Source organism: Balaenoptera physalus (genome assembly GCF_965194825.1).
Source record: "Balaenoptera physalus genome assembly, chromosome: 12".
NCBI classification, from domain to species: Eukaryota; Metazoa; Chordata; class Mammalia; order Artiodactyla; family Balaenopteridae; genus Balaenoptera; species Balaenoptera physalus.
This window is the reverse complement of record NC_138897.1, coordinates 79,968,338-80,112,079: the sequence shown is the minus strand read 5'-3', so window position 1 is coordinate 80,112,079 and position 143,742 is coordinate 79,968,338. Positions and strand designations below refer to the sequence as shown.

General features: G+C 43.4%; 4 protein-coding genes across 10 annotated transcripts in view; 3 read left to right on the top strand and 1 right to left on the bottom strand.

Moving 5' to 3' along the window:
• Positions 1 to 11,870, top strand: part of MLEC (malectin) — a 13,999-nt gene extending 2,129 nt beyond the window's left edge. The window contains exons 2-5 of one of the 2 annotated variants that reach the window (XM_082417578.1): positions 3,887 to 4,065; positions 4,781 to 4,957; positions 5,064 to 5,121; positions 6,276 to 11,870. In XM_082417578.1, coding sequence (XP_082273704.1) covers positions 3,887 to 4,065; positions 4,781 to 4,957; positions 5,064 to 5,121; positions 6,276 to 6,505 — 644 coding nt within the window. In that variant the 3' untranslated portion in view covers positions 6,506 to 11,870. The remainder of the gene's footprint in view (positions 1 to 3,886; positions 4,066 to 4,780; positions 4,958 to 5,063; positions 5,122 to 6,275) is intronic. The other variant, XM_082417579.1, reaches the window with a different exon arrangement.
• Positions 11,871 to 17,952: 6,082 nt separating this feature from the next.
• UNC119B (unc-119 lipid binding chaperone B) lies at positions 17,953 to 30,346 on the top strand. Its single transcript, XM_082417596.1, has 5 exons — positions 17,953 to 18,245; positions 20,785 to 20,898; positions 24,448 to 24,571; positions 24,700 to 24,872; positions 26,792 to 30,346. The coding sequence occupies exons 1-5, from the start codon at positions 18,002 to 18,004 to the stop codon at positions 26,902 to 26,904; spliced, it is 768 nt and encodes a 255-aa protein (XP_082273722.1). The 5' UTR covers positions 17,953 to 18,001; the 3' UTR covers positions 26,905 to 30,346.
• Positions 30,347 to 32,345: 1,999 nt separating this feature from the next.
• Positions 32,346 to 47,461, top strand: ACADS (acyl-CoA dehydrogenase short chain). Its single transcript, XM_082417553.1, has 10 exons — positions 32,346 to 32,498; positions 33,568 to 33,731; positions 44,212 to 44,361; positions 44,602 to 44,713; positions 45,141 to 45,292; positions 45,563 to 45,733; positions 45,817 to 45,954; positions 46,125 to 46,220; positions 46,429 to 46,485; positions 46,649 to 47,461. The coding sequence occupies exons 1-10, from the start codon at positions 32,453 to 32,455 to the stop codon at positions 46,799 to 46,801; spliced, it is 1,239 nt and encodes a 412-aa protein (XP_082273679.1). The 5' UTR covers positions 32,346 to 32,452; the 3' UTR covers positions 46,802 to 47,461.
• Positions 47,462 to 70,020: 22,559 nt separating this feature from the next.
• SPPL3 (signal peptide peptidase like 3) lies at positions 70,021 to 138,956 on the bottom strand. Of its 6 annotated transcripts, none has more exons than XR_014251865.1 (13): positions 138,069 to 138,956; positions 131,523 to 131,600; positions 102,271 to 102,359; positions 95,618 to 95,737; positions 94,765 to 94,843; positions 93,734 to 93,846; positions 83,674 to 83,780; positions 83,028 to 83,191; positions 82,080 to 82,279; positions 80,888 to 80,997; positions 80,194 to 80,235; positions 71,634 to 76,983; positions 70,021 to 70,899 (listed from the first exon to the last, which is right to left on the bottom strand). XR_014251865.1 is itself a non-coding variant. In XM_082417559.1 (12 exons), exons 1-11 carry the CDS (start codon positions 138,119 to 138,121, stop codon positions 80,194 to 80,196), a joined length of 1,155 nt encoding a protein of 384 aa, XP_082273685.1. In that variant the 5' UTR covers positions 138,122 to 138,956; the 3' UTR covers positions 79,014 to 79,996. The 6 variants fall into 6 exon arrangements, 3 of the variants coding, with proteins under 3 accessions (XP_082273685.1, XP_082273686.1, XP_082273684.1); XR_014251866.1 differs by having other exon boundaries at positions 70,021 to 71,860; positions 71,959 to 76,983; XR_014251867.1 differs by lacking the exons at positions 70,021 to 70,899; positions 71,634 to 76,983 and adding an exon at positions 79,014 to 79,996 and having other exon boundaries at positions 80,829 to 80,997.
• Between the last annotated feature and the right edge of the window lie 4,786 nt (positions 138,957 to 143,742).

Here is a 143,742-nt window from a genome sequence, read left to right as displayed (position 1 = left end):
ATAGGCTCATGGTCGCAGTTCCTTTGGAAGAGTTTATTGTAGCAGGTAAAAGTATGCGACTTACCAAATTACCAAAGCTCATGTGTACTGGAGTCCTGTCTCAGACCCTGCCACTCCATAAAGGGAGGTTCCCTGCTCCACTCTGGCGGTCCATTTGGGTATGAATTGTAGCAGTATTAAGGCGTGGATGGAGAGTAGAGGGCGGTTGTCGGCTTGTAGGCTGTTGTAGCTTGGACCAGCCAGTTGCAACATTGCACTTGGAGGGCTCCTGAGAGTAGCATTTTGCTGGCTTTAGGTCTGGGGCTGAGAAGTGATTTATCTTCCTCTCTCAGAAGGCAGCTCTCTAGTTTCTTTCTGTGCGAAGGAGCCAGCACCACCAAGGGTGGTGCAGCGGTTCCCTCTGCCTGCCCTTCTCTGGCACTGTTTGGGTAAGGGTTGCCAGGTATTTGGAGACCCTTGCCTCGTGCAGCTAATTATACTGATTGCGGTAGGAGCTGTACGTCTTTCTTTCCCACATGCCTGTGATATTGTTTCCAGCACGCGAGGAAAGTCCATTTTTATGTTGAATGAATTCAGGTATTTGTTGGCAAGTTAATCCAGATAAGAGTTTGGCCTGCTTTTGAACTTGCTGTTTCTCTATAGCGTCTTTGTAGTTCAGCATTCTCGTAACTGTGAGTGGCCCAGGGCACCTAGTGGCTTTTGCTTTCAAAGGCACTTCATAAGGTTTATTGAATTTCATTTCTGCCTTGAGGATAGTTAGTGCTCATAGAAGATGCTGACAGCCTGGGAAAGGCTTTTTTCAACCTGTGTGCTTCAGCAGATGGAGGTACCACCACCGAGAGTGATTCAGAAGCGGTCTGTGTGGGATTTTGGCGTGCTCTGCATTCCAGGTTCTTTTTAACTTGCTCTTTCTGGGTTCCTCTTGACTCTGTGGTGGAAAAGACCTGGTTATTTGGCTTGAGGGCATTGAACTTGGCTTGGTTTTAGGAGATATTTCCTCTTCATAGAAGGATGCCCGCTCGTCATTTGTATGACCTTGAACTATTCGCTTTCCCTCTCTGAGCCTTGTTTTCCTTCATAAAACTTGTCATGCTTTTGAAATCAGTGACACGAGTCTGAAAGTTCTCCTGTCCAGAGTAGGTTAAAGTGTCTCTATCTTTTTCTTTGCTCAGTGACCTTTTACATGGAATTAAAAGTGGAGCAGAATGTGGCTCTGGAGAGGAAAAAAGCTGGCCAGGGGCCTGAGCCCATCGGATGACTAATTCTGTAGACCTAATGAAGACCCTTTCCTTTTGGCTGGGGAAGGATTTGGCTTTGGGGAGATAAGAGCTTGAAAAGATAGTGTGAGAGAGACACTGCTACCTCTGATTTGCTTAAGGCCAAGGGATTTGCTTAGAATTCTCTTCCTATACTGCCACATAAGGGGCAGGCTTTGTTTGCAGGCCATCCTAGGAGCAGTTCACTGGTAGAGAATTTAGGTAGGTGATACCCCATTTTCCAGGTGAGAAAACACCTAGAGAAGACAGCTTGTTCCACATCACATAGTAGGTTGCAGAGCCAGGATTCAAATCCAGGCCCATCTTACCTTCAAACCTGGGCTGAATTTTTCAAGTAACCTGGTGACTCCATTGTCTAGAGCTAAAAAGCTGTGGACATAGTGTGGGCCCTTTGGTCCCCCTCCTTCTTTGGTTAACTATCTGAACCATGTCGTGCCAGCTGCAGTGGTGTGCTGCGTGTATACACTGTATGTCAGAGAAACTTAGCTGTGAATGCATAAAGGCTCGGGGGGGAGAAAAAGTCCTTTTTGCTATTGTCTCTTTTGGGACTTGGGCAAAACTTTGCCTGTGGCAAATCTCGTGGGAAAGCCACTTGGGAAAATATTTAAAGGTAATTCCAAGATTAAGTAGTTTTTTGCTCACATGGCTGAGTTTTCATAGCCGTGGGACTGAGAGTGCCACAGATTACATTACCGTCGGTTTCTCACTTTTTCCATGCTGGAAAGGGGGAAAAATGATTCTCCACACATGCACAACTTTTCTGTGTCTCTGAAAAGCAAATCTAGTGACCGTTCCAAATTTGTATGGATCACGGACCTTGGGGAAGAGGGAGATTCTTAGAACTCAGTTGGAAGAGGACTGGCAATCTTTTAATCTTTGCAGGTTTGTGGTCTGAGCCTGGGACAGAGCTGGGGCAGTTGGCAGTACATCCTTTGCAGTGCTACTCAGACCCCCCCCCCCCCCGCCCTTCTTTGATTTTTGATTTCTCGAGGAGAAATAGGAAGAAAAAAATGTCTGGAGACAAAAGTGCAATGAGTTTCCTGTTCATTGTCTCATCGGTGCATCTGATCTCCCCGCTGCCGTTCACTTACAGGAACTGTTAACACTTCTGTTTATTTTTCCGAGGGCTTGACCTTAGCCATTGGATCTTTTAGTTACTCTTCTACCTCCCTTAGAGATAAAAGATCCTCTCCCTTGGAGTTTCAGAAGATAAAGCTCCCGGGATGACCGCTCTCAAACGTCACCCAAAGGATCAAGGTGCCAGATGTCTTCAGAGTCACCGTGTGAGATTGGAAGATGGTCTTAAAATCTTAATTCCAAGACTTCTCCTCCAAGGTGGAGGAGAGACTAGGCCCATGTACTGAAATTACTGCTAAGTCTGTGGTTTGGAAAGTATCAATAGATTGATGGAGCCCTGGAAAGCATAGCTAGTCATCTCTGGGGCTGGAGTGTGGAATCTTATATTTGAGGAAAGACCTGGGTATAGTTTGTAATGTGGGGGAAAGAAAAACATGTACAGACCCGTCTCCTACTAAGATTGGGGGCAGGCTGAGGGCAACAGAGGTTTTTGGCTCTTCTGATACCCACCCAAGTAAGAACTTTTTACTATTACCCCACCTTATTCCTTGTCTGTCAGAAATGGGAAAGGTGGCTCCCTCTGGACCTGGGCATCTTAGGCCAGAGGTGCCAATAGGACCGTGGCACATTTTCTTTCCCTGCTAGGGTGGCTCTGGCCCTGTGGAGAGGAGTGCATGGCTTGACTGCTCTGCAGGCACCTCCTTTGTTGCCATTTGTTCGGTCAGCGAATCATATTGAGTGCCTACGTATGTGCCAGGGCCTGTGTCAGGTGCTGGGGATATAGTAGGAGCTTTTTTTCCTTTCGGTTTGTCTGGGGGAAGGTTCAAGAGCCTGCCTGAGGTTGAGTTCTATGAGTCTGTGGGAAGTAAGATGTTTGGACCTAAAGGAAATTAGAGAGCATCACATCCTTTTTATAATGAACATATTTCTTTTGACCAGCGTTGGAACTTTCTGAATGAAATAATTATAAAAAGCAGCTAAAGCTGGTATCTTATTTGTAGTAAAGACAATGAAGAATGACTTTCCTAACAGATATCCTGTTTTTTATTTAGACTGAGTTTTTCTGAATGAGAAAAAAAAAACATTCTTTGAACTTAATTGTCTTGTGGTGTTCCTGGCCATCCCCCTGGTTTTATGAGGTTTCTCTGAAGCTCTCCCTCACCAGGGAGCCCAGCAGCTGTAGCATAGTGCTTTGTTCTAGTAATGAGTTGGACTTGTTCCCTTCCCATCACTCTGGATATAGCTGGGGAAAAGTCATTTTCACATGCTTTCAGAAAGTTCCGCTATGAGGGTTATGGGAGCTTCTTGGGGTGATTAGTGCTTTGTTTCTTTCATTTTACTCTTCCTTGGTAACGGGTATCTGATTCTTGCCTTTGTGGCTGGTCTCTTTAGAGCCAGGTGCAATGGGGGTGGCCCCTTCCCCTGGGAGGGTTATTAGCATTGCTCTGGAAATGCCTCTGGTGGTTCTGGGGTCTCCACTCTTCTTTTGTGTTTTGCCTCTGACATGGTTTCTCTTTGTCTTTTGTGCCCAGCCTCTGACTATGGCATGAAACTGCCAATCCTGCGTTCCAACCCCGAAGACCAGATCCTGTATCAAACAGAGCGGTACAATGAGGAGACCTTTGGCTACGAAGTGCCCATCAAGGAGGAGGGGGACTACGTACTGGTGTTGAAATTTGCCGAGGTCTACTTTGCACAGTCCCAGCAGAAGGTGAGGCCTGGTCAGGCCCCTGCTTGACCAGTGGGACGTTACCACTTTCGGATAGCCCTCTGCTAAGGGCCAGAGAGTGTGAGACGCTTTCGCAGAAGGGAGGAACAGATGAGCTTTGAGGAAAAGCTGGATTTTTTTTTTTTTTTTAAAGGCCGTACCATGCGGCCTGTGGGATCTCAGTTCTGCGACCAGGGATCAAACCCGGGCCATGGCAGTGAAAGCCCAGAATCCTAACCACTAGGCCACCAGGGAACTCCCAAAGCTGGATTCCTTTGGCCCAGCTGTGTCCCATTACTACATGACTGAACTTGCCTCGGGGTTGGTGACAGAAGGCTACGCCAGAATCCTAGTTCTTGGCCACTAACTAATCCTCTTAAGGCCCTCCTGGTTATAGCCTCTCCCTTCTTGGTTGTCAGCACCTTCTTGTTTTTAGCCCTGTTCTTTTCCTGTCCCTTCCTCTGAATTTCCTTCTTTCCATGTTGAGCTTTTTGTTTGTATTCTTTGTTCCCTACGGCCAGTGTGCGACCTTGACAGTGAAGGAACATGGCTTTGATTTGGCTCAGGTGAAGGACTCTAGCCACCCTGGAGTATATCCAGTCCTGTCATTCCTTGAATTACTTTTGAACTTGAAGCCCAGGCAGGTACCTGGTGTCCAACTGGCAAAGGGGTGTGAAGCGGGTGGTTTTGACATTGTCTCCTTTTCTCATCTTGGCAGGTATTTGATGTGCGATTGAATGGCCATGTTGTGGTGAAGGACTTGGATATCTTTGATCGCGTTGGGCACAGTACAGCTCATGATGAAATCATCCCGATGAGCATCAGAAAGGGGAAGCTGAGTGTCCAGGGGGAGGTGTCCACCTTCACAGGGAAACTCTACATCGAGTTTGTCAAGGTAACGCTCCTACTCTGCCCTCACAGCTGAGGACGAGCTCAGAAGGATGGGTGCAGGGGGGATGTTTGCTGCTGTGTGGGGTTGACCGCTGTTTCCCATTTCCTAGGGATACTATGACAATCCCAAAGTCTGTGCACTCTACATCATGGCTGGGACAGTGGATGGTAAGTTGTGTTTCTGATCTGCTTTTTGACGTGGTCTGAAGGATATGATTGAGGAAGCCCCTGGGGGATGGTTGAGCTGATCGCTCTTTTGAAAACACTAATACTTAAAGCCAGATTGTGGGGAACCCAGAGTCCGGTGGCCGGGGGTGAGGTGTAGCATGGTGCTAGCCATAAGCTTCTGAGTAAGATCTGTGTTCACATCTTGCTGCCGCCAGTTAATCAGCGGATTGGTTTTGGACAAAATCCTTTAACCCTACTGTAAATTGGGATTAATAATGTTACCTATGGTGTGCCCTGAGCCTTGTAGTCATTTGGAATTGCCTAGAACTCATCCTTATTCTGTTTCTTTGACATCTGTGTCCTGGGGGCAGAAAGAAGAAAAAGGCAGAAGGAAGGGTCCTTGAGTGTTTTGGTGTGCTCCAAGAGAGTGCAGCATTGCTGGGCTGCACTGAGCAAAACTTCATTTATTAATGTCTCCCTGTCCTTGGGATCCAGCCTGAGAGTACATCTCTTTCTCAGGGTTGAGGGTCCTGGCTGCCAGCTTTCCCAGGCTGATTTTTGCAGAGAAGGTTTCTGTCTTAGTGACTTTTCTCCCCCATCCCACCTCTGTGCCTTTCCCCACCTCATCCTGGATGCACCGAGGCTCGCATCCTATTGTTTTGACATCCCAGAGGATGTCTTGCCACCAAACTGATTTGTAGCCAGAGTCCCTCAGGAGGGGACAGAGAACAGAGGGGTAGTGTGTGCTGAGAACCCACAACTCTGTGGATCAGCTTTTCCTTGACTGCTGTGTGAATCAAAAGGAAATGTGGGATGGTAGGAGGGAGGAGGAGGGGTTTGAAAAGGTTAATCTTTGGGTGTCGGGTCATTGTCCTTGTCCAATCTGGTTCTTTCTGGGCTCTGAAGGAGTAGGACAGGAAGGGGAGATAGTGAACCTCTCTGTGCTCAGGGCTTTTACTACGTTTTAGTTAAATCTAAAGAAGACAAATGTTTGCAGCAATCTGCTGTTCTCTAGGCTGGGAACTGTTTCTGCTTCTTCCTGTGGCTCCTGCTTAGGTCACAGGGTCTCTTTACTGTGACTCATTTACTGTCCTTAAGGGCCTCACTTAATTGCCATGGGTCCTACTTAAAAAGTGTTCTTCTTCTTGCGTCAGATGTACCAAAGCTGCAGCCTCATCCAGGACTGGAGAAGAAAGAAGAGGAGGAGGAGGAGGAAGAATACGATGAAGGGTCTAATCTCAAAAGACAGACCAATAAGAACCGGGTGCAGTCGGGCCCCCGCACGCCCAACCCCTATGCCTCGGACAACAGCAGCCTCATGTTTCCCATCCTGGTGGCCTTCGGAGTCTTCATTCCAACCCTCTTCTGCCTCTGCCGGTTGTGAGAACAAATCACCATCCTGAACAGGTGGAGGGGTGTGGGAAAGAAACCAAACGTGTTGGTTTGGGTTTCTGTATTTTTTACCGTGATTAACAAAAACAAACAAACGAAACACACACACACACACACACACACACACAATTAAAGGAGATGATAAGAGGCGGAGTGAGTAGAGAGCAGCCCTCATCCACTACCTGGTCCTAGACCTGCTCCAGTCCTAGTTCTCTCCTTGTGGTGGCCCCCAGCCGTCTCTTTCCTCTCCAGGGTACGTAGGGTAAACTGGATCCTACCTGGTCCAGGGTCTTCGTCCATAAACGCAGTGGAAAGGACTCTGAACTCAGAGCAGACACGGTTCCTTTTTTTAGGTTAGAAATTAACAGCAGGGAAATGTCATCTTCTTACCTGAGAAGACTAGCGCTGGGAGTTGGGTATGTTCTGAAGTTATGTCCAGATAAGTTTTCAGATGTCCTGGGATTCAAAGTGTGTGTGGTTTGTGTGTGTGTGTGTGTGTGTGTGTGAAGGTGTATAATTTGTATGATAAAGATGAAAACGGAAGGGGGATTAAAAAGAAGAAAGAAAAGTAGATACTTCCTTACTTGGAAGCCTTTCTGGTTTTAGCCCAATGATGGTTCCACCTTAAGTGTTTGAGCTTTGTCATTGCTTGTCTCCCTGACGTGTGCCAGTTAGAGAACTGTCTGGTATCCGAGACGATTAGTTTATATCAGGTCCTCAAGTTGCCTCTGACTTCTTACCACAAACAAATCATTTTGATTTCAGTGCCTGTTGGGGACTTGATTTCCTCTCTCTCTCTCTTTTTTTCTGAACCTGGCTCATTTGAAATCTCTCTCTCAACCATCCTGCTAAGTTATTGCCAAGAAGGGAAGGAGACATAGGGATTTGGGGTTCCCTCTGCTTGAATGTCTTATCCTCCACCACCTCACCTTACTGGTACCTCCCTCCCTGGATCTCTGAGCCAGCAGCCAGGAAGACCTGACCCAGCAGTTCTTTTATTGGCCCCTTTGTAGGGTCTTGCTGCCAGGGGACAGGGATGCTTTCCAGCCTGCAGCAACAGAACACTTGACCTTAAAAGTCTCTTCTGGTCTTTGGATCAGAAAAGGCTTATGTTAGCATAACTTAAGAGCAACCTCGGAGACTTGAGCCCTACTAAGTGACTGACCACTGTTGAGAGTATCTAGTACCTAATGTTCATTTATTCCCACATCCTTCCATGTCACGGTTCAACCAGTTTTGGTTTAAGCCTAGAGCTGCCCCAAGGAGCTAGACTGATTGTCTGTATCTGGCCCAGTGACGCCTCTCACTGACCTTAATAGCGTGCCCTTTTTGTCCTTTCATTTCCTTGTCCAAGTCTCAGCCAGGTTCTTGATGTGACGGGGCTGAAAGATTGCCAGTCAGCCATAGTCCTGGCAGCTCTGAAGCCACCCTTAGCCTCTAAGTGTCTGTCTTGAATTCCCTGGGAAAATTTCTGCAGGAAGTGAGACTTCCCTGTTCCTCTCCTTTCTGGTCCCTGTCATCCTTTTCCCAGTTAGGGGAGCAATGAGGGAGGACCCAGCCAAGCTACAAGGAATTTTGCGGATGGAAAGCCGCAGGATTAGCTTATGCTTGGGCTGGAGCAGCACAGAATCTCAGGCCAGGCCCGTCTTTTTAGAATGCGTTTAATTTTGAGTTTGTCTCTTTGGATATGTTTTCTAAGAGCTCCATATATTTGAACTGCTCATTATGTGACAAAGTAAGTAGCCCTTGGGCCCATGTCCTGGGTTTTGGTTCTTAATGAGTTACTCCAGGTCAGCATTTAGTCCTTTGAGAGTCGTAGCCCTTTATTTCAGCTGTGACTTAGGCCTCGATACTTGGGTACTGAGTCAGGCAGCTGGACAGCTGCGGCCTGAAGCTATAATTGGAGGCACACTTCTGGAGTGCTTCATGAAGCTCCTTGCGTTACAGGATGATGTCCTGAAGCCTTGGTCCTGGGCACCACCTGCCTGGGCAGTGGACATCCTGACTGTTAATTGGGCTTCTGACAGGGGCTTCGAGTCCCATTCCGTCACAGCTCTCCAAAGCCGTAGGCTACTGCCAATGGAGTAAACAGGATGCGGGAGGACTTGCTGCCTCCATTTTGCCTTGTTCATTAGATGGCCTGGGTCTCTCTGAGGAAGGAGGGCTGGCTCCCCGCCTCCTCACCTCAACCCTTCCCTTCGGTGACTCAGAGTCTCAGAAGGAAACCCTGGCTCCTGGGGCCATTTCCTAACGGTACTGTAAGCCAAGCAGCTTTGCTTCTGCCTCTGTTTCCCAGCCCACCCTTTCCCCCTGAGCTCAGGGATAGGGACGGGCACTTTCCTCTTTGGTTGTGTCTGAAAGGAAGGAACATCTTTCTGTGGCTCACAAAAACTAAAGGGGAAGTGAGGAAACAGGAAGAAGTATGGGGGGGGCTGGGGTAGAGTCCCCTGGAGCCAAGCACACCCAGCTCACAGAGCTGCCCAGGGCTGGTTACGGTTGGCTAGTGATGCTGAACTTGAAAGTTTTTTTTTTTTTTTTTGGCTCTTTCAAGGTGATATAGGTACATGAAGTTTGGGTTAAAGGGGTGGGGATGGGGTACTCTTTATTTTTATTTTTGTATTGTGTATATCAAGAATCACTCTGTTGTTCATCTTTTGCTTTTTGCACTGTTTGTCCCCACGTCTGTATCGTGAGCTGGTGCTAGGGGCTGAGAGGCTGCGCTGTAGGGGAGTCTGGCTGGGGTTGGGGAGGTGAGACGTCACGCCCGTTAGGCGTGGGGAAGGAGAGGCCTGGGCTCTTCTACTGGGTCCACACTCGTCCTAGGATTTTAGATCTTCCTGAGCCCAGCTGGCCAAAGCCAAGAGCAGACAGCCAAGGTGAAACTCTTGTTGCCAGAAGTGTGGCTTGGGTTCAGTTTCCAGGTGGGCTGGGCAAAGATGTCTGAGGGAGGTGGGCTGAGAGTCTGCAGTGTACCCCTGATTTGGGTCAGGGACCAACTGGCCTCTAATCAGACTTTTTGGGGGCTTCACTCATGCTGACGGGAACATCATGCCAGGAAACAATCTTTGGGACCCATGTCCCCTAAACCAGATACGTTTTTCTAAAAAAGCCTCCACTATTGAGGAGAAGCTGCTCAGTGTTTACCTTACGTTCTGGTGACTTGAAAGGTGGTTCTCTTTGTGTCAGTGGTGTCAGACTTGCAGGAGGACCACAGGGCCTGCAGGCCCACCTTTTGATTTGAGAGTGTGATCTTGTTTTCTTGTTCCCACTGTTTGCCTAAGAGATACTGGCCTGATTGGAGGATCACAGTAGAGGTCACTTAGGCTTGGAAGAGATGGGGTGAAGTTTGAGTTAAGTTTACCACCCCCTTTCTTTGCCTGGGAACTGTTTAATCTAGTTTTAGAATTGTGATTTGACTTCTTTTCTTTTTGGAGAAGCTTCTGTTTTAAGGAATTTCTCTTCCTCCATATCCTGCCTCTGCCCTCTCCTGAGAAGGCCTGGCCATGGCTTCTAGAATCTCAGTTGAACTTCAGAAAACAGCAGCAGTATTTTCCCTTTCCTAGCACTTGTATTCCTTTCCCTAGAAATTGGCTCACCTTGGGAAGCACAGGGGGAGAATCAGCAGGTTCTCGACCCTCGCTGGGGATTGGGGAAGGACCTACCCGGTCAGCACAGTGCCTTGTCCTCTCCTGCTCTGAGCCAGGGTGGGCGTTCCCTCTAGATTCAGGTCTGGGCAGGGGGTCTCACGGTCCCTTCCTCCCCCTCCCCTTTGCTGGCTGGCTCTGACCTAATTCAGGTGTCTTCTTGCCTCGAGGAGCCTTAATGGCATCAAGTGGCAACATTAATACTGTCCTCCATGCCTCTCCAAAAGGACCTAGAAGAGCAGGTGAGCTTTCCAGAGTGAGAGACGAATAGATGCTCCTATTTTAAAAAAACAAGTTGGGGAGGGAGGGTAAGCTTTGGGCCTCCTTCCGCTGTGGCCCCTGGGGAAGGAGCCTGGGGCAAGGCTAAGTGATGGTGCAGAAGCAGAACCAGAAACACCCAGGATCGGTTCAGAAACCAGAGAAGGAATCTGCTTTTCTTCTATGGGAAGATGTAATTAGGGATCAAAGAGCTCTAAGAAAATTGCAAAGAAGGCTTCACGTTCAAGCTTCGGAGAGATCAGAGTAATTTTTCCCTTTCAGTCCAAGCTAGGACTCTTTCTGTATTTATACCTCTCCTGGGGCAAGAGGGCTAGGTTTCCTCATTTTGTTACAAGACTAGGCACCAATGGGTCCGCTTCCCAGTGAGGGCGGTTTCTTCCCTGTACATGGGTGGCTTGCTGCCGATCTGGTTTGTCCTTGCCCAGCTGCCTTTGGCGAGCTGGCTGTAGGCTGCCAAATCATTTGGATAAGGGCAGATGATTTGGGGCCTGGCTGGGTTGGCAGGAAAAGAGCAGGATGGATCTCTTGGGACGGGTTCCCCCCTCCCCACCCCCCCAGGAGTATAAAAACAAGGAGCCAGGATTGTGCTGGCAGCCTGGGAAACAGTAGTGCCTGCTGGAGTTGGCAAAGAGGGCCCTGGCACCTCTTGCATCCAGGCAGTCTTGTGAGAGGGGAGCACGTAGCACCAGGAAAAGCAGAACTCCATTCTCACCTCTATTTTGAGCTTCGGGGCTTTATTTCAGTACGAGGAAAAACAACAACAATCTGAAGTGTGCTTTCCGTCCTTTCAAAGGACAACTGTCGGGAAAGGAGGGTTGAGTTGCCAGGTGGGAGGGGAGAGTTGGCAGGGAGAGGCATTATGGCAGAACCAGGAATGAGACATCCTTGACTCCTGTCTTCCCTGGTATGTCATGATCCAGGGAATGAAAAAAAATTTGACCCTGGATTAGTTCCCTCCTTGGATTTTCCTTCCACCAAATTCTCCCACGCTTGGACCAGCTGCCCATTCAGAGCTCAGGGCAGCCTCTTCAACCACTACTGGCCTAACCTGGCTCGTCAGGTAACCAACCCCGCCCCTCTAGATCGGGCCTGGCTGCTCTATTCTGTACCAAGTACTGGATGATAGTGTCAAGTTCTTAGTAGCCCCCGTAGCTCCTACTCTAGATTCCCATCCTCTCCCTGCACAGGCCAGACCTACTCTCGGTCTGTAGCCACAACACGCATTTCCAGCGACACAGTGAGATGTGATTGAGGGGCTTTGAACCTGGCTGGCCCGGGAAAGCTGTAGGGGTGGATAGAGCTCTTTCCTTCTGGGCTGTCTCCATCTGTCCCTACCCCTTCCATGCCCCACCCTACTCCCACCAAAAAGTAAAAAAATCAGGATGTTTTTCACTGTCCATTGCTTTGTGTTTTAATAAACAATTTGCAGTGACACTCTGTGTCAGGATTGAGTTTGAACTTGATTGCAAAGAAGTGACGTGATGGGGTGGGAAGAGGGAAACCCAGGGGTTCTCTTGGCTGCTAAGGGTTCTTCCGTGATGAATCTGGGAGCTTTCTTTTCTTTTTACCAGGATGTTTGGTTAAGGGAACGGAGTTTTGTTAAATGCTGCACGGCCATTTCAACCAGCAGCGCATTCAAGAAAAAATAAACAGTTGTTTTGTTTCCACTTTCACTGGAACACCAGGCCATGACACTTTCACTTCCAAGGCACACTGAGCCTGCTGCCTCCCCTCCCGTTTTCCCCTCAGCTTCCACGATAGCCTGTGGACAGACTAAGCCACGGGACGGTTTTCTCTGCTTTCTCCTTTTCTGATGTGTTGTCAGTGTTGACAAGGGAAGGGGCAGAAAGAGCAGGAAGGATTTTTTTTTTTTCCTATAATTTATCCATCACGTTTTATAGCTGAGGAACATGAAGCTCAAAAAACTTTAGTAATTTACCCCAGGCTAGTCAGTAAATGATCAAGCCAGGATTCAAACCCAGTCTATTTGTCTGCAAAGCCCATGATCTTTCTAAGGCTATAAGAATAATAATTACAGATATCTTTTATTGAGCCTTTGAAATGGGCCAGGCACAAGGCCAAGCAGTTTTACAGATGTTATCTCTGTTTAATCTTCAACAAACCAGCTGGTACTCACCTTTAAGAGGTGAGGCAACTTGCCGAAGACCACACAGCCAGCAAAAGGCAGAACTGAGGTTTTACATCAGGACTCTTGCTCTTAATCATTATTCTCTCCAGCCTTCCACTCCCCGCTGATGCCATGTGCTGTGTTTCTCCAAGCAGGAATGGAGGCTGCTGGTTTGGGGAATGGGACGGAGAGCTTGGCCTACCTCCCTCAGTTATCCCTTGAAGGGCAGAATTCAGCGCTCAGCTCCAAGAATGAAGCCTGTGTGGATGGAGTCTGTTCTCAGGGCCCAAATAAGCCAGGAGGCCCACAGAGCCTCATTCTTAGCTTGAACCCACCCATAACTGGAGTTCTTTACTAATTTAGACTTGGCTGTTACTATTTCAAGTAGCTTCCCATGAGCTGCCAAATGGGGAAGAGACCTGAAGAAGCCCTGCTCTAAGGACTCGCAGGGAGGAAAATTGTCTGACAGAAGATCTTGGGCCAAGTGCGAGGGGTTGGGTTAAACCACTCTTGGGTCCAGATCTTAATCTCACTAAGGAAATCAGGCTCCCAGTTAGCTGGAGCCGGTGTGTCGGACCTTTCTCCATACTTAGTACCCCATGCCCCTCCACTCCCCATAGAGGAAGAGAGATGAGTTTTTCCAACATTTACTGGAAAGCCTGTTGCCATAGCAATGGTGAGGGGTCAAGGCAGAACAGAGGTGAAGCACAGAGGTGTGGAGTGGGCAGGCCTCTGCTCTCTAGCAACCCGAGATGGTAGGCACCTCACTGCGGTACTCTGGCCCAAGAGTCTTAGTTTTGTTTGTTGCTAACCACCTATATTAGTGAAAAATAACCCCACTTACTTTTTGGCTTGGGCCTTGTCCTAAGACTCCCTCTCCTGGGTTTTCTTATGGCTTCTACTTGACTCCGTCTGTTGCTTCCTCAAGCCTTGGTCCCCAGCTCATTTCCTCTCTGCTCTTGACTTGACTGTTCTTTTCGGTCACCGCACTTTCCAATCCAGCTCCATGCTTCTCCCTGCCCAGGGTGGCTGCCCTCAGCGGAGGGGTCCTGGAGGAAGAGGCCACTTAAATGTATTGTCATAGCGACCATTCATGAAACACTCTCCCTCGCGCCAGCAGAGTGCTTTTCGTTGCTGTTTTCATCTCCTGTCTTAAAAATTTATTTTATTTATTTATTTTTGGCTGTGTTGGGTCTTCGTTGCTGCCCACAGGCTTTCTCTAGTTGTGGCGAGCAGGGGCTACTCTTCGTTGCGGTGTGCGGGCTTCTCATTGCGGTGGCTTCTCTTGTTGCAGAGCATGGGCTCTAGCCGCGTGGGCTTCAGTAGTTGTGACACGCAGTCTCAGTAGTTGTGGCTAGTGGGCTCTAGAGCGCAGGCTCAGTAGTTGTGGCGCACAGGCTTAGTTGCTCCCCGGCATGTGGGATCTTCCCGGACCAGGACTCGCCACCAGGGAAGCCCTCATCTCCTCTTTACAACCCTAGGAAAGACCAGTGACTAGCCTGACTTATAAATAAGAAAACGTAGGCTCAGAGGGCATAAATGACCTGCCCAAAGTCACATAGCTGGTAAGTGGCAGAGTGAGGCTGGAACTTAACTCTGTCTAACCGCAAAGCCTGTGCTCTTAACGTCATGATGTACTACTTTTAAGAAGGAACCTTTTGAATGTAGATAACTGAAGAAGCTGGGTGATGGTTACGTGGTTTATTATATTATTCTTTCTCTAAAAAGAAAGTAATCTTTTAAGACTTAGTGATACAAAGTGCGTAAGTACATTTTAAAAATCGGGGGACTTCCCTGGTGGCCCAGTGGTTAAGAATCCGCCTGCCAATGCAGGGGACACAGGTTCAAGCCCTGGTCCAGCAAGATCCCACATGCCACAGAGCAGCTAAGCCCGTGCGCCACAACTTCTAAGCTGCGCTCTAGAGCCCACGAGCCACAGCTACTGAGCCTGCGTGCTGCAACTACTGAAGCCCACGCACCTAGAGCCCATGCTCTGCAACAAGAGAAGCCACCGCAATGAGAAGTCCGCGCACCACAATGAAGAGTAGCCCCTGCTCACCGCAACTAGAGAAAGCCCACACGCAGCAATGAAGACTCAACACAGCCAAAAATAAATAAATAAATAAATAAAATATTAAAAAAAAAATTTATTTGGGGTGCAGAATGTGAAAACTCATCTTTCTTAGTCCTACCTCTTTAATCCCTAGAGGATATACAGGTGTATTATCTTTGGTGTATATCTTTCATTTTATATGTATATATATTTATGTGTACATGCACACATATTTACATAATATATTTATTTTGCACATGTGCAAGTGTGCCTTTAGAATTCCATTAAGGAATTACTGAATCAAACAGTATATGCACGGACTTCCCTGGCAGTCTAGTGGTTAAGACTGCGCTTCCACTGCAGCGGGTGCGGATTCAGTCCCTGGTTGGGGAACTAAGATCCTGCATGCTGCACAGCGTGGCCAAAAACAAAACAAAACAAAACGAAAAACAGTATATGCACTTAAAATTTTGAAAGTTCTGCCCTCAGCAAGGCTATGTGAATTTCCACCCACCAGTCTTGTGCTGTACGACTTTGGAATACGCCACGAATCCTTTTTGGAAACAGGTGGGATATAAATAATAAATTAATGCTTTTAAAAAACAGCCCTCAGCCAGGGAGAGAAGTGACTTGGGTACTAGGGAAATCACTAGCTCTCAGTTTCCCAGACCACAAGGCCTGCCTGCAGTCCCAGCCACGACTTGCTGATTCGGTGGATGCCACCTTTAGGGAGGCAGCAGGAAGGAGGACTGAACTTCCCTGCCTCGGCAGAAAAAAGCCCTCTGATGTCCTGCTTACCTTGGCCGCACCAGCTCTGGGCCCCACCTGCCTGGCCTGATTGGAGGCAGACTGCCTGGCAACTCTGGGACTGCCCTGGAAAACAGCCACTGTCACACCTCTTACCGTGAGGAAAATAACCAGCGTAAGGAGAGGGGCTTGAAGAGCACGAAGCTGCGGTGAAAGGGAGGCCAGCCTTTCCACTCCAGTCTTCCCATGTCTGGCCAAGGGAGACATTGGGGTTGCTATTTCATGCAGTCAATCTCTATTTTTCTTTTTCCACCCAACAGGGAATTAGTATATGTACTTTTCAGAAAACTTTTTTTTTAAAGAGCCTTTTGACATACCTTAGAAAGATTTGGTGAGGAGAGGCAGAGGCAGATTGGAGGTTACGGCCCTAATTTTTCCTACTCCTTCTTAAAAAGGAATATTTATAGATATTTTTCCTTTCTTTCTCTGTGTTTTTTATTCTCCTAAAGACATAATCTTTTGCTTTTTAACCAGAGTTTGTAGGTAGTGATCAGAGAGAGTACAGGCCTCAAGTCCCTTATATGGCAGTATTTATTTAAAAATTTTTGAGCAGAAAAAAGTGATCAAGTTTGAGGTGGCTTTTAAATTTTAAGAGATTATAATAAGGCTACTTTGACTTAGAGTCTGCCTTCCAGACGCAGATCCTAAGTTAGTTAGTTATTTTTATTTATTTATTTATTTAACGATATACAAGCAGCCCATGATCATATGCTTGTTGTGATAAAATAGTATAGAAGTAGCTCTAAAGAGTGTCAAAAGTGAATATATCCCCCTTTAATCCCTTCCAATACTCTCCTCCCCCAAGGGAACCTCACTTAACTCTAGTGTATATCCAAACCCCTTCCCGTGTAGTTACAGATAGAAATATTCATATACTTTCAAATTTTAAACAAATGGGATTATGTGCCTTGTTCCCCACCCCCCCCCAAACTATCTGTCTTTGAGATCTCTCCATACTAGTAAGTAGAGATGGATCTCATTCTTTTTAACAACTGCATAACATGAATGGGTGCAACTGTAACTTATTGTAATTTTTCAGTGTTACAAATGGTCCTGCAGTAAACATCTTCGTGCATACATGTAGGCTAAATTCCCGGATGTGGAATTGCAGGTAAATGGGTCAATATGTTTGTTATCATCCCTAAAAAGAGAAAAGCTGGGATCCAGGTAACTCTAGTCCTGGTGCGCTGAGAACAAATGTTCAGTGAGCAAGTGATTGTGGGAAATGGCTCCATGCTAAACTCCCTTCTTGGTGATTCACAATCAAGTAGCATATTAAGAGTTCTGGAAATTCTTCAGTAACCACTTACTGCTGAGTAGTTTAAAAAGAATTGTTTGCAAAGGGAAATTGCAATGTGCAAATGTGTAATTCTTGTACACATCTTAAAATTTCCCTGAACAGTTTGGGAAGTCTCCCCCCGGGTGGTAATCTCTCAAAGACAGGACGGCATTTAGATAGGAACTTGGCCACATACTGTTCCACCAGGCTGGGCAGCTGAGGTGGAGTCAGGTTTGGATTTTGTCCAGGAAACAGGCGAGGCCTGTCAGCCATGCCCAAACCCCTCATATCGGATGAGAGGGATCCAGCAAGTCCTGCATAAATCAAGGCTTTGAGGCTGACCAGTGGGGAGAGGGGTAGAGTTTCACTTCGGCCTGAATCTATCTATGAGGTAACATCAACCTAGCAGACACACTTTGCATCAGTCAGGCCCAAGCCTCCAACACAGAAGAGTGTGGATCCAGAATCTCTAGAGAAGGAGCCACTTGGGGTATAAGAGGGCAGTGTCCTCCCCCCTCCCACTCACCTCCTCCAGTCCTTGAAATCATGGTTAATTTCCATGGCTCAGTGCAGCTGTCACCCCTGAAGCCTCTCCCCTACCCCCTAGACCCCTCCTGTGTACTCTGGTAGGACCTCTGCTGCAGCAATTAGCAGTCTGTTTTGTCTTCTGGTTCATTCATACTTACTGGGCTGGTCTACAGGAAGGGCCACATGATGAGTTGTGTACCTCACAGTCTTCCCCAACAAAGTGGGAGCTCCTCCATAGCCCGGTGCTGTTCAGGCCTTCCTTCACTCATTCATTCATTCGATCATCATTTAGCACCTACCATGTGTCAGGCATTAGCTAGACTGCCTGAATACAGTGGTGAATACAGCAGACTCAATCCCCCCCTCTTTCGTATTCTTATATTCCCTGTAGCCCAGCCCAACGTCTAGCCCAAAGCCTGACACAGTACGGTTTAGAAATGGCAATCTAATTGGAAAGCTGCCTTTGCATAGCAAGAACTGTCTTACCTTCTAGACTACAGATGAAAAAACATTTTCTCAAGATGCCTCGTCTACATTTTATGTGATGGAAAGTCATTTCACTGTACGGAATATTTTTTTAGACATCTGGGGTGACCTCGGGGGCCTGATGGAGAATCTGGAGTGCTAAGGTGCCAGCCACCTGGCTGGACCAACGCTGGCGGGAGGGCGCTAGCGACGCGGCCCGCAGGTCCCGCCCACACAGGCCCGGCCCCGCCCCCGCTCTCCATAGTTACGGCTGCGGAGGCGGCGGCCATCTTGGCGGCGGAGCGATGAGCGGGTCGAATTCTAAGGCTGCGGCCGTGGGGTCGGCGGCTGGGCCCGGGGGGCTGGTGACTGGCAAGGAGGAGAAGAAGAAGGCTGGCGGCGGCGTCCTGAACAGGCTTAAGGCGCGGCGGCAGGCGCCCCACCGCGCGGCCGACGACGGCATCGGGGCAGCGGTTACGGAGCAGGAGCTGCTGGCTCTGGACACCATCCGGCCCGAGCACGTCCTGCGCCTCAGCCGGGTCACAGAGAGTAAGTGCGGGGCCGGCCGCGCCCTCCCCTCGCGCCGGTCCCCGGGCCCCTTGTAGCCTTAAGCGGAGCCGGCCGCTTGCCGCTCGGCCGGCCCAGAGTGTCCACCCAGGCGCCCCCGGCCGGCCGGGCCGCGCTGCCCACACTCACCTAGACCTGGTCGGGAGGGTTTCTCCTGGGGCTTGACTGCCCTCCTCTGAGTCCGGCCACGCCAGGCTTCCCTGTGGCCCGTCCCCGCTGAGCCCTCAGGCCCGGCCGTTCTCCTCCTCAGCTGCATCTGTTTGGGTGAAGACCCGCCTTGGCTTAACCGGATCCTCCTGACCCTGGGAAGTGGGCCGCTGCCCACCAGCTATCAGTGAAGTTCCTGCCCAGCTAGGCCCCCTCAACCTGTCTACAGCCAGCTTCTGCCGCCCTCTGCCAGCCCAGACCCCTACCCTAGCTGCTTTCTCTGCCTTTCCCTCCCCTCCGGCCCCTGAGAGCCCCGCCCCCTTTCCAGCCTGCCTTGGCCCCCTACCTCTTTGGGCCCCTAGCGTTGCCCCTTTGTGTGCAGGTGGGCTCCTCCTCCCTCAAATACATTGCCGTGGCATTTCGTGCCGCATTAAAAAAAATATTAATCAAGTTTCAGTTCACGAACAAAACCAAAATGTGAATCCTGCTTTTGACACTTGTTCCAGTGAATTAAGAATATGTCGGGGTGTCAGAGATGCATTTCTTGCATAAAATGCAACCGTCCTACACCTTTTCATTGATAGTATGAGGGGTGGGGAGAAATATATAGCTCACCCCCTGTCCTGGTTTTCCTCTTTTCTGTTCTCTTCCAGGCCAACCCCTGACTTGATGCCCTTTTTCTTGCTGCTGTTTCCCCCTAAGAGTTTGCAGTCAGTTGGTTAGACCCTGCTTGCCCAGCCGGCCCTGTCCTCCACACTTCTAACGTTGAAGCACCAGCACTCCCTTGATGGATGAAAGGCTGCCGTCCTATTATCTGCTGAATTGCTTTAGTCGGCAGCCCAGGGGTGCTCAGGTGTCCCTCAGGGAGATGGAGGCCGTCCCAGTGATTTGAGAATGACAGTTTGGGGGGATAGGCCTTGGTCCAGCCTGTATGAAAGGGAATTCCCATCTCCTAAAGTAGCTTTAATTTGAGTCTGGGTATTTTCATATCCCCATTTTCCATCACTTTTTGGGTTGGGACTGTCCTTTGCATGCCTGAGTATATCTTTAGAAGGTCTTGCTATTCTGTTTCATAGAAACATTGTGAAAAAGCTACTTCTGTTCTGACCCAGATTTCATTTGGGGCTCTGAAGGTACGGAAATGCTCACCACCTCACCTTTCTCACCCCATGCTTTCTCCTGATACCAAACGTGAATTAGGCCACTCTAATGCCTGGCCCTAAGCGGCATTCTAGGAGAGCACTCAGGTCCTGTGTAGGAACTTGAGCTTGGTGCCATTGCTCAAACACACCTCAGCAGCTTATTGGAGAAAGTCACAAGTCAGCTTGGTGACCTCTGGATTTTTTACTCGTCTTAAAATCTGTTCCGTTCAGCAAGTTATTTATTGAGTCCCCTCTAAAGGTGCAGAACCAATCTCAGCACTTTTGGGAGTTACAGAATAATCAGTATCTCTCAAGTTTGCCATCTTATTGGAGAGTCAGCTTGTAAAACATGAAACAACTAACACAAGCAGGCAGTATAAGATAAAGTGCCAAAGTGAGTTGTGGAGAAGATGCTCTCAGGAGTCATGATAGAAAGAAATCAATGAAATTGTCTTTGATCAGTACTGTTTTGATTAGTTGATCAGGTTTTTGGGGGCTCTACTTCACTTTGGCCTCACGCCCTCCACAGCAGATCTGTCCTGCTGCCTGGGTAGGTATGGCCCACCACCTGGTTTTGTGCAGCCCACAAGCTAAGAGTGGTTTTTACCTTTTCAAATGGTTGGAAAAAAAAAAAAAGTCTTGGGACACATGGTTATATAAAATTTGTATTTCGTGTCTATAAATAGTTTTATTAGAATACAGCCACGCCATTCATTTCCATGCTTGTGGCTGCCTTTGTGCTACAGCGACAGAGTAGTTGTGATAGTGACTGTGTGGCCTCAAAGCCTAAATTATTCATTATCTGACCCTTTACAGAAAAAGTTTGCTGATCCGTGCTTTGTGATACGGTCAGCAAACATGCACCATATTAGCCATTAGATCAGCATAAATGTTTTAAAATGGATTTCTAAAAAAAATTCTATCCTGTTGTGATATCCGATGAAAGGTTTATAGGCCATTTTTGAAGTGTTTCTGAAGAAATCCCTTTTACCATCCCTATTTCTAAAGTGTTACAGTAATCTTTCATCCACACAAGCCCATGCACTTTTTTTCTTTCTTGGATCCCCTAATTCTCTCCACACAACTTTTGCTTATAACATAAAAGGAAGTTTTGCGGTGTATTTTAAGTGAATTGTGTAAGAAAAAAACCTGAGTTTGCTTCAAAACTTGAGAAAGAAATGGTAGATTTGGAGGATTATTTAACGGCATTGGTCTCTCTCTCTCATTTTCAGATTATTTATGTAAACCCGAAGACAACGTCTACAGTATTGATTTCACACGCTTCAAAATTCGAGATTTGGAGACCGGGACAGTGCTTTTTGAGATTGCCAAACCTTGTGTGTCAGGTAGGCCTTAGTATTGCAGTAGCCACTTGACAGTTGGAGCAAAAGGTCTTTCACGCTTGAGTTTTTGTGTGCCATTGCGTCCTGTGTCACAGACTCCGGCGGCCTGCTTCCAGTCGCCTCCTGAAGCCTGCCTGTGGGCCTGTTGGCTTGAAGCTGTGCTGAGAGGCTGATGTTTGTTGAGTATCTACTCTGCGCCGGTCACTGTGTCCCACATCTTTCTTTTTACATAAGTTCACGTAATCCTCACACCTCTGTGAGGGGTTGTTATCCTTATTTTACAGATAAGGAAACTGAGGCCCAGAATTTCCAGGTGGCTTTCCTAAGATCCTCTGCCCTTTGATCTTACCATGTTGCCTCCACTTAGGAAAGGAATCCTTGAAATTAAACTCCAATGAGGAAGCGTACCTGAACCTTGAGTCCTGGGGACACTCTGGAAGGGTGATACGGAGGATTCCAGTCCAGACCATGAGGCAGTGTCTTCTCACGCCCTTTTCTTTAAATAGTGTCTCAGATTTCCCAGTAAGTCCTAGTTTGGACTTTAATGTCCGCCGTTTTCTGGATGAACAGAAGGCCCAGACCTGTGAACTCATCTACTTGGGACCCCTTAAGGTAGCTTTGAATAGACACTTCCTGTGCTTGTGATGCAGTTCCAGGGTGATTCATTTCTGACCAGGGGACCACACGTAGGTCTTTGGAGCACATCACTGGAAATGGAGCACCCCCTGGAGTTAGTTACTAGAACACCAGCCTAGATAGTCTTTCAGAGTATCAGCCATGGTCTGTGTTGATGGCTCTTTTTGCCAAGCTTTTCTTATCTGATTTGCTATTCAGAAAGAGCCTGTAAATTCGGTAAGACAGCTGTTAGTAACCCAGATAAGTCAAAATGCTTTCACGAAAAAGTCTCAGCTCAGGTTAATTATACAGCCAAGGCTAGAGCACTGGTCTCCTCACCCCACCCAGTATTCTTTTTTAAAAATTAATTAATTAATTAATTAATTAATTAATTTTTGGGCTGCTTTGGGTCTTTGTTGCTGCACGCGGGCTTTTAGTTGCGGCGAGCGGGGGCTACTCTTCGTTGCGGTGTGCGGGCTTCTCATTGCGGTGGCTTCTCTTGTTGTGGAGCATGGGCTCTAGGCGTGCGGGCTTCAGTAGTTGTGGCACATGGGCTCAGTAGATGTGGCTCACGGGCTCTAGAGCGCAGGCTCGGTAGTTGTGGCGCACAGGCTTAGTTGCTCCGCGGCATGTGGGATCTTCCCGGACCAGGGCTCGAACCCGTGTCCCCTGCATTGGCAGGCGGGTTCTTAACCACTGCACCAGCAGGGAAGTCTCACCACCCAGTATTCTTTATGCTGTCATAATCTAGTACTGACCAGGGCGCCTAAAGGTTCAAGCAGGCTTCCCTGGTGGCGCAGTGGTTGAGAATCTGCCTGCCAATGCAGGGGACACGGGTTCGAGCCCTGGTCCGGGAAGATCCCACATGCCGCGGAGCAACTAGGCCCGTGAGCCACAGTTACTGAGCCTGCGCGTCTGGAGCCTGTGCTCCGCAACAAGAGAGGCCACGATAATGAGAGGCCTGCGCACCGCGATGAAGAGTGGCCCCCACTTGCCGCAACTAGAGAAAGCCCTCGCACAGAAACGAAGACCCAACACAGCCATAAATAAATAAATAAATAAATAAATATTAAAAAAAAAAATTTAAAGGCTCAAGCTTGTGGGTACTTAAATCTTGTATTGGGAGGGTCAGGGCCAGCCAGCTTCCTGGGTCTGTGCTGTTCGTATCTCTAAGCCACAGGTCCTAGTACTTAAGATGTTCCCAGGACCCCAGGGCTACTTCAGGTGTATGGATTTGGATGAGACTGGGCTCAGAATAGTCATTTCAGTATAAAACTAAATCTCAAGAAGAAGGTCAGCTGCAGATACTGTAAAAATGCCTTGATTTACAACCCATCCAGTCTTTACCTTTAAGGATCTTGATTCACTAAGAATACGCACACACTGATTCAGTGCCCTCCTACAGCACTTGTTCTGATGAGTTCGAATCCCTGAGAAGGTTTGGTCTGATCCTTTTTGAATCCCACTGTTGGAGCCAGGGCTGTGGAGTCTCTGGCTTTGAACCCCTACTCAGTCTGGTTGCCCAGCTCCTCTTGGGCTTGTCACAGGCAGAGATGTTTGATGCTAAAAAAGACTCCTCTTTTACTGCACCTATGTTCAGCCTAGAACTGGAAAAAATACCTTTGCTGGATACTGGGTGGCTGTAGCTACTAGAGAGAGAACTAACTCCTTGTTTACATTAGAATGTTCTCTGATTCATTTTACAAATCTTTCATTCCTGGGTTCAGGAGTGGACTAGACCAGAGCCCGTCGTTACTCTTGTGGACCCTCTCTCAGGTCTCACATGTTCGTTCATGGCCCATCTGCTTCACCTTTTCCCAGGTGCTCAGAGTGTTGGGCCTGGTATGGCCTGGAATAGGCATTAGTCCAAGGAAGTGCAGTACCCCAAGGCTATAGGTCAGTGTCTTCCATTTAAATAGCAAAATTATTTCTAGGGATTTGTCTTTGCTGTGTCAGAAATTTTTGCATTCTTTGAAGGTGCCTTTTGAATAGTTTCAACTTTTATAGCCTTATTCTTTTGGTTAGCAGCAAGCACTTTAACTGGGTCAACAGCAGACCTGGTCTGTATAGCAGAGACCACGTCACGGCCACCCCGCTGGTGTTTCAGGCATCACCATTAGGATATGGCCCAAGGCCCCAAATTATGTAAAAGGAAAACAGCTGATTGTTTAAGAACAGGCCTTGAGTCTGATGGACCCGGATTCACATCCCTGCTCCCTCCATTCACTACAGGCGTACCTCATTTTATTGTGCTTCACTTTACTGTGCTTCGCAGATATTGTGTTCTTTACAAACTGAGGGTTCGTGGCAACCTTTCATTGAATAAGTCTATTGGCTCCATTGTTTTCAACAGCATTTAAAAAAAATTTTTTATTGAAGTATAGTTGATTTACAGTGTTGTGTTATTTTCTGGTGTACAGCAAAGTGATTCAGTTGTACATATGTATATTTTTTCATATTCTTTTCCATTATGGTTTATTATAGGATATTGAATATAGCAGCATTATTTTTAAATTAAGCCATGTGCATTGTTATTTTTGGACATAATGCTATTGCATACTTAATGGATTATAGTAAAGTGTAAACATAACTTTTGTATACACTGGGAAACCAAAAATTTCATGTGCCTCACTTTATCACGGTGGTCTGGAACTGAACCCGCAATCTCTCTGAGGTTTGCCTATATCTGGGGGACTTTGGACACGTTAGCTAATCTGTCGGAGTCTGAGCTTCCTGGTCTGTAAAGTGGAGATAAAATGAAGACAACACCTACAGGGCTGTTGTGGGGATCCTGTGAGGCGTGCAGCACGGGGCCTGGAATTACAGCAGGTGCTCAGTGAGTACTGGCTGCCCTGCCACGTCGGTGTCGGTGTCGGTACTGCTGATCGGTCGTGCTCTTTGCCGAGATGGTGATTCAGCTTCCGTGTGCTCTTGCAGACCAGGAGGAGGAGGAGGAGGAGGAGGAGGAGGCGGCAGGTGGAGATGTGGATGTCAGTGCGGGCCGCTTCGTCCGCTATCAGTTCACGCCAGCATTTCTCCGCCTCCGCACTGTGGGCGCCACGTGAGTACCAGCATTTCCTGAAGGGAGGACGTTCTTCTGGTTCAGAGAAGAATGTTCTCCGTTGGGTTTGGGGTTGGCTTTAGAGGAGGGAGGAGGCAAAGTCAGGCTCACAGAGATTTATTTTGCAGGGTGGAGTTCACGGTGGGAGACAAACCTGTGTCAAACTTCCGGATGATCGAACGGCACTATTTCCGGGAACGCCTGCTGAAAAACTTTGACTTTGATTTCGGCTTCTGCATCCCCAGCAGTAGGAACACTTGTGAACATATCTATGAGTTTCCCCAGCTTTCTGAGGATGTCAGTACGTATCCCCTGACTTTCACAACATTCTGGATTCTTCAGGCTAGAGGAACAGACCTTGAAATGAAATCCATCTAGTCCAACGACCTCATTTGCAGAGAAATAGGGACATGATGCGTCTCTAGTCTTTTGACCTCAGGCTTCTCGTTTCCTATTGCTCGTGTCTCATGTTTCAAACTCTGACTCTGCCTGCGTGGGAGCACTGAAGGTTTTAATACAGGCCATCCCTTTTAGATGCCTGCTGCGGGGAAGAGAGTGGCTGAGGGAGATAAGAGGAGGCCCCTGACAGTCCCTGGGAGTCCAGTTTGATACACGGCCAGTCATGGTTTCACTGTGTTCTAGTCACCGGCTCCTGCTCGGCACTCCTTTGGCCCTTTGCTTTTTCCCTAATCAGAACTACATGGGAAACTGTGGGCTAAGTAGAATTCTAGTCCTGAGGACCACCTCTTTCTCATTCTCTTCAGGTAGAAGGTTAATTAGATAAAACTGTTAGAGTAGATGCAGCAGGCTCTAGGAAGCTGTTAGAGGTTCTGGAGCAGATGGAGTAGCATGAGGGCAGCAGTGTCTGAGGAAGAGTCATCCTGTAGTTCTGGGGAGGAAGAACTGGGGAAGGCACCGGAGGGAGAAGGCTGGGCCGGGGAGGAGGTGGACTGAGTGACAGAGGAAGAACAGGCTGTGTATTCCCATGGCTTCGGTCTGGCCCTCTCACATTAGCATCCCCTGTGAGGAATTAGGGAAGGTTGTTCTAGAGCAATCAGGATGTGAGTGGGATCCTGTGAGTAGTGGTGGAGTTTAGTTGGATTGTTGGGGAAGGTCTACATACACCGACCAATTTTCTCAGAATCCCAGGTCCTTAAAATTGTCATTTTCTGACAGGTATTCTTGACTGGTGCAGCAGAACTGTCCCCAGGTAAAGTGAGGATTGCTGAGAAGTGGGCAGGGCGTTGATGACTGCATCAACTGTTAGGATCCTCGTTTGAAGCCCACTCCCCAGGCTGGGCTGGAATATGTAGATACTTGTGAGAAAAGATTATATACAGTATTTCAAGTTTTTATCTAAGGCCATGTAACTTTTTCTTCTTGAAGCCAAATAAGCTAAAGGAGCGTGGGGGTCAGTACTCTGTATATGAACTAAATGACTCTGGCCTGGCTGAGTTCAAAGAACTTGAAGCAGTGAGCTCTCCTTTTGAGAACTGTGGTCAGCAGCAGCGTTTCCTCCAGGGGATGCAGAATAGCCTGTGACCATTGACTCAGAACCAGCCAGAGGCAGTGACTCGCAGTTCTCTCGACTCTCCAGTTATGGTTAAAGAGGTCGGGGCAACTGCCTGAACAAACAGAAGATTTAAATCTGGATCCCAAGACAAGCTCACCCTTTGCTGGATTGTTGGCAGGTTAATACCCCGAGCCATCTCTGGAGAAGGCTCCTTGCCCTTTGTGCCCCTGCATCCGTGCACATCTGGGATTCCTTTGTTGTCAGGGTTGCCTGCGGGACTTGAGCACAGTGAGGCACAGCTTTCTGAATTTGGACCAGAGTGTCTAGAGGTGGGGACCAGAAGCACCAAGTCCATAGGCTGCTGTGGTGCCTGTTGGCAAACGGGCGAGCACCTCTCCCCTCTCCCTGGGGTTCTGACGGAGCACCAGGCTGGCGATGGCCTCGGAGGGCCAGGTCCAGAGCTGGTTGCATCCTTCTGTTGAAGTGGACAGCATGCTCAGTTTGGGGGCCTCTGTGGTCCCCAGGTCTCCCCAGCTCTCAAGGCCTGGCTCCCTCTATTCTGACCTCATTATTCTGACAGTGTGTGCTCACATTTTCAGGAAGCGCTGGCTTATGAATTTTAGAGGGAATGCTAAGTTTTTTCCCACCTGGCCCATGGGGCAGACTCACACATAAGTCTTTGCTTTTTTCCTTTCCCTGACTTGCAGTTCGTCTGATGATTGAAAATCCCTATGAGACCCGTTCTGACAGCTTCTACTTTGTCGACAACAAGCTGATAATGCACAACAAGGCTGACTATGCCTATAACGGGGGCCAGTAGCTGTGGCAGGAGCGGACGGGGAGGTGCTTTGCTGTGGCCCGAGGTCCTGGTGCACGGAGGTGGTTGAAGCTGTGGTCTGTCGACACACATCTGGAACCTGGCCCCAGGAAGCCGAGGCTGGGGTGGCAGTTTCCTGTGCTCCAAGAGAGGTGCCAAGCAGTGCTGTGTTTCCTTCCCCAGTATTTTTTCTTCCTTTTTTCCCTGCCCTTTAGGTCACAGAGGTACTATAGTAAAACTTAGCATAAGGCTCCTGGAATCCAGATAAAAAAAAGAAAGTTTATTTTCATGTAGTCATGGCTCCTCTGGGTTGTCCTGATGAGCCTGGGTCTCTCCAGGCACAGCCGTGCCGGGGAGAGAAGGCTCTTCTGTAGGTTCGGGGGTGCTGTGGGAAGCTGAGACTCCTCTCTCGCCTGCGGGGTCGCCATCAGCACGCTCTGACCTCAGCCTGTGCATCGTCCTAAACCAACTGGGGGGGCAGAGGGAAGGAGTGGTGCCAGGAGTTGAGGCACTGGGGTGGGCAAGGCTGCCGAAGTGAAGGATCTGTCTTACGTGGGCGCCGCTTATCTGTCTGACTTGCGGATCCTCAGCTGCTCCTCCTGGGGCTCCACTGAGGTTTCAACCTGCCAGTGCCTTCCTGTTCCCCTTCCAGAGGAAAGATGAGCTTGCTCCGCTTCTCCTGGCTCCTGACTTCTGAGTTTCTCCTGAAATACAGTGTGTCAGTTTTGCTCTTGGAACTGTAGTGTCTCTCGAGGCCAGAGCAGGCCGTATTGTATTTTGCTTTCTTATCTCTAGGCTTCTTGTGGGGAGGCTTTATTAAAATGTCAGTGGCGTTCCCAGCATATAGGATGTGTGGCCAGACTTCTGATAGTATCAATCAGGCTCCCGGGGCTAATCTGGGTCATGTCGTACCTGCTTTTGTACTGAAGTAGTTCCTGGAACCATCCTGGCCGGTCGGACCTAAGGTAATGTGTATTCTGGTCCTTTGGACTGCCACTTGGAATGGTTTTGGGCGTTGGGAAAGGGGGAAATCAGCTGAGGTGGCCTATCAGAGAGACATGTTCTCAAAAAACTTCCTCACACATCCCTCAGGCCCTTGGTGGATGGACTCTCCGCGCTTCAGCTCCCTACTCTTGTCCGACTGTGTGGGCGATTTAAGTGCTCAGGCCAAACTCCTGACCCTCTGAATAGACTGTTGCTGCGGCCAGGGTTTAGCATTGCTAGAAAGGTCGCAGTAGGAAGGGCCCAGGTATGTGGTATCTGTGACCGGAGAGCTGTCTCCCTAGGTGCTTGGGAGAAAGGCCAGGTGGAGCCCGGGAGAGAAGGGCCAGCGCTTTGCCTCAGATGCTCCTGTGCTCTCACTGACCAGTGCTGCTCCCTGTTTGCATTCTAGAGCGTGAGTGGCCTTGAACCGTGGTCCAGTGCTTTGTGCCAGGCCAGAGTCTGGGCTGTGCCAGATGCTGGCAACTTCCTCACTGAGAAAACCCTGGTTAGCCCTGTGTGCTGGCACTGCACCCAACCCCCGAGGGAGGAAGAGACCGGGTTCCCTGCAGGGTGGGCTACTCATCTCCAGACCTGTGAATCCCCGAACTGGAGTCGGCTGCAAATCCAGGTGCCTTATGTGTGGCTCCATCCCATACACTGCCAGACAGACATCAGCACTGCCTCTTCACCTTCTGCTTCTCACTGGGGCTCCCTCAGCAGATTTGTGTTCATTGAGCTTCAGAATAACCCCTTCTCTCTGCTGACAGAAGCCCAGTCGGGAGAGTTTTTCTACTATTTGATGTTTAATTATTATCTAGGATGTGGTTTCTGGAGCTGCCCAGAACTCTGCTGAGTAGAGTGTGTCTTGGAAATGTGTCCCAGGCAGACCACGTCTTGTAGGCTAGTGGGCTGTCTCTTACCTGCAGTGTTAGCTTTTGCTGGGAAGAGGGCCGAGGAGGCAGGCATTCTGGCTTGAATAGTGCTGTATCCTCTTCCCAAGAGCTTGCTTTAGTCTCACTGGAGGCTGTTTTGAGGCCAAGTGCTTGGTCTGTGCCCAACAGCACAGGGATTTGCGATCTTCTGCTCCTGAAGGTCTGGTGTTCTGTAGCTGGGACTCTGGATTCTTGTGTCTAGCTACTCAGGAAACCTTGAGAAGCATTACCACCCTGGGGTGTTAGCTAGGGTAAGTCTGAAATTCAAGCTTTTGTATCCGAACTGGATACAAGTCATACCTTCTCTGAAAGTAGCTGAACTCATCAGAAGTTGAATCAGGAGGCCATGTTGTTAAGGAGTCTGGGCTATTGGTAGCAGTTACCTGTGGGCAGTAAAATGGGAGGAAAAAACCTACCTGCCTGGGGAGACCGTGCCCTCTGTTCAGAGCTGGTACCTGAGAGGCAGCTCCTGAAGGGAACACATTCCAGCAGACAGGCCCAGCTGGCGCCGGGGGGCCTGCTGCCTGCACCCCTCCCTCTCGTGTCTTGCTCCTGTCCCTCTGGCCTAGGGTCTCCTGGGAGAGCGACTCTCTTTTCCTGTGGAGCCTTTTGGGCTAAGATGCCCTTTTAGCTGCTGCAAAGAAGATCCTGGTTTATTTTATTCTATGTTTTAAAGAGTAAACAGAGGAAATAACTAAAAGTAGTCCTGGGATAAAGTAGGTCATCCTCTCCTCGTGTGTTAGCTCAGAGCTGTCTTGCAGGGAAAGTACTTTCCAGGGCCGTGTCGGCCTTCCTGAAGACCTCACAGTCTTTGGGCCATCCAGTTCTCAAATAGGAGCGGTGATTTGGGGGTGTTGGGGCTATGCGGAGACTGGAGATTCTTGACGTGGCAGTAGTGGGGGAATCTTCAGCTTGTTTCTTCAGTTGAAGTGGGACTCATCTCCGGAATGGACTTAATAGGCTGTGTCTCATGTGCAGATTGGGTGAGTCTTGCCTTAGTGTGTCTTGCCACCCTCGATAGGCTCCCAGGGTACTCTCTTCTTTTTCTCTGTAAAGTCCCTTTCTTCTGGTGGCCATTGTCACTCTGATGTCAGTGAGGTTGGGGAATGGGGACAGTTCTCAGAATTATAGCACAGACTCGTCTGTGTGTGCGGACCCCTGATGCAGAGGGTGCTGCCGTGCCTGGCGTAGGAGCCCAATCGTCAGATCACCATGTTTCTCACATTCCGCGTCACAGGACATCTTAGGTACAAGAAGGGTCTGGTGGAGGTGGATTTACCCCTTGTTGCACAAAGGATCATGTAAAGTCACTGAACTTGTGAAAGTCTATTTTTTTCCCTGTATATCTATTTTTCACAGAATGTAAGAAACGTTAATGACCTGGTCTGTCCTTCTTCCCCTTTCCCCTTCACCTGAGGTCCTCATTCCAGTTTGTATTGTCTTTGTGTCCAAAGTAAACTAGGTGACTTATTTGTATAAAATGTTATTTTGCCACAAGAGACAGTAATAAAAGAAAGATTTTCACAGTACGCGTACCCTCTCTTGTCTCCTGACTGGGCCCCTTGGGTCACGGGGCGGGCAGGTGTGGAGTAGGGGTGGGCTCTGAGTTTCCTTACGTGGCCTTTCTGTAAATATTGTTTTAATGAGTAGAGCTGGTTTCTAGGGTGATAAGGGCACAGTACTGAGCTTTAGGCTTGGTATTTTTTGCTTTACATTTTGATGGAGTGCTTTGAGAATTAAAAATGTATATACATGTTTTTAAAACATGTTCATTAAGGTGTGTTTTAACTATACCTCATTTAAGAGTAAATTCACCTCATTTAAGAGTACAGTTTGATGAGTTTTGACAAATGGATACATGATCACAATCATGATACAGGGCATTTCCATCACCTCAGAAAGTTCCCTCAAGTGCCTCGTGTTTGCAGCCCGTTCCCTCCCTCTATCCAGCCCCTTGCAACCATCTTCTGATTTGTGTCTCTTTCGGAAAACTTGTATACTTTTCATATAAAACTTACAACCATGTTTAAGCTCACAAACAATACAAGTTAAAAATAAGTCTGGTTTAGATGGTCTGTGGCACCTGAAGGTCTATTGGCCTCTGCCCACAAACACCACTCACTTATTTTCCCCTTTCTCCTGCTTCTTGCTCTTTTCTTCCTGGTGCCCAGGTAGGGTAATGAAAGGTGAGGAAGCTTCGGAGCATTTGCCAACGACAGTAAAAGTACTGTGGATTTAGAGGCTTTCTTTTGAATGCAGTTCTTTTAAGTGCAAGGTAACATTTGAAAGACTTTGCCGCATCTTTTAATCTCCTGCAGGAAGCAGAACAAGGTCTTGAAGGAAGACAGAACTTTTGGCGTGTGGATCAGTGGTGGGGACAGACTCCTTGCTGAGTTATGGGGGAAGAAAGGCAGCTGGAGGGACTGGGTTCCTGGGGGCGTGTGGGAGGTGTCTGGAGCCTGTGGAAGTCTGACTCACACCTGTGCCCATGCAAGACCCTTGGCAGGCAAGTGAGATCGCCGTAGTTTTTTTTATTTATTTATTTTTGGCTGTGTTGGGTCTTCGTTTCTGTGCGAGGGCTTTCTCCAGTTGCGGCGAGCGGGGGCCACTCTTCATCGCGGTGCGCGGGCCTCTCACTATCGCGGCCTCTCTTGTTGCGGAGCACAGGCTCCAGACGCGCAGGCTCAGTAGTTGTGGCTCACGGGCCTAGTTGCTCCGCGGCATGTGGGTTCTTCCCAGACCAGGGCACGAACCCGTGTGCCCTGCATTGGCAGGCAGATTCTCAACCACTGCGCCACCAGGGAAGCCCCCCGCTGTAGTTTTTTGGGCAGGGTGAAGGCGTCCTGACGGACGCTAAGACCAGTGCCCCCCGCTCCCGGTGGAGGGGTGGGGTGGGGGGCTCTGCCCCCCAATTGGGAGTGAGACGGTGGGACCACAATGGAACAGGGAAGCAGCAGTGCCACCCCACCTAAACAACCTCCCAGCAACCCAACTCCCCATGTCTACATAATGAGCACCAGCGCAAGACAAGACCCTTGCCCCTCTTGGCGCTCAGACTTATAGGGGACTTGATAAGATTTCAGATGCTACGTGCCAGGAATAAATAAAACAACGGGATGGAGAGTGTGTGGGGGGAAACACTGGCCTCCTGTGGTCAGGGCCGCCTCAGCGAGTGATGAAGGGAAGGAGAGTTCCAGCTGAGGGAACGGTGACTGCAAAGGTCTGGAGGCAGGAACCAGCTGCAAGTATTGGAGAAAAGCTGCCCTGTGAGGCTACAGCAAGGGCATGGCGGGCGTGGGGCCGGGGAGGGAGGCGGGGGAAGGCCAGATAGGGCTTTTTAGGCCACGGAATTGGATTTTAGGAGAGATAGGCCCCCCTCCCCCCCCTCGAAGAGCTTTAAGATCGGCCTGGAACCGACTTCGGAGACTTCCCCCACCCGGGACAGTTTGATTTATCTCCTGGGAGGGAGGCGGGGCTCAGGAGGACCCGAGGCAGGCCCCGCCCCCGGAGCGCGAGCGCGCGCCGGCCCCGCCCCCCCGCCCCGCGCCGGCCCCGCCCCCCGCAGCCCGGAACCCGCGCTCGCGGCCCGAGGTTGCCGGGAAGAAATCCGGTACAGTCACCGGTCTCCGTCCTCCATGGCCGCCGCGCTGCTCGCCCGGGCTTGCGGCCCCGTCCGCGGAGGTGAGTGCGCTCCGGTCCGGGGCGGGCCGGGCGGGCGTGGGTCCCGGAGGCCGATTCTCGCCTGACGCAGGCGGGCTGGCGGTGCCCCTCCGGCAACGCGCGGCCTTTGCCCCAGTTGGACTGCTCCTTGCGCCTGCGTGGCCCCGCCACCTGCTCTGACCCCCCACTCCCAGCCCAGTTTTCACCGCTACACCCACATTCCCCTCCCTTCATTGCACCTTCAGCGGAGGTTCAGGGTGCGCCATTCCTCGGGAGCCAGCCCTGGGATTGAACCCAGACTGTGCTTCTGTGACCTTGGGCCCCTGTCAGCCTCAGCTGGCCCTTGTGTAAAATGACCACAGTAATACTGTTGTTCTCATAGAGTTGTTATAAGGATTAAATCACAGGTGCCTGGCATATTACAGGTGCTCAGTATTAGCGCTTGTGGCTGATTGCATACAGTACCTTTCCCATCTTCTCATTTCTCTCCAGCTGTAGCAGCAGTGACACCTGTAGCCAGGGCTTCCTTTGCCTGGTCAAGACCCACTCACCCTGAATAACAATAAAGGGGACGCTCTTTGAGAGCTGTCTCTGCCAGGCCCCGTGCGAAGTGCTGCAGTCAGTATCTCATCCTCCCAGCCCGGGAGCTGAGTACTGCTGTCCTCCACGTTTAGAGAAACCTGTGAAGTTAGGATCCCCGCCTGAGGTCACAGAGCTGTGCTCTTACTATTATTGGTGTAATACTGGGGATTGAGTGGGATCGTTGTACACAGTATTTAGCAAGCATGGTAAACATTCAGTGGGATTCCCAACAGCAGCGCTATCAACATTTTGGGCCTATAATTTTTTGTCGTGGTATCTGTCCTGTACAATGTTTAGCAGTATTCCTGGCCTCTACCCACTCCATACCACCCTTTGGTTGAGACAACCAAAAATGTCTCCAGACATTGCCCGATGTCCCTTGGGGGACAAAACCATCCGTGGTGGAGAACCACCTAGTTAGTGGATCACTACTATTATTATTATTATTACTACTACGCAAGACCTCTTACATTCCCCTTCCACTGACTACTCTTCTTCTCGTTGGCAGCTCTCCGGCCTCGGGACTGGCGTTGCTTACATACCATCTACCAGTCTATGGAACTGCCCGAGACACACCAGATGCTTCGTCAGACGTGCCGGGACTTTGCTGAGAAGGAGCTCTTTCCCATCGCGGCCCAGGTGGACAAGGAACATCGCTTCCCGGCGGCTCAGGTGAGAGTTTAAGAGTACAGGTGCCATCAGCTCCAGGATGACTGGTGACGGTGACAGCCAGGGGCACTGGGACTGCAATCAAGGAACCCTAAGTGGGGGGGGGGTGTTCCTGGGACCCAGAAAATGCCCTGGAGGTTTCCCTTGTCCAGCATGAGGCCTATAGCCAGGATGTAACTTCTGGAATAACAGTAATAATGGTGGATGGTTGATATGCTTACTACGTACTGGGCGTTGTGTTGATAGTAATAGTTAACGCTTATACAGTGCTGACCATGTGCTGGACATTGTCCTGAGTTCTGATGGGTTAGCTCCTCTGTTTCTTTTTTTTTTTTTGGCCGCACCACGCGCCATGCGGGATCTTAGCTCCCCGACCAGGGAGAGAACCCGCGCCCCCCTGTGGTGGAAGCTCGGATTCTTAACCGCTGGACCTCCAGAGAAGTCCCTAGCTTATCTGTTTCTTAAAACTGTCCTATGAGATGAAGGTGCCATTATTACATACCCTTTTGTACAGTTGATGAAACTCAGATTGATGAGAGGATTAAATAATGTGCCCAAGGTCATGGAGCTAATGAGTTACGGAGCTAAAGTTTGAACCCAAGTCTCTCTTCTGCCAGCTGCTGAGGTCCCAGTCAGTGCCCTCCTGCCCGTGCCATTGCATCACTCCGTCTGTAATGACAAGTTTGAGATGTTTCTGCTGTCTCCATCCCCTGGCTTGGCAAGATGTCTGGCACACAGTAGACTCAATAGATATTTGTTGAGTACATAACTTGTGAAAGAGCCAGTCTTACTGGCCTCTTCTCCACGCCTGTTTTCCATTCTGAGGAATTCAGGAGTTGTGATCACCATTAACATGCCTCATAGGCTCTGGGGCCACTTTTCCAGCTTAGTGAATGTTGTGTGTTCACAATGTATCAGGCACTGTGCCTGGACTGTGGGAATACCCAAGGAGCTCAAAGTGGGTTAGGCAAGTGGCATTCTGAGCACCAAAATTAGTTGGGCAACGTTTAGGTGTTAAGCATTGAAATCATGTCATCTCATTTAGTCCTGAGGACATCCCCAGCTGCACATCTAATCTCCATTTGGCTTCCTGGAATGCTTACAAGGACTGTGGGAGATCACATATGTCAAGTTCATGGTGCCTGGTACTTGAAAACCAGAAGCTATTAATACTATTATTATTTTTATTACAGTTGAGAAAATTGAGGCACAGAGAGGTGAAGTGATTTTCCAAGGCATACTGTCTATGGACCGGTAGACCTGGTGTGACTGGCTCCAAAACCCTACTCCATCCACTAGCCACATGCTTGTCCCAGAAGCCCAGCTGGGAAGCCCTGTTCTAATCGGGAATATTATCGTCAAGGGCCTAAACTACCCCTGTATCCTCCATACCGCCACGCTCTGGTGCTGCCCTCAGAGCAGTTGTCCAAGACGTGGCTGTATATTGGGGCTTTTCTGGCCAAATGACAGACCACTTGATTTATTTTTCCTATATTCCCTCAAATTATAATACTTATTATATTACAGACACAGACTTGCTTTGTGCAAGAAAGCTGGCAGTAGAAACAGGCTTTCTACCAACCAACTCTTCACCAGTCCTCTGGCTTTGTAATCTCTTACTTGCTTTATAGGGCGGGGAAGTTTGCAGATTAATCCTGCCACTAAATAGTGGCAGAAATGGATGTGGAAGGAAGAGATCAAAAGCATCAGCCTCCTTCCTTCTGGCACATTCTGGCACCCAGAGGCTGCTCAGTCCAGACTTGCTGAATGCATGACCTAGCTCAGAGTAGTGATAGCATTTATTTGGCTTTATCTTGGACAGGTGTTTTCATATCTGTAATCTGATTAGGTTATCAGGAGTCCTGCTATTATTTCCTTTGTCTAGAGGATGTAGGAGCAGTTGTAGGAATTGCCTGAGGTCGTAGAGCTCCGGGAGAAATAGATCTTCTGATCTTGCCCCTGCCCCACACAAACTGGACGCTGTCGTTTTGGTGGCTGATGGGATGCAGAGGTTGCTCAATGTTTCCCTTCGCTAAGGATTGAAGCCAGTTGGCTTTTTGCTTTTATCACTCTCTGTTACTGTGGGTAGTGCTCAGCTCCCCCCATTACAGAAGGGAATCCAGGGCTTAAACAGGCAGAAGGATCAAAGCAGTAGACACAGGGATAATAGGGCAGGTTGCAAAATTAAAAATAATACCACTAGTGTTTTATTTTTTAATTTTTATTTTATTTTAAACATCTTTATTAGAGTATAATTGCTTTACAATGGTGTTAGTTTCTGCTTTATAACAAAGTGAATCAGCTATACATATACATATATCCCCATATCTCCTCCCTCTTGCGTCTCCCTCCCTCCCACCCTCCCTATCCCACCCCTCTAGGTGGTCACAAAGCACCGAGCTGATCTCCTTGTGCTGTGTGTCCACTAGTGTTTTAAAATGACGATAGTAATAATAACAGGAGTAACTATCATTTGGGGGTTACTGTATTCCAGGTACTTATCCATTAAATCTTCAACAAAACACCCTGAGGCAGTTACTTCATTGATCTCCAGTCTTCAGATGAGGAAACTGAAGCCAGGGGTTACATTTCTTGGTCAGCAGTCACACAGCTGGGATTGGAGGAGCCAGATGTAGACTCTGAGCTCCGCGCCCCCCCCACCCCAGCCTACAGGAGATGCTTAGTTAGTGATTTCTTTCTTTCTTTTTTTTTCTTCTTTTTAAAAATTTATTTATTTACTTTGGCTGCACCGGGTCTTAGTTGCGGCATTTGGGATCTTTTAGTTGCGGAATGCATGCGGATCTCGTTCCCCGACCAGGGATCGACCCGGGCCCCCTGCATTGGGAGTGCGGAGTCCTACCCGCTGGACCACCAGGGAAGTCCCTAGTTAGTGATTTCTAATATTTTTTTCCTGAAGAATTTTTTTCCCCCAAGAAAAGTGGATTTACTGGGGAAGAGTCAAGGGGAGAAGAATTGAGAGGTGGGTAGGCCACGAAGGAGGTGGAAGGCTAGTGCCAGTTTCTGCTCACTTGGCTTGTTTTGTAATCTAAGCGGAACTTTACTCTTTCTGTGTCCAAACCTAACCCCTGCCCCCGAGGAAAAAAAAAAAAAAAAAAGAAACAGTCATGAATTTATAATGCTATTATGTTATAAAGGGAAATAGGAAATAGAATGGTGTTTCCAAACCAGCTTTGGACTCCGGAACCTGGAAATGTATATGTGCATTTTTTTTTTTTTTTTTGGCTGCACTGAGCATCTTGTGGGATCTTAGTTCCCTGACCAGGGATGGAACCTGGGCCCCTGCAGTGGAAGCGTGGAGTCCTAACCACTGGGCTGCCAGGGAAGTCCCTATATGTGCATATTTTTATGTATGAAACTGAACCCAGTTTCTTTTCCTTCACTCAGTGAATGTTTATTGAGTAACTTTTTTTTTAAATTAATTTATTTTATTTTATTTATTTATTTTTGGCTGCGTTGGGTTTTCGTTGCTGCGTGTGGGCCTTTCTCTGGTTGCGGTGAGTGGGGGCCACTCTTCGTTTGCTGTGCTCAGGTTTCTCATTGCGGTGGCTTCTCGTGGAGCACGGGCTCTAGGCGTGTGGGCTTCAGTAGTTGTGGCACACGGGCTTCAGTAGTTGTGGCACGTGGGCTTCAGTAGTTGTGGCACACGGGCTCAGTAGTTGTGGCTCGTGGGCTCTAGAGCACAGGCTCAGTAGTTGTGGCGCACGGGCTTAGTTGCTCCGTGGCATGTGGGATCTTCCCGGACCAGGGCTCGAATCTGTGTCCCCTGCATCGGTAGGCGGATTCTTAACCACTGCGCCGCCAGGGAAGTCCCTTATTGAGTAACTTTGATATATCAGGTGCAAAACGTGCTCTTCGTCCTCTTGCCCTGTCTCAGATGATAGTTAACCACATAGAAACCTCTCAAATCATAGTCCATTTTTCTTCTTCCTCATGTGCACAGACTTCTGTGAATTCCACCCCGGAAGTGTCCCCTGAATGGCACCGCCTCTCACCTCTCCCGGCAAGCATTCATCTCTGTGTTTCAGGAGCGTTCGTTCATAATCCCTAATTCTCTGAGTGTGCTTGTCATGTGATGGTGTGTATCCTATGTCGCAGTTATTTCCCACAGTTGCCTCCCTGAAGGCCGGGATTGGTCTTGTTTACGCCCCTACCTCCTCGCCCTCCGTAAGTGCTTGGCATTCAGCAGATGTTTGCTGAACTTTATGGACTTGAATTTTATGGTTAAGTCATCCTGAATGTCCTTATTGTCCCAGCACTTAGCACACACTGACCCAGTGCGGGAACTGCGGAGGTGGCTCCCGCGGCCCCTTCCCCTTGAATAAAGCAACAAATTTTCAACAAGTTAGGGAATTTGATTCTCTAAAAGGAGTCTGGGACTTCCCTGGTGGGAAGTCCCAGACTCCCTGGGACTTTGTCCCAGGACAACTTTGATTTTTTAAATATGTGAGCTTTAGAAGTGACTTAAAAGCACTATTTTTATGTGACGTGCCCTCTAAACGTGTCCCAAATATGAAGGCAGCAGGTGCTGAAGGCTCACTCTGCTAGGAAAGGGGTCCTTCTCTTTCTCACATTTTCTCTTGGGAGTTTGGAGACCACCAGGCTTGGCCCAGTCAGGGATGCAGATCCGGACTCCCAGTTCACGGACACAGGGGACCGAGAGTAACCACCGTGGGTAGCAGCTCTGAGGGGTTCCCCTTGAGGTCGCTCTGAAGGTCAGGCTGCTAGAGGAAAATATTAGGGAGCCTGGCAGCTGTTAGCCAGTTACCATCAGCATACTTAGATCAGAAATGATTTATACAACTGAACATATGGTCTTTTTGTGTGTGTGTGCCGCTGCTTTTTATTTTGTTTTTGATTTCTTTTTTTTAATATAAGTTTATTTATTTATTTATTCATCTTTGGCTGCATTGGGTCTTCATTGCTGCGCACGGGCTTTCTCTAGTTGCAGAGAGCGGGGACTACTCTTCGTTGCGGTGCACGGGCTTCTCATTGTGGTGGCTTCTCTTGTTGCGGAGCACGGGCTCTAGGCGCGCAGGCTCCAGTAGTTGTGGCTCGCGGGCTCTAGAGCGCAGGCTCAGTAGTTGTGGCGCACGGGCTTAGTTGCTCCGCGGCACATGGGATCTTCTTCCTGGACCAGGGCTCGAACCCATGTTTCCTGCATTGGCAGGCGGATTCTTAACCACTGCTCCACCAGGGAAGTCCCTGATTTCTTCTTCTTTTTGATTGTACTGTCTTTTCTCTCCACTGCCATTGTCTCCAATTTTTTTTTTTTTTTTTTTTTTTGTGGCCATGCCGTGCGGCATGTGGGATTTTAGTTCCCCAACCAGGAATCCAACCTGTGGACCCTGCAGTGGAAGCATGGAGTCTTAACCACTGGACCGCCAGGGAAGTCCGTGTCTCCAATTTTTTTCTGGAATGTTCCTGCAGCTGGCCATGGCATATTGCCAGAAATCTCAAGATATACTTCAGAATGAGAAAGGTTGGGGGAAATAGCATGCTAGTGAAGTCGCTTGGGTGCAGTCATTGTGAACTCCTACAGCTTTTTATTCAGACAGAGAGAACTGTCAGGAGAGCCAGGGGGCAGCGGTGTGGTGTAGAGAGACCAGTGCCAGGAGTTCTGGCTTCTCCATCCAGGTGTCCCGGGAGTGGCAGCATCTGCACGTGAGCCCCCTTCCGTAACAGGAAAATGGGGTAGTCCTTGTCCTGCCTACACTCCGTCTGGGAATTTTGGTTCCTGTTCTGTTTCTTGGGGTGAAATGGCATCATGCTGTGATCGGCTGATCTGTCGTTTATCCCAGGGTTGTGTACTGGAGATAGAGGCTGAAGAGGGGGTGGGTCTTAGTGTCCAGGGAAGCTGGGTGGTGCGTGTAAGGTGAGACAATTGGGGCTTTTCTTTTTTTTAATATATATTTATTTATTTATTTTTGGCTGTGTTTGGTCTTCGTTGCTGTGTGCGGGCTTTCTCTAGTTGTGGCGAGAGGGGGCTACTCGTTGTTGCGGTGCGCGGGCTTCTCATTGCGGTGGCTTCTCTTGTTGTGGAGCACGGGCTCTAGGTGCGCGGGCTTCAGTAGTTGTGGCACACGGACTCAGTGGTTGTGGCTCATGGGCTTAGCTGTTCCGCGGCATGTGTTATCTTTCCGGACCGGGGCTTGAACCTGTGTCCCCTGCATTGGCAGGTGGATTCTTAACCACCGCGCCACCAGGGAAGTCCGGGGCGTTTTTTTTTAACTCAATCTCTTTTGCTGTTTGGCCAGAGAAAGCCCTTCAGCGGGGTTCCTGTCCAGGCCTGAGCATGAATCTTGGGGACCCTGCGTATTTCTGGCACCTGGTAGAATATGACCCTGGCTCCTGACCCAGCACAGGCATTCCCCATAAAACACTATTCCACCCTGGAATAGGTTTGTTGCAGGCCCTAAGTGTGGGTTCAGAAGGGGCTCTGGGACTGCCCTGGCGGTCCAGTGGTTAAGACTCTGCGCTTCCAGTGCAGGGGGCCCGGGTTCGATCCCTGGTCAGGGGACGAAGACCCCACATTCTGTGAGTGCAGCCAAAAAACAAAAATAATTAAAAAAAAAAAAAAAGAAAGGGGCTCTGTTCTGAGGCCACGCTCGTGCTGGCACAGGGCTTTGTGAGTCTCCGGGTCCTGTTCAGAGACGACGCTGCCTGAACCACTGTCTCCTGTCCACGCCCACCCGCTCCTTGATTGCTACCGGCTGCAATGACGCAGCTTCTCTGAGCAGCATCGCCCCGCTGGCCCCAGGTGCGCGGTGACCACAGAATTTTTTTAAGCGATTCTTGAAATGACACATCCCTGGGAGCTCTGAGTCCCATTTATCACTGTGTACTAGCTTCCCGTTGCTGTTGTAACAAATCACCACAGACTCAGTGGCTTAGAATAGTACACATTTAGTATCTGACAGTTCCTGGAGGGCAGAAATCCAAAGTGGGTCTCTCTGGGCTTAAAATCAAGGTGTGGGCAGGCCTGCGTCCCTTCCGGTGGCGCTAGGGGAGAATCACGCCCTTGCCTTTCCCAGCTTCTAGTGGCCGCCTGCATTCCTTGGCTCGTGACCCACACCCCTCCGGCCAGCATCCCGGTCACTCCAGCCTCTGCTTTCATTGTCCCATCTCCTCCTCTGCCCCTCCTGTCTCCCTCTTTCCCTTACAAGGACCCTGCGATGACATTAGCCCCCCTGGATCATCCAGGGCAGCCCCCCACCTCACGATCCTTCACTTAATCTCACCTGCAGAGTCCCTTTTGCCACGTGAGGAAACATATTCACAGGTCCTGGGGATTAGGACGTGCTCGTCTTTGGGGGGCTGTCATTCTGCCTCCCACGCACTGGCCGTCTCCTCCCCTGTGTTACACGGGAGACCCTGAGCACGGTCAGGCCCACCCCAAGCTTAGAGTCTTACAAGAGTTTCCCATGGGAACAACTCAAGGCAGAGTCAAACAAGCAGTTTCATAGAGGGACACAAATCATTATGGAAGTTCAGCAGATTCACCAGTGCCCCTCCTCCCAGACATCACTGTCAAGACAAGAACTTATCAGTCACTTAATGATAATAAATGCTGTTCACTTGCTCATCATTGCTAATTCTTAGAGAACTGCCCATCAAAACTACAATGAGGTACCACTTCACACCGGTCAGAATGGCCATCATTAAGTCTACGAATAATAAATGCTGGAGAGCGTATGGAGAAAAGGGAACCCTCCTACACTGTTGGTGGGAATGTAAATTGGTGTAGTCACTATGGAGAACAGTATGGAGGTTCCTTAAAAAACTAAAAATAGAGCTACCATGTGATCCAGCAATCCCACTCCTGGGCTTATACCCAGACAAAACTATAATTTGAAAAGATAGATGTACCTCTGTGTTCATAGCAGCACTATTTACAATAGCCAAGACATGGAAACAACCTAAATGTCCATCAACCAATGAATAGGTAAAGAAGATGTGGTACATATATACAATGGAATACTACTCAGCCATTAAAAAGAATGAAATGCCGTTTGCAGCAACATGGATGGACCTAGAGATTATCATACTAAGCGAAGTAAGTCAGAGAAAGACAAATACCATGTGATATCACTTATATGTGGAATCTAAAATACAACACACATGAAGCTATCTACAAAACAGAAACAGACTCACAGACGTAGTGAACAGACTTGTGGTTGCCAAGGGGAGGGAAGGATTGGGAGTTTGGAATTAGTAGATCCAAACTATTATATATAGGATGGATAAACAATAAGGTCCTATTGTATAGCACAGGAAACTATATTCAATATCCTGTGATAAACCATAATGGAAAAGAATATGAAAAAGACTATATAGATGTATAATAGAGTCACTTTGCTGTATAGCAGAAATTAACACAACATTGTAAATCAGCTATACGTCAATAAAATTTTTTAAACAGTGCCATTCACCGATCACTCACCTCGTGCCAGGTACTGGGCTCAGCATTTTATATATATGTTGTCTCAGTCCTTGAAACAGTTCTATGAAGTAAGTACTATTTGGGGAAGGGGGGAATCAAACTTTTATAATCACAGAAGTAATACTAATTATAGACAAGTGAGAAAATATGGCAGACATTCTTACTGATTTGCTTCATTGAAGTCAGCATAGTCTAAGAACATGGTTACAGGAATCAAATGATATAAAATGATTTTCTTTTTATAAATTTATTTATTTATATTTTATTTTTGGCTGCGTTGTATCCTCATTGCTGCACGCAGGCTTTCTCTAGTTGCGGCGAGCGGGGGCTACTCTTCGTTGTGGTGCATGGGCTTCTCATTGTGGTGGCTTCTCTTGTTGTGGAGCACGGGCTCTAGGCATGTGGGCTTCAGTAGTTGTGGCTCGTGGGCTCCAGAGCACAGGCTCAGTAGTTGTGGCGCACGGGCTTAGTTGCTCCACGGCATGTGGGATCTTCCTGGACCAGGGATTGAACCCGTGTCCCCTGCATTGGCAGGAGGATTCTTTTTTTTTTTTTCTTTTTTATATATTTATTTATTTATTTATTTTTGGCTGTGTTGGGTCTTCGTTGCTGTGCACAGGCTTTCTCTGGTTGCGGCGAGCGGGGGCTACTCTTCATTGCGGTGCGTGGGCTTCTCATTGCGGTGGCTTCTCTTGTTGTGGAGCATGGGCTCTAGGCACACAGGCTTCAGTAGTTGCAGCACGTGGGCTCAGTAGTTGTGGCTCGTGGGCTCTAGAGCGCAGGCTCAGGAGTTGTGGCGCACTGGGCTTAGTTGCTCTGCAGCATGTGGGATCTTCCTGGACCAGGGCTCGAAGCCATGTCCCCTGCATTGGCAGGTGGATTCTTAACCACTGCGCCACCACGGAACTCCTGAAATGATTTTCTAATGAAAAGCAGTGGTCCCTCTTCTACCCCAGCCTGCTCCCTAGAGGCCATTGGTTTTAGTTGTTTCGTCTCAAAGCTACGCAGGCTCTGTTGTGGTCCCTGTTTCCCAGGTGGGGAGCAGGCTGACAGAGGGTAAGGAATCTGTCCTAGGAACCTGCTGAAGGGTCTGAGCTGGCTGAGGTCCTGGGGTCAGTGCTGGGTTTCAGTCCCAGCCCCGCCACTTACAAGCTCCGCCCCGAACTGGTTGCTTCACCTCCGTGAGTTCTGGTTTCCTCACCTGTGACATGAGGTTGACTCAGCATTGTCCTCACAGAGCTTCGGCGAGACTCAAATTGAAGAGTACACATAAAGCATTTTTCAGCGTTGGGCATTGATAATTAACCATGACCACCACTGGTATTCCAAGTCAAAAATTCCAAACTTCTTCCCCTTTATTCATTGTTTCACTGGCATTGGAATATAGCAGTGGACAAAACCGCACTGTCTCTGCCCTCGTGGTCACGGAGAAAGACCTTAATCAGAACAAGCACATGAATAGGTGTGAAATTACAGCTGCACAAGCACCACTAAGGAGAGGCACAGATGCCGCAGGAGCGTGTGATTGAAGGATTTGACTCAGTGAGGTCAGAGATGGCCATGCAGCAGAAGTGATGCTTGAGCTGAGCCCCAAGGATGGGAGGAGATAATAACTAGTTGATAAAGGGCATCACTGACAGGAAACAGCATGTGCAAAGACCCTGTGGTGGGGAGGGGAAGTGTGGTACGTGTAAGGGACTGAAAGAAGGTCTGTGTGGCACTGTGCTGCCCTGCTCTGCTCCTTACCTCAGAGGCCCCCAAAGCCTTCTTGTGCCTTCTGCCTGCTGACTGGTTGTGTCTGTAGACACAGGGTAGAGTTGGGGCGGAATTTGGGGACAGGACGGCTTGAATGAATGGTGCTGTCTTGCAGACTTAGCCTCGGGGGTCCCGGGGTAGGTGGATGTGGCCATGTGACCTGAGTTTCTGCAGGCACTGGCTCAGGGGCAGGAGAGTTGGGGTTGGAGAGGTTGGGCACCGTCCCCCAGCAGCTGCCCTTGCCATGACATCCTTCCCTGGGGCCAGGTGAAGAAGATGGGTGAGCTGGGGCTCATGGCCATGGATGTGCCCGAGGAGTTTGGTGGTGCCGGCCTCGATTACCTGGCCTACGCCATCGCCATGGAGGAGATCAGCCGGGGCTGCGCCTCCACTGGAGTCATCATGAGCGTCAACAACGTGAGTCTCGTGCCTGGGCCCTGGATACACCAGTGGAGGGGAAGCTCCTGTGGGTGGGCAGGCCCTCTGCCACGCAGCCCCACATCCGGGGCACAGCCCGGCCTTGGCTCCCTGCCCCTGACCGCCTCTGGACCTGGTCCCTTGCGTGGGCCTCTGGAGAGAGGAGGCCTGGGGGTGGGTACGTGGGTGGGCAGGTTTCTGGGCTGGAAGGCCTCTGACCGCTCTGCACTGTCCCCCCAGTCCCTCTACTTGGGGCCCATCCTGAAGTTTGGCTCCAAGGAGCAGAAGAAGCAGTGGGTCACTCCTTTCACCAGCGGCGACAAAATTGGTTGCTTTGCCCTCAGTGAACCAGGTATCACCGTGGGACAGGGCCTGCCCCTGTCCCCTCCCCTCAGAATCGGGGTGACAGACTCAGGCTGGGGCCAGTGCTGAGCTGGGTCAGCTGCTTGTTGCCTCCTGGGGCAGGAGGGCAGGAGGGCAGGAGTGAGGGCCTGGGGTGGAGCTCTGGCTGCTGGGATCGCCACAGAGCTGGGGCTCGCCTCGGCTGAGCTGGGAGGGAGGGACTTGGGCCCTGGGGTCCCTTTGGCTTGAAGACACCCAGCTGTCACATCCCCCCCATCCCCACACCCCGAGAGCTGTGGGAGCCGGTGCGGCCCTCGAGCCTTCTCTCAGGAGCCAGACCCTGATCCCTTGGACCCGGGCCTGGCTCACCAGCCAGGGGTGAGGCTGGGTTCCGGGTGAGTTGGTGGCGGTGGACTCTGAGTCTGCGTGTGGGGCAGGGAACGGCAGCGATGCGGGGGCCGCCGCCACCACTGCCTGGGCGGACGGTGACTCGTGGGTCCTGAGTGGCACCAAAGCCTGGATCACCAACTCCTGGGAGGCCTCGGCCGCCGTGGTCTTCGCCAGCACGGACAGATCCTTGCAGAACAAGGTGGGGACCCCGAAGGGAGGGTCAGTGAGACGTTCAGAGTTTCTAGATCCAAATCTCCTTGGTCTGATGGAGCTGTTCTTGCTCTGGGGCACTTGCCGCTGTCCCTCTCCCTCCCTGGGCGGCGCCTTCCCCAGAGGAGCTGGCAGAGGGCATCACCGCGAGGTCCTGAGGGAGGTGGAGGGAAGGGACAGGAGTCGGTGGCTGTGGTGGTTTGTGTGAGGGGCGTGGCCTCGAGCAGGTGAAAAAGTCACTGGGCATGTCTGGCTCCAGGGCATCAGTGCCTTCCTGGTTCCCATGCCAACGCCTGGGCTCACGCTAGGGAAGAAGGAAGACAAGCTGGGCATCCGGGCCTCATCCACTGCCAACCTCATCTTCGAGGACTGTCGCATCCCCAAGGACAACCTGCTGGGGGAGCCAGGGATGGGCTTCAAGATTGCCATGGTGAGCCCAGCCACGGGGGTGGGGTCCCTGGGGCAAGGCCCTGGGGCCCGGCTGGCCGGCCACTGACAGGGCGGTCCTCACAGCAAACCCTGGACATGGGCCGCATCGGCATCGCCTCCCAGGCCCTGGGCATCGCCCAGGCTGCCCTCGACTGTGCTGTGAACTACGCCGAGAACCGCACGGCCTTTGGGGCGCCCCTCACCAAGCTGCAGGTCATCCAGGTAATGAGGCACGATGCCGCGGAGGGAGAGAATTTTGGCCTTTCCCCTCTGCCTCCCAGATGGCTTTCACCTGCTCCCGTGTTCTCTGCCCTCCTACCTCCTGTCTTGCAGGGAGAGGGGAGGGAGGGCAAACACCGACTGCCTGCCGGGGTGGGACTGGGTTGTTGCAGTTCAAGTTGGCGGACATGGCCCTGGCCCTGGAGAGTGCCCGGCTGCTGACCTGGCGCGCTGCGGTGCTGAAGGATAACAAGAGGCCTTTCATCAAGGTGCCGTGGGGCTGGGGTCTCCCTGGGCACGGCCCAGAGCTTTGGTGGTGGAGGGACTGAGGGAAACATCTGGGCGGGGTCCTGGTTCCTCGGGCCCGTGGGTTTATTGCTACAAGGGGTGGCTCCCCCAGGCCCACCCTGCTGAGGGCCATGTGCTGGGCGCTCCCCCCAAGGTCGAGTTTCTGACGCCACCATCCCCTGTGGTTAGGAGGCGGCAATGGCCAAGCTGGCTGCTTCGGAGGCCGCAACTGCCATCACCCACCAGGTGAGTGTCCCCGGTGCCTGGGCGAGGGAGGTCCCAAGGGTTGAGTAGCAGCGAGTGTGCCGGCTGCCCTTCCCCCGGGTATTCCTTCGGTGTGGCTGATCCTGTCCTGTTTTTCCCCTCGAGTGGGGGTCTTCTCCTCCTGAGCCCCTGCTTTCCGCCTTAGGCCATGCAGATCCTGGGTGGCATGGGCTACGTGACAGAGATGCCAGCCGAGCGGCACTACCGTGACGCTCGCATCACTGAGATTTATGAAGGCACCAGTGAGATCCAGAGGCTGGTGATCGCCGGCCACCTGCTCAGGAGCTACCGGAGCTGAACCCTCGGTAGGGCCGAGAGTGCCCGCCGGGATCCAGGCTGGCCTGAGGACCCGGGGAAAGTGGGCAGGAGCCATGTGGCCTTCCCCCTGACTCCCAGTCAAGGCCTGTGGGGCAGAAGGGCGGGGGCCACGCCTCCTCTCGCCAGGGTCCCCAGACCCAGTCTTCTGGGTGGACCTGCCGCCCTCAGCTCTATCCGCCCCAGACTAAGCTGCCTGGGAGAAAGGAAAAGCGGGGCTGTGGTCTGAGGATGCCCGTCCTCAGCTCAGGTTCTTGGCTTTGTTCCCTCTCCACCACCGACTGTGCCTTACTCTCTTCATCTGGAGGCTGGGCCGTGGGAAGAGAGAAATTACCACTTGGGGACTCCCCGTTTCTCTTCTGTGGGTCCTGGCGCTTAGCGTGAGACCCAGTGTCTACTCTTTCCTCTGAGGTCAGGGGTCTGGAGGAGTGGGGTGCGGTGGGGGCCGGAATGACCAGGCCTCAAAGCAGGAGTGGTGTTCTCTCAGGCCCTGTAGCCTCAGGGCTGGGTCATTGTGGAAGCTGCCCTGCGTCCCATTAACCTGTTCTTCGTAAAGTATAAATGAGTGCAGGTGGGTGGTCTGATTCGTGCTGTGGGATGATCACCTGTGGGAACTAAGTAATAAAGCGTATCTGTCCCCTGACCCTCATGTCCTTGCTTGGGTGCTGCTGGGGAGGGAAAGATGGTCCTTTAATCTGCTCTCCTGCAAACCCCCCACTCTGTGTGAGTGTGAGAGAGTGTGTGTGTGTGATTATGTGAAGCCGGCTGCAGCGGGAGGGTCCATTTCCACCCTGGGAGAGCTCCAGCACGAAGCAGGGTTGACGCAGTTCAGGAGAATAAGGGCTCGGGTGTCTAGGACTGCTGAGCAGGGAGGGCCAGCCAGGTTAGGGCCGCGGGCGGGCAGGCAGGTGAGTGAGTGCCAGCCTCAGGGCAGGAGGAAGGATGCCAGAGGGGCTGGGGGGAGAGGAGAGGGGAAGGAGCAAAGCTGAGGAAATGGAGACTTTGAAAGCGTCTGTTTTGCTTACTCTCTGTTCACCGAGGGCCAGCACTGAGCCTGTAGTGAGAGGGTCCTGTATCAAATCCAACTCAGGTCCACTCGCCCGACATGCAGCAAAGCCAATCTGCTGACACCAGGTTGTGATGAAGGAACATACAGTGTTTATTGCAGGCCCCAAGCAATGGAGTGGAGACAAGCCTCAGATCCATTCCAGGTGGTCCTGGAGTTGGGGGTTTCTTAAGGGGAAGAACGGAGAGGCTGGGATTAATCATTTCTGTGATTAATGGTAGTTTCGGGAGTCAGGATGTCTCTGGTTTAGGATTCTCTGGCCGGGTGGCCCATGGCCCGGGGGTCTGTGAACTCATCTTGCCCTGGAGAAACCCTGAGTTTGTGTGGTAATGGTATCTATGATAGCAGTTTTAGCACATTAACAATGTTATTGACAACAGCAGTTTGTAGTCATCTGACGCTGGTTGATTAGTGTTCAGTTAGCACAGGATTGAGGCCAGAGGGTATAAGAAAGGGGATAAAGTTTTGGATAGAGATTAATCACCAGCTCAGCAAGGGAGCTGGTTTAAGGAGGACTCAGTTTGGGTCCTGGTGCTGCGGGGCTGGCTTTGGGCCGACGTGCCTCTGCGCGGGAGCCCATGCTGTTAACCGCCGTGGCGCGGTGTGGAGAGCGGAGCTGCAGGGGGAGAAACGGAACAGAGGGGTGAGGGCGGCGGGAAGAGCCCGCAGACAGTTTCAGAAGAGGTGCGGACAGCCCTCCGCAGAGCGGGACGGCCGGGAAGCTGACCTGCCACTGCTGTGAGGTCTCTGGAGGGAAGAGGCGCCGGGAACCTGACCAGTTGGAGACACCATCAAGTGGGCGCCCAACCGCGCGGGCTCTCGCCGCGCGCGGGTTCACGTGCAGGGGTGCGGGTGAGGGGCGCCGCGCGGCCGAGGGAGGCAGCCTCCAGCCCGCCCTCGCCCCGCGCCAGGGCCGACCGAGCAAACACTCCCTCACCAGCGGCTCTCCGGGCGCACACGCCTCCACGGGCCGCTGTTGTCGGGGCGGGCCTCCCGGCTCTGGGCACCTGGCGCAGGTGTGCGGGATGGAGGAGCCGGGCCCCGCCGGGCCGACAGGCGCAGCTGCGGCCCGCTTTCCCCCACTGCGCAGGCGGGCGGGGCGCGAGGGGGAACAGGAGCGGGATCCCGCTAACACACGCAGAGACCACTTCCCTGCCGCCCTGTGGCCTGGTGGTCTGCGCCGCCTCCTGCTCCGGGTAAGCAGCTAGCTCACACCTCTGCGGGGCCCTGGGCTCGGGTGCAAGCCGAGGGTGCGGGAAGCAGGCTGGGATTCAAGGCTTCTCCCCCGGAGCAGCCACGGTTGACCCATCCCACCTGGGAGGCAGGCGAAGGGCGGCCTCTCCCTGAGTCGCTGACCCCACGAACAGGGGCAGCGGCGTTCAGATGGCTCCACGAGGCCTCCAGCGAGGTAGTCCTGGCTCCTGGCCCAGGTGAGAGTGAGGGGACAGGCACGTGGTTGAAGCTGTCTCTGGGCCTTTCCTCTAGGCAGTGGGGGATGGGGAGGGGGAGGGAGCTTTGAGGCTCAGAAGAGCCCGACCTGAGCCCCAATCCCAGGTTGGGACGCCAGGCTGGGAACCCAGCTCTCCTGCTCGGGACTCTGGCCCCTCCTGTCTTGGTCGGGCCAGTCTGCCGTACCTGTTGAAAAGCCTCTGGGCCTTGAAGGGCCAGGTGGCCAGCGAGAGCCACAGCGCTTCTCCAGGGCAAAGGGCTGGGCCATCAGAGCCAGCCCCAGCCGGGGAACAGGCCTGTTTCCCCAGCGGCCGCCCCAGCTGGACGTCTGCTTCTTAGATGGGGCTGGGAAGAACCTCAGCCTCAGGGTCATAGAGGGCCGTACTGTCCTCGGTTTCCGCTCAAGGTCCAGTCTGTGCGCTCCAGGTCTTCCAGACGCTCTCATGGGTTGGGGGTCTCCCTCTCCTGTCGGGGGACAGGAGGTGGGGAGAGTCAACCACCAACCCTTGGCTTTGACAGGGAGCGGGCCTTTCTTAGTTGAAGCTTCTCCAGCTCAGAACTGAATGCTGAACTCTGCCCTGGGTCCCCTTGAACTGGAACTATGCAGGTAGGTCGCAGACATCATGTCACTTTGTGCCCAGTGTGTGTTTCCTACGAATAAGGACAGTCACTTACACTCACTTACACATCAGGGGTACAGTTACCAAAGCTGGGAAGCTTAACCATGGTCCGCAGACCTCACTCACGACTTGCCAGTCCTCTCCATGCCCTTCATGGTGGTTTAAGGTCCAGGATCACACGTTGAATTTAGCTCAGGGGTCTCTTGTTTCTTTCATTCTAGGACGGTTTCTCAGACTGAATTTGTTTTTGGTGACATTGGCATTTTTAAAGTGTCCAGGCTGGTTAATTTTGTAGACTGTCCCTCTGTCCAGATTAGTCTGATGGTTTCTCTGTGATAAAATGCATGGTGTGTATTTTTGGGCGGTGATAGTGTAGTGAAGTCCCTATTTTATATCTGACTTCGACTATTAGTGTTTTATCTTGTTCTTAATTAAGATGAGGTTTATCATCTTTCTAAAATACCAGTTTTTGACTATTGACATTCAGTACTGTGGTTTTTAAATTAATTTGATAGTTTCCTTCTAATTTTTTTGGATTTAATTTGCTGTTTTTTTCCCCCCCAGCTTCCTGGGATGAATGTTCATTGGTTTTTTTCAGTCTTTTTTCTAAGGAATGAATTTAAAGTTATGCATTTCTCTCTAAGCATGGTTTTAGCTTCATTTCATAAATTTCAGTAGATTGTATTTTCATTATTACTAAGTTTTTTGAGTTCCATTATGCTTTCTCCTTTGACTTATCAGTTGTTTCAAAGAGTATTATTTTATTTATTTATTTTTGGGTGCATTGGGTCTTTGTTGCTGTGCACGGGCTTTCTCTAGTCGCAGTGAGCAGGGTCTACTCTTCGTTGTGGAGCGCAGGCTTCTCATTGTGGTGGCTTCTCTTGTTGCAGAGCATGGGCTCTAGGTGCGTGGGCTCAGTAGCTGTGGAATGTGGGCTCAGTAGTTGTGGCTCGCGGGTTCTAGAGCGCAGGCTCAGTAGTTGTGGTGCACGGGCTTAGTTGCTCCGCGGCATGTGGGATCTTCCCGGACCAGGGCTCGAACCCGTGTCTCCTGCATTGGCGGGCAGATTCTTAACCACTGCGCCACCAGGGAAGTCCCGAAAGAGTATTATTTTATTAAGATGGGGTTTCTGTGGTATTTTTTGTTATTGATTTTTAAAAAAATAGTGGTAAGATACACATCACATAAAATTTACCATTTTAGATTGGCACAGCATTGTAAATCAACTATACTTCAATAACAAAAGTTACTAAAAAAAGATGAACTATCCTGTGCATGATGGCAAAGTGAGCTTTCTAAAATGCAAATCTGATCAGTACACCCCCATGTGCACTCTGAATTCCAATTTTAATAAATGACTTGCTCTTCTGCAAAAAAATAATAAATTACCATTTTAACCATTTTTCTTAAAAAAAAAATGTACAATTCAGTGGCATTTAGTTCATGTACAGAGTTTGGTAACTATCACTGCTATCTAGTTCCTGAACATTTTCATCACCCCAGAAGGCAACTCCACACCCACCGCTATTGATTTTTCTTTTTCTTTTCTTCTTTTTTTTTTTTTTTGGCCATGCTGTGGTGTGGCATGTGGGATCTTAGTTCCCCGACCAGGGATCGAACCTATGCTCCCTGTAGTGGGAGCGGATCCTTAACCACTGGACCGCCAGGGAGGTTCCCCCAACTGCTATTGATTTTTGCCTTAATTGCATTGTAGTCTCAGAACATTTTCTGCATTATTTAAATTCTTTGAAATTTGTTGAGATTTGCATCATGGCCCCACGTCATTTTCTATAAAAACCGCATTTTTTTTTTTAAATTTTTATTTATTTATTTATTTGTTATTTTTGGCTGTGTTGGGTCTTCGTTTCTGTGTGAGGGCTTTCTCCAGTTGTGGCGAGTGGGGGCCACTCTTCATCGCGGTGCGCGGGCCTCTCACTGTCATGGCCTCTCTTGTTGCAGAGCACAGTCTCCAGACGCGCAGGCTCAGTAGTTGTGGCTCACGGGTCTAGTTGCTCCGCGGCATGTGGGATCCTCCCAGACCAGGCCTCGAACCCGTGTCCCCTGCATTGGCAGGCAGATTCTCAACCGTTGCGCCACCAGGGAAGCCCCCCCGAATATTTTTTAAGAGATTCTTTTTTCCCCATTGATACACATAGCTCTAGTTCATTTATTTTGATTGCTGTATGGTGTCCCATTGTATACATATACTATATTTAGGTAGTTTCCAGTTTTTCTCTGTTATAAACCATGGTGCAGTGAACATTCTAGACTGTCTCTCCTTGTTCAAGTGTGAGATCTTCTGAGCATTTAAATAGAAGTGGGCTTGTTGGCTTCAGGCTGTTTGTTGCTTTGGCTTTACAGATATTTGCCAGCTCTCCACCGTGGTTCCATCAGCACACAGCCTCCTAACGGGAGGAGTGTCCATCCCTTGGTACCATCAGACTTGACAATTTTTCTTCAAACTGATTGTGATTTTAACTTGCATCCCTGGTTGCTAGAGGAGTTGCCCATCTTTTCACTGTGTATTGGCCATTCTGGTTCCTGCTGTGAATTGCCATTTATGTCCTTTGTTTCCTCTATGGGTTATCTTTTCCTTATTGATTTGTAATCGTCCCATGGGCATAGTTTGGATGCTAATCACTTGCCAGCTGTAGAGTTGCAAAAAGACTCATACAGTGTGTGACTTTCACTTTTTAAAGTGGTTTTACGTTTTAATGTCCACTTTGAAAATTAAAAAAAAAAACTTTCAGAAGTTTTATCTATACTCTGTAAACGTTTCAAATACACTCTTCATGATAAAAAGTGACAGTCCCCTTCTGGGGGGGTAGTTTGGGTACATCTTTCCAGACCTTTTCCTCTGCATCTCCGAATAGCTCAGTTATGTATTTTTCCCCCACAAATGGGATGAATGCTCTATGTATTATGCGGCCTTTACATCAAGTGTCCTCTCTGTACCTCTCCTTAGCACAAAGATTTCTCCCCCTACACATATATACATACACACACACACCCTAGAGTTGCCCAGCACCAGAGAGAGGAGAGGTTGCTCGTGGGCCAGCCAGCTTGTCTACACATATTCCCTTTTTAAAAAGTTGTGGTAAAATATGCATGACAGAAATTTACCATTTTAACCATTTTTAATATACTTAATGCCACTGACCCATACAGTTCAGTGGCATTAAGTATATTTGAAACAGGAGGGAAGGGGGCAGGGCACCACCTTCAAAAGAATGACAGAGCCCTTGAAGATATGACATAAACTTGTCAGAACCAATTAGGTCCAAGATGGTGGAAGATTCGACTTCCGGTGGACCTTGAGCCTCATTACGCTCATTGTAATACATTAGCCTGTGCTAAACGATGCACCCACACGTGCCATGACAGTTCCGAGGCCGACCATAAAAGGCCAAAAAGTGGGCGGTGGTGGTCCAGTTTCTGGAAATCTCCGCCCTTTCTCCAAAATAGTTGGAATAATCCTCCCACTCATTCGCCTATGAAATTACCCAGCCCATAAAAACCAACCACCCCATATTTTGGGCCCACACTCTTGTCTGTGGAGTGTGTTTCTCCCAGGGCAGGTCTTGCCTTTGAGACAGACCGCATTCTGTCTATGAAATGTATCTCTCTAAATAAATCCACTTCTTACCTATCACTTTGCCTCTTGCTGAATTCCTTCTATGCTGAGACATAAAGAACCTGAGCTTCATTAAGTCCTGAGACCAGGTGTGCAATCTTAATCAAAAGACAGTGGGTTTGCATGCCGCGGAGCAACTAAGCCCGTGTGCCACAACTACTGAGGCCCAGGCGCCTAGAGCCTGTGCTCCACAACAAGAGAAGCCACCGCAATGAAAAGCCCGCGCACCACAACGAAGAGTAGCACCCACTTGCCGCAACTAGAGAAAGCCCATGTGTGGCAACGAAGACCCAACGCAGCCAAAAATAAATAAATTAAAATTAAAAAAAAAAAAAAAAGGCAGTGGGTTCAAGTCCCAGCCCGTGGGTTCAAATCCCAATCTGGGTTTTGGCTGGGTATGAGTCAGATCTGAGTTGTGCGGTTTCATATTCACATTGTTGGGCAACCATCACCACTATCCATCTGCAGAACTTTCTCTTCTTCCCAAACTGAAACTTTGTACCCATTTAACAATAAGTCCCCATTTCTCCCTCTTCCAGCCCTTGGCAACCACTGTTCTACTCTCTGTCTCTATTAACTTGACTACTTTGGGGACCTCATGTAATCAGATCATACAATATTTGTCCTCTTGTGACTGCCTTATTTCACTTAGCATAATGTCTTCAAGGTTCACTCATGTTGTAGTGTGTGTCAGAATTGCCTTCCTTTTTGGGGCTAAATAATATTTCATTGTATGGATAGACCACATTTTGTTCATTCATTCATTCATTGATGGACTTTTGGATTGTTTCTACCTTTTAGCTATTGTGAATAATACTGCTATGAACATGGATTATATAAATATCTGTTTGACTCCCTGCTTGCAGTTCTTTTGGTTGTATACCCAGAAGTGGAATTGCTGGATCATATAGTAATTCTGTTTTTACTTTTTATTTATTTATTTGTTTGTTTATTTATTTATTTTTGGCTGAGTTGGGTCTTCGTTGCTATGCATGTGGGATCTTCCTGGACCAGGACTTGAACCCATGTCCCCTGCATTGGCAGGCAGATTCCCAACCACTGCACCACCAGGGAAGTCCCTGTTTTTACTTTTTTGAGGAATACTGTTTTCCATAGTGACTACACCATTTTACATTCCTACCAACAATGCACAAGGGCTCCAATTTCTCTACATCCTTGGCAACACTTGGTGTTTTCTGTTTTTTGTTTGTTTGTTTGATAATAGCCATCGAGATGGGTGTGCAGTGGTCTCTCACTGTGGTTTTGATTTGTATTTCCTTAATGACTAAGGATGTTGATCATCTTTTCATGTGCTTATTGCTGTTTTGGATATCTTCTTTGGAGAAATGTCTATTTCAATTCCTTTGCCTATTTTTCAGTTGGGTTGTTTGTAGTTGAATTGTAGGAGTTCTTTATATTAATCTCTTATTAGATATGTGATTTGCAAATGTTTTCTCCCTTTCTGTGGGTTGCCTTCTTACTCTGTTGATGGTGTCCTTTGATGTACAAAAGTTTTTAATTTTGATGAAGTCCAATTTGTCTGTTCTTTTGTTGCCTGTGCTTTTGGTGTCATATCCATGAAGTTGCTGCCAAATCCAATGTCATGAAGATTTTCCTCTATGTTTTCTTCTAAGAGTTTTATGGTGTTGACTCTTACACTTTGACTTTGATCCATTTGGGGTTAATTTTTGTATCTAGTGTAAGGTAAGGGTCCAACTTCATTCTTTCACCTGTGGATATTTAGTTTTCCCAGCACCACTGTTGAAAAGACTGCCTTTTCCCCATCGAATGGCTAGTTCCCCCAAAACGCCAAGTGGGGCCACCATGTTGCCACTCTCTGTTTCAATCAAGAGCCACATGTCCTTCCTGGCACAGGATGTGACACAGCCAGCGGCTCCCATGATGGTGGATGCCCTCACACAATGCACCTCCTTCATGGCCGCGTGCTGTGCTGTGCGGGACTCCAGGCCTGTAACTGGCCAGAGCCAGAACCCAACTTAGGTTCGGCTGCTTGTTGTTCAAAAGTCAATGTTCGAGAGACAGGGTTGGTGGGAAAAGATGCTTTATTCAGGAAGCCGGCAACCTGGGGAGATGGGGAACTAGTGTCCCCCCAAACCATCTCCCCATTGCCGATCGGGAGCAAGAGCTTTTAAAGGAAAGCTTCCAGGGTGTGCGGGTGGGGACTGCGTGCAGAACAGCACTGTCAGCTCTGACGATCATCTTGAAATTGGTCATGCGGAGGTCTGGTCATGGCCATCTTGGTGGTTTTTTTTTTTAAATATATATAATTATTTATTTTTAAATTTATTTTTGGCTGCATTGGGTCTTTGTTGCTGTGTGCGGGCTTTCTCTAGTTGCAGCGAGCGGGGGCTACTCTTCGTTGTGGTGCACGGGCTTCTCATTGCGGTGGCTTCTCTCGTTGCGGAGCACGGGCTCTAGGCACGTGGGCTTCAGTAGTTGTGGTGCACGGGCGTTGTTGCTCCGTGGCATGTGGGATATTCCCAGACCAGGGCTCGAACCCATGTCCCCTGCATTGGCAGGTGGATTCTTAACCACTGCGCCACCAGGGAAGCCCCATCTTGATTGTTTTAAGCTCACTTCATCTTCAACTCCAGGGTTTGTTTGTTCCCATTTCCTTGAGACCAGTTCCTGGAATTGTGCAAGATGGAGAAATTTACGTCTTGGCTACAGTCTGGGCATCATGCAGTTAGCTTTTTCCCTCTGGTGGCGTTTTTAGTATCTGCAAGACCACTCAGGAATGTTCATCAGACACTGTTATCTATGTCCTTCAGGAAGGAACTAAAGATTCTGTGACTCTATTGTCCTAATCATTAACTGCTTGAGCTTGTTCTTTTCATGCTGTAACGGGTTGAAACTTCTGGGGACTTTTGGATGGGATGGATGGATTTTGCATGTGGATGGAACTGAATCTTTTGGGGCCAGAGGGATGACTGTGGCAGGCAGAATAATGGCCTCCCAAAGATGCCCACACCCTAATTCCTGGAATATGATACCTTACCTGGAAAAAGGGATGGGGGTGGAGGGTGTGGAATCCACATCCCTGAGGGCATCCATCCAGATGTCTCAGTTTTGAGGACCTTCTCCCCCCCCATGCCCCTCGTTTGCATAACAGACGTGCCTTGGTTGAGCATTCAGTCTCTGGAGCTCTGACTCCTTCAATTAGGGCTTTAGCTTGTCATTCAACTGTGTCTGCCCTTCTGCTGCAGGTGATAAGGGCCTCTTTGTCAGTGACTCAAATTGCAATATATAAATGGGTCAAATCAACACGTTGTCCACCTTAAACTTACAGTGTTGGATGTCAGTTATATCTCAATTTTTCAAAAAAGATCCTCTTTAATTTCTACTCTACACCAGCGCCCTCAGGTGCCCCCACTTAGCCATTGACTGCATGTTAACAGCTCAGTTCCTCACTATCTTTCTGCAGGGCATCGGTACAATTATACAATTCTTAATAATATTAATAGTCAACGCTATTTTTTGTAGGCACTGTCCCCTCAGCTTCCACCCGATTTTTTCAAATGCCTGCACCATTACACCCACCACAGCATTTCCCTCCACCATGGTATTCCCCAGGTCACAACTGGTGGGATCTTTAGTAATGGAGCCCTGAGTGTGCCAGGATCTGTCCCTGCCACCTGCCAGCCAGGACTGTATCCTTTTCCCATGCTGGTGGTGGGCAAGGCAGTTCCAACTCCCTGTTTTCTCAGATCGCTCCTGGTTCCACTCGTGTTCCTCTGGGTCCTCTGAGAAGCAGAAAACAAGATGGGATTAAACATTCGAGAATGCATGCCTTAAGAGCAACACCTCAGTGATGGGAAATAGGGAGGGAGCCGGCAAATGCTGGGAGAGCCATTGGACCACAAGTGAAGGAGAGGAGGTTGGGTGGAAGCATCCTAGACCTCCGTGCAGTCTAAGGAAACTTCAGCAAAGCCTCCAGGGTCTCCAGCCATCAGGGGAGTCCCATGTCTCCCAGGAATAGGCCTGCTTTAGTGTCCCTGTCGCACTTGGTCACTGACTGGGAGTAATGTGTGGGAGGTGAGGTCTTGGTGCAAACCCTACCATGGATTTTCAGGGAGAGCCGTTGAGGCCTTGGTCAGTCGTGTTCCTGGGTGTGGAGGTCTGAGAGGTGCATTTTCACGGCTCCACACCTCCATCTTCATGTCGATCTGTACTTATTTCCCACAGTGTCATTCTGGAACTTAACATCTTTCCTGGGTTAGATTCCTTGTTTCTTAGATTCTGGCTCTTTTTTTGTTTTATTACCTAGTTTTGGCAGAGTATTTCCTCCAATAATTTCCTGAGAAAAGGGGAATGACAGGCATTTTTAAAAAGACCTTGCAGAAATTCCCTGGCGGTCCAGTGGTTAGGATTCAGCCCTCTCACTGCCAGGGGCCCGGGTTCAACCCCTGGTCGGGGAACTAAGATACCACAAGCCATGTGGCCTAGCCAAAAAAAAAAAAAAAAAAACTTGTGTATCTTAAATATTTTTATTCTATCCTTTATTAAACCCTTAATAGTTTGGCCAGGTGTAGAACTCTAGTTTGGAATTATATTTCTTCAGAATTTTGAAGGCATCAATTGTTTTTTAGCTTACAGTGCTACCATTTAGAAGTCCAGAGCCATTCTGATTCTTGAATCTTTATAGGCGACCTGTATTTTCTCTGTGAAAGCTTGTAGCATCTTTCCTTTGTTTCCCGTGTTCTGAAATGTTAAGGTGATATGTGGTCATTTTTGGTGTGGGTGATTTTTCTTTTTCTTTTCTTTTTTTTAATTGATGTATATTTGATTGTATTAGTTTCTGGTGTACAACAAATTGATTCAGTTATACGTATACATAATATGTATGTGTGTATATATTCTTTTTCAGATTCTTTTCCATTATAGGTAGTTATGAGATATTGAATATAGTTCCCTGTGCTGTACAATAGGTCCTTGTTGTTTATTTGTTTTATATAGTGTGTATCTGTTAATCCCAAACTCCTAATTTATCTGCCCCTCTTCTCCTTTGGTAACTGTAAGTTCGTTTTCTGTGTCTGTGAGTCTGTTTCTGTTTTGTAAATAAGTTGTCATATTTTAGATTCCACATATGTGATATCATATGATATTTGTTTTTCTCTTAGTACAATATGATAATCTCTAGGTCCATTGATGTTGCTGGAAATAGCATTATTTTATTCTTTATGGCTTAGTATTCCACTGTGTGTGTGTGTGTGTGTGTGTGTGTGTGTGTGTGTGTACACACACACCCCATCTTTTTTTTCATCCATTTAGCTGGGTATTTGGTGGGCTGTCTCAATCTGGGGATCCACGTTCTCAATTTCTTGGAAAATTACATTATTTCTTTGATCATTTTAGTCTCTTTTGTTTTCTTTCTAAAATTCCTATTATTTTTCCCTCTTGATTTTCTTTTCTCTCCTATTTTCTTTCTTTGTCTCTCTGTCCTACTCTTTGGGGGTCAATTTCATCTTCCTATTTTTATTTGTTCATTTGACAAATATGTATTGAACACCTATTTAAAGTGCTGGAGATACAGCAGTGAATAAGATACTGCCGTTGCTGTTTTTAGTTTCTAGTTTTCATGTGTATTTCTAGTCATATTGTGCTTTGGTCAGAGAAAGCAATCAGTTGTTTCCACTTTTCAGAATATGAGACTTTGTGAGGGTGTAATTTATGGTCAGTTTCCACTGATATTCCATGAGAAACTAAAAAGGTTATGTTTTCTATGACAGTAGAGATTAATAAGATTGATCTACTAATATTGATGCTTTGATTCAGATTCATTCATGGTTCTCATGTTTATTGCAGCACCTACTATATTTGAGATACCGTGCAAGCCACTGGGGGAAATAGTGGGTGAGCAAAAACAGGATTCCTTTTCTCAGAGTCCTTTATAGGCTAGTGGTGGTGGTAGTGGTGGGGGCAGACATTAATCAAGTAATAGCCTAAATGGGATAAGTACTATGCAGGAAAGGAAGAGAGTTCTCTGAGAGCATAAAAAATAGCGGCATCTGAGCTAGACCGGTGGGTCACAAAAGGCTTCCCCGACAAGGTGACGGTTGAGCTGAGATCTGAAGGAGTTGGCCTTAGTGAGACAAAAAGCCCAGAGGTGAGCAGTCCAGGTCTAGGAGATGGCTTGGGCAGATAAATGCCCTGTGGCGGGAGAGAAACATGGTCTTTAAGGAATGGAAGGATGTCTGGAGGACAGAGTGACGGAGTTTGGTGTGAGAGGAGCTGGGGAGGCAGGGAGGGCCATGGTGGGCATGGCCCTGAGGGTCACGTAATGGATTTCTGCCTTATCCTTAGAGCAACAGGAAGCCCTTGGCTCATGGACCCAGAGGAGTGGTACGAGAATGTTTCCATTTTGAAAAGATCACTCTGGCTGTGGTGTGCAGAGCAGGTGATGGGAGGTGGAAGGGAAGGTTTGTCAGGGTGAGTTAGGAGGCTCCTGTCATAATCTAGGAGCAGGATGCTAGTATCTTGGATCAGGGTGGAGACAGAGGTGATGGAGAGAAATGGACAGATTCCAAGGGCATTCAGGAGGTTAAATGGACAGGAGTCAGCGATCGATTGACTGGTCATGAGGGTAGAGGGTCTTGTCCAGCTGCATGGATGGTGGTGTCATTCGTGCAGAAGAGGGACACCATTGTCGGAGGTGGTGCTGGGGAGAGCACAAGACCTGGCTTAGGCATGATGACCTTTTTTCTTTCTACACCCATTCTCCTCCCCCATGCCCCCGCCGACTTGTGTTGTCCAGGACTGAAAGACATTATACAATTCTTCAACCACATTTTTAAAAAAATTTATTTAAATTTATTTATTTTTGGCTGCGTTGGGTCTTCATTGCTGCGTGCGGGCTTTCTCTAGTTGCGGCGAGCGGGGGCTACTCTTCGTTACGTTGAGCAGGCTTCTCATTGCGGTGGCTTCTCTTGTGGAGCACAGGCTCTAGGCGCGTAGGCTTCAGTGGTTGTGGCTCGTGGGCTCAGTAGTTGTGGCGCACGGGCTTAGTTGCTCCACGGCATGTGGGATCTTCCCAGACCAGGGTTCAAACCCGTGTCCCCTGCATTGGCAGGCAGAACCACTGTGCCACCAGGGAAGTCCCTTCAACCACATTTTAACGTCTGTCAATTTCTTGTCTTGCATTTCTCTTACAGTTTGATATGTTTGACAGTAAAGTTTCATAACAATGTCAGGTTTTTTTTTAAATAAATTTATTTATTTTATTTATTTATTTTTGGCTGCACTGGGTCTTTGTTGCTGTGTGCGGGCTTTCTCTAGTTGCGGCGAGTGGGGGCCACTCCTCGTTGTGGTGCGCGGGCTTCTCATTGTGGTGGCTTCTCTTGTTGTGGAGCTCGGGCTCCAGGCACGTGGGCTTCAGTAGTTGTGGCACGCAGGCTCAGTAGTTGTGGCACACGGGCCCAGTTGCTCCGTGGCATGTGGGATCTTCCCGGACCAGGGCTCGAACCCGTGTCCCCTGCATTGGCAGGCGGACTCTTAACCACTGTGCCACCAAGGAAGCCCCAATGTCAGATTTTAAGATTTCTATTTTTAATTATTATAGTAATAACTGAAAATGTTATCATTAAAGATTTGAAATTATGGACGGTCCATATTTATGATCCCCAGCCCCGTTCCCCTCTCTGAAAGTAATGCTGGTTCACAGCTGAGTTGAATAATGCAGTATTGTGTGGATTGTGGTCCTCGCCTTAATGAAACTTTTGTTGTGCTTCATACTTTTTAACAAAATTCAGCATTGCTGGATATGACTATCACGTCCTTGTTTTCTTTTCTTGTGTATTTATTTGCTTGGTGTATTTTGCTCAAACTTTTACTTTGGAACTGAGTCACAAGTGGTTGGATTTATATTTTTGGTCAAATATGAACTTTTGCTTTTAATCAATGATTTTATCCCACCTACATTAGTACCAGATTCTTGATCTTAACTTTCCCCTTTTTCATATATCCCCTTTATTAAGGCTTCCATATTGCTTTCTTTGCTCTTCATCTTTTGCCATAATGTCTTCCCCTGGGTAATTTGGAAAATTAAGGCATTTTTAGTTTTTCTCGTTGCTGTCTTTATTTTTTTAAATTATTTTTAATTGAAGTATAGTTGATTTACAGTGTTTCAGATGTACAGCAAAGTGATTCACTTATACATACATATGTATATATACATATTCTTCCGATTCTTTTTCCTTATAGGTTATTACAAGATATTGAACATAGTTTTCTGTGCTACACATAGGTCCTTGTTTATTTTATATATAGTAGTATATGTATATACTAGTATATAGTAGTATAGTAGTATATGTATATGTTAATCCCAAACTTGCAATTTATACCCCCCCCCATTATCTTTAATATACCTGGGCTATATTTCCAGTTTCTCATCTTCAGAACTGGAACAGGATATTCATTTCTCCCAGACACAAGAAATCACCATGCATTTCTGCTTCCTTCTCTTTCACCTCGCACTTTTGTTGGTGCCTCCCTGCATTTTTTATCATTTTTTAAACTGCACTTTTTATTACTGCATCATGTATCTTCTACTTCAAGAATGATGACAAGTGGTATCATTTTATGACTAATTCCCTTCCGTGAGAAGGAGGAGGAGGTGGATGTCTTGCTTCTCTTCACCTCTAGGAGTGGGACTGGCCTGAGGCACCTTCGCCCCGTGGGGAGGGTGTCTGGGACAAGGACAGCCTTGGCAGCCTCGTCCAGTCCCGGAAAACACAGGCCAACAGCCTGGCCTGTGGCCTGGAGTCTGTGGTCAACAGCAGGGCTTTCCTGGGGACACAGACCGCAGTCAGCGTACACTCGGTGACCACTGGCTCCTTCCTGCTGCCAGCCCTTGCACTGGCTGTCCCCACCACCTGGCCAAAATTTTTTCTTTTCTTCCTCTGGCCGCACCGCGTGGCTTGCAGATCTCAGTTTTCCGACCATGGATTGAACCCGCCTCACAGCAGTGAAAGCCCGGAATCCTAACCACTAGGCAACCAGGGAACTTACCCCAATTTTCTTCTAATAGAATTTTTATTATTACTTAATACAGGCACGAATTAAAAAACTCAATACAGTACAGAAATGCCCAGAGTGAAGCCAGCCTTCTTCCTGTCCCCACTCCCAGCAGCGCAGTGACTGTTGCCTTCTGAGTTACTTCCTTGAAACTTCCTAGAGCCGTCTATGCCTGGACAATTATGAACTGGCCACGCTATGTATTGTTCTGCACCTTGCTGGTTCCAGTTAACAATGTATCTTGAAGATCACCTTGATATTAGTGCTTGTAGATCTGCCTTGTGCTTCTTTAACAGCTCCATGGCACCCACTTCTATGGAGGTACCAGGATGTAAATTCACTGATGAGACATTTTCGTTAGCTCTTCTTTATTCCAGTGATGACTGCACACAACATCCCTGGCACATGTAAACATTATAGGTGCTGGCTTTTATGATCATCTTTCCCTTCTAACTCTCAGAACAAACCCGGGTGGCAGGCACTGTTATTTCCATCTGGAATTCCTAATAGAGAGAAGGTCTGAATGGCATCTATCTTCTATGTTTCTTCACCTCTTTTTCGCGTTTCTGTCTCTGTCTCTGTGCTACATTCTGGGTAATTCCCTCAGCCATCTTCAGCTTTAAGTAATTCAGTCTCCATTTATCCTGTCCATCTATTAAAATCTTCTTTTGTGTTTGTTTTAGAATTTGTAAGTTTGTTTGTTTGTTTATTTTTGGCCGTGACGCGCGGCATGTGGGATCTTAGTTCCCGGACCAGGGATTGAATCCGTGCCCCCTGCAGTGGAAGCGTGGAGTCTTAACCACTGGACTGCCAGGGAAGTCCCCTTGTAAGTTTATTTTTATATCTAAAAGATTTTAAGGATAATTACAAGCACAAGCATATACAAGATTAAAAAATCTGACAATGTCAATTATATAGTTGATTAAAGCAATGATTAGGGAAATCATGAGCAAAATTTATCCTTGCACATCCCAAAACATGAATTTCTGAATAACCTTTTTTTCCCCTCAGATTCCTATTTTCTGCTGATTTCTTTCAATATTAAGTATGATGCTTGTTTTATTTTTTGTAGGTGCCCTTTATCAAACGACATTCCTTTCTATTGCTAGTTTGCTGAAAGTTTTTTATAATGAATGGATATTGTATTTTGTTAAATGCCTTTTGTGCATCTGCTTTTTTCTTTTTTAGTCTGTTGATATGAATGATTGATCTTTGAATGTTAAACCAAACTTGCATTCGTGGCATAAACTCCACTTGATCATGATATATTATCCTTTTTGTATGTTTTTGGATTCAATTTGCTAAAATTTTGTTAGAAATTTTTATGTCTGTGTTCATGGGGGATACTGGTCTGTAGTTTTCTTTTTTTAAAAAATATTTATTTATTTTGGCTGCGCCAGGTCTTAGTTGCTGCCTGTGGGATCTAGTTCCCCGACCAGGGATCAAACCCGAGCCCCTTGCATTAGGAGCATGGAGTCTTACCCACTGGACCACCAGGCAAGTCCCTAGTCTGTAGTTTTCTTGTCTTGCAGTGTTTTTCTGGTTTTGGTATCAGGGAAATGCTTCCCCAATAGAGGAAGTATTTCCTTCTCTTCAATTTTCTGGAAGAATTTGTGTAGAATTGGTAATATTTCTTTCTTAAATATTTGTTAGAATTCACCATTGAAGATATCTGGGCCTGGAGTTTCCTTTGTGGGAAGGTTTTTAACTATAAATTCAATTTAATAGATGTAGGGCTATTCAGGTTATCTATTACCTCTTCATTGAACTTTGGTAGTTTTTATCTTTCAAGAAATTCAACCATTTCAGGATGGGGCCAGAGGAGGAGGATGAGGAGGAAAAAAAAAAAGAAATTTGTCCATTTCAATTAAATGCTCCAATTTATTGCCATAAGGTTATCCGTAACATTCTATTAATATCCTTTTAATGTCTACAGAATCTCTGGGGAGGGATGTTCCCATTCTCATTCTTGATGTTGGTAATTTGTGTCTCCCCACTGCCCCATACGTTTGGTTAAATTTTTATGAATTTTATTGATCTTCTCGAAGAATCAGCTTTTGGTTTAACTGATTTCTGTTATTTTTCTGTATTTGATTTGATTTTTGTGCCTTTATTATTTCCTCTGTGCTTACTTTGGTCTTCATATTCTATTTTCTTAAGATGGAAGCTTAGGTAATTTGAGATTTTTCTTCATTTAAATATGAGCATTTAAAATATAAATTCTTGGGAATTCCCTGGCAGTCCAGTGGTTAGGACTTGGAACATTCACTGCTGGGGCCCGGGTTCAATTCCTGGTCAGGGAACTAAGACTTGCCCAAGCTGCGTGGCGTGGTGAAAAAAAAAAATCTATATATAGAGATATATATACATCTACACACACACACAAATTCTAAGCATTGGTTTTGCAGTATCCCACAAGTTTGACATGTCATGTTTCCATTTCTTTCCAAAGTGTTTTTTCTAATTTTTTCTGTGATCTGCCCCCCCTCTTTGATCCATGGGTTATTTAGAAGTGCATTATTTAGCTTTCAAATATTTGAGGATTTTCTAGATTTTTATTGAGTTTTACTTTTGTCGTGGTGGAGGACATATTTTGTATTGTTTCAGTCCTTTTTCATTTATTATCTTACAGTTCAGAATATGGTCTCTCTTGGTAAATGTTCTTTGTGCACTTGGAAGGAATATGTATTCTGTTATCGTTGGGTAGAGTCTTCTATAAATGTTAATTAGGTCAAGTTTGACTGTGTTAAATCTTCTATGTCCTTTCTCATTTTCTATTTACTTGGTCTATAAATTACTGAGGGAGGGATATAGAAACCTCAACTATACTTGTGGATTAGACTATTTTTCCTCTTATTTCTGTCAGTTTTTGCTTCATGTGTTTTGAAGTTCTACGATTAGCTGCATAAACAGGATTATTATGTACTTCAGATAAATTAACCATTTTATTATTATGGAATGATCTGCTTTAATAATGTTCCTTGTTCTCAAACCTATTTCGATATTAATGTAGCCACTCCATCTTTCTAATGTAATGGTGTTAGCATTATATATATTTTCCATCCTTTTAATCTATGTGTCTTTATGCTTAAAGTTGGTTTCTCAAAGGTAGTATATAATTGGACCTTGCTTTCAAAATCCCATCTGAGAATTTCTGCCTTTTAATTGGGGTGTTTAGACCATTTACATATAATGCAAATATTTATATGTTTGGTTTTATATCTAGCATCTTGCAATTTGTTTTCTATTCGCCTCACCTCTTGTTTCCTTTTTTTCTTTCCTTCCTTCTTTTGGATTATTTTTATGATTCCATTTAATCTCTTCATTGGCTTATTTTCTTATTTTATTGGTTACTCTAGGATTTACAGTATACCTCTTTAACTTACCACAGTTTATTTTCAAATAATATTATACCACTTCATACATAATACAAGAATGTTAAAACAGTATATTTGCGTTTCCTCTCTTCCAACCTTCGTGTGATAGCTGTCATACATTTTACTTCTATATATTATGAACCTCACATCTTACTACTTTTACTTGAAGCAGTCAATTATCATCTATCTTCCATAAAAATAACTATTTCTACTTCAGTAGTTAGGACAAAGGGAAATAAAACAAGTTAATTGTGGAAGATAAGGGGAGCATTTCAAGATCTTTAAAGGCTAATTTCTCTAGCACTCTTGTTTAATATTACACTTTATAAGGTCAGTGTGACCTATTGGCATTGGGAAGAAATGCTCATCCCCAAAGACTTACATTATAATCGGACAGAAGCTCCTGTGAATGTTCAAACTCGTGATGATATTCCTCAGCCTGCACATTACCCATTTGCCTGAGATTCAAGATTTGCTAGCACCACAGGGAGCTGTCCTTCTAATAAATCTCAACAGTCCAGGGAGATTTGGTCTAGTGTTCATAGGTGATTGTATTGTGTATTCCCTTCAAGGTCCATCCATCTTGTCACAGATGGCAGAATGTCATTCTTTTCTTATGGCTGAGTAGTATTCCATTGTGTGTGTCTGTGTGTGTGTCGCATTTTTTAATTCATTCACCCATCGATGGACACAGGTTGTTACAGGTAGATTAACTCAGGAACAGCCAGATGGAAGAGATGCATACAGCGAGGTATGGGGGAAGGGTACGCATTTTATGTAATAGTTGTTATAGATATTTCATCTTTATACACTATATAATACATACAATGTATACCATACAATGTTAAAATTTTTGCTCAGCTGTATGTATTAAAGAAATTAAGAGAAAAGCCTTTTATATTTAATCCACGTATTTACCATTGTCAGTTTTATTAGTTATCTATTGCTGTATAACTAATCACCCCATACCTTAGTGACTTAACACAGTAAACGTTTATTATCTTCCACAGTTTCTGAGTCAGGGATTCAGAATTGGCTTAGTTGGGTGATCCTGGCTTGTGGTTTCTTGTGAAATTACAGTCAGAATATTGGCCAGGGCTGTCGTCATTTGAAGGCTTGACTCAGGTTGGAGGATCTGCCTCCAGAATTTCACATCACAGCACATTGATATTGGCTGTTGGCAAGAGACCTACCTCAGTTTCTTACCATGTGGACCTCTTCATGCAGCTGCTTGAGTGTCCTCATGACATGGCACCTGACTTCCCCCAGTGTGAGTGATCCAGGAGAGTAAGATGGAAGTGGCCTTTTTTTGGTAAGTTCAGATATAATTCTCATACCATAAAATTCACCCTTTTAAAAGTATACAGTTCAGTAGTTTTTTTAGGTATACTCACAAAGTTGTGGGATATTTCATATGATTGAAATGTTGTTTCCCTATATAATGCTCCATTTCTATCTTGTTGCTTTCAGTATTTTCAATTTTTAGTTCCTAGCAGTTTGATTATGAAGTCCCTGGGTAGGGGTTTCTTTACATTTATTCTACTTGTGGTTTGCTGTGATTCTTGAACTTTCCCCTAATTTGGAAAAATTCAGCCATTTGTTTTTTCAAAAAAATTTTTTCTGCCCTAATTCTCCCTCTCCTCTCATTCTGGGACTGCAGTTATGTGTATGTTAGACTGATGCTGTCCCACAGATCAACAAGACTGATTATATTTTTTCTATCTTTTTTCTCTCTCTCCTTTTTTTTTTGCCACATTCAAACTTTTTTAAAATTAATTTTTATTGGAATATAGTTGATTTACAATGTTGTGTTAGTTTCTGCTGTACAGCAAAATGAATCAGTTATACATATACATATATCCACTCTTTTTTAGATTCTTTTCCCATATAGGCCATTACAGACTATTGAGTAGAGTTCCCTGTGCTATACAGTAGGTTCTTACTAGTTATCTATTTTATATATAGTAGTGTGTATATGTCAATCCCAATCTCCCAATTTATCCCTCTCTCCACTTTCCCCCTTGGTAACCATAAGTTTGTTCTCTACATCTGTGACTCTACAAAACAGAAATAAATAGGTTCATCTGTACCATTCTTTTAGATTCCACATGTAAGTGGTATCACATTTGTCTTCCTGTCTTCACTCAGTATGACAACCTCTAGGTCTATTCAGGTCACTGCAAATAGCTTATTTCATTCTTTTTATGGTTGAGTAATATTCCATTGTATATATGTATCACATCTTCTTTATCCATTCCTCCATCGATGGACATTTAGGTTGCTTCCATGTCCTGGCTATTGTAAATAGTGTTGCAATGAACACTGAAGTACATGTATCTTTTCGAATTATGGTTTTTTCCAGATATATGCCCAGGAGTGGGATTGCTGGGTCATATGGTAGCTCTATTTTTAGTTTTTTTAAGGAACCTCCATACTGTTCTCCATAGTGGCTGCAGCAATTTATATTCCCACTAACAGTGTGGGAGGGTTCCCTTTTCCACACCCTCTCCAGCATTTATTGTTTGTAGATTCTTTAATGATGGCCATTCTGACTGGTGTGAGGTGATACCTCACTGTAGTTTTGATTTGCATTTCTCTAATAATTAGTGATGTTGAGCATCTTTTCATGTGCCTCTTGGCCATCTGTATGTCGTCTCTGGAGAAATGTCTATTTAGATCTTCCACCCATTTTTTTGATTGGGTTTTTTTTTTTTTTTTTTTTGATACTGAGCTGCATGAGCTGTTTGTATATTTTGGAGATTAATCCCTTGTCAATTGCTTTGTTTGCAAATATTTTCTCCCATTCTGTGGGTTGTCTTTTCCTTTTGTTTATGGTTTCCTTTGCTGTACAAAAGCTTTTAAGTTTCATTAGGTCCCATTTGTTTATTCTGTCTTCCTCATTTTGGATGCCTATTTGCTCTATCTGTAACTATGGACCACCCCAGGTTGAACCTGTTTAACCTCATTCATTTACTATAACTGCTTTCACACTAGAATGGCAGAGACGGGTATTTGTAATGGATCTTTGACCTTTAAAGCCCAAAGTATTTACTATTGAGCCTTCACAGAAAAGGTTTACTAATCCTTGCTCTTTTTCAAGCTTAATGATTCTTTAATCTGTCATCTTCAATGTGCTGTTAATCCCATCTATTAAATTTACTTCAGGTATTGTATTTTTCAGTTCTTCAATTTTTATTTGTTTTTTTTACTGTTTCCCTGCTCACAATTCCTATTTGTGCATTTATAGTTCTCAGGCATGTTTATAATAGTTGATTTATTATTTTAAAAAATTTTTTAAATTAATTTTTATTGGGGTATAGTTGATTTACAATGTTGTGTTGGTTTCTGCTGTACAACAAAGTGAATCAGTTATACATATATCCACTCTTTTTTAGGTTCTTTTCCCATTAGAGTATTGAGTAGAGTTCCCTGTACTATACAGCAGGTTCTTCTTAGTTATTTATTTTATATATTGTCGTGTGTGTATGTCAATCCCAATCTCCCAGTTTATCCCTCCCCCACTTGGTAACCATAAGTTTGTTCTCTACATCTGTGACTCTATTTCTGTTTTGTAAATAGGTTCATTTGTACCATTTTTTAGGTTCCACATATAAGTGGTATCATATGTCTTTCTCTGTCTTACTTCACTCAGTATGACAATCTGTAGGTCCATCCATGTTGCTGCAAATGTATAACAGTTGATTTAAAAACCTTGAGTGTTGGGCTTTCCTGGTTGCACAGTGGTTAAGAATCCACCTGCCAACACAGGGGACACGGGTTCGAGCCCTGGTCTGGGGAGATCCCACATGCCACAGAGCAACTAAGCCCGTGTGCCACAACTACCGAGCCTGCGCTCTAGAGCCTGCGTGCCACAACTACTGAAGCCCGCACACTTAGAGCCCGTGCTCTGCAACAAGAGAAGCCACCGCAATGAGAAGCCCGTGCACTGCAACAAAGAGTAGCCCCTGCTCGCTGCAACTAGAGAAAGCCCATGCGCAGCAATGAAGACCCAACGCAGCCAACTAAAAAAAAAATTTGAGTGTTAATGTTAACATCTGGATCATCTCAAAGTCAGTTTTCATTAATTACTTTTTCTCTCGTGTATTGATCATTCTCTTGCTTTTTCGTATGTAATTTTGAATTACATCCTGGATATTGTTAATAATGCACTGTAGAAATTCTGCTGATGAATATTTTTCAAGTAGGCAGTTAACTTGTCTGAACTCAGACTTAAAACTTGGGTTCCTCTTTGGTGAGCAGCAGCTGATACGTCTCTTTAGTTCTTTTAGCTGGCTGCTTGGAGTCTATATTTAGGGATCATAGAGTTGGGCATATGGGGCTCCCTCTCTTGTTTCTGGGATTTACTCCCTCACAGTGCTGGGATCATTTCGAACCCTTTCCTTTGGCTGGTTATTGAAGCCAGGTTTCTATATAAGTTTTAACTACCCCACAGAGTGCCACTTGGGGCCTGTTATCAGGCAAAAAGCCATAAAAGTGGGAACTTACCCAGTGCCGTTCATTTCCAACTGTCAGCTCCCCTCCAGTTTCTCCTCAGTTCGGTTGCTCTACACTGCCTTAAGGTTGCTTTCTACATTTTGTTGAGAATTTATAGCTGTCATTTGTGGGAGGGTTGGATGAAATAGTTGTTCCATCATGAGCAGAAGCAGAAACTTCTCCATTGCTTTTCAAAAGATATTGTCTGTATTTCATCTATATTTTAAAGTTATTTTTAGCAGGAGGATTGGTTTGAATTACAGTCCACCATTATTGGAGATCAGAACAGCAGCTGACAGTTGTTTTCATGGTTTGTTGTTTTGTTTTAATGACAGCGATGGGGGACTCCTCCTTTTAACACTGAAGTTTGTCTGGTCGTGGCTTGCTAGGAGGCATGCGTCCTGGTCCCTGTGTGAGGCAGAACCCTATTTTAGTGAGTAGTAGTCCATGTTGCTACAGCATTACTGGGAGGGAGGTCTGCACACCCCTCTGGGCAGCAGCTGGGTCACGTAGGGCTCAGGCAACCAAACTCCAGCTCTTCCCTGCTTCCTAATAGGGTCAGTGGTCCCCCACTTCCAATAGGAAGTTGTTTGCACAGTCCTTCTCTGTTTACAGAAACTTCCCTGCTTTTGTTTAAGCCAAAAAAAAAAAAAACCTTCTGAGATTACCTTCTGAGAATGAACTCACGCTCTGGAGGCAGGAAGACCTGGGGCAAAATTAGCTGAGCTTGAAACTCTTGGTCTATAACACTGGTAATAAAATCTGCCCTGCCTATAATTGTATCATGAGATTTTACTACAAGTCTGAGATGACTGACCACCATTCTGGCCCACAATGTGGAACATACACTGGACTTGGGAAGAACAGGGCAGAGGTGGCTGTAACAGTCCTTGTCTCCTCTGGGTAGTGGTTGGATTGAAAGCGTTTTGGAGTGAGGCGTAGGCCACTGAGCCAGCAGTGTTTAATGACCCAGCTGTATTTTCTGAGGGTAGGGGCTATCAGCAATTCTGTGATGGGGAGATGATATACAGTGGTTAAGGTCACAGGCCAGTGTTTAGGGCTTATTCTGCCACTTACCAGGTGGTGATCTCGGGGGCTGGGTGAGTTCCTCTGTAAAACTGGTGATTGACAGTAGCACCTACCTCAGGGGATTCTTGCAGGCTGTCACCGATATCCGGCGCTCTCATTTGCAGTAGCTCTCTCCATCAGACTTCCCCGTGTTTGATTTGACCCCCTGTCCTAGGCCTCAGGGCTCTCTTTGGATCATGGTTAGGTTCCCTCTCCTTGCTTCACATCCTCCTCAAACTTGCTAAGCCTGGAAGTTGTGTCCTCAGCCAAATTGTCAAGAGAAATGTTGGGCAGGGCAGAGCTGAGGACAAAGGCAAGGGCCTTTGGGAAAATAGGGTCATTCAACTAGTTATTAATCTACTTCATCAATGATATTTTGATGCCCCAAAATTTCCCCACCTTGACCCAGAGGATAGAGAATCTTCCAAATGCTTTGCTGAAGTCTTCTAAGAGTAGACTTCAGGAGAAAAGACAGTCTCTTCAATAAGTGGTGTTGGGAAAACTGGACAGCTACAAGTAAAAGAATGAAATGAGAACACTCCCTAACACCATACACAAAAATAAACTCAGAATGACACAACATTGTAAAACAACTATACCTCAATATAAATAAACTCAAAATGGATTGAAGACCTAAATGTAAGGCCAGATACTATAAAACTCTTAAGAGGAAAACACAGGCAGAACACTTTCTTTTTGACATAAATCACAGCAAGATCTTTTTCGATCCACTGCCTAGAGTAATTAAAAAAACCAAAAATAAACAAATGGGGCCTAATTAAACTTAAAAGCTTTTGCACAGCAAAGGAAACCATAAACAAAATGAAAAGACAACCCTCAGAATTGGAGAAAATATTTGTAAATGAAGCAACTGACATGGGATTAATCTCCAAAATATACAAACAGCTCATGCCGCTCACTATCAAAAAAAAAACAAACACCACAATCAAAAACTGGGTGGTAGACCTAAATATACATTTCTCCAAAGAAGACATACAGATGGGCCAAAAAAACACATGAAAAGATGCTCAACATCACTAATTATTAGAGAAATGCAAATCAAAACTATAATGAGGTATTCACACCAGTGAGAATGGCCATCATCAAAAAATCTACAAACAGTAATGCTGGAGAGGGTGTGCAGAAAAGGGAACCCTCTTGCACTGTTGGTGGGAATGTAAATTGGTACAGCCACTATGGAGAACAGTATGGAGGTTCCTTAAAAAACTAAAAATAGAGCTACCATATAACCCAGCAATCCCACTCCTGGGCATGTATCTGGAGAAAACCGTAATTCAAAAAGATGCGTGCACCCCCACTGTTCATTGCAGCACTATTTACAATAGCCAAGTCATGGAAGCAACCTAAATGTCCATCGACGGAGGAATGGATGAAGAGGTGATGCATATATAAATGGACTATCACTCAGCCATAAAAAGGAACGAAATAATGCCATTTGCAGTGACATGGATGGACCTAGAGACTGTCATACAGAGTGAAGTCAGAAAGAGAAAGACAAATATATAATATTGCTTACATGTGGAATCTAGAAAAATGGTAAAGATGAACTTATTTGCAGAGCAGAAACAGAGTCACAGATGTAGTAAAACAAACTTACCAAGGGGGGAAGGGGGTGGGTGGGATGAACTGGGAGATTGGGATTGACATATACACACAACTATATATAAAATAGATAACTAGTAAGAACCTACTGTATAGCACAGGGAACTCTACTCAATGCTCTGTGGTGACCTAAATGGGAAGGAAATCTAAAAAAGAGTGGATATATGTTTAACTGATTCACTTTGCTGTACAGCAGAAACTAATACAACATTGTAAAGCAACTATACGCCAATAAAAATTAAGAAAAGAAAAACAAAGAGTAGCCTTCACCCTCTACCTAGTCTGGCTCCTGTTCCTCTCCTGTCTTGTGGGCTGACTAGAGCCAAGAGGCTTAGAAAGATGCTGCTCTTTATGTGAAAACAGGCTGGGAGTTTGGCCCATTGAGTCTTTTGTTCCAAGTGTGTTCAAGACAAGCCTTGAGATTTGAGAATACAGGCCCACAGTGACCGGGTAGCTTTACAGTGAGTGTAGCAGTTACCTTTTCCCTCAAAACAAGCAGCAGAGCTGTAAAGTACAATAAAGTAAAAGAGGGAAGCATTTATTATGAAAAAGAAAATCAAAAGTATAGAAAAATAAAAATGTCAACACTGGACCAATGAAAGGTCAACGTTGGTTTGTTTGCAGAATCTGGTTAGAGGCTGATACTCTTGGCTTTAAGCAGCCAAAATGTTAAGGATCCGTTAGGCAGACTCTGTCCCAGCTGAGTTACTGCAGGAACAAGTCCAGGACCCTCTGCAGGCCCCCTCTGTGCTCTGTAGCTAGGACACGTCATGCTTCCGTTGCGAGCCTTCTGCTCGGACTGGGCTGCCAAATGATCAAGGCCTAAGCTGACCTCCTAAGGAATGGCTCCTAAGGGCCACTCCTGAAACCTGACCAGGGTGACCGGCTGGGCCCTTCCCCAGAGGAGCTGTGGCAGCAGAGGGACTGCCCAGACATCCTAGGACACGCAGACCTGGACCACCTCTACTCAGGCTCACTCATCCCCGCCCCCTCCTTCCCCCCCACTCCTTGCGCCAAGTCCTTCAGCGTGTCCAGGAAAACGTCAAGATCCTGGACTGGCCTAGGCTGATGGTAGAGATCCTATTATCTATCCAGCAGCCACTCAATTTTGAAAGCCTAGACTAGGATTGAAGAGCCTTCACCCCTCAACAGTGGAAGGATAATCAGTTTCCTCAGTGATGAACTGAAAGTATTACAGAAGCTGTGGTCACTTGAATAAAGAAAGTGTGTATATCTGTTTAAGTCTGATTTTTTTAATTGTATTTTAACTCCATGAAGACTGGTAAATTGTGGAGTACACGAAAACTCAGTAAACCTGAACAGTGCCTAATATTCACTTAATACTTTAAGTAAGGCGCACCTTTATTCCCATTCCAGATGGGGAAACTAAGGCTCAGAGGGACTCTGTCACCAAGGCAAGGTCCCGTGAGGGATGTGTGCTGGCGGGTGCCTCGACACACAGGACCTTGTGGGAGCCAGTCTCCTACCTCTCACTGTTGAGAACAGCTTGTATGTTCCCCCTAAGGCTTTCAATACCATTTCTATGCTTTCATCCCAACTTTTTAGCTTTAGTTACTCTACTGGCTAGAACAGGACTCACTCTCTTTTCCTTACCTCAGTTTTGGCAATTAATTATTCAGGTCAGAAGCCAGAGTCATCTTCTAATCGCCACATTCTGCATCCAATGTGGCACCAAGTTCTGTCTGTTCTTCCCACCCCCCCGTAGCCCGGGGCAGCTCTCACGGGAAGGCCTGTTGGCAAAACAGCTCAGTGAAGACCACAGTGAAGGCCAGATGGAGGCAGGGAGACCCAGTAGGTGACATCCAATGGCGCAGGCCCCGAAAACACCAGTGCCTGCTGAACGGGCCAGGGCAGTGGGAGGTGGTAGCGGGGTGGGTTAGGGTGTTTCTCCATTCACAGAGCTCGGGCTGGGGCCAGGGCCCGACCTGCTGACAGCGTTGGGGAGCGCAGCACTGTTTCCACCACTGTCCAGCTGGCAAGACCATGACTCACCTGCAGAGCGCTTCGTCATCTCAGAGGCCAAGGCTGGGCTGCTCCTCCCTGAACTACCAAGTCCTCAATCTCCTCTTTGAAGCCAGGATTCTGCCTTCCCCTTGTAAGCCTGCATAGCTGGCACGGCTACTGTATACCCGGGGAAAAAACCTAAAACGATCAAGCCACAACACTGACCGAAAGTGGGAAGAAATCCACTGTCTCCAATGGAAAAGGTTCAACTACTGGAAGTCAGGTGCACGAGCTTGCCGCACCCGGGAAGACCCAGCGGGCTGAGTGAACTCTCGTTAGAAAGTTGACTTGCAACCTGCCTGCAGGAGCAAGTCTGTTGCAAGGCAGAGGACTGGCCCCCAGAATCCTGAGGCTGGAATGCTGGCAGGTGGCCACCTTGCTGCCCTCCGCCTTTGTCCTCTGGACACCCACTTCCTGTCTTTCATTCCTCACAAGGCAGAAGTCTGCGGCCCACCGCCTGGCAGACCTCCCGACTCCCAGTTCCAACCCGTGTTTCCTCTCCCTAACAGACTTCCCACTCCTCTGTCTTCCTGGGGTCTAGTGAGAACCCTAGGACTCAGTGGGTGCTGGAGGAAGCCCAGGGGCTCCCCTATTTCAGGACCCCTCAGAGCTTCTGTTCGCCTGCGAACCAGTGGCAGGTTTTATAGGTTCCACCCAACAATTTTGACTAGGCAGAATCCAAATGAAAAAAACCGTAACTAAGCCTGAGCCTTCTATGTGAATCTTCAATAACTCAAATGTCTAAGAGCTCTACATCACAGCAAAGGGATCACTGCTAAAGAGCACCGCATGAAGTTAGAATTTCCACAAAGGACCGTAGGACACTGAGATAAAGCACCTGCTAACTAACTGCTGGCTCTAAGTAGTGAGGCTTCCGAACTGCGCTTGGCGCTGCTTTCAGCTGTCAGGGATACATTTGGCCCAGTGCTGGCCTGTGTCCCTCAGGAGCACCGGGCTTCACCTGCACAAATGGTACAGGAAAAAAGAGCACTTATAACCGTGCTTTCAACCTTCTCTTGGCCAGGCGCACCCAGCCCTGTGAATCAGCATTCCCAGCCACGCCTTTGCCATTTACAGCTAAGCCCAGATTCGAGCACAGAAAGCTACGACTGCAGCTCCGTGCTGTGCCGCTGAGTAACCTCGTGGGGGGGATGCTCGCCACCCCACTTTGCCCACACATCAAGCGAGCTGAAGCAAGGCCTGCGTTAGACCGCGAGGGTAGGGATCAGGATGGTTGGTTCTGTTGGAGGAGCACCCAGTGACTGACACAGTCTAAGTGAATCATAACTGAATTACCTCAAATGGACAGCAAAGGGCTTTGAATTCCAAGGAAAAGGTTGGGGAGGAAACAAATTATGGCTTGCCGCAGTCAAAAGAAGGAGTGGGAAAATACTGTCCTGGGAGAGGCTCCATACACGAGAAGCTGGATTATGAACCTGCAGAAGTTAAGAGCCTTGCAAGTAGAAAGTCTGTAAATTGCATAGGAATAGGAATAATTTCTGGATTAAAAAAACCCAAAAAACCCCCTCTTACCTGGTTTATCCCTCTGAGAAGAGGGGAGGGCCCGAGTTTTACTACTAGATTTGCAGCTCTTCAGTACAAACTCCTGTAGCAAGGTTGACACCTGTGTTAGGAGCCCTTGTTCTTGATTTCATTGATGGAAATTGCCAGAAAAATGGGATTGAGTGAAGGAAGGAGGTTGTCCAGGCCAGAATGCACTGAAAGCCCAGCAGAATGGGCTGGTTTCCTTCTGAGCCTGTGCTGTCTGACCTGTCTCTGTGGAGAAGAATTACACAGTTGACATTCACATATGTACAAAACTGCTACATTCCGAGGCTCTGACATAAATGTTAGGCTTTACAAAACACAAATGTCTACATACAACACTGGATCTGGATCTGGTCAGCAGTAATGTGAGAGCTGCTATGCAGACTCGGCAGATTCTATTTTTAACACTTTATTGGCAAAACTCCCTTCCCTCCATTCTTACAGAGAACTAGTCCTTTTGCTTTTCTTGTGGGTAACATAACTTACCTGCTTAACCAAGGCCTGTGTTGGCATGTTACAAAGGCAATTCAGATAGTAGCCTACCGCCCCCCACCCCCCTGCAAAGCCCCCACAGTTTCAGTTTGAACTGTTCCTACACAGGGAGCTCTGCAGCTGTCTTATTCAGAAAAGGCATAAGTGGTAATAATAGTAATGGAACGTGCTAGGCTTTGGATAAACTTTGCTGCCATATCTCCATTAGCTCAAATTAGAAAGAAGAAAGTTACTGTGAAAAAGTGAGAGTTCCAACATGCAGACTCTTTGGGGGAAGAAGGTCCCCAGACCAGGGAGGGAGGGAGGAAGGGGGTCCATGCTGGAACTTTGTCAACATGCCTTGCCTAATGCAAGAAACTTCTTAGATAGAAACCCCCAAAACTCAGTATCTGAGAAACCAGGAGAAATAAGACCAGGACGTAAGTATACGAAGCAGGGGAGAGAGGGAGGCTGTAGGAGAAACTGAGAGCATGTGCTTTAACTGCACACCCCACCCTCAACCTCTCCCCGTTAGAAGAGCCTGACACTTCCAGAACCGGGCAAATTCTAGCATGTCTCCTGTGTTTAATTTAAAACAAAAGGAACATTTGTAGTTACTCTGCAGAAGTTTCAAGGGCTCTGAAGACTACAACTGGAATCCAAATTACATTCAGGAGTCCTGTATGCGTATTTTCCCCTGAAACCTGCACAAAAGCGATGACAAAAATTTACATTCTTTCTGTCTAGAATTTAGTTTTGTAATGAAAAGTTAGAAAAATTAAAATGACAAACCGCCAGGATATTATTTTTAACTATTATTGGCACTTGCCGTTAATCAGAGTCATTCTGGAAGATTCCCCCCACCTCCTGCTCTGCTCCCTGTTTAAGTAGCCATTAGCATCCTTGAGGGCTAAGAAAGAAGTACAGCTGCTCAGCAGAGAGTACACGGGTGTACTTCTGGTCTTCACTAAACCCAGAGGCTGTTTTGGGTTCTGTGGACAGCAGAAGCCTCCGTTCTCTGACGTTTGTAGGCTGAACCAGAGCTGCAGGGGACCCCATCTGGAGACAGACAGGGGCTTCCTGAAGTCAGTCTCCTGAACAGGCAGAGCAGGTAGGAGGGGACAGGAGCTCCATTTGGTACCAACAACCAAAAGTGAAGATGAGGTAACAAAGGCTAGAAAGGAGTCATTTATTAAAAAAAAAAAACCCAACAAAACAACAAAAAACATACAGCCTTCAGCAGGATCTGAAGACACGACGGAGGAGCGCACCATCCTGACCGCCACGTGCACCACCTGTGAGTACCACCCACCGTGACCTCCAGCCACGGGGCCCACAGCACCCCAGTTTATACACAGGTCACCTGCTTAAGGGAGAGCCCGGGAAACATGGGCCCTTCTCCAACCCCTGCTCTCAGGTGGGCAGGCCAATCCCCGGCTTCTCTCTGCCTCCAAACAACGGGCAATTTCCTCTCAGGCTGTGGACACCACTCCCACTAGTCACTGCTGGGACACTGGGTCTCCAGCCAAGGCCACAGCACACGGGCGGATTTAAGGGTCACAGCAGCTCGTTCTTGCCACAATTCCTGGAACGTAGGGCCCGTCTCCGGGGGCGTTTGACATTTGTCCCCAATACCCAGTTGTCACAACAGGTAAACCAAGACTATAATCACAACAGCAAGGACAGGATCGTGTTGCTTTTTTCCTTTTTTTTTCTTAAAGGAGTGAGGGCATGGAAAATACAGCACACCAATGAAACAAAATGCCAAAAAAAAAAATACAAAAAAATAGAAAATAGAAAAATGTATTTACAAGTAGTACATTACTATGATCAGAAAGCACAAAGACACCTGCTGCTATAATACATGCATCGGTTCAAGAAGAAACTATCAAAAACCCTGCAAGGGAGAAGCCTGTAAAAACGAAAAAAGGGCCAAAAAGTTTTAACTTTTCATCCCTAATTTGCTACACTGATCAAAACCAAATGAGCATCCCCTAAAGTCCATGAGTATATCAGTACAAATACTATACTGTTTTTTAACTGCACGTTCAGTTGTGGAGGGAAAGACAGCCGCTTATCCATATACAAGGAAGCCAGAGTGAACTGCTCTACATGCTAAAAATTACAGCAAGCCCCTGTCTGCTATACAGCATGATCTTAGCAGGTTTTAATTTTTGTTTATTCATATATATCCATGTGCATGTGTGTGTATGTATGTATAAAAACCGTGCCCTCGTTCACTGCCAACACAACATCTGGGTGGACATGAACTCATTACAACAAATTCTTATGTTGTAAGAAGTCACTCAGTGTCTGTGGATTTAATAAGTCACTTCACACCACAGAAAATATTTAATAAATCCAAAAAACGGAAAGAAGAATATAATGACAGAAGAGTTTCTGTCTCAGTTCTCTGAAACTGAGTCCCCCATAGGAAACTGGTCCCAAAAGTTCTTGAGGGTTCACTGAAGAAACCAGTTTGCTAATGTTTTTCATCCTTTTAGTGTTCAAAGGTATAGAACGACTCCTTGCCCTTGTCAGTTTAAAGAGTCACATCTCCGTCCCCCAAAGGTTAACAGTCTGGTGCAGATCCATACAAACGGGGGAGGGAGGAGCGCTGGGGAAGGCCTGTCATTTCAGGAGGGGCTCCGCCTCTCCAACGGCAGGAAGAGAAGGAACCGCGCAGGCTCCGGCACCTCGCTCCTGTAAATGCGTAATCCGGTCACACGGCAGTCCTTAGACAGGTACGTCTCCGAGTACCAGGCCAGCTCTAAGAGGAAACAAAACCACACGTGGACAGAAAAGGACTGAGAGGCCGTTCTGGTCGCTCTCTGTGACCCATCATACTTCCAGGAATCGGGAGCTGCTGGATTTGGAGTGGAATGGCTCAGACCACATCCGCCGTAGGTCACCCTGGGAAAGAAGGAACTTCACTAAGTCACAGGTTTCAACTCGAGGCATACATACCTACAAGTCCTTTCTGACTCCTGATCTCAGATCAGATTGCTTCTGTGGAGAATCAAAGAACATTCAAATTTTACTCATTGAAAAGGTTATAACCCCTCATTCTTTGAAGAACTCCTAGAAGGGCTCTTAGGCCCCTTGAGCGGGTAAGGGCTTTTACCAACTCCGTCCTGGTGGCAGTGTTATCACTTATGATTCAGATGATCTAGGCAAGATAATTAACCTCTGTGCCTGTTTCATCTGTAAAATGTGGATGATAATATAAATCTTGTAAATCAGATAATGCCCTTAGTTTTTACAATGCATTTCTTAATTATTTCCAAACTTTAATGCAGAGTATTAAAGGGCTATTAGGTGGCAACAGGGTGCTGTTTTTTAAGAGAAGCAGGAAGTCTCTGTAGCGGGGCTTTAGGGATTTCAGTTAATTAATCCATCACCAGGTGGTAAGGGGTCTACTCATAAGTATTTTCAGCCAATGGCTCTAAGAACCTGGAAGAAGTTGCTACTATCAGGTTAGCAAAAACAAGCAAGCAAACAAACAAAATCCTCCCCAAACAACAAAAACAAAAAGATCCCACTCTCAAGATCAGGAGCTTAGGGTCTTAAGCAGAACCACCTCCAGCAAGGAGAATACATACCCAAGTCCAGGGTCAATGCCATGTTATTGCTTTCACTGGTTTATAACTGCCTCTCTCACCTTTAAATAGGCCATCGTGAGGAGTGGCAATAAGGTAAATGGCACCAAATAGAGAAGGGCGGGCTGGGCTGCTCGGTGAATTCGAGACGCCACAGTAGCAGTGAGCAGACCTGCGGGGAGAGAGAAACATTCGTGAATAACTCCAAGGGGACAGCCCCGAGAGAGGAGAGCCGCTGTTACCTGGCTGCTTCTTGGCACAGTCCTGAGATTGTATAGCTGTAATGTGACACATTCCATCCAATGGTGGGGAGTGAAATGCCCAGCTTGAGCAGGTAAAGAAACAGGGAGCAGCACAGCTTTTAAAAGCGTAGAATTCCAAGGACCTGTGAGTAGCCCAAGTCCCACTCCGTGCCCAGGTCCCTGGTTCCAGGCCTCATTTCAGCCTTGAGTGTGCCTGGTCTCCCTCTGTCTCCTGTGGTATATGACAGACTTGGAGGCAAAAGACCTGGGTTCAAGTTTCAACTCTGCTGCTTATGACAGCCATATAACCTTGGCTAAGGCCTTTCACGTCTTGAGCCTCAGCCTCCTCATCCGTCTAATGGGGATACCACAGTTGCCCTGCCCCCCTCAGAGCTAGTGGAGTGGAGTGGCAATGAACCCACGCCTATGAGAGCACCGTGGACTATGAAGTGCTCCTTCAGTAGAAGGCACAGAGGCAAGAAAGGTGCTCCTTTCTGTTCACTGTCGTAGCTGTTGGAGTACAGACAGGTTACTAGCCCAATTACAACCGTCTCTTCCTGTCTGCCCGAAATGGAGCTGGCTAGAGAAAAGCTGGCCGAGGGAGAGTCTGAGGTCAGAGGTGATGGAAATGTTAGAGCAGATGAAGGGAAGTATCTGTCTAATAAAGTAGGAAATAAACATGACATTCGTTAAACTCAAGCCAAAGATTTAATTAAGCACACAGACTGCTCCACAATCATCGTGTGGTAGGTCTTCTCAACTTTGAGGCCTGACCACACTTTTCCTGCAATGTTCTTCAAACATATTATTGGATAGGGAACTAGGCTGCTGGCCAACACATAGAGCATCTTTCATCTCGTGGGTCAGTTTTTTTTTCCTTTGTGTTTGTTTATAAGAGCAACCAGTCACTGCTCTCCTTTCATCTGGCATCTGCAGCTAGAAGACCTGATTTAATTCCAGGGGTTGGAGGACAGCCAGAGGGGGGACTGCATGCAGTCTCTGGTTCTCTTACCTACGAAGTATCCAATGAGGGTGCAGTGAAAGTAGGAAACCTTCTGCATGCGTCCGGAGATGTTGGCGGGTCCAGAGGCACTGCAGGAGTCACCGTTGGCTTGCTTTTTGTAGTTGTCGTAACGAAGGACAAAGCACAACAGGAGTCCAGGCATCACGATGTCTCCAATGCCCAACATAGAGAAGTGACTGCCAGTGGAGCTGGAACGTAGTGTCACATGTCAGGGGTGCCACCTTCTACAACCCCATATCTCCTCCTGCGCAAAGTCTGTTCACTTTCTAAGAAGTCAAAGAACTTATCTGAACGGTAGATGGCAATCTCTATGGGTTTAACAACACTGGTTTTTAAGAGTTCAGAGATTAAGAGCCACAAGGGTACTGGCGATTGAGGTCTTCAGCCCCACGCTCAGCGCTTTGGGAGAGCACCGCATAAGTGACTGCTGGAGCCATCTGCTTGAGCGCTGCCGCCTCTAGAAATGTCAAGCAGCTCACTATGTGTCACACATTCACTGCTAAGACTTCAAATAAGCACCTACTACTGCCAGACATGGGAGATTAAAGCAGCACATTAATTTTTCCAAGATTATAGTTCCAGGGACTGTATAATTTTAGCATTAAGACATTTTTACAAATGTATTAGAAGTAAAAAAGATCCAGATTCTCCCGTTAATTCCCTCTAGCCAACTTTAAACTATGCTAACAGTGGTAACATAGGGTTGTTTGATAACATTATTCAATATTAAAAAGCTGCACCTGTATCACTTAATGATCAGTCTTTGCAAGTTAAGTCAGTATTCTTGTCCTCATTTGTAAAATGGAGATGACTCACAACCCTTTTCCAGTCCAGCATCAGAATGCTGATGACAAAGACAGACAAACTGGGGAACAGAGGGGCAGAGGAAGGCAGTGTCCTCACCATCACGAGATGAGGCCGACACGCCAGTCTTACCTGGGGAAGACCAGTTTTCCAGGCAGAGACAGGCGAGGAACATCGCGCCCAACATTGGGCCCCAGGTGGAGCTTCCGGGATAGAACGTCAAGGGGATTGTCAGCCGGCTGTGTGGCCACCTTCACCATGACGTTGCTATTAAAGATGTAGGCAGAGAAAAACACCTGCCGAGGGGAGAGTCACCTTTACCAGAGGGAGCTGGAAGCACCCCGATCTCAGCACCAGCCCTCTTTGTTCTTAAGAGCAGAGTCTCAGTACTGCATCATCAAGCTTTTTAGACTGCATGCTTTGAGGAGAAAGAAAATCTTTGCTCCTGTGTGTACGTGCAGATTTTTTCTCTCCACACCCACAGAGGAAGCCCTTACAGCAGAGCTGCCAGCGCTCCAGGGCAGAGAACCTTGCCTGCCTGCTCCCTTTTCCACCCCGAGAGTCACACGTGTACTCTCTACAGTAACAAGTCTCGACAAACACAGGCACGGACAGCTGCCTGCTCACCTTTTAACAGGTACAGTGCAGCCGGGAGTGGTCTCAGACAGGAGGTACTCTGGCCAGCAGACTTTGGACATTTAGAGTTAAAAATTTTCCGGAGTGAATGTTCCAATTAAACACAAAGGAGAGCAGCAGCTCTGGGGAAACAGACACTCACCCAAAAGACATCGTAGATTAAAAGCCCTGAGAGAAGCAGGCAGGAGACCTTGAGGCTGGGCAGGCGGACGAAGGCGATCATAGCGACACAGAGACCCATGGCCAGGGCTGGGGAGGAGACAGCAGTCAGTGTGGAGCACAGGCTCAGCTTCTCTCCACAAGCTATTCAGCTCATAAACCTAACAGAGTTTGTAAGTCCCTCAAAAAATCAGGCAGCCCTAAACCCCAGTCTAAGATGTTTACACCCTACTAGTGCAAAGTGCCCACCGCTGGCCCACTGTGACCTGCTCGTATTTGGGGAAATCCCTTTTCTCATGCTATAGATGGTGCTCAACTATCTAAGACCCAGGGGACTGTTCTGAACGCTAAAGCTCTAAGCCAAGCTCAGTTCTGGCCTCCCAGCTCTCGTCTCGTGCCTCCCCCCATTACTTCAGATGCATCGCCCTTGCTCCTTTAAAGCCAATGCACACCCTAGATCACATCTTTTTCACTTACTTAAGGACACTGTTCCAGCCACTCATTTTATGCTCATCCTCCCCACCTGGGTCTAAACTAAACACAAGACAGAACTGCTCAATGACAGGATTCTGCATGACTCCACACAATGTCATTCTATCCCTAATCTTCCAAACAAGAAACTCTGGGCTCCTTTTCATGTCATCGCAACCTTCATCACGCACCCTCAGGCTGCAACCACTTCGGGGTGCTCCTCTTCACTGTCACGGCACACCTCGGTCACGACTCCCGTACTTCCTAGTGCGATGTGTGTATCCTTTCCCATTTTCTGTCCCTCTCCCCCACTTACTCTTCACTGCCATTGTCAAAAATCAGTTCACATCATTCCCTGCCTTAAATCACGAGGTCCCCTACTCTCTGATCAAGTCCGACTGTAAAGGCATGACACACACAGAATGGCGCTGCACCACACGGGCTTGGCCTCAAGCCTCTTCTTTTGCTCCTATGCCTCCACCTACTCCTTCTCTCTAAGATGAGCGATAACCTCTTTCCAATCATGCCAACCAAGTCTCCCCACCATACTCCAAGTCCATGTTTGAAGAGGCAGCATGCATCCCATCTGACTACTTCAGAGAAGGTTCTTAATACAAGCATGTTGAATGAGAATCACTCCCACCCCCAGCTGAACAGTGCCACCAGCCATGTCACATCCCTGAAACACACGCTCAACTATTCATCCAGTTTGCCTCTCTTTTTCTTCATTCATCAGCTCTTGCAAACATACCACACCACTTATTGGTCAAATTCTTTCAAGTCTTCCCAAATTTAAAAGATTAATTTGTAAGATGAAACTGAGTAGATAAAAAAGTTACAGATTTAGTTCAAAAAACTCTGAAGTACTTTCTTAATATTAATGCTTCTTGGTATAACTCTGAAAACATACTTCATGCCTCGCCCTTTAAAATAACCACATTTATCATTCTGTTTTCACTGTAAATTAACTTCAAGGAATAGGCTTTAATTAAAAAACACTCATTAAAAAAAACTCTACAACCACATTATCGCTACCAACAAAATGATTTCTGATTCTGCAAAGAAGTCTGGAAAGACAATTTCCACGTCAAAGAAGAACATATTTCAGAATGTTACAGACACGTGCTAGAAGGCTATCTTTTCTGTTAATGGCAGAAAACAAGTCAAACACACATCAAATAACAATCTGAGAAACAAACAACTAAAAAGCTCAAAGACTCTCTCCGTTTTTTGTTTTTGTTTTTTTTTGAGGGAAAACTAAGCTTGGTCACAAGGGCAATTTAACTAGTGTAAACCGGTAAGAGATCCTTGGACAAGTAGATATTGGGAAGTAGCAACAATGACAGAAAATGATATAAAAGTTTACAAGTTAGGGCCAGTAAGGGTTTGGGGAGCCTCCCTGAACACTCAATGACAGCACCACTGTAGCTGAGCCGTCCTCAGAGCTGCAGGGACACAGTGCCTGGAGAGGAGAGGAGCCCCTCAGACCTGGCACTGCCTCCAAAGAGCTCTGTTCCAAGGTCTGGATTAGCCTCGTGGTTGCTTGGAATGGGTAACAGGAAAAAGTGTGATCCATACCCATAATCTCTGCTTTCCAAATTCCTCCCTTAAAAAAATTTTTGGGCTTCCCTGGTGGCGCGGTGGTTGAGAATCTGCCTGCCAATGCAGGGGACACGGGTTCGAGCCCTGGTCTGGGAAGATCCCACATGCCGCGGAGCAACTAGGCCCGTGAGCCACAATTACTGAGCCTGTGTGTCTGGAGCCTGTGCTCCGCAACAAGAGAGGCCGCGATGATGAGAGGCCCGCGCACCGCGATGAAGAGTGGCCCCCACTTGCCGCAAGTAGAGGAAGCCCTCGCACAGAAACGAAGACCCAACACAGCCATAAATAAATAAATAACCCCCCCCCCAAATTCTTTAGATAGTGTTACAAACAGTATAAAATTGACTTCTGGGTTTCAACTTCCTTCCCTTCTGAAACACCAAGAAAGGAAAAGGTGAACAGACTTTGTGGGGCAGAGCAGTTAGATAAAATTTCGTGAGATTAGTAAAGCAAACTGAAAATAAGAGAAGTAATAAGGACTGAATGAAAAAAGAGGTGGAGATGGTTACAGGGTCTTAAATAAAGAAAAGTCTAACAATGTCTTAAGGGAGAGAACAGAAGAATAATGGCGGACTTTGAGAAAAGGCCTTCTATCAAAACAACTATCAAGATGTTTTGATAGTAAGTATGAAATATACACAGGAGTTCTGTGACTGTGGTTAGTCACTTCTCAGAACCTGTTTCCTCTTCTGTAAAATAAGAACAATAATAGTACCTACTTCAAAGAGCTGTATTCAGGATTACATGAGAAAGTCCACGTAAAACACCCAGGGCTTCCCTGGTGGCGCAGTGGTTGAGAGTCTGCCTGCCAATGCAGGGGACACGGGTTCGAGCCCTGGTCTGGGAAGATCCCACATGCCGCGGAGCAACTAAGCCCGTGAGCCACAATTACTGAGCCTGCACATCTGGAGCCTGTGCTCCGCAACAAGAGAGGCCGCGATAGTGAGAGGCCTGTGCACCGCGATGAAGAGTGGCCCCCACTTGCCGCAACTAGAGAAAGCCCTCGCACAGAAACGAAGACCCAACACAGCCATAAATAAATTAAAAAAAAAAAAAAAAAAAAACACCCAGCAGAGTGCCCAATGTATAAAAATTACTCAATAAATGTTAGCTATTAGTACCGTTATAAAATGATATAGACATGTATTTATGTAATTACACAAAAGAAGTCTCTATCATATATAACATATTATATGACATACGTTATATATTCCACATATATTTATAAATAATGTGGGTATTATATTACAGTATAATCCCATTTATATTAACAAAGTATAGTCTACACAAAAATTTGTATTCCAATTTTCACAGTACCATTATTCACAATAGCCAAAAAAGTGGAAACAACTGATGAATGGATAAATAAAATTGATGCATCTGTACAATTAAACAGTATTTGGTCATAAAAAGGAATGGAGTACTGATACAAGTTACAACATGGATGAACCTTGAAAACATTATGCTGAGTGAAAGAAGGCAGATACAAAAGGTCATATGTGATTTTATTTATGCAAAATGTCCACAAGAGGCAAATTCACAGAGACAGGAAGTAGATTAGTGGGTGCCCGGGGCTGGGGTGGGGGAATGGGGGAGTGACTGCTACTGGGTGTGGGTTTTGGAGAGTGGGTGTGAAGATGCTCTAAAACTGATTGTAGGGGACTTCCCTGGTGGCGCAGAGGATAAGACTCCGCATTCCCAATGTAGGGGGCCCGGGTTCAATCCCTGGTCAGGGAACTATATCCCACATGCATGCCGCAACTAAGAGTTCACATGCCACAACTAAGGAGCCAGTGAGCAGCAACTAAGACCCAGCGCAACCGAAATAAATTTAAAAAACAAACAAACAAAAAAACAAACCGGGGACTTCCCTGGGGGCAAAGTGGTTAAGAAGCCACCTGCCAATGCATGGGACACGGGTTCGAGCCCTGGACCAGGAAGATCCCACATGCCGCGGAGCAACTAAGCCCGTGCGCCACAACTACTGAGCCTGTGCTCTAGAGCCCATGTGCCACAACTACTGAAGCCTGTGTGCCTAGAGCCTGTGCTCTGCAACAAGAGAAGCCACCACAATGAGAAGCCTGGGCACTGCAATGTAGAGTAGCCCCCGCTCAGCAACGAAGACCCAACGCAGCCAAAAATAAAAAAGAACAAATAAATTAAAAAAACACAAAACTGATTGTAGTGTTGGTTGCACAACTCTGCAAATATACTAAAAACCACCGAATTGTACACTTAATTTTTTTGAAATAAGTTTAATTAATTAATTAATTTATTTATTTTGGCTGCATTGGGTCTTCATTGCTGTGCACAGGCTTTCTCAAGTTTCAGCGAGTGGGAGCTACTCTTCGCTGTGGTGCGCAGGCTTCTCACTGTGGTGGCTTCTCTTTGTTGCAGAGCACGGCCTCTAGGCACATGGGCTTCAGTAGTTGTGGCTCGCGGGCTCTAGAGCGCAGGCTCAGTAGTTGTGGCACACGGGATTCGTTGCTCCATGACATGTGGGATCTTCCCCGACCAGGGCTTGAACCCGAGTCGCCTGCATTGGCAGGTGGATTCTTAACCACTGCACCACCAGGGAAGTCCCCCGAATTGTACACTTTAAATAAGTAAATTGTATGATATGTGAATTACATCCCCAAAAAGCTGTTACTAAAAAAGATCTTAAGAATGTAGGTAGACACAGCAACAGTCAGCTCTACCCACCACCAGAGCCTCCCATCAAGCCTCTTAGATAGCCTCAACCACCAGAGGGCAGACAGCAGAAGCAAGAAAAACTACAATCCTGCAGCCTGTGGAACAAAAACCACATTCACAGAAAGACAGACAGATGAAAAGGCAGAGGGCTATATACCAGATGAAGGAACAAGATAAAACCCCAGAAAAACAACTAAATGAAGTGGAGCTAGGCAACCTTCCAGAAAAAGAATTCAGAATAATGATAGTGAAGATGATCCAGGACCTCAGAATAAGAATGGAGGCAAAGATCGAGAAGATGCAAGAAATGTTTAACAAAGACCTAGAAGAATTAAAGAACAAACAAACAGAGATGACCAATACAATAACTGAAATGAAAACTACACTAGAAGGAATAAGTAGCAGAATAACCGAGGCAGAAGAACAGATACGTGACCTGGAAGACAGAATGGTGGAATTCACTGCTGCAGAACAGACTAAAGAAAAAAGAATGAAAAGAAATGAAGACAGCCTAAGAGACCTCTGAGACAACATTAAACGCAACAACATTCGCATTATAGGGGTCCCAGAAGGAGAAGAGAGAGAGAAAGGACCAGAGAAAATATTTGAAGAGATTATAGTTGAAAACTTCCCTAACATGGGAAAGCAAATAGCCACCCAAGTCCAGGAAGCGCAGAGAGTCCCATACAGGATAAACCCAAGGAGAAACACGCCAAGACACATAGTAATCAAATTGGCAAAAATTAAAGACAAAGAAAAATTATTGAAAGCAGCAAGGGAAAAACGACAAATAACATACAAGGGAACTCCCATAAGGTTAACAGCTGATTTCTCAGCAGAAACTCTACAAGCCAGAAGGGAGTGGCATGATATACTTAAAGTGATGGAAGGGAAGAACCTACAACCAAGATTACTCTACCCGGCAAGGATCTCATTTAGATTTGATGGAGAAATCAAAAGCTTTACAGACAAGCAAAAGCTAAGAGAATTCAGCACCACCAAACCAGCTCTACAACAAATGCTAAAGGAACTTCTCTAAGTGGGAAACACAAGAGAAGAAAAGGACCTACAAAAACAAACCCAAAACAATTAAGAAAATGGTCATAGGAACATACATATCGATAATTACCTTAAACGTGAATGGATTAAATGCTCCAACCAAAAGACACAGGCTTGCTGAATGGATACAAAAACAAGACCCATATATATGCTGTCTGCAAGAGACCCACTTCAGACCTAGGGACACATACAGACTGAAAGTGAGGGGATGGAAAAAGGTATTCCATGCAAATGGAAATCAAAAGAAAGCTGGAGTAGCTATACTCATATCAGATAAAATAGACTTTAAAATAAAGAATGTTACAAGAGACAAGGAAGGACACTACATAATGATCAAGGGATCAATCCAAGAAGAAGATATAATAATTATAAATATATATGCACCCAACGTAGGAGCACCTCAATACATAAGGCAACTGCTAACAGCTATAAAAGAGGAAATTGACAGTAACACAATAATAGTGGGGGACTTTAACACCTCACTTACACCAATGGACAGATCATCCAAAATGAAAATAATTAAGGAAACAGAAGCTTTAAATGACACAATAGACCAGATAGATTTAATTGATATTTATAGGACATTCCATCCAAAAACAGCAGATTACACTTTCTTCTCAAGTGCGCACGGAACGTTCTCCAGGATAGATCACATCTTGGGTCACAAATCAAGCCTCAGTAAATTTAAGAAAATTGAAATCATATCAAGCATCTTTTCTGACCACAACGCTATGAGATTAGAAATGAATTACAGGGAAAAAAACATAAAAAACACAAACACATGGAGGCTAAACAATACGTTACTAAATAACCAAGAGATCACTGAAGAAATCAAAGAGGAAATCAAAAAGTACCTAGAGACAAATGACAATGAAAACACAACGATCCAAAACCTATGGGATGCAGCAAAAGCAGTTCTAAGAGGGAAGTTTACAGCTATACAAGCCTACCTAAAGAAACAAGAAAAATCTCAAACAATCTAACCTTACACCTAAAGGAACTAGAGAAAGAAGAACAAACAAAACCCAAAGTTAGCAGAAGGAAAGAAATCATAAAGATCAGAGTGGAAATAAATGAAATAGAAACAAAGAAAACAATAGCAAAGATCAATAAAACTAAAAGCTGGTTCTTTGAGAAGATAAACAAAATTGATAAGCCATTAGCCAGACTCATCAAGAGGGAGAGGACTCAAATCAATAAAATTAGAAATGAAAAAGGAGAAGTTACAACAGACACCTCAGAAATACAAAACATCCTAAGAGACTACTACAAGCAACTCTATGCCAATAAAATGGACAACCTGGAAGAAATGGACAAATTCTTAGAAAGGTATAACCTTCCAAGACTGAACCAGGAAGAAACAGAAAATATGAACAGACCAATCACAAGTAATGAAATTGAAACTGTGATTAAAAATCTTCCAACAAACAAAAGTCCAGGACCAGATGGCTTCACAGGTGAATTCTATCAAACATTTAGAGAAGAGCTAACACCCATCCTTCTCAAACTCTTCCAAAAAATTGCAGAGGAAGGAACACTCCCAAACTCATTCTATGAGGTCACCATCACCCTGATACCAAAACCAGACAAAGATACTACAAAAAAAGAAAATTACAGACCAATATCACTGATGAATATAGATGCAAAAATCCTCAACAAAATACTAGCAAACAGAATCCAACAACACATTAAAAGGATCCTACAACACAATCAAGTGGGATTTATCCCAGGGATGCAAGGATTCTTCAATATACGCAAATCAATCAATGTGATACACCATATTAACAAATTGAAGAATAAAAATCATATGATCATCTCAATAGATGCAGAAAAAGCTTTTGACAAAATTAAACACCCATTTATGATAAAAACTCTCCAGAAAGTGGGCACAGAGGGAACCTACCTCAACATAATAAAGGCCATATATAACAAACCCACAGCAAACATCATTCTCAACGGTGAAAAACTGAAAGCATTTCCTCTAAGACCAGGAATGAGACAAGGATGTCCACTCTCACCACTATTATTCAACATAGTTTTGGAAGTCCTAGCCATGGCAATCAGAGAAGAAAAAGAAATAAAAGGAATACAAATTGGAAAAGAAGAAGTAAAACTGCCACTGTTTGCAGATGACATGATACTATACATAGAGAATCCTAAAACTGCCACCCGAAAACTAGTAGAGCTAATCAATGAATTTGGTAAAGTTTGAGGATACAAAATTAATGCACAGAAATCTCTTGCATTCCTATACACTAATGATGAAAAATCTGAAAGAGAAATTATGGAAACACTCCCATTTACCATTGCAACAAAAAGAATAAAATGCTTAGGAATAAACCTACCTAGGGAGACAAAAGACCTGTATGCAGAAAACTATAAGACACTGATGAAAGAAATTAAAGATGATACCAACAGATGGAGAGATATACCACGTTCTTGGATTGGAAGAATCAATATTGTGAAAATGACTATACTACCCAAAGCAATCTACAGATTCAATGCAATCCGTATCAAATTACCAATGGCATTTTTTATGTAACTAGAACAAATCATCTTAAAATTTGTATGGAGACACAAAAGACCCCGAATAGCCAAAGCAGTCTTGAGGGAAAAAGACGGAGCTGGAGGAATCAGACTCCCTGACTTCAGACTATACTACAAAGCTATAGTAATCAAGACAATATGGTACTGGCACAAAAACAGAAACATAGATCAGTGGAACAAGATAGAAAGCCCAGAGATAAACCCACGCACCTATGGACTAATCTATGACAAAGGAGGCAAAGATATAAAATGGAGAAAAGACAGTCTCTTCAATAAGTGGTGCTGGGAAAGCTGGACAGCTACATGTAAAAGAATGAAATTAGAATACTCCCTAACACCATACACAAAAATAAACTCAAAATGGATTCGAGACCTAAATGTCAGACCGGACACTATAAAACTCTTAGAGGAAAACATAGGAAGAACACTCTTTGACATAAATCACAGCAAGATCTTTTTTGATCCACCTCCTAGAGTAATGGAAATAAAAACAAAAATAAACAAATGGGACCTAATGAAACTTCAAAGCTTTTGCACAGCAAAGGAAGCCATAAACAAGACGAAAAGACAACCCTCAGAATGGAAGAAAATATTTGCAAACGAATCAACGGACAAAGGATTAATCTCCAAAATATATAAACAGCTCATTCAGCTCAATATTAAAGAAACAAACAACCCAATCCAAAAATGGGCAGAAGACGTAAATAGACATTTCTCCGAAGAAGACATAAAGATGGCCAAGAAGCACATGAAAAGATGCTCAAAGTCACTAATTATTAGAGAAATGCAAATCAAAACTACAATGAGGTATCACCTCACACCAGTTAGAATGGGCATCATCAGAAAATCTACAAACAACAAATGCTGGAGAGGGTGTGGAGAAAAGGGAACCCTCTTGCACTGTTGGTGGGAATGTAAATTGATACAGCCACTCTGGAGAACAATATGGAGGTTCCTTAAAAAACTAAAAATAGAATTACCATATGACCCAGCAATCCCACTACTGGGCATATACCCAGAGAAAACCGTAATTCAAAAAGACACATACACCCCAATGTTCATTGCAGCACTATTTACAATAGCCAGGTCATGGAAGCAACCTAAATGCCCATCGACAGACGAATGGATAAAGAAGATGTGGTACATATATACAATGGAATATTACTCAGCCATAAAAAGGAACGAAATTGAGTCATTTGTTGAGACGTGGATGGATCTAGAGACTGTCATACAGAGTGAAGTAAGTCAGAAAGAGAAAAACAAATATCGTATATTAATGCATGTATGTGGAACCTAGAAAAATGGTACAGATGAACCTGTTGCAGGGCAGAAGTTGAGACACAGATGTAGAGAACAAATGTATGGACACTAAGGGGGGAAAACTGCAGTGGGGTGGGGATGGTGGTGTGCTGAATTGGGAGATTGGGATTGACATGTATACAGTGATGTGTATAAAACTGATGACTGATTAAAAAAAAAAAATCACACACACAAAAAAAAGAATGTAGGTAAAAATAATAAAAAATTTGATACATAACACCATCTCTGGACACCTAATTTTCAGGGTATTCAGAGGTACCACTACTAAAACACAGAAAGTAGAGGAAGAGAGGACAAATTTAACCATAAATGATATTAAAATTTCAACTTGTCACACAGTAGTTACTTACCATCCATGAGAAGCCAATGGCCAGTGAGAACCCAGATGAGAACGAGCATGACAGACAGAGAGAATGATAGTAATTCAGCAGCAGTGAAACGCCCACAACAACCAAAGGAAATCCTGGAAAATACACAACATTTATTGGACTAATGGACAATAAATTATATTCAATAATCAAACTCTCCTTTGGTTCTTCATGATCAGAATTTGTGACAGCCAGATTAAAATAGTAGGCAATACCTAGATACCCAGAAATCCAAAATACCCAAATCTCTTTGGAAAAAACTACAGAAAGTTCAAAGGAATTATACTTCTGCACCAATTAGATAATGTACTTTTTATCGCAAATTATCAACATGGGTATTGAGAAGTTTAAAGTGATAATATCAATCTTTAGAAAATCTAAATGTAGGGGAAATTGTAATTCTTACGAGGAAAACAAAATGAAGAAAGTCAACAATTCAATTCATTAAGCAGCGATGAATAAAATTAAGATGGTACATCTATTTGGTTATCACTAATTCCTGGGAAGATCAGCCGCCCCAAGTGACTGATTTCCTAAGTGCATACAGCATTCTCCATTAGCACAGCATTTTGTTTCCATGGAGCAACGGCTTTAGGAGTTAAGGTGTGAACACTGGGATTAAACCTAAGTGGCTAGTATATATTCTAGGTCATCAAAGATGAAAGGCAAAGAATGTTTGAGTCAAGCACTATTTTCATATTCCATTAACTAGTAAAGGAATGAAAATGCTGCTTCAAAAGAAAACTCATCTTTCAATATAATCAAAGCAAGGAAGCATAATACAGTGACTCTGACTTCCTAAGATTTGTTTATATTTCCTCTGCTATGAAAAGGTGCAAAAAGAAGTACTATCCTACAGTTTTAAAAAAATCAAACATCTCACTTTCCAGTCTTCTGGCATTTGTGTGCTTCAGTCAATACCAAAAATTTAGACCCCTAATATTGCTATCAAGTATGAGACAAAAACATACATATACAAGTTTACAATTTAGAGGAAAATCCCAAGTCCTTACTTGTTCTGAGGTGAACAGGGTCTTGTTAAATACTGGCACATCGGGAGAAGAAGAAAAGCAAAAGCTATCGTTGCAAGAACTAGAGAAAGAAAACGTATGGTTAATTTTTTTGTTGTTTATTATTTTACTAAGTATAAGAAAAATGGCATGACTTATGGAAACAATCATTGCCCAGAATACTTTTCTCGACAAGTGCATACAATAGTATTAATTAACTAGAGAAGAAAAGTATCTTTCTTTAGCACCGCACAGACAACCTCTTAAAAAAAATATTACCTGATTTGAAGTAGGGGTAGCATTGGTAGGTTTTCTCTTTCTCACCTATCTCAACAAGAAATGATAAACAGCGGGCCAGGGTATGATCTAACATGTCTAGCATTTTGATGTTTCACGCATGTCCATCATCGTTCAGCTTGAAAACTGATCAGATAGATGACAGTCGAATTACTGTGATTAGCTATGAGTGTTTCTATCTGCAGAAACATGGGTAGGGGTTGCCAATGACTACTCTGCCAAACTGGACTTTCTGGTAACCTATCAGACAAGGAGCCACAGCCAAAGCAATTCTGCTCTGGTGTCACAAAGCTCAAGAGTTTTCAACTCCTGGCCTTTCATTCAGATTGGGTTGGCAGGTCTGAACTGATGATACAGGTATCAAGTATCTCGCAGGTCTGAACTGATGATACAGATATCAAGTGGTTCAAGGAGGAGTGGGGGGAGAAAAAGCCAGACTTATGAAGAAAAACTTGCATGGTGCAGTGTATAAATCTTAATTTTTGAATGATGATTTTAAAAAAGGTTTAAAAATTTCCTTTTAGCTTAATGTTAAGATTAGATAGAGGAACTCATTTACCTGCTGTACATATTGTAAAAACTACTTGAACTGAGTCAAAGAAGAAGAACATTACTAGGAGAGAGACAGATGCTCCAATTGGAAGGAACAGGGCCTGGGTAGAGTCAATAGTTTGGATACCTGAAAGAGAAAAAGGGACATATCAACGACTTACCTAATAGACACTGTACCCATGTACTTCAGATACATTAACTCATAAAATGCAGGCAGTTCTAGGGATTAGTATATAAAATATAGATTATCTAGGCCCTTGGATTCTCTCCTTCCCAGTGAGACTATGAGCTCCTTGCTGTCCTCATAGTGCCTTTATTATAGTAGGTGCCCAAGAAATACTTGTTGAATTGACTTACTACCTCCTGGTGCTAACCATCTGGATGACAGGGTGCCAAAACAAACAAACAAACAACAAACAAGAGCATTAAGAGGTAGTAAAAATTCATTTTAGTCAATTTGAGTACATCTGTGGTCCTGTATATATAGGTTTGGTAAAAGAGGTGGTTTAAACCCCCTGACTAAAATAACTTCTCATCATCTGTGGATTTAATGTACTCATGTTCATTCTTCCCCATTGTTGCTAATAGTTGAGGACTGACTTTGGTGGGGGAGGAGGGGAGAACAAGATATATCTGGAAACAGTAAATCAAAAACATTTCTTTGTGGGAACATTTTAAAGAGTAAATAGGAGATAAATGGGGGAACCAGAAGCTCTTGGGATAGAGCAGGATTTAGCACAGTGGTTCTCAAGTCTTGGCTGCTCATTAGAATCACCTGGACAGCTTTAAAAAAATCACAGTGCCCGGGCCCAACCCCAGAGCCAACTAAACTGAAATCTCAAGGGGTTAGTAGGTCCAGGAAAAACTCCCCACAAGATTTTATTTTGGGGGCTACCCTGGTGGCACAGTGGTTAAGAATCCACCTGCCAGTGCAGGGGACACGGGTTCAAGCCCTGGTCCGGGAAGATCCCACATGCCGTGGAGCAACTAAGCCCGTGCACCACAACTACTGAGCCTGCGCTCTAGAGCCTGTGAGCCACAACTACTGAGCCCACGTGCCACAACTACTGAAGCCTGAACGCCTAGGGCCCGTGCTTCCCAACAAGAGAAGCCACCGCAATGAGAGGCCGAAACGAAACGAAGAGAGGTCCCTGCTCGCCACAGCTAGAGAAAGCCTGCGTGCAGCAACAAAGACCCAACACAGACAAAAATAAATAAATAAATATATAAAAACCCTGCTCATCAGTATTCAAATTTACCTGTCCTCAAGAAGGCTATTTAGGGATTTTTGTGAGATGAATATTAAATATTTCTACAAAACAAAATTGCTTCTTATTGGCTAGGTAGATGAGTCAAATAATTCACTAAGGAACAGGGCAATTGAATTTCAGAAGAGTGAGCCATGTGTCAAGACAAACAGAAATGATCTGGAGAAGAGTCTAACCTGAACTGCAGTCAAACCCATTCATCTTGGCCCATGGATAGGTTTTTTTTTTTTTTTTTTTTGGGGGGGCGCATATCTTAAAGTATCTTATGAGCATTTTTGTAAGGCAAAACTCTATGAAATCTCTAACTAAATTTCACCTAAATAGTTTTTTTTATTTGAGTGCTCTACAATAGTTCAAAGAACTACTTGAGGAAGCTAGATTTCAGGTGCCTTTCACAACAGAAAATAAGTTTCTCAAATAAATGATTATTTGTTATATAAGAAACAAATCTTTGAAAAGAAATCTATAAATCTGAAAACACACACCCACACCCCCCTCCTTCTGTAAAACAAAGCATCATATACTCTACAGATTAATTATACTGGTTTAAAATATGAGAAGAAAAAAAATCAAATGACTGGCTAGAACAAAGACTGTTTACTAAGGCAGGCTTATGAGAAGTATTTGTTTATAATCAATCTAAATTTTACAAGTTCAGTCTGCAATTAAAATGCGAAACAGAATACAAAGAACTTTTCTAGAATATTAGATAGAATGCACAGATTTTTGTTTTTTGAAAGCACAGATTTTAAACCAGTAAGTATTAGACATTATTTCCATTAGTTTTATAGAAGGACTGCCCAAGAGAGTTTATCAAACAGCAATGTCACAGGGCAAGTGAAGCTCCTTTAGTTGCTGACAATATGTTACCAAAAATAATGTACACAACTTTAATACTGCACTTCTTAAAGGTCTGGAAATAATGGTCCTGAAGGGGAAGGAGCTAATTAATTAGAAATTTTAGCCAAACTCCAGTGACAAAACAAAACAGAGCAAAAGCAAAACAGAGCAGCCATAATTGGGCCGACTTGCTCAACTGCAGTGGCATTATCTTTAAAGGCAAAATCAACGTTAAGAAATAGGCATGGGCTTCCCTGGTGGCGCAGTGGTTGAGAGTCTGCCTGCTAACGCAGGGGACACGGGTTTGAGTCCTGGTCTGGGAGGATCCCACGTGCCGCGGAGCAACTGGGCCCGTGAGCCACAACTGCTGAGCCTGCATGTCTGGAGCCTGTGCTCCGCAACAAGAGAGGCTGCGATAGTGAGAGGCCCGCGCACCGTGATGAAGAGCGGCCCCCGCTTGCCGCGGCTGGAGAAAGCCCTCGCACAGAAACGAAGACCCAACACAGCCAAAAATAAATAAATAAATAAATAAAAGTTAGCTTAAAACTTAAAAAAAAAAAAAAAAAGAAATAGGCATGATGATGGAATTAAAAATTATGTACAGACACATTATTTTTTGTATTTAGTGAACAGGTTGCAGAGCAATACACCAATGTAGTACTGATAACTGTTTATGAAAGTTACTGATTTTGCACCTCCATGAGAAAAGCAAGGGATTTTTGTAAAAAACTCATTTCCAGAGCTTATGGGGTTTGCAGTCTAGGTGGGGAGATTAAGATGTGTTTCTCTATTAATGAAGAGAATTCTAACCGTACATCTCCATCAATCTTCACAGTTCAAATAAATTATAGGGGAAGCCTAGTAAAGAACTTCAAGATATCAGATAATTGGAGGTGGGGGGGGGGTTGGGTTTTTTTTTTTTTAAACCCTCTTAATGCTAATTAGATGAAGGACTGGTGTGCCAGAAGGGGGAAATTTCTATATAGGTTTCCTGGAGCAGATTCAGGGATAAGACAGGAGTTAGGACAAGGTTAGGGAAAATCAGAGAGGACCTGGAAGGAACTCCCTCCCCTCCACTTCCTGTTTTTACTGTAAAACATAACACACTACAGAAAAGTACATGAAACAAAGATGTAGAGTTCAGTGAATCATCACATGGCTAATACCACCCAGGTCAAGAAACAGAACCTTGCCAAGGCCAAAAGTCTTTCTTGTGTCCCTCACAATCACTGCTCTTTCTCTTTCCCCCAAAGGTAACTACTATTATATCCTGGCTTTTACGGTACTTTTTATTTGCTTTATGTTTTCTACCAAGCATGCATCCTAAAATACTAATATTTATTTTGCCTGTTTTCTGAACTTACTATATACATTGAATTATGTAGTATGTATTTTTTTGTGTCTGGCCTCTTTCATTCAACATTGTTAGAAACATCCATGCTGTTATACGTAGCTGTAGTTCACTAATTTTCATGTCTTTTTCACAAATTCCTTGATTCGTATTTTGGGAGTAGGCAACTGCAACTTTTAGAAAACCTCCATCTACTCTTTATCCTTCATTAATTAGTTCATAACACTTGGCAAAATCTTAACACTAAAGTCATACCCTCCCTTTCTTAGAACTCCCCCCAATTCTTCTTCATTGTTAATCTTCATTGTTAAGCATTTCAATCTCCTCAGCACCTACACCATCTCATGTTTCTGTTCATTCTTCTGGCTATTATTATTTCTTTGATTTTTGATGACTGCATCCCGTTCTCCATGCCACCCCTTCAAACTGGAATGATACCATATTCCATAATCAAGTACTGGCCTTCTCTGCAATGGCCATTTCTTTCATTAAGTTTTTCCTGATTATGTGGAAGTGGACTGCATCCTGTCCTGGTCTATGCTTATCCTTTTTGGTATCCATGGCCCAGATTAGGCACCGAAGAAATACTTTTGTTGAGAATAATTTTAGCACAACACAGGAGGTAGATTTAAGGAAATTACCATTAAACAACCACCAACTACTCTTTAGATGCTGATTAACGATGAGAAATACAAAACTGATGTTACCAGGTAAATTCTTTCCACTGCATGTACTGACTTAACCATTTATTTATTTGAGGATAAAATGGTACTTAGATACATACTATTGATTTCTTTTAGGTTTATGTGATGCAATGCACAACAGATTTGTAATCTGTTTTAAGTACATCATTTGTATATATGCTATATAACACAGGAATTTAAAGGAGTTTCAAGTGTGTGAAGTGATTTGGTTTAAACTATTGATAGAAGGTAAGCTGCTATGTAAAAATTTAACCCTAAAATTGGATACTGACACTGGGTTTTACCTGGTTCCTGTGAAGTTACTGGTATGGTATTTTACTTAATATAAGGATCTGTGTCATAAGTTTAAGAAAAGGCTCATTATATTTAAATGATTCTACTTACTGTATTTGTCCTGTCCACTTTACATTGCTGGGGACAATGAAACACATTTAACTCAGTGAAAACTGGGCAAGTATAATTTAGTTGATGGGGTATTATAATAACTAGAGAAAATGAAATAGATATTAAGTGATCTCTTTTCAATTTAGTTTCTAAGATCCTCCATCAATATTCTATTAAACTTTATATTAGATCTCCAGTCTTTCCTCCCTATTAGGTGGTGACTTTGATTTGTCCTGCAAGTCACGCTTATTCTCCTCCTCTGTGCCTGTATTATATGCTCTTCCCACCTGGAGGAACTTCTTCTCCAGCAATCCAAGTTCACTGTTTCATGTCAAATTCACTTTCTCCAGGAGAGTCCCTTACTAACTTGACCCACTGTTGCTCACCTTGGCTTGCCTTTCTCTTTATTCTCCTTGTACATGGATGTCAAAATGACTTCCCTCTGGTGCTTACTCTGATGTATTGATAGTAGATGCTTGTTCAGAAGGATTCTGAGGCTATGGTAAGGGTCCATGAGAAAAAGTACTTGCTCTAGGTATAGTGTGGAAAGTGGTATTTGCTCTGTCTTAGCACTTTATTAACACCTTGGGAAGTATTTTGGCCACACTGCCTACGTGACGGCTTGAGTACCAGCTCTTGTACTTTCGCATCTTTCAAAATATCTAATAAATGCCAAGTGCATGGTAGGTACCCAGTATCAATCTCTTAGTATTATCAAATCAAGTCTCCTTACTTCCAATTCAGTTCTCTTTCTATAATAAGCATTACCAATTTTCTAGTACAATTTACATACCATAAAATTTACCCAGTTTAAGTGTGTAATTCAACACTTTTTTTTTTGTAAGTTTACCAAGTGTGAAACCATCACTATAATCTAGTTTTAGAATATCTTCATCACCTCAAGAAGATCCCTCATGCCAGCTTACTGTTAATTCTCCTTCCAATCCCTTGCCCCAGGCAACCACGAATCTGTTTTCTGTCTCTATACAGTTGCCTTTTGGAAATTTCATATAAATGGACTCACACAATATGTAGTTTTTCTATCTGGCTTTTTTTACTTAACAATTTTTTTTAAAATTAATTAATTTTATTTTTGGTTGCGTTGGGTCTTCGCTGCTGTGTGCAGGCTTTCTCTAGTTGCGGTGCGCGGGCAATTCTTAACCACTGCGCCACCAGGGAAGCCCTTAACAGTGTTTTGAGGTTCATCTATGTTGGAGCATATTTCAGTAATTAATTTTTTTTAATGCTGAACAGTATTCCATTGTATGGACATACCATATTTTGTTTATCCATTAACTAGTTTATTGATCTTTGAGTTGCTTCTACTTTTTGGCTATGATGAATAATGCTGCTGAATACTTGCCATATAGCACACTTCTGTTTTTTCAAAGCATATATTCTTTAAAATCTTAAGTATCAGAAAAGATACAATAGTTTTACAAGTACTTCAAGTAGCTATCTTTAAGGATCACTAAATGAATTTATGATCAACACCTACAAAATTATCAACCTCATCAAAGGATTTAAATGAAGTTATAAGCAGGCAGATACCCATCTATCCTGCTCGTCTTTAAGAAAATAAAGAGAGCTTCCCTGGTGGCGCAGTGGTTGGGAATCCACCTGCCAATGCAGGGGACACAGGTTCAAGCCCTGGTCCGGGAAGATCCCACATGCTGCGGAGCACCTAAGCCCGTGTGCCACAACTACTGAGCCTGTGCTCTAGAGCCCGTGAGCCACAACTACTGAAGCCCGCGTGCCTAGAGCCCACGCTCCGCAACAAAGAGTAGCCCCCGCTTGCCACAACTAGAGAAAGCCCGCACACAGCAACGAAGACAAAATGCAGCCAAAAACAATATAGTAAAATAAATTTATTTAAAAAAAGAAAATAAAGAATCTCGGCAGCAAGCTTTTAGGCATGAATTAAAAGCAGTACACAAGAAATCCATAGTTCAGGTTCAGAACATAAGACTTTAACAAATTATACCATACAGATTTAATTTTATTATTATATCAGACATAATCCTTGAACCCAGTAAATTATCTACTGGGGTTATAGAAAGAATCAAATTAAGACAACTACATGTAGAAAGCTAATTGTCATAAAATGCCTTACTATTATTGGTGCCGTTGCCATTGAAAGACCCAGAAGAACTGTTACTGTCTTTCTCCTTATCTTGATTTTCAAAGTCCATATTAAGGGACCTGTGGGAAAAAATTGTATAGGTAAGTTTTAGTTTTACTTAAGAAGCAGACCAGAAAAGTCAGTAATGAGACATACTTTTAAATGCTAAAGCATTAGGAAAGAAAGGAAGATCTCTTTTGAACAGCTCTGCAAAACACTTCTTGATGCCACATTTAAAAAAACAATCTACATTCCTTACAGTGTCAGTTCAAGAGTTTTCCTGACTGCAGGTAAAAGCATTCCATTGTGGCTGAATATTCCAGCCATATCTCTGTGCACCTCTTTAATTACTTCCTTATGCTAAATACCTAGAAGGAGAAATATTGGGTCAAAAGGCAAGCACAATTTTGAGACTTTTACATACCACACAATTGCTTCCAAAAAGGGTGGACCAATTCACTCTCTGAGAACAGTGTATAAGAGCACTTGTATCTCTACACCTTGCCAGCTCTCACTCAACAACACGGATTTGAGTTTTTGCTATATCTGGGAATATTCAAGGTATTGGAGAGACAATAAATAGTGAGTAAAATAGGCTCTCATGGATTTTACATTGGAAGAGGGGGGAGACTGACAATAAACAAGAAAAATAAGTTAAATACAGGGTATGCTAATGGTAAGAGCTAAGGAGAAAAGGCAGGAAATGGAGAGGGTAGATCTGAAATTTTAAACAGGGTAGGCAAGGGAAGGCCACACTGGTGTGATTTCTGAGTCAAGACCTGAAGGAAGTAGACACAGTCAATCTTGGGGGACTGAAAATGCTGTCTCTGTCCTAATTTAGAATTCTTTAACTATTAAACAATTTTATGTACCTGAGCTTGCCCATTTCTCTTTTTGTGAACTAACTGTTCAAGTCCTTAGCTCATTTTCTACTACTGCGTTCCTTTAAAGTGTTTGTGTGTCCAAACTTCCTGTGATGGTGGAAATGTTCTGTACCTGCACTGACCTATTTGGTAGATATTAGCCACGTGAACACTTGAAATGTGGGCGCACAACTGAGGAACTGAATTCTACATTTTATTTCATTTTAATTAATTTAAATTTAAATAATTGGAGAGCTAAAACTATAAAACTTTAGATAAAATCTTTGTGACCTTGGATTTGGCAGTGGATTCTTACATATGACATCAAACACACAAGTGAAAATTTGATAAATTGAACTTCATCAAAATTAAAACCTTGTGTGCTGCAAAGAACACTTAGAAAAAAATGAAAACACAACCCCAAAGGATGGGAGAAAATACGTGCTATTGTGTATCTGATAAGGGCCTTACATTTACAATATAGAAAGAACTCCTCCAATTCAATAATAAAAAGACAACCCAATTAAAAAGTGGGCAGACTCTGAATAAATATTTCTCCAAAGAAGATAAGCAAATGGCCAATGAGCACATGAAAAGTTCTTTTTTTTTGTTTTTTACACATATATACATGTACATGAAATATTTTTATTGCTGTTAGTTTTACAAAAACAGGGTCATGTTATTCACACTTTTCTGCATCTTGCTTTTCCTTTCTTTTTTCTGAATTTTATTTTCTTATACAGCAGGTTCTTATTAGTCATCCATTTTACACACATCAGTGTATACATGTCAATCCCAATCTCCCAATTCAGCACACCACCACCCCCACCCTCTGCTGCTTTCCCCCCTTGGTGTCCATACGTTTGATCTCTACATCTACGTCTCTATTTCTGCCCTGCAAACCAATTCATCTGTACCATTTTTCTAGGTTCCACATATATGCGTTAATATACGATATTTGTTTTTCTCTTTCTGACTTACTTCACTCTGTATGACAGTCTCTAGATTCATCCACGTCTCTACAAATGACCCAATTTCGTTCCTTTTTATGGCTGAGTAATATTCCATTGTATATATGTACATCTTCTTTATCCATTCGTCTGTCGATGGGCATTTAGGTTGCTTCCATGACCTGGCTATTGTAAATAGCGCAGCAGTGAACACTGGGGTGCATGTGTCTCTTTGAATTATGGTTTTCTCTGGGTATATGTCCAGTAGTGGGATTGCTGGGTCATATGGTAATTCTATTTTTAGTTTTTAAAGGAACTTCCATACTGTTCTCCATAGTGGCTGTATCAATTTACATTCCCACCAACAGTGCAAGAGGGTTCCCTTTTCTCCACACCCTCTCCAGCATTGGCTGTTTGTAAATTTTCTGATGACGCCCATTCTAACTGGTGTGAGGGGATACCTCATTGTAGTTTTGATTTGCATTTCTCTAATAATTAGTGATGTTGAGCAGCTTTTCATGTGCTTCTTGGCCAGCTGTATGTCCTCTTTGGAAAAATGTCTATTTAGGTCTTCTGCCCATTTTTGGGTTGGGGTGTTTGTTTCTTTAATATTGAGCTGCATGAGCTGTTTATATATTTTGGAGATTAATCCTTTATCCGTTGATTCGTTTGCAAATATTTTTCCCATTCTAAGGGTTGTCTTTTGTAGTTTCCTTTGCTTTGCAAAAGCTTTTAAGTTTCATTAGGTCCCATTTGTTTATTTTCATTTTTATTTCCATTACTCTAGGAGGTGGATCAAAAAACATCTTGCTGTGATTTATGTCAAAGAGTGAGTGTTCTTCCTATGTTTTCCTCTAAGAGTTTTACAGTGTCCGGTCTTACATTTAGGTCTCTAATCCATTTTGAGTTTATTTTTGTGTATGGTGTTAGGGAGTGTTCTAATTTCATTCTTTTACATGTAGCTGTCCAGTTTTCCCAGCACCACTTACTGAAGAGACTGTCTTTTCTCCATTGTATAGCCTTGCCTCCTTTGTCATAGATTAGTTGACCATAGGTGCATGGGTTTATCTCTGGGCTTTCTATCCTGTTCCATTGATCTACATTTCTGTTTCTGTGCCAGTACCATATTGTCTTGATTACTGTAGCTTTGTAGTATAGTCTGAAGTCAGGGAGTCTGATTCCTCCAGCTCCGTTTTCTCCCTCAAGACTGCTTTGGCTATTTGGGATCTTTTGTGTCTCCATACAAAGTTTAAGATTTTTTGTTCTAGTTCTGTAAAAAATGCCATTGGTAATTTGATAGGGATTGCACTGAATCTGTAGATTGCTTGGGGTAGTATAGCCATTTTCACAATATTGATTCTTCCAATCCAAGAACATGGTATTTCTCTCCATCTGTTGGTATCATCTTTAATTTCTTTCATCAGTGTCTTATAGTTTTCTGCATACAGGTCTTTTGTCTCCCTAGGTAGGCTTATTCCTAGGTATTTTATTCTTTTTGTTGCAATGGTAAATGGGAGTGTTTCCTTAATTCCTCTTTCAGATTTTTCATCATTAGTTTATAGGAATGCAAGAGATTTCTGTGCATTAATTTTGTATCCTGCAACTTTACCAATTTCACTGATCAGCTCTAGTAGTTTTCTGATGGCATCTTTAGGATGCTCTATGTATAGTATCATGTCATCTGCAAACAGTGACAGTTTTACTTCTTCTTTTCCAATTTGTATTCCTTTTATTTCTTTTTCTTCTCTGATTGCCATGGCTATGACTTCCAAAACTATGTTGAATAATAGTGGTGAGAGTGGACATCCTTGTCTTGTTCCTGATCTTAGAGGAAATGCTTTCAGTTTTTCACCATTGAGAATGATGTTTGCTGTGGGTTTGTCGTATATGGCCTTTATTATGTTGAGGTAGGTTCCCTCTATGCCCACTTTCTGGAGGGTTTTTATCATAAATGGGTGTTGCATTTTGTCAAAAGCTTTCTCTGCATATATTGAGATGATCATATGGTTTTTATTCTTCAATTTGTTAATATGGTGTATCACATTGATTGATTTGCGTATATTGAAGAATCCTTGCATCCCTGGGATAAATCCCACTTGATCGTGGTGTATGATCCTTTTAATGTGTTGTTGGATTCTGTTTGCTAGTATTTTGTTGAGGATTTTTGCATCTATATTCATCAGTGATATTGGTCTGTAATTTTCTTTTTTTGTAGTATCTTTGTCTGGTTTTGGTGTCAGGGTGATGGTGGCCTCATAGAATGAGTTTGGGAGTGTTCCTTCCTCTGCAATTTTTTGGAAGAGTTTGAGAAGGATGGGTGTTAGCTCTTCTCTAAATGTTTGATAGAATCCACCTGCGAAGCCACCTGGTCCTGGACTTTTGTTTGTTGGAAGATTTTTAATCACAGTTTCAATTTCATTACTTGTGATTGGTTTGTTCATATTTTCTATTTCTTCCTGGTGCAGTCTTGGAAGGTTATACCTTTGTACGAATTTGTCCATTTCTTCCAGGTTGTCCATTTTATTGGCACAGAGTTGCTTGTAGTAGTCTCTTAGGATGCTTTGTATTTCTGTGGTGTCTGTTGTAACTGCTCCTTTTTCATTTCTAATTTTATTGATTTGAGTCCTCTCCCTCTTTTTCTTGATGAGTCTGGCTAATGGCTTATCAATTTTGTTTATCTTCTCAAAGAACCACCTTTTAGTTTTATTGATCTTTGCTATTGTTTTCTTTGTTTCTATTTCATTTATTTCCACTCTGATCTTTAGGATTTCTTTCCTTCTGCTAACTTTGGGTTTTGCTTGTTCTTCTTTCTCTAGTTCCTTTAGGTGTAACGTTAGATTGTTTATTCGAGATTTTTCTTGTTTCTTGAGGTAGGCTTGTATAGCTATAAACTTCCCTCTTAGAACTGCTTTTGCTGCATCCCATAGGTTTTGGATCGTCGTGTTTTCATTGTCATTTGTCTCTAGGTATTTTTTGATTTCCTCTTTGATTTCTTCAGTGATCTCTTGGTTATTTAGTAACGTATTGTTTAGCCTCCATGTGTTTGTGTTTTTTACGTTTTTTCCCCTGTAATTGATTTCTAATTTCATAGCGCTGTGGTCAGAAAAGATGCTTGATATGATTTCAATTTCCTTAAATTTACTGAGGCTTGATTTGTGACCCAAGATGTGATCTATCCTGGAGAATGTTCTGTGCGCCCTTGAGAAGAACGTGTAACCTGCTGTTTTTGGATGGAATGTCCTATAAATATCAATTAAATCTATCTGGTCTATTGTGTCATTTAAAGCTTCTGTTTCCTTATTTATTTTCATTTTGGATGATCTGTCCATTGGTGTAAGTGAGGTGTTAAAGTCCCCCACTATTATTGTGTTACTGTCAATTTCCTCTTTTATAGCTGTTAGCAGTTGCCTTATGTATTGAGGTGCTCCTATGTTGGGTGCATATATATTTATAATTGTTATATCTTCTTCTTGGATTGATCCCTTGATCATTATGTAGTGTCCTTCCTTGTCTCTTGTAACATTCTTTATTTTAAAGTCTATTTTATCTGATACGAGTATTGCTACTCCAGCCTTCTTTTGATGTGCATTTGCATGGAATATCTTTTTCCATCCCCTCACTTTCAGTCTGTATGTGTCCCTAGGTCTGAAGTGGGTCTCTTGCAGACAGCATATATATGGGTCTTGTTTTTGTATCCATTCAGCAAGCCTGTGTCTTTTGGCTGGAGCATTTAATCCATTCTCGTTTAAGGTAATTATCGATATGTATGTTCCTATGACCATTTTCTTAATTGTTTTGGGTTTGTTTTTGTAGGTCCTTTTCTTCTCTTGTGTTTCCCACTTAGAGAAGTTCCTTTAGCATTTGTTGTAGAGCTGGTTTGGTGGTGCTGAATTCTCTTAGCTTTTGCTTGTCTGTAAAGCTCTTGATTTCTCCGTCAAATCTAAATGAGATCCTTGCCGGGTAGAGTAATCTTGGTTGTAGGTTCTTCCCTTTCATCACTTTAAGTATATAATGCCACTCCCTTCTGGCTTGTAGAGTTCCTGCTGAGAAATCAGCTGTTAACCTTATGGGAGCTCCCTTGTATGTTATTTGTCGTTTTTCCCTTGCTGCTTTCAATAATTTTTCTTTGTCTTTAATTTTTGCCAATTTGATTACTATGTGTCTCGGAGTGTTTCTCCTTGGGTTTATCCTGTATGGGACTCTCTGCGCTTCCTGGACTTGGGTGGCTATTTGCTTTCCCATGTTAGGGAAGTTTTCGACTATAATCTCTTCAAATATTTTCTCGAGTCCTTTCCCTCTTCTGCTTCTGGGACCCCTATAATGTGAATGTTGTTGCGTTTAATGTTGTCCCAGAGGTCTCTTAGGCTGCCTTCATTTCTTTTCATTCTTTTTTCTTTATTCTGTTCCACAGCAGTGAATTCCAGCATTCTGTCTTCCAGGTCACGTATCCGTTCTTCTGCCTCAGTTATTCTGTTATTGATTCCTTCTAGTGTATTTTTCATTTCAGTTATTGTGTTGTTCATCTGTTTGTTTGTTCTTTAATTCTTCTAGATCTTTGTTAAACATTTCTTGCATCTTCTCAATCTTTGCCTCCATTCTTATTCCAAGGTCCTGGATCATCTTCACTATCATTATTGTGAATATTTTTTCTGGAAGGTTGTCAATCTCCACTTCATTTAGTTGTTTTTCTGGGGTTTTATCTTGTTCCTTCATCTGGTACATAGCCCTCTGCCTTTTCATCTTGTCTATCTTTCTGTGAACGTGGTTTTTGTTCCACAGGCTGCAGGATTGTAGTTCTTCTTGCTTCTGCTGTCTGCCCTCTGGTGGATGAGGCTATCTAAGAGGCTTGTGCAAGTTTCCTGATGGGAGGGACTGGTGATGGGTAGAGCTGGCTGTTGCTTTGGTGGGCAGAGCTTAGTGAAATACAAATCAAAACTACAATGAGGTACCACTTCGTACCCACTAGGATGGCTGTAACCAAAAAGTCAGATAATAATCACGTGTTAGGAAGGCTGTAAAACTGAAACCATCACACGTTGCTGGTGGGAAATGTAAACTGGTGCAGCCACTTTGGAAAACAGTCTGGCAATTTTCAATTTCTTTAATAAGTATAGGGCTATTTGGGTTACCTATTTCTTCTTTTTTTTTTAATTAATTACTTTATTTTTGGCTGCATTAGGTCTTCATCGCTGTGCGCGGGCTTTTCTCTAGTTGTGGCCAGTGGGGGCTACTCTTCGTTGCGGTGTGTGGACTTCTCATTGCAGTGGCTTCTCTTGTTGTGGAGCATGGGCTCTAGGTGTGCGGGCTTCAGTAGTTATGGCGCACGGGCTTAGCTGCTCCGTGGCATGTGGGATCTTTCTGGATCAGGGCTCGAACCCGTGTCCCCTGCATTGGCAGGTGGATTCTCAACCACTGTGCCACCAGGGAAGCCCTATCTATTTCTTCTTGAGTGAGCTTTAGTAGATTGTACCATTCAAAAAATTTGTCCGTTTCATCTAAGTTGTCAAATTTTTTGGCATAAAGTTGTTTATAGTAGTCCCTTATTATCCTTTTAATATCTGTAGGCTCTAGTAATATCACCTCTCTTACCCCTGATATTAGGTTTGTGTCTTCTCTTTTTTCCCCCAGATTAGTCTGGCTAGAGGGTTACCAATTTTATTGATTCTTTAAAAAAATCAGCTTTTAGTTTCACTGATTTTTCTCCAGTAGAGGAAATCTATTTGATTTACGTTGGCTTTGATCTTTATTCTTTCCTTTTGTCTACTGAATTGGGTTTCATCTGCTCCTTTTTTCTAGTTTATTAAGAAAGGTAAAAGCTTAGGTCATTGATACTTTTTGCTCTATTATAATCCAGGCATTTGGAGCTACAGTTCCCTAAGTATTGCTTTTGCAGCATTCCATAAATTTGGTGTGTTGTGTTTTCACTTTCTTTTCATTCAAAGTATTTTCTAATTTCCTTCTTGATTTCTTATTTGATACATGGAAGTGTGTTATTTTTGTTTCCAAACATCTGGGAATTTTCCAGAGCTCTTTCTGCTCAATTCAATCGTGATTTGTTAGGAATTGAATGTTTGTGTCCCCCACAAAGTTCATTTGTTGAAGCCCTAACCCTCAATGTGATGGATGGTATCTGGTGATGGGGCCTTTGGGAGGTAATTCTGCTGAGGTCCTGAGGGAGGGGCCCTCACGGTGGGATTAGTATCCTAAGAAGAGAAAGCAGAGAGTTTGCGTGCGCGCTCTCGCGCTCTCTCCTTCTCTCTCCTGGAGCATGCACACACTGAAGAAAGACCATGTATGTGAGCACACAGTAAGAAGCGGGCCATCTGCAAGCCAGGAAGAGAATGCTCACCAGAACCCACCCATGCTGGCACCCTCACCTTGGATTTCCAGCCTCCAGAACTTGAGAAAACAAATTTCTGTTGTTTAAGACACCCAATCTGTGGTATTTTGTTATGGCAGCCCCAGCTGACTAATAGAGATCAGAGATCATACTTTGTATGCCTTGAATCCATTTACTGAGACTTTTTTTTATGTCCCAAAATACATTCTATCTTGGTAAATGTTCCACATGCACTTGAGAAGAATGTGTATTCCATTGTTGAATGGAGTGTTCTATAAATGTCAATCAGGTCAAGCTGGTTGAGAATACTGTTTAAGCCACTGTATCTTTACTGATTTTCTGACTACTTTGTTCTATCGATTACTGAGAGAGGGTACTAAAATCTTCGGCTACATTTGTGGATTTGTTTTATTTTTTCCTTGAAGTTATATCAGTTTTTGCTTCATGTATTTTGAAAATCTCCTATTAGATGCACAAACATTAAGGATTATTATGTCTTGTTGCTTAACTGACCCCTTTATCATTATGAAATAAGGTTTTTTGTCTGTGGTAATATTCCTTGCTCTGAAAGTTGCTTTGTCTGACATCAATATAGCCACTCCAGCTTTCTTTTGATGAGTATAAGGTGTATCTTCTCCCAACCTTTTACTTTAAATTCTTTTTCTGGCTTTATATCTATAGTGTGTTTTTTGTAAGCATCATGTAATTGGATCTTGCTTTTTAATTCAATCTGACAACTGCTGTCTTCTAACTGGAGTTTTTAGGCCAATTTCATTTAATGTGACTATTGTTACGATTAGGTCTGAGACTATCATGTTTGTCCTATCTCTTCTGTTGTTGCTCCCCTTTACCTGTCCTCTTTTGGATTAACACAGTATTTTTTATGATTCTGTTTTATTTCCTCTGTTGTCTTATTAGCTGGAAGTCTCTGCTCTTTTGTTTTAGTGGCTGTTGTACAGTTTATAGCATACATCTTAATCAGCACAGCCTACCTTCAAGTTATATGGCAGTACTGCATATATAGTATTAAAACCTGATAACAGTTTACATTTATTCCCCCTCAACCTTTGTACTATTATTACCATGCATTTTATTTTTACATGTTATGCTATGAACGCCATACTATATTATTATTTTTGTTTATACAATTATCTTTTAAGGAGTTTTAAATAATAAGGGAAAAAACCCCTTTTATATTTATCACTGTAGTCAACATTTCTTTTTCTTTTCTTTTTTTTTTTTTGGCTACATCCTGCACGGCTTGCAGGATCTTAGTTCCCTGGCCAGGGACTGAACCCAGGCCAGAGCAGTGAAAGCACCGAGTGAGCCCTAACCACTGGACTGCCAGGGAGTTCCCATGTAGGCGTCATTTCTGGTGATCTTCATTCCTTTGTGTAGACCCAGACTTCCAACTGGTACCACTTTTAATCTGCTTGAAGTACTTCCTTTAACACTTCTTGTGGTGCAAGTTGGTTGGTGAAGAATTCTTTCAGGTTTTGTGTGTCTTAAAACATCTTTATTTTGCCTTTTCTTTTGGAAGATACATTTGCCATAGAATTCTATGTTGACAGTTTTTCTTTCTGTACTTTAAAGCTGTTGTTCCACTGTCTTCTCACTTATGTTGTTTTCAGTGAGAAATCGGATTCCCTCCCACCTCCCATCCCCTCACCCCCTCGGCTGCTTTTTGGATTTTTTTAATCACTGGTTTTGAGCAATTTGATTATGATGTGCATTGGTGTAGTTTTCTTCATGGTTCTTGTGCTATGGGTTTACTGAATCTGTGGGTTATAGTTTTCTTCAAGTTTGGAAAAATTTTGTCCATTCATTCTTCAAGCCTTTTTCAGTCCCCCTCTTTCTTCTCTTCCCTTCAGGGACTCCAATTACCATATTAGGCCACTGGAGATTGTTCTTTGATGTCCAACGATAGCTCAGTGACACTTTTCATTAAAAAAATTATTTTTTTCTTCTCTAATTCTCTTTGGATAGTTTTTATTGCTGTGCCTTCAAGTTCATTAATCTTTTCTTCTGTAATGTCTAATTGCTGTTAATCTAACCCTATGTATTTTTGATCTCAGACATTGTTGTCTTCATCTCCAGAAGTTTGATTTGGGTATTTAAAAATACCTTCTATGTACCTACCTAACTTCTTGTACATATGGAATATACTACCATGGATCACTATTACACAAAACAGAAATCTGGCTAAATGAGGTTGTGAGGCCCCATATATTTGCTCAAACACGGAAGATACATGCATTCCAGCTTTATAAAATGACATCCTGGACCTAAGTTTAGCAGATCTCAGGCTTCTATGACTGGGGTCTAGTAATGGTTACCCACACTGCATAGCTGACAGCAAACTTAAGCTGTTAAATAGAGCCTTTGTAGAAGACCCTGCCTCCTGAGCTATCCAGGGACCACTGTGAATTATGCGCCTTTATCCCAACTTACTTGGTAATCTTTATTAACTCTACAGATATGAAATTGCTTGGCTGGACCTAGAACAGTTTGTTCCATCTTCATAGAAAACTACCCTTCAATCCCCCCACCCCTGCCATCACAACCCTATTGTTATTACTATGCAATAACATACAATATGATATTTATACATTATAATGTTATTACTAGATATTCCATCCAGATTGTATCTTAGCTATCTGCTTCACAAACAGCAAGTCTAGTTTACTGAAATCAATGTTTAAATAGTAACAGAAAGACTTGAGCTATGGTTGTTCCATCACAGACAACCATTTACCATTACGGAAAAAGCCATCTAAATTATAGCATATTATTTGCTATTTTCAATTTGTCTTTTCACCAACTATGACTAAACAGGAAATAGTTACGGGTGTCAAGTTGTAGGAGGCAGACAAATTTCTAATTATCGATGCTCATATAGACCTACATTAAGAACCTACTACTAAGAATCCAAGTAGAAGAGATGGTCTTCTGACTATGCAGCCGTGGATTAAAATATTTTTAATAGTTAACCTTTATTGAGCTTATACTGTCAGGCACTATGCTAGGAGCTTTGTAGTCAATATTTCCTTTGACTCATAGAATAACTATAATTAAAAATGTGACTGCATTTGGAGACAGAGCCTTCAGAGAGGTAATTAAATTAAAATGGGGTTGTTAAGGTGGACCCTAATCCAATATGACTGCTGTCCTTATAAGAAGAGGAGATTAAGACAGAGAGAGAGAGGGCAGACAGCAGAAGCAAGAAAAACTACAATCCTGCAGCCTGTGGAACAAAAACCACATTCCCAGAAAGATAGACAAGATGAAAAGGCAGAGGGCTATATACCAGATGAAGGAACAAGAAAAAACCCCAGAAAAACAACTAAATGAAGTGGAGATTGGCAACCTTCCAGACAAAGAATTCAGAATAATGATAGTGAAGATGATCCAGGACCTCAGAATAAGAATGGAGGCAAAGATCGAGAAGATGCAAGAAATGCTTAACAAAGACCTAGAAGAATTAAAGAACAAACAAACAGAGATGAACAATACAATAACTGAAATGAAAACTACACTAGAAGGAATAAGTAGCAGAATAACCGAGGCAGAAGAACGGATACGTGACCTGGAAGACAGAATGCTGGAATTCACTGCTGCGGAACGGACTGAAGAAAAAAGAATGAAAAGAAATGAAGACAGCCTAAGAGACCTCTGGGACAACATTAAACGCAACAACATTCGCATTATAGGGGTCCCAGAAGCAGAAGAGGGAAAGGACTCGAGAAAATATTTGAAGAGATTATAGTCGAAAACTTCCCTAACATGGGAAAGCAAATAGCCACCCAAGTCCAGGAAGCGCAGAGAGTCCCATACAGGATAAACCCAAGGAGAAACACGCCGAGACACATAGTAATCAAATTGGCAAAAATTAAAGACAAAGAAAAATTATTGAAAGCAGCAAGGGAAAAACGACAAATAACATACAAGGGAACTCCCATAAGGTTAACAGCTGATTTCTCAGCAGAAACTCTACAAGCCAGAAGGGAGTGGCATTATATACTTAAAGTGATGAAAGGGAAGAACCTACAACCAAGATTACTCTACCCGGCAAGGATCTCATTTAGATTTGACGGAGAAATCAAGAGCTTTACAGACAAGCAAAAGCTAAGAGAATTCAGCACCACCAAACCAGCTCTACAACAAATGCTAAAGGAACTTCTCTAAGTGGGAAACACAAGAGAAGAAAAGGACCTACAAAAACAAACCCAAAACAATTAAGAAAATGGTCATAGGAACATACATATCGATAATTACCTTAAACGAGAATGGATTAAATGCTCCAGCCAAAAGACACAGGCTTGCTGAATGGATACAAAAACAAGACCCATATATATGCTGTCTGCAAGAGACCCACTTCAGACCTAGGGACACATACAGACTGAAAGTGAGGGGATGGAAAAAGATATTCCATGCAAATGCACATCAAAAGAAGGCTGGAGTAGCAATACTCGTATCAGATAAAATAGACTTTAAAATAAAGAATGTTACAAGAGACAAGGAAGGACACTACATAATGATCAAGGGATCAATCCAAGAAGAAGATATAACAATTATAAATATATATGCACCCAACATAGGAGCACCTCAATACATAAGGCAACTGCTAACAGCTATAAAAGAGGAAATTGACAGTAACACAATAATAGTGGGGGACTTTAACACCTCACTTACACCAATGGACAGATCATCCAAAATGAAAATAAATAAGGAAACAGAAGCTTTAAATGACACAATAGACCAGATAGATTTAATTGATATTTATAGGACATTCCATCCAAAAACAGCAGATTACACGTTCTTCTCAAGTGCGCACGGAACATTCTCCAGGATAGATCACATCTTGGGTCACAAATCAAGCCTCAGTAAATTTAAGGAAATTGAAATCATATCAAGCATCTTTTCTGACCACAGCGCTATGAAATTAGAAATCAATTACAGGGGAAAAAACGTAAAAAACACAAACACATGGAGGCTAAACAATACGTTACTAAATAACCAAGAGATCACTGAAGAAATCAAAGAGGAAATCAAAAAATACCTGGAGACAAATGACAATGAAAACACGACGACCCAAAACCTATGGGATGCAGCAAAAGCAGTTCTAAGAGGGAAGTTTATAGCTATACAAGCCTACCTAAAGAAACAAGAAAAATCTCAAGTAAACAATCTAACCTTACACCTAAAGAAACTAGAGAAAGAAGAACAAACAAAACCCAAAGTTAGCAGAAGGAAAGAAATCATAAAGATCAGAGCAGAAATAAATGAAATAGAAAGAAAGAAAACAATAGCAAAGATCAATAAAACTAAAAGGTGGTTCTTTGAGAAGATAAACAAAATTGATAAGCCATTAGCCAGACTCATCAAGAAAAAGAGGGAGAGGACTCAAATCAATAAAATCAGAAATGAAAAAGGAGAAGTTACAACAGACACCTCAGAAATACAAAACATCCTAAGAGACTACTACAAGCAACTTTATGCCAATAAAATGGACAACCTGGAAGAAATGGACAAATTCGTACAAAGGTATAACCTTCCAAGACTGAACCAGGAAGAAACAGAAAATATGAACAGACCAATCACAAGTAATGAAATTGAAACTGTGATTAAAAATCTTCCAACAAACAAAAGTCCAGGACCAGATGGCTTCACAGGTGAATTCTATCAAACATTTAGAGATGCGCTAACACCTATCCTTCTCAAACTCTTCCAAAAATTTGCAGAGGAAGGAACACTCCCAAACTCATTCTATGAGGCCACCATCACCTTGATACCGAAACAGAGAAAGACACTACAAAAAAAGAAAATTACAGACCAATATCACTGATGAATATAGATGCAAAAATCCTCAACAAAATACTGGCAAACAGAATCCAACAACACATTAAAAGGATCATACACCACGATCAAGTGGGATTTATCCCAGGGATGCAAGGATTCTTCAATATACGCAAATCAATCAATGTGATACACCATATTAACAAATTGAAGAAGAAAAACCATATGATCATCTCAATAGATGCAGAAAAAGCTTTTGACAAAATTCAACACCCATTTATGATAAAAACTCTCCAGAAAGTGGGCATAGAGGGAACCTACCTCAACATTATAAAGGCCATATATGACAAACCCACAGCAAACATCATTCTCAATGGTGAAAAACTGAAAGCATTTCCTCTAAGATCAGGAACGAGACAAGGATGTCCACTCTCACCACTATTATTCAACATAGTTCTGGAAGCCCTAGCCACAGCAATCAGAGAAGAAAAAGAAATAAAAGGAATACAAATTGGAAAAGAAGAAGTAAAACTGTCACTGTTTGCAGATGACATGATATTATACATAGAGAATCCTAAAACTGCCACCAGAAAACTGCTAGAGCTAATTAATGAATATGGTAAAGTTGCAGGATACAAAATTAATGCACAGAAATCTCTTGCATTCCTATACACTAATGATGAAAAATCTGAAAGAGAAATTATGGAAACACTCCCATTTACCATTGCAACAAAAAGAATAAAATACCTAGGAATAAACCTACCTAGGTAAACAAAAGACCTGTATGTAGAAAACTATAAGACACTGATGAAAGAAATTAATGATGATACCAACAGATGGAGAGATATACCATGTTCTTGGATTGGAAGAATCAACATTGTGAAAATGACTGTACTACCCAAAGCAATCTACAGATTCAATGCAATCCGTATCAAATTACCAATGGCATTTTTTATGGAGCTAGAACAAATCATCTTAAAATTTATATGGAGACACAAAAGACCCCAAATAGCCAAAGCAGTCTTGAGGGGAAAAAACGGAGCTGGAGGAATCAGACTCCCTTACTTCAGACTATACTACAAAGCTACACAGTAATCAAGGCAATATGGTACTGGCACAAAAACAGAAACATAGATCAATGGAACAAGATAGAAAGCCCAGAGATAAACCCACGCACCTATGGTCAACTAATCTATGACAAAGGAGGCAAGGCTATACAATGGAGAAAAGACAGTCTCTTCAGTAAGTGGTGCTGGGAAAACTGGACAGCTACATGTAAAAGAATGAAATTAGAATACTCCCTAACACCATACACAAAAATAAACTCAAAATGGATTCGAGACCTAAATGTCAGACCGGACACTATAAAACTCTTAGAGGAAAACATAGGAAGAACACTCTTTGACATAAATCACAGCAAGATCTTTTTTGATCCACCTCCTAGAGTAATGGAAATAAAAACAAAAATAAACAAATGGGACCTAATGAAACTTAAAAGCTTTTGCACAGCAAAGGAAACCATAAACAAGATGAAAAGACAACCCTCAGAGTGGGAGAAAATATTTGCAAACGAATCAACGGACAAAGGATTAATCTCCAAAATATATAAACAGCTCATTCAGCTCAATATTAAAGAAACAAACACCCCAATCCAAAAATGGGCAGAAGACCTAAATAGACATTTCTCCAAAGAAGACAAACAGACGGCCACGAAGCACATGAAAAGATGCTCAACATCACTAATTATTAGAGAAATGCAAATCAAGACTACAATGAGGTATCACCTCACACCAGTTAGAATGGGCATCATCAGAAAATCTACAAACAACAAATGCTGGAGAGGGTGTGGAGAAAAGGGAACCCTCTTGCACTGTTGGTGGGAATGTAAATTGATACAGCCACTCTGGAGAACAATATGGAGGTTCCTTAAAAAACTAAAAATAGAATTACCATATGACCCAGCAATCCCACTACTGGGCATATACCCAGAGAAAACCGTAATTCAAAAAGACACATACACCCCAATGTTCATTGCAGCACTATTTACAATAGCCAGGTCATGGAAGCAACCTAAATGCCCATCGACAGACGAATGGATAAAGAAGATGTGGTACATATATACAATGGAATATTACTCAGCCATAAAAAGGAACGAAATTGAGTCATTTGTTGAGACGTGGATGGATCTAGAGACTGTCATACAGAGTGAAGTAAGTCAGAAAGAGAAAAACAAATATCGTATATTAACGCATGTATGTGGAACCTAGAAAAATGGTACAGATGAGCTGGTTTGCAGGGCAGAAGTTGAGACACAGATGTAGAGAACGGACATATGGACACCAAGGGGGGAAAACTGCGGTGGGGTGGGGATGGTGGTGTGCTGAATTGGGTGATTGGGATTGACATGTATACACCGATGTGTATAAAATTGATGACTAATAAGAACCTGCAGTATAAACAAACAAACAAACAAAACAACTAATACTAAACTTTCATTGGGTTATGTGTATGGAAATATGTTAATATAAACGTTTCAGACATTACATGAAATTTCTAAAAATCTTATATGTTCTGGTATCATGTTATAAGTCATAATCCTAGTTATTACTTTAAAATGTATATCTCAGAAATAACTAATTTTCTTGTCAACTGCATTATTATGAACTTTCATCAAATCTTTAACCGTGGTCATTTTTAAGTCTTTTGTCATTTACAGACAGTTCTGGGTGTACTCTGATGCTTTTGCAAATATGTTCCTATAAAAGGGTTTCATCTTCAAGAAATTCATGGAAAAAACTCTGACAAGTACAGGTTTCTGGTAACTGACAGTACTGCTGAACTGAATGAATAAGCATTTTCAGAACTCTAATGAAAAACTCATGAACTCATAAAAGTGCTAACAAAAGATCAAGATGAAAAAAAAAATTAATTACATGGGACTGAGTGAACTGATGAGGATGAGTATAATTTTTGTGACTTTCTGTTTGAATTTAAAAAAAAAAGAAAGGCAGAGAGAGAGACAGATACACTAGACACATGCACACACAGAGAAAAGACCACAGGAAGGGCACCATCTACATGTGAAGATGGTCATCTATAAGCCATTTCAGAATGAAACCAACTCTGCCAATACCTCAATCTTGGACTTCTAGCCTCCAGAACTGGGAGGAAGTAAATTTCTGCTGTTTAAGTCACCCAGTCTGTGGTACTTTGTTATGGTAGCCCTAGCAAACTATACAGAGATGCTCTATTATTATCCCTATAGTAAGGAAACCAAGGTTCTTATTATACCACTCTGCCCTGGCTGTATCATCTCCCCTTACAAAACAACCAAACTTCTATATTTTTTTCTGAAAAAGTAATATATATGATTATTTAAAAACTCAAACAATAGAGAATGGTACAAAACAAAAGACTCCTATAATCCCTATCTCCAGAGATATATATGTTTGGTATATATTTTGCCTTTAAAAAAAATGAGGCTTAATATGTCATCTCACAAGTTAATTTTCATTCAGTAGTATGCCAAGATTATCTTTCCACATCAATACATACAACTCCTTTTCATTTAAAAACAACAAGAAAAAAAGCTAAGACTATTTCTCCTTGGGTTAACTTGATCTGACATTATTTTTGGATGAATTGCATATATCCTGCCTTATTAGAGAGAAATAGTAAGAAAAGCAACCTTTTACAAGCAGATGATATGGTTTGATCTTGATGGGCGGGGTATAACCGACAACTGAGCCTGCTAGATAAGTAGTGTCAGAAAGAATGACAACTGATCAACACTGTTCAAATTTAAGTTGATGTATAAGTATAAACCCCAGGGTGCATTTTTTGGTCACTTTGATGTACATTTAACAAGTAGTTTATCACAGACAGTACATCAGGAAGTAGTTTAACATTCTCTGAGTGCTTTAATTCTCTAAGTGCTTTAGTTTATCACAGACAGTACATCAGGAAATAGTTTAACATTCTCTGAGTGCTTTAATAAGATTTTATTGGGGCTGAGGTAGAGATCTGGTTATATTTGCTTCAAATTTTTTTCAGGCTAAAACTAATTCAGTTGTAAGGAACAGAACTTTAGGAAATCAACTATTAGTATCTTTAGGTACTAGACTGGATTATATAGGGTTTTCTGAGAAAGTCCTAGGCCCATGAGAACTTCAACTGCTTGCTGAGGACAAGGGGAAATATGGGCTTATAGTTAGGCCATTTTACGTTCCTTGGTTGTGATAAAAATGCAAATGTGCTGTAAGAACTGTTAAGACAAAGAGGTCTGTATTCAGCCAGCCACGGAGTACACATCTGGACCACTGCCCACATTTATCAAGAAATCAATATTCAGGAATAATCAGTTGAAGAATTAATAACCCATTAATTTCTCCAGGTATTGTACAATGTAACATTAGACCACAGTAAGCTAGCAATCTAGAACACAGCTTTCTGCGGCTGGCTGTGTCTCCCCAGTTTTGGCGAAATTGCTTTTGCTGAAATCTGTTTTCACAAAATGCTACCAGCTTATATTGAAGGGTACTATAATTCATTCAACAAACAATGAATGCCTATTATGAATGCTATGAAATTCAATGTTGCATCCTCCTTCTGAGGGTCTTTGGGATAAAGGTCTGTCTGATCTTAAGACCAAGAATAACTGCAATTCACCTGAACAACTGGATTCTTTTTATTCAAGGACATTGTAAAGTTTTTCTTTCTTTCTTCTGAAAGTTGGCTGCTAGAAAGCTTACTGTGGTGTCAGTGGACCACCAGTAGTAAGCGTGCTGGCCAATATGGTATACATTTTTAGACTTATTTTTGGCTCTACTTTGTCTCCACCCATACTTTTCTTTGGCCCCATTTTAATTTACCTTATCTCATCACAACTTGTAAAACTTAATAAATGGTCTGAAATCCTTTTGGACAGGGCAGAGCAAAAATAAACAACTGCAGGAAGCAAAATGGAGCTGAGAACACATTTACTGAAAGTTATACTTGTTCATGTTTGAATTCTGATAACGGGGTACAACTGTGAATATTGGAGGAGAAAGGCAAATTGAACTTTTTAATTTTAATATTTTAATTTAAGAGTACCATGTTTTTTGATCATTTCAGTTTTGGAAGCAAGCACAATGAAGGGGAGAATTCACTTGGTCAAGGTAAACACTATATGGCTGAACTTGGCTTTACACTAAATGTGTGTTCCTAGAAAAGTTACAGTGGTTTTTATAAATGGAACATTGAAAAAGGAACTGATAAAACTGTTAAATATATCAAGGAACTTGTCCATATACATTACAATGTACATAACCATTCCCTACATTATCTAATAAATTCAGATTTCTGTATGTTTTCTTAAAGTAGGACAGGTTATGAGAGGGCAAAAAGAACAATTCAGAAGATAAGCATATCACACATCAGTGTGTGATAAACACATCATGATATTTGTGAACCATAGTCAGACTTATTTTGGTTAACCTGATCTAACTTAATTACATGCATTTAGTATGAAGGGCAACATAATCATATGAAGTGCATTTCTTATCATCTCTGCGGTCTTACTAACCTGATGACATTGTCTTCCTAAAGTAGGTTTGGGTATAAGCAAATAAACTATCCTCACCATTAAAGAAAGCACAGGTAGGTGCTTGCCTTAAAAAAAAGGTAGTAGTTACTCTATAAAAGTTCCATTATTCCTTTATATAGCAACTTCACATATACAGAGATATATGTGTTATATATTATCTATTTGTCTATTGATCATAAAGTGTATCTTCCTTTTGATTTCCTTTTACATCTACTTCATTTTTAAAAATTTATTTCATTAATTAATTTATTTTTGGCTGCGTTGGGTCTTCGTTGCTGCGTGCGGGCTTTCTCTCCTTGTGGCGAGGCGGGGCTACTCTTTGTTGCGGTGCGCAGGCTTCTCATTGTGGTGGCTTCTCTTGTTGCGGAGCATGGGCTCTAGGCACACGGGCTTCAGTAGCTGTGGCACGCCGGCTCAGTAGTTGTGGTTCGCAGGCTCTAGAGCACAGGCTCAGTAGTTGTGGTGCATGGGCTTAGTTGCTCCGTGGCACGTGGGATCTTCCCAGACCAGGGCTCGAACCCGTGTCCCCTGCATTGGCAGGCGGATTCTTAACCACTGCGCCACCAGGGAAGTCCCTACATCTACTTCCAACCTGTTATTCTTTTGTCTATGATTCCTGATGGGACAGAACTTAAGTGTCTTGACAGTAATAAGCTGTCTAAGAAATTCTAAACCATCCTCACATTGTAATTCTTGGGTCCATATGCCCATCAGGACAGTCCCCTTCTCCTCCCCTCTCCCCTCCATTAATGTTCTCCTGTTGATTTGTCAAAGGCTTTGGGGACATACATATTAGGTGAGTAATTATGCTATTTTTTTCCTTAGCAGCTGGAAAGATTAAGGAGAGACAGGTGTCATCTTTAAGTAATATAGGAAGTCCAGCTAGCAAAGCTCAGCCAAGGGATGGCGAACATTAAAGGTTCCTAAATCAAGGATTTGTTTTGGGCTTTAGAATCTCATTTTATTTGGCACAGTTTTCCCCTCTATACTTTGAAATGTGAAAGCCTGGGGGTAATTAACCAGTACAATTCACAAATCTTTTATCCTGTATTTTATGATTTTCTCCATGTCATCCCAGCTCTAAACAAATAAAATGGAATAATTTAAGTGAGCAAATAATATATTTTTATGGTCCCAAATCAGAGGAGATAAGAACATATCAATATCTGGCTGGGCATTTGGAGGGGCAATAGGGACAGGGCTAAACAAATTCAAGAAGGATTTTTTTGTGCATGACCTATATGGAATGGAGCATGAAAGTGAATCATGGAAGCCAAGGGAGGAGAAATTTGCAATAGGTAAGTGGTGGTAAACCATCAAGGCTTATCAAGGATGAGGATTGAGGGGAAATTTTTTTGATTTAGCAAAAAGGGAAACTCTGAGAACTTCAGGAGAACTTCAACAGAGTTGTAAAGGGTAAATAACATATCAGTGAATGGGTCCGTAAAATGCTACCAGCAATGAAGAACCAACAACTTAGTGTTAGGTAAGAGTTTATCAAAGGGTGTTGTGTAGGTCACCTGAATGAGGTGCTGGGCCCCCATCCTAAACCTACTGAACAATCTTCCCCAGGTGATTTTTATGCACAATAAGGTCTGAGAACCACTGCTGAAGAAAAAAAAATCACCAAAAAAGGGGTTTTTAAGAAAGCTTCTCATTCCTTCTGACTTTACTACCAGATCAATTTATTTGCTTCATATTTAAAACTTTATTATTGTTCTCAATAGCCAGCAGCAGTAAAGTACTGCTTGAGTTTGAATCCCAGCTCCATCACTTATTACTTGGGTAAGCTACTTGACATTTCTGGGCCCTAGTTTCCTCATTTATACAATGGGAATAACAATACCTATCCTGTTGAATTGATGTGAGGATTAATGAGACTTTATGTAAAGCACTTAGCACTGTACTTGGTACATAAATGTTCAGTAAAATGTTAGCTATTTTCTTCATCAGGTTTCTTTAATATAGTCAAGGTCTAAGTAAAAAAAAAATTATAATAGCCAATAAAAATCATACATCGCTACCCAATCCCCTCAGAGTAAGAAAAAGAAGTCACTCACAACAATTGAGAGGCATCTAAACTGGTAGAACTGGTAGAAGTCAGAGAGCAAGATAGATTGGGAAGCATCATTCAGCACCCTAGGGTAGCCAACTGGCTGTGTCTTAATGAAGAACTCCCTTAAATATTTTCATCAAGGAATCCACATCCAAATAAAGTAACAGGTCAGTTCTTCATCTAGCTATCCCTTGTTTACATTAAAGCAAGAATCAAGGAAATTACCCTGCTACCAGTTGTTTTTTTTTTCACACACACACACTGTATTTTATTTTTACAAGAGATAAATAGACTGACACCAAGCATTGTACATGGATGACCACAACAAAAGCAACAATGATTGCAATTACCAAACATGAAACACACTCATACTATGTCATAATACTGACATTCAGTCCAGTAATCCTCCACTGTAACAGCTCCTTTACTGTGCAGTGAAAATTGATTTGTATATTCTTTGCCTCTGAGTCCTTGTGGGATTTTTTTTTTTTAATTCAGACAGAAAGTCACAAAAATTATACTCATCCTCATCAGTTCACTCAGTCCCATATAATTTATTTTTTTTTCATCTTGATCTTTTGTTAGCACTTTTATGAGTTCATCAGTTTTTCATTAGAGTTCTGAAAATGCTTATTTATTCAGTTCAGCAGTACAGTCAGTTACCAGAAACCTGTACTTGTCAGTCTTTTCCATGAATTTCTTGAAGATGAAACCCTTTTATAGGAACATATTTGCAAAAGCATCAGAGTACACCCAGAACTGTCTGTAAATGACAAAAGACTTAAAAATGACCACGGTTAAAGATTTGATGAAAGTTCATAATAATGCAGTTGACAAGAAAATTAGTTATTTCTGAGATATACATTTTAAAGTAATAACTAGGATTATGACTTACAACATGATACCAGAACATATAAGATTTTTAGAAATTTCATGTAATGTCTGAAACGTGTATATTAACATATTTCCATACACATAACCCAATGAAAGTTTAGTATTAGTTGTTTTGTTTGTTTTTTTATACTGCAGGTTCTTATTAGGCATCAATTTTATACACATCAGTGTATACATGTCAATCCCAATCGCCCAATTCAGCACACCACCATCCCCTCCCCACTGCAGATTTCCCCCCTTGGTGTCCATATGTCCGTTCTCTACATCTGTGTCTCAACTTCTGCCCTGCAAACCAGCTCATCTGTACCATTTTTCTAGGTTCCACATACATGCGTTAATATACGATATTTGTTTTTCTCTTTCTGACTTACTTCACTCTGTATGACAGTCTCTAGATCCATCCACGTCTCAACAAATGACTCAATTTCGTTCCTTTTTATGGCTGAGTAATATTCCATTGTATATATGTACCACATCTTCTTTATCCATTCGTCTGTCGATGGGCATTTAGGTTGCTTCCATGACCTGGCTATTGTAAATAGTGCTGCAATGAACATTGGGGTGTATGTGTCTTTTTGAATTACGGTTTCTCTGGGTATATGCCCAGTAGTGGGATTGCTGGGTCATATGGTAATTCTATTTTTAGTTTTTTAAGGAACCTCCATATTGTTCTCCATAGTGGCTGTATCAATTTACATTCCCACCAACAGTGCAAGAGGGTTCCCTTTTCTCCACACCCTCTCCAGCATTTGTTGTTTGTAGATTTTCTGATGATGCCCATTCTAACTGGTGTGAGGTGATACCTCATTGTAGTTTTGATTTGCATTTCTCTAATAATTAGTGATGTTGCTGCTACCAGTTTTAACTCACTGACTACTGCAATTTTCATTTTGTTACCACAAAGAGATATTTTTGATAAGAGGCATTCCTAAAAGCCCCCACGTGATCACAGGTCAATGAGTAAAAAGAAACTATCAGTTGAACTAAAATATTTGACAAGTTTTGACCTATCAAAACAGTAATTTCAGTATGGTTTGTTTATTAAATACTTAGAAAGAGATGTGAAAATTTGTTGTAGAACTATTTGGTTAAGCACTACTAAAACAATACACTTACAAATCACTCTGGAAAGCTTAAAGAGAGTGCATTACAAGTCAGAATATAGTTAACACTATGCCACTATTGTTATAAATTATAGTTATAATACTCATAATTAATGAAATAACAACTCTCAAGATATGGGTTCACAGAGGTTAAGTTACTTGCCCCAAATTAAACAGTGGGAAGAGCCAAACTAGAACCAGTATCAGTCTCTTAACAAATTGTGTCTGCTTTGTGTATCAAGTTTCCATGAAAAATCTGCTTTTCTTACAGAGCTTCCCATCTCAAAAATGGCACCATCACTGGGTCCAGCTGTTTCAGGCCATAAACCTTGGAGTCACCCTTGACTCTTCTCTCTCACACACTATATCCATTCCATCAGCAATCCTGTCCTAAATCCACTGATATCTCACTCCACCATTATTAGCTTAGTTAAAGCACCATCATTTTTTGCCTATACTAGGGCAGCAGTCTCCCAGGTTTCCCTTATTTCACTCTTCCTTCTTACTCAACAATCTATTTCCCATACAGAACCTAGACCAACCTTTCTAAAACACAAACCAGATAATATCACTCCCTGCTCTCAACACTCTGTTGTAGGTTGATTTTTCCAACTGCATATGGAACATTCTCCAGGACACATCATACGCTAGGCCATAAAACAAGTCGCAAATATTTAAAAGGACTGAAGCCATAAAAAGTATGTCTCTGAGCACAGCACAAGTGAGGCTGTTGAAATTCTTTTAAATAACAGAGAGAATTTTGACATATTCCAATTATTAGGAAAGTAAGTAACACACTTAGAAAGAACCCATAGGTCAAAGAAAAAAATCACCAGGAAAAATATCTTGAATTGAATGAAATGAAAATACAACATAACAAAAGTTATGGGTTGCAGTTAGAGCAGTGTTTAGAGGGAAATTTGTAGCTTTAAATGCCTATGTTAAAAAAGAAGAAAGGTTTCAAATCAGTAAATTGAGCTTCTACCTTAAGGATTTAGAAAAAGAAGCATAAATAAACTCAAAGCAAGCCGAAAGAAGGAAATGATAGATTGGAGTGGAAATCAATGAAAAGCAAAAATAGAAAAAAGAAAAAGAAAAATCAATGAAATCAAAAGTTGGTTCTTTGAAAAGGTGAACAAAATTGACAAACCTTTAGCTAGACTAACAAAGAAAAAAAAGACAGAAGACATAAATGACTAAAATAGAAAATGGAAGAGGGAACATCACTACTGATGAACAGAAATTAAGAGGAGGAGAAGGAGGAGGAAAGATTAAAGGCAGTCAGATTTTTTTTTTCCAGAAAAAAAAATGTACTTATCTTTATCACACACAAAGAATGACAGAAAGCAATGGTAAAATGCTAACATCTGAGGAATCTGGGTAAAGAGTATATGAGAATTTTTTGTACTAATTTTACAACTTTTATGTCTGGAATTATTTCAAAATAAATGTTTTAAAGAAATTAAAAATAAAATACTATCAAAAGAAAGCAGGTATAGCAATATTAATGTCAGACAAAATAAAACTCAAAGCAAAAAGCATAAAACATACGAAAAAGGGCTACTGGATAATAATTTGAAAATACAGTCTACCAAGATATAATATCATAAACCTTTTTGTACTTAATAACATAACTTTAAAAATGAATCAACAAAAATATAAGGGAAAGCAGACAAATTCCAATCACAGTTGAATACTTTTAACTATCCTAGAAATTAAATAAAATAAAATAAAATAAAAGGCATTCAGATTTGAAAGGAAGAAGCAAAGCTGTCTTTACTTGCAGGCTGCATTACCCTGCATGTAGGAAACCCCAAGAAATCCATACACAAAAAACTACTAGCACTAATAAATGAGTTCAGCAAAGCTACAGGATACCAGGTTAACATTTTAAAATCATTCATAGTTCTATATACTTAGCAATGAAAAATCTAAAAATAAATCAAGGAAAAATTCCATCAACAATAACATCGAAAAGAATAAAATACTTAGGAATAAGTTTAACAGAAGTGGTGCAAACCTTGTACACTGAAAATTACAAAACATTACTAAGAAAAATTAAAGATTATCTAAATAAATGGAGAGACATTCCAGGTCCCTGGATTGAAAGACTCAATATTATTAAGATAGCAATTCTCCCCAAACTGATCTATAGATACACAATACCTATCAAAATCCCAGAAGAATTTTTGTAGAAACAGACCAGCTGAACCTAAACTTAATATGGAAATACAAAGGATCCAAAATAGCCAAACACTTTTGAAAAAGAACAGAGTTGTAGGACTTACACTACTAGATTTCAACGTTTACTATAAAAGCTCTAGCAATCGGACTTCCCTGGTGGCACAGTGGTTAAGAATCCACCTGCCAATGCAGGGGACATGGGTTCGAGCCCTGGTCCAGGAAGATCCCACATGCCACGGAGCAACTAAGCCCGTATGCCACAACTACTGAGCCTGTGATCTAGAGCCCGCGAGCCACAACTACTGAAGCCCATGCACCTAGAGCCCATGCTCCTCAACAAGAGAAGCCACCGCAATGAGAAGCCTGCGCACCACAACAAAGAGTAGCCCCCGCTCACTGCAACTAGAGAAAGCCCGCGTGCAGCAACGAGACCCAACACAGCCAAAAATAAATAAATTTATTAAAAAAAAAAAAAAAAAGAAATGGGGAGTCCCATGACAAATCCTTACACTTACGGACAACTGATTTTTGACAATGGGTGAAGGATCGTCTTTTCACCAAATGGTGCTGGGACAACTGGATAGTCATATTCATAAAGACGAATTTAGATTTGTACTTCATTTGTATTTCCCAAAAATCAACTCAAAATGAATTATAGACTTAAATGTAAAACATAAAAATATAGGAGGAAAACTGTGCTCATGGATAAGGCAAAGAGTTCTCTGGTACAACACCAAAAGCATACTCCACAAGACAAAAAGTTGGTAAGTTGGACTTTATCAAAATAAAATATGTTTATGCTTTGAAAGACACTGTTAAGAAAATGAAAAGGCAAGCTAGAGACTGGAAGAAAATATTTGCAAATCATGTGACTGAGACAGAACCTGGATCTAGAATATTTAAAGAACTGTTAAAATTTGGCATAAGACAACCCAATTTTATAATGGGCAAAGATTTGAATAGGCATTTCACCAAAGAAGAAAAACACATGCCTAACAAGTACATTAAATGATGCTCAACATCTTTTCAACCTGATCTCAGTTATCAGGGAAATGCAATCAAAGCACAATGAGATATTTCATACCCCAGCACTAGAACGGCTATAATAAAAAGATAGTGGGCTTCCCTGATGGTGCAGTGGTTAAGAATCCTCCTGCCAATGCAGGGGACACGGGTTCGAGCCCTGGTCCGGGAAGATCCCACATGCTGCAGAGCAATGAAGCTCATGAGCCACAACTACTGAGCCTGCATGCCACAACTACTGAAGCCCACGCGCCTAGAGCCCGTGCTCCACAACAAGAGAAGCCACCGCGGTGAAAAGCCCACGCACCACAATGAAGAGTAGCCCCCGCTTACAGCAACTAAAGAAAGCCCGCGCACAGCAACGAAGACCCAATGCAGCCAAAAACAATAAATAAAATAAATTTTAAAAATAATTAAAAAAAAATAGTAACGTGTTTTAAAAAGCCCTTACCAGCTACTGAACTGTATGCTTAGAAATGGTTAAAATAGTAAATTTTATGTTATGTATATTTTACTGCACACAGACACAAAGCCTTTACCAATACTTAAAAAAAAAAAAAAAAAAAAAGATGAAAAAAGCAGGAAAAACCAAAGCCAAACCCCCCCAAATCTTCCATCTTTAGATGGCTTCTCTGGTGATTTCTATCAAATATTTAAAAAAGAAGTAACACAATTTCATATAATCTTTTCCAGAAAACAGAAGAGGAGGAAATACTTCCAAATTTACTTAAAATGAGGTAAATTTAAATGTATAATTAAAGGCATCATGATTTACTTTTTGCAGAAAGTGCATTATTAAAGTATAAAAGACATAAAGTATTGGACCACAAGTCTTGAGAACTGGGTTCCAATCCAGATTTTGTTACCAACTAGTTGTATAATCTTTAGCAAGTTACCTCATCTTGTTGGGCCTCGGTTTCCTCATTTGTAAAATAATGAGACGTACCAGAGAAATCCTTTCCATCCACATAATATAATTCTATGGTACATTTATTACATAAAACTTTGTTTAAAACTTGCCCAATTCTAAGTTGGTATAACCCTTCTGGAAAACAACATGGCAATATGTAGTAAGAGCCAGTTCCTACTCTTTGGAGAAGTTTTTCAATTTTTGGATATTTATCTTAGGGATATTTTTCAGCCAAAGCAAAAGAATACATAAAAAGATGGTCACTTTAACAACTCACATGTCCAAAAAGAGTGGAATAAGATAGTAATACAAAGAAATATCAAATTACTAAAAATTAGTATGAAGATGATAATGAAAAATATTTTTGTTAAATAATAATCAGAATATAAATGATTTAAACTATAAAAATGTACACAGTATATAAGTATGTGCCAAATAAAATGTCATATGAGCTATAATGAAAGGAGTATTAGAGTTGTGAGTCTAAAGGTTTTTTTTAATTATAAAGACTTTTGAAATGTTGAAACATTATATACTCAAAAAGAAAAAACCAAAAACTTGTCCAAAGGATAGAGATACAAAATATCAGGATTATGCTGATGAGGTTCTAAATTGCCCTGGCTTGACTAATGCTTCCTAAGAGTGGTTATGAACCTAGGGCTCCCAGCTGAAGTCTCAATGATTAAAACTTTTATCAACTGATACTGGAATTATCAACAGAATTTTACTTGTCCTACTCAGTGTTGAGATAAAGCCTGAAAGTCTTATGATTTTACCAAATACCCATTAAAATCCAGATATAATACTGGATAGTTCAAAATCCTTATGCCTCATTATTTCGTTTATCACTGTTGCTCCCTTTCAAGTTCTCAATTTAAAATTTCTCAGGCAGCCTTCATTTTTAAATGTATCAGCCACAAAACTATTTGAGTTATACAACCACCAAATTTCCTCTAAAGTAAGAATAGTGAAAAGAACGGAGTATCTAGCTTCCTGATTTTCCTTGTATTTCTATGGCTGTTTGCTAGGATGGGAACTTCGAGAAGGTCAGCAGAGAGAATACTTGGTAAATGCTACCGTGCACACTCCTCATAAAAGTAGGTTGAACCATATGAAATTATTTGTGTAGGTCAAAAATTTGACTATCAGCAGTCTCATATGGCTCAACGTAGGTCAGTGCCTTTTTTTTTAATTAAGAAAAACTTTATGTCCCCTTTGAGACTCTGTAGAATCACTGTCAAGGACTCTCCTTAACCCTCTCAATGAGTGTATTTACATGAATCCTTTTTTTCAGAACCAGAATTTAAGCAATTAGTTTTTGCTTGTTTGCATTAAAATGCCAAAGCCATAAGCAAAACCAAGAAGTGTTTTAACAGAAGCCAACCAAAGAATAAATATCAGAATTATCTTGTTCAACTCAATTCCTGTCAAAGTCATGTTTTTCCTCACAGAAGCAATAAGTTTTGGTGCCAACATTTTCAGAGCAATGCTTCTTCCACGTCCAATAGAAATCAATCCCATTTTGAGAGCATCTTACCTGAAACTACCATAGACTATAAGTAGAATGGAAATCAGAAATGTAGACACTTGACTGGAATCCACCAGGGAATAGGCCCTAGAGAAATAAGAGGAAAAAAATTTTAATCACATGGCAGCAAGTCCTCATGGAGTTTACAGTCTAATGGATTTCTATAAACCCCACTAAGTTTTATTTTTGTCTTTAGGAAGGAAAACAGGTATAAATTAGCATTAACAAAATACATAATTAAAACATAGATCTGCTAGCTTAACATAAAGAGTAAACGTATAGATTCACAGCTATTATTAGTTAACATTCACAGGATGTTAAATGACATCAATGTAAAAAATGCCATCTCCGTATGATAGGCAATATGTGCTTCCACTCCCAAGTTAAAAAGTACCAAAACATCTACCAACTCTGTACACTTGAATTATCAATAGTATTTTACTGGTTTTGCTCAGTGATGAAGTAAAGCCTGTGTCTCTCTCCTGGATTCTAGTTTTATTTTTATAACTGCCTATTGGTTCTCTCCATCTAGGTGTCCCACAGAAGGTTCTTTAAAGTCAACAGGTCCAAAACTGAAGTCATTATTCTTCCCTTCATACCCAAATGTCTTAAGGAATGATATGATTCCCTCAGCATTCTCGACACCCTGTTCTCTTACTTCCCACATGTGACGACAGTCAGTAAGTCTCACAAGTTCCACTTCCGCAAATACCCTACTTCTCTCAATCCTACTGCCAATTCCTTAGCTCCCTTGTATGGCTTGACTATCAGAGATCTTTTTTTGGGGGGGGAAGGGGCACATCGCTCGGCTCGTGGGATGTTAGTTTCTGGACCAAGGATCGATCCCAGGCCCCCTGCAGTAGAAGCGCAGAGTCCCAGGGAATTCCCAATGTTTGCAAGTCTGTCTTCAGGAATTCACCGTGCACACTATCCATTCATGTTATGGATTTTCCTAAAACAAATTTCTCTTCATTTTTTTCCCACAGTAAATATTTAATGATGCTTCTGTGCCAGGCACTCTGCTAGCCCCCAGGGATGTAATAAAAAACAAGACTGTCTTGGTCTTGTCCTTGAATGTCTTTTCTAAAGGAATTTAAAAATTAAATTTTGTTCTAAAGCAATGAAAACAAAAGTTAACATAAGCAAGTGAATATAATTGTTGAAAATGTTATAAATTTTCAACAAGTACAGGGTACCTTGAGAATATATAATAGGTGGATTCTACCTAAGAACTAGGGGTGGGGGGGGGCTTCCTTAGTGGGGGCAGATGAATGAGAGAGACACAAGACTCAACAAAATAGGATTTGGTGATTGTTTATGAGGCTAAGAGAGGATCCCCAGGTTTCTGCTAAGCAGCTGATGGATGGCTATACCATTTGGCAAAAAAGGCAACAGGAGGAGCAGATTTGAAGTTCTGGATGTGCTGAGGAAACAGTTGGCTATCTGAGTCTAGAGTTCAGAAGCAGCTCTAAGCTAAGGATACATATTGGGAGCTCATAACCTTCCACATGGTAATTGAAGCCACGGGTGTGGGTGAGAAGAGGACCCAGGATGAAAGCCTGAAAATTCAGAAATTTAAAGATCAGAAAGAAGGAGGAGCTGCAAAGAAAACAAAATGAAACAGAGAAGGAGGAAGAAAACCCAGGATAGCACGGTAACTGATGAAGTGTCTTCAAAGAGCAGCAGGATCAGATGAGATGCTGCCTGAACTTAAATTGCTCTACCCCTTACCAGCAGTTAGTTTTCATTTGCGTTAATTACTTTGCTGATGTAATTAATTTTAAAGTGAATTAAAGTGAGATTGAGCAGCTTTTCGTATAATTAAGGGCCAACAGGCATTTTAAAAAGCAATTTAAAAGTTTTTCAGACTCCTGATCTATAAAACATGAAGGGAGCCTGTTTTGGGGGGGGGGGCACTTTTCTTTTGATGGTGTTTTACTTAGATGACTTGGCTTTTCTGTACCCTTCATGTTCTGAAGAATATTGCCATTCCCTAAAAGGTAGATTAAACATTTACACTTCCCAAACTCAGTGTCTTAAGGTTTGGTACTATTGTTTCTTTCTTTTGCTATAACTCTCAAATCAATGGAGACTCTCCAGAGACATCACTTAAGACTTCTAGAAGTCTGGGTTGAATTTTGGTTAAACCAGCTCTTCCTCCTCCACAGATTCTCTATGCTGTGCTCTACTCTGTGTGACTAACCATACTTAGTCACTGACTTTCCTCACAATCTGTTTTTCAAGGTGCAGTCTTGGCCATGTGTTAAATACCTTACGAAGAGACTGATAAGCACTACAGTTCTCATCTCCACTTTCTGGCGATAAGCATGCTACCCACTGCAGAGCTAAATGCATGGTGTCAGAAAAAATGTTCTGATGTTTCATCTAATGGTTTCTTCTATACTGGACCAGTTTATTTTTCAAATAAATCTGTACCAAGAAAATCTGGTTAAAACTGACTCCTAATATAGCTCATGGTATTTTATAATTTATAATAAAACTTTTTAAAAAGTTTGAACAACTTTGCAAACTACCAAATATCACATAATTAGAAGTTATAATTTATTTCACAGTGTTATTTGTAATTTCACAAATTTCAACTCAAACTATCATTATGGAAGTTTTACAAAAAGCCTTTTAACCAAAATAATTTATTATAAAATACAGAACATGGATTAAAATCAAAGGCCAGCAATCTTATTTTACAGCCCTCTGTATCCTATACTTCAGACTCTACCAAAGCATCAACAGAAATGTATCATCTCTCAGGCCCTCCCATTGAAGTGACTGTTTCCAGAGATGCTGGATTCACGATAAAGAAAGGAGGAATTACTCTACACTCTGATGTAAAGGAATTCTTACAGAAATGCAAAAAGAAACTACATACATGCATTTGAGACACGCTGAAAGCAGGTTAGCCAAACGTACTAAAAACAGACTTGAAGACTTTGCCAAATAAAGTATTAGTATAGGTCAGCTGTTGAGTTGAAACATTTTATATGGTCATTACGAAAACCATTAATTCTTTAACTACATTCCCCCAAGTCTTAATAGACAAAGAGCTACCAGAAAGTTCTCTCATATATAAAGTTACATTTCACACCCTAAGATTTTTAGAACCATGCTGGATTTTAGGAGCTGCTCTACAGTCAAGCATCTATTTCTAGCTGCTTTACCAGCAAGTGCTTAGACACATATCCTGCTAAAAATCATGCCAAACTGAGACACAGAGAGTTCTGTTCTATAATGTGTTCTGTGTGTCAGCCTGCCAGCTATACAATGAAAGCATTCTTGTCCACCCAACAAACCAAGCAACTACTATTCCAACCCTGCACACTGACCTAGAATAGCACTTGGCAAACTTTTTGGTCTTGAGACCATCTATACTCTCAAGGACCCTGAGAGCTTTTGTTCCTGTGGGTTACAGCTATTGATATTTACAATACTAGAAATTAAAAGTGAGAAAAAATTTAAATGCTTATTTACTAATTCATTTAAATATAATAAAACCATTACACGAGCACATAAATTACATTTTTAAAGGAAAGATAACTATTTTCCAAAACAAAAAATTTAGATGAGGGGCATCCTTTTACATTTTTGCAAACCTCTTTAATGTCTGGCTTAAATAGAAGAAAGCCAGATTCTCATAATTGCTCCTGCATTCAATCTGTTGCTGTATGTTACTTTAGTTGAACTTTATGGGGGGAAAAAATCTGGCCTTACACAGATGTGTAGCTGGAAAAGGGAGGAATATTGCAATAACCTTTTCAGATAACTGAGGATATTCTTCTTTGATACTATACTAAAATTCAATAAGTGGTAATTTCTTAAAGGTTACTTGCAGCGTGGAATCTGAAACCTTATCAGTGAATTAAAAAAAAAAACTATATTACATTAAAATCCCATGGACTATATTACAGTTGAATGGATCTTTTACCCATGGATGATTTTGTAACATCACGCATTGGTCACCTGGAAGACACTGGTCACTGAGTTATGCAGCTCTTCCAGATGCTGTTACATTTCATTACACAATATCTGAAAAACCACATTTGTTAATTTCACTTTTTAAAAAATTTTATTTTATTTATTTTTGGCTGCATTGGGTCTTTGTTGCTGTGCGTGGGCTTTCTCTAGCTGTGGCGAGCGGGGGCTACTCTTCGTTGCAGTGTGCAGTCTTCTCATTGTGGTGGCTTCTCTTGTCGCGGAGCACAGGCTCTAGGCATGAGGGCTTCAGCAGCTGTGGCAGGTGGGCTCAACAGTTGCAGCTCACGGGCTCCAGAACGCAGCCTCAGTAGTTGTGGCACACGGGCTTAGTTGCTCTGCAGCATGTGGGATCTTCCTGGACCAGGGCTCGAACCCATGTCCCCTGCATTGGCAGGCAGATTCTTAACCACTGCGCCGGCCAGGGAAGCCCTGTTAATTTCACTCTTGAGGCTAATGATAATGGGCACAAAATTTCTATTTTCATGCAAATTTTATCACTGGCAAAAATAACTTTTTTCCCCCTTGAAGTATCAGGCTCACTTCATTCATTTTTGAGAAACTGTCTGCCACACACCCAAGTGTGAATAACTCCATAGTTTGTCCACTAGTCATCCTTCAAGTAAAAATGGAAGGTTCCAAGAAAAAAGTAGCTAGTTCAGCTAGCACTTTAAATGACTGCACAAGTGTTTTTCTTAAGAAAACCAATGGTATTTTACTATATAGCAGAAGTGCTTAATAAGAACTTTTAAAATTTTAATTGAAGTATAGTTGACTTACAATATATTAGTTTCAGGTGTACAACATAGTGATTCAGTATTTTTATAGATTACACAGCATACAAAGTGATAAAATATTGACTACACTCCCTGTGCTATACATTACATCTCTGTGACTTATTTATAACTGCCGGTTTGTACATCTTAATTCCCTTCACCTATTTCGCCCTTTTCTCCCCTGTGGTAACCACTAGTTTATTCTCTGTATCTGTTTCTGTTTTGTTATATTCGTTTGTTTGTTTGGTTTTTTTAGATGCCACATACAGTATTTGTCTTCCTCTGTCTGACTTATTTTACTAAGCTAAACACCCCCAGCAGGTCCATCCTTGTTGTCACAAATGGCAAGATTTCATTCTTTTTTATGGCTGAGTAATATTCCACAGTGTGTGTGTCTATGTATACATACACATGCCCCCACATCTTCTTTATCCATTCATCTGTCAGTGGGCACTTAGGTTACTTCATGTCTTGGCTATTGTAAATAATGCTGCTATGAACATTAGGGTGCGTTACCTTTTCGAATTAGTGTTTTTGTTTTCTTCAAATACCCAGAAGTGGAACTGCTGGGTCATATGATAGTTCTATTTTTAATTTTTTGAGGAACTTCCATTCTGTTTTCCATAGTGACTGCATCAATTTACATTCCCACTGACAGTGCACAAGGGTTCCTTTTTCTCTACATCCTCACCAACTCTTGTTATTTCTTGTCTTTTTGACAATAGCCACTCTGACAGGGGTGAGTGATACCTCATTGTGGTTTTGATTTGTATTTTCCTGATGATTAGTGACACTGAGCATCTTTTCATGTGCCTGTTGGCCATCTGTATATCTTCTTTGGAAAAGAAGGTCCTCTGCCCAATTTTTAATCGGGGGAAACTCTGCGTTTTATTAGAAAAAAACAAGTGTGCTCAAGGATTGAGATTTAATAAAAGCAATTTTCACTGCTTTGCCCTAAGTGAAACTGCCTTTCTTTTTTTTTTTAAGCAGTGTGTGCATGGTGGTGAAGAATACAATGATTATTAGTTCAGTTTGGTGCCACTGTGTTGATTCATGTTACAGCAGCACAGCAATGGTTTTTTTAAACGCGCCACTGCTTTTCACTGCAAGAAAAAAAATGTCAAAATGAAAAAGGCAAATAACTTTATTAGCATTATGAAAACAGTCTGACATTGTAGACTCCCTGAAAGGGTCTGAGTAAACCCCAGTGATCCACAGGCCACAATCTGAGAACTGCCGCCTTATACATTTCCCCACAAGCCCTGGCTATATAAACTGCTAGTATTTTCTCACATGCATTCTAACACATCACAAAACACCAAGGGTAGCTACAATTTTTTTGTGCTTTGCAAAATATCTGGCTTCAAATACAATATGCAGAAAATGACATATTCCAGGCCTAAGAAATGTTACAATCTTTCTCTTCATGGTGGAGTATACTGAAACAGAATTTAATTTGTATTTTTATCAAAAATATTGTCTATCATAAGGTCCACAATAATTATCTTCCACATCTTTTCTTATTTTAAGGGAAAAAACCAAGTATGTATTCTAAGCATAGTAATGGAATAGGTGTCTCATCAAATAAAATTTTAATAAATTAAATCCATGTTTAAGATACAAAAAGACAAAAAGTAAGACAGTCATTTAAGAAGGTTACAATCTAGTAAAGACACACTGTACAAGGCAGCAGAATGTAATGTTTAATAGAGAAACAAAGTGCTATGGGACCTAATCAAACTTATAAGCTTTTGCACAGAAAAGGAAACCATAAATAAAATGAAAAGCTAACCTATGGACTAAGTCCCCAGTATAATCAAGGCAGCTGTGAAGCAAACACTGCATTTCTTCCTACAAGAGATTACGCGGTGCAAGCTCAGGAGCAGACGTTGGGTTGCTTTCCAAATGAGGGTGGGATGGGGTTTGGGGAACCTGGAATTCAAATATGACCTGTGTTATAGTAGCTGCTTAAATTTTTTTTAGCTGCCTTTTGATGAATTAAGGTATGGAAGTTTGCTGCTGTTTCCTATGTGAAAAGCTGTATCAGTAATCAGAATAGCAATATTTACCTGCAATAGTATTTTGTGCTGAATCAAGATATCAATTGATGTGATGTGACTAAATAAATCTTAAAATACATATATAATTGCAATGTTGGTGCTTTTAAAATTTTAGAAAACCTTCATCTTTAAATTTGGCTCTCTGAAATAAAATTCTACTATAGATGGGATGTTACATTTAACTGTAAAACAAGCTTCTAGCATTTGGTCAAAAATAAATGAAAAGTATAGCCAAATCAGAAATCACAAACCACAAACACTTCTTTGTCCTTTTCTTAACGTGCAGATCTTAAACACCATTTTAAAAAAATTTAGTGTTATTTAAAAAATTCAAATAATAAGAAATGTGAAATGATGAGTCCCATTTTTAATAAAAGTGGGATTATGTGATATATTGGTCTTCAGCCTGCTTCTTCCTGTAACAGTTTTCCATGCTGTTCTTTTAAATTTCTTCATAAACAAAACACAATGACTGTAGGAAAAAAAAAAAAAGTTGAGGGAATTCCCTGACAGGCCAGCAGTTAGGACTCTGCGCTTTCACTGCTGGGGCCCGGGTTCGATCCCTGGTCGGGGAATTAAGATCCTACACGCCACGCTGCACGGCCAAAAAAAAAAAAAGTTGATTCACCTCACTTGTTTCAGTTAACTTCATCTATAGAAGGGTGATAATAATGTAAAGTATTTAATACAGCACTTGACACACTACTCAATAAAAGACTGTTGTTATTACTTAGAGGAGGGAGTCACCAGCCTACATATAGCGCTATGGGTTGCCACACACCAGGAGTGGACAAACCATGACCTACTGCTATTCCAATAAACAGAGCCAAGCTCATTCATTCAGGTACTGTCTATGGCTGCTCTAGAGCTTCACTGGCAGAGGTGAAAACAGTTAACCCTTGAACAACGTGGGGGTTAGGGGTGCCGGCTTAGAGCTGGCCCTCTGTATCCGAGGTTCATCTGTATCTGTGGATTCAACCAACCACGAACCGTGTAATACTGTAGTACTTACTACTGAGAAAAATCTGCCTTATAAAGTGGACCCGCACAGTTCGAGTGGACCCCCATGTTGTTCAAGGGTCAACTGTAGTTGTGACAGCGACCGTATGGCTCACAAAGCTCAAAATATTTACTATCTGACTCTATACAGAAAGAGTATGTCAACCCTTGCTCTTTACTATTGTTACTGCACAAGGGTACCTGACCTAAGTTAGTAACCTCCACCCCAATCACCTTAGAAGTACTAGGTGCTTGCTACCCTGCTCTATCTTCTGCTGGCTTGTGCCCAGGGATGAAGGACTGCCGTTCCCCTGGCTCACTGCATCCCCTTGCTTCTGGGTCTGTAAGTAATAAATCTTAAGACTATTTCCTTGGTGTGGGGGTATTGAAACTGCACCCTCCATCAGAACGACCCTGTGGATTTCACTTCCCCAAAGTGGGAGCTCAGATGCTGAGGAAACTACCTGGGGACCCCGTGTGGGTGGTTTGTTCCCCTCATCCATCAGGTCAAAATCTACATGTTCTTAATTCAATACACCAGCTCCAGCTTCACAACACAGTAGGTGACAAAGTGTGGATTCAAATCCAGACAGTTTGAGCCCAGAGCTCTAAAGTACTCTGTGCTAAATATCTCCCAAAAGCAGACACTCAGCTGTCTGGAGAGGGCTCTTCTGTCCTTAGCAGTAACAAGAATAGTTAATACCCTTGTTTTTTTGTAGAGATATACACAAAGAATTCATGACTGAAGTCTTTAGCTCGAATTAATCCACTATCACGCCTCTAAAAAGATTCAGATCAAATAACTACTGTCCAGGGCTCCAAGAGGAGGGGAAAAACCCCAATACAAATATACTGTTAGAAACCTAAACAATAATGAGAAGCCCTGGGTGATTTTACTTGTGAATTTTCTAATTAATCTTGACAAAAAGTGAGACATTCATAAGATGAATGTCCAAATTTTAAAGTCACACTAAGAAAAGACTACTTTTAGTTGGTAGTTATAAAGGATGCTGGACTCTATTCTATAGTTGGAGACTTCTGCCACTTGTGAGAATATTTTCAGAGAAAACTGTTGGTTTAGTACGAGTCAAACTCCTGTTTACAAACAGAGATTAAATTACGGTGTTTTAAAAGGTTGGGCTATATAAATTCCCCAAAACTTTCAGTTTTCCTCTACACACAGGTGTCGCAAACACTCAGACAAATGTTACCTGGCCTCCCGTAAATAATAAACATGAGAACAACCTTTAAAAGGTGAGTAGTTCATTAAAAAGTGTCCAAAGCCCTATCTGAAAGGCCTAGGAGACCGAGAAATAAAACTGCTGTTATAGTAACAGTAACAGCAACAACAATAGCTAATGCTCTTGGGGCTCTCACTATGTGTTTAGACACTGTACTAGCTGTTTACATCTAACTCATTTTATCTTCACAACATTCCTTTGAAAAAGGCACTATTATTATCAGCTCTAGAGATGAAGATACTGAAGCACAGAGAGATGAACTCATTTGCCCAAGGAGGAATAAGAGCTAGCATGCCAACCCAGGTAGCCTGTCTCCAGATCTAGAGGTCACACTCTAAACCATTTCACAATATAGTAGTAACCCCCTTATCCACCGTTTCACTTTCCACGGTTTGCTACCTATGGTCAACTGCAGTCCGAAAATGTTAAATGGAAAATTCCATAAATAAAACAATTAATAAGTTTTAAATTGCACATCATTCTGAATGGCGTGATGAAATCTTGCACCGTCTTGCTCTGTCCTTCCTGGACGTGAATCATTTCTTCATCCAGCATATCCACTCTGTATACCTACCCTCCCATTAGTCACTTAACCTTCTCAGTTATCACATCAACTATCATGGTATCATAGTACTTGTATTCAAGTAACCCTTATTTTACTTAATAATGGCCCCTAAAGCGCAAGAGTAGTGATACTGCCACAGTAAGATATTCTCTTACCGTGCTTAATTTATAGCAAAATGGTACAGTCACTTTAGCATCAGTTTGACAGTGTCATATAAAGGTAAACAAGTTAGCATATTGACCCAAGAGAAATGAAAATATATATCCACACAAAATCCTAAATGTGAATGTTTAAAGCAGCTTTATCCAAAATTGCCAAAAACTGGAAACAATCCAAATGTCCATCAACTAGTGAAAGGATAAACAAACTGTGGTACCTTTATACAGTGGAGAACTACTCAGCAATAAACAGATACAAACTACTGAGCAATGCACTGTGTATGTATGAATCTCAAATGCATTATGCTCAGAGAAAGAAGGCAGACTCAAAACACTACAAATATATCCCATTTATATGACATTCTAGGAAAGACAAAACTGAAGGAAGAAAAAAGAGACTAATTGCCAGGGGTTGGGGGTGGGAGGAGGGATGATTACAAAAGGGCATACGGGAACTTTGGGGGGCAATGGAAATGTTCTATTTCTTGACTATGATGGTCCAAGACTATGTGTGTTGTCAAAATTCACAGAACTCTACTCCTAAAAAGAGTGAATTTTACTGTTTGTAAATTATACCTAAAGAAATCTGAGTTTTAGAAAAGTAAGGGGAAAAGGGATGACTAGTTGATGTATTAAGAACATATTATGACTTCCCTGGCGGTCCAGCGGTTAAGACTTCACCTTCCAATGCAGGGGGTGCGGGTTTGATCCCTGGTTGGGGAGCTAAGATCCCACGTGCCTCGCGGCCAAAAAACCAAAACACAGAACAGAAGCAATGTTGTAACAAATTCAATAAAGACTTTAAAAATGGTCCACATCAAAAAAAAAAAATCTTAAAAAAAAAGAACAGATTATAGAAGCAACCTAAGTGTTCAACAACAGATGAATGGATAAAGAAAATGTGGAACATATATATAAAATATATTTCATATAAAAATATATATAAATAAAATGACTACTCAGCCATAAAAAAAGAATGAAATTTTGCCATTTGCAACAACATGGATGGACTTGAAGAGTATTATGCTAAGTGAAATAAGTCAGACAGAGAAAGACAAATATTGTATGATACCACTTATATGTGGAATCTAAAAAATACAACTAGTGAATACAACAAAAAAGAAACACAGATATAGAGAACAAACTAGTGGTTAACAGTGGGGAGAGGGAAGGGGAAGAGGGTAGAGGATTAAGAGGTACAAACTACTATGTGTAAAATAACTAAGCTACAAGGATATATAGTACAACACAGGGAATATAGGAATACAGTCAAAAATTTATACTCATTATAAATTAGTATAGTGGAATATAACCTTTAAAACTGTGAATCACTATGTTGTACACCTAAAACTTATGTAATATTACACATCAACTATACTAAGTAAATAAATAAATATCAACCTTGTGGGGGGAAAGAACAGATTATAGCGCGGTAACGCAGAAGCAGAGAGAACAGGTTACTGTGATAATTCAGGCACAAGATGACAGATGACAGATGATGGCTGGCACTGGGGTAAAAGTCATGGTAATGGTGAGAAGTGATCTGATTCCAGTTATATTTTGAAGATAAAGCTCTGCAGAATTTCCTGATACATTGAACATGGAGCACGAGAGAAAGAGGAGCAAAGGATGACTACCATGGTTTTAGCCCGACCAAGTGGAAAGATGGAGCCACCACCAACAGAGATGGGAAGGCTACAGATGGAACAAGTGTTGGAGGGGGAGGAAGGGGGGCTGGGGAGTGGGGATCAGGAACTCAGTTCTAAGTTCTAGTCTGTTGTAAAATAGAGATTATGCCATTACTTAACTCATAGTTTGTTTTGTTTCTGTAAACATCACTGCATTCTCCATTTCAGTTGGAAGTCCTACTTTGCTGTGACCCTAGAAGGAAGCCCAGCCATCATACAGTTCTGCTCATTGCAGCTTGATGGGTCTACCAGCTCTCACCCCCAAGTTAAACATGTTCCTCTTTTACAAAAGGGAAAAATGTGTTCACTATCTTTGGCTCCTTTAATCAGGTTCCACTTACACCTCTCTTGAAGAAATTCCTCCGTTACTATTTCTATATTTCACTCCTTATGTTCAATGTTTATCCCACTAGTTTATGCGAAGGAGAGGTTGTATACTTTGGGAATTCATGTCTGAATCACTTATATTTCTGATACAGCTTTTCCTTCCTATTATGGAGTTTTTCATTTCTACTAGTAAAGTGCGTGCTTAATAGAAAAAAAACAAAACAAAAACTTTTGTTCTCATTTCTCCCATCTGTTAGCAGTTCCTCCTAAGTTCTGTAGCTCCTGATCCTTTTTGCAGAGTCTCTCTATTCTCTCCTTTACATTGACTATCATTTTAATCCGAGAGTTGAGAAGAAAGAAAAAGCTACTATAGATTCCCACTGAAAGGTTTTCTTCTCTGAAGAGCATGCCAGTGCTGTTTCCTACGG

Coding starts and splice junctions, on each gene's coding strand:
- UNC119B (XM_082417596.1), top strand. CDS start 18,002: ATGAGCGGGTCGAATTCTAAGGCTGCGGCCGTGGGGTCGGCGGCTGGG. Junction 18,246..20,784: donor CCTCAGCCGGGTCACAGAGA/GTAAGTGCGGGG, acceptor TCTCATTTTCAG/ATTATTTATGTAAACCCGAA. Junction 24,873..26,791: donor CCAGCTTTCTGAGGATGTCA/GTACGTATCCCC, acceptor CCTGACTTGCAG/TTCGTCTGATGATTGAAAAT.
- SPPL3 (XM_082417558.1), bottom strand. CDS start 138,121: ATGCAGTGTTTGCTTCACAGCTGCCTTGATTATACTGGGGACTTAGTC. Junction 95,738..102,270: donor TGGCAACGGCACCAATAATA/GTAAGGCATTTT, acceptor TTTCTCTTTCAG/GTATCCAAACTATTGACTCT. Junction 82,280..83,027: donor GGAAAACTGGTCTTCCCCAG/GTAAGACTGGCG, acceptor ACTACGTTCCAG/CTCCACTGGCAGTCACTTCT.
- ACADS (XM_082417553.1), top strand. CDS start 32,453: ATGGCCGCCGCGCTGCTCGCCCGGGCTTGCGGCCCCGTCCGCGGAG. Junction 45,734..45,816: donor TGGGCTTCAAGATTGCCATG/GTGAGCCCAGCC, acceptor CGGTCCTCACAG/CAAACCCTGGACATGGGCCG. Junction 46,486..46,648: donor CAACTGCCATCACCCACCAG/GTGAGTGTCCCC, acceptor TTTCCGCCTTAG/GCCATGCAGATCCTGGGTGG.